This window comes from Myotis nattereri (assembly GCF_964212035.1).
Source record: "Myotis nattereri genome assembly, chromosome: 18".
NCBI lineage: Eukaryota > Metazoa > Chordata > Mammalia > Chiroptera > Vespertilionidae > Myotis > Myotis nattereri.
The window spans coordinates 6407472-6549579 of record NC_138093.1 but is presented as its reverse complement, the minus strand read 5'-3'; the positions used below and the strand labels follow the sequence as shown (position 1 = coordinate 6549579).

At 44.6% G+C, this 142108-nt stretch overlaps 6 protein-coding genes across 12 annotated transcripts in view; 3 read left to right on the top strand and 3 right to left on the bottom strand.

The window, feature by feature from the left end:
- Positions 1-1250: 1250 nt before the first annotated feature.
- LOC308533938 (acidic mammalian chitinase-like) lies at positions 1251-5576 on the bottom strand (the record flags this gene model as incomplete). Its single annotated transcript, XM_081112171.1, has 9 exons — positions 5380-5576; positions 4825-4881; positions 4562-4727; positions 4135-4259; positions 3835-3958; positions 3002-3187; positions 2422-2541; positions 2168-2309; positions 1251-1525 (listed from the first exon to the last, which is right to left on the bottom strand). Exons 1-9 carry the CDS (start codon positions 5454-5456, stop codon positions 1251-1253), a joined length of 1272 nt encoding a protein of 423 aa, XP_080968297.1. The 5' UTR covers positions 5457-5576.
- A 22640-nt stretch (positions 5577-28216) lies between these two features.
- On the top strand, positions 28217-47737 carry DENND2D (DENN domain containing 2D). Of its 3 annotated transcripts, none has more exons than XM_081112332.1 (12): positions 28217-28373; positions 33103-33278; positions 34127-34239; positions 35169-35238; positions 35837-35914; positions 37001-37141; positions 38497-38645; positions 41118-41295; positions 44410-44451; positions 44842-44926; positions 45251-45490; positions 46134-47737. In XM_081112332.1, exons 1-12 carry the CDS (start codon positions 28223-28225, stop codon positions 46208-46210), a joined length of 1500 nt encoding a protein of 499 aa, XP_080968458.1. In that variant the 5' UTR covers positions 28217-28222; the 3' UTR covers positions 46211-47737. The 3 variants fall into 3 exon arrangements, with proteins under 3 accessions (XP_080968458.1, XP_080968460.1, XP_080968459.1); XM_081112334.1 differs by lacking the exon at positions 28217-28373 and adding an exon at positions 28616-28718; XM_081112333.1 differs by lacking the exon at positions 28217-28373 and adding an exon at positions 32348-32535.
- On the bottom strand, positions 47734-80910 carry CEPT1 (choline/ethanolamine phosphotransferase 1). Its single transcript, XM_081112336.1, has 10 exons — positions 80871-80910; positions 73005-73414; positions 70304-70451; positions 68120-68261; positions 56599-56683; positions 50769-50900; positions 49947-50105; positions 49092-49217; positions 48419-48508; positions 47734-47976 (listed from the first exon to the last, which is right to left on the bottom strand). The coding sequence occupies exons 2-10, from the start codon at positions 73341-73343 to the stop codon at positions 47923-47925; spliced, it is 1275 nt and encodes a 424-aa protein (XP_080968462.1). The 5' UTR covers positions 73344-73414; positions 80871-80910; the 3' UTR covers positions 47734-47922.
- A 1263-nt stretch (positions 80911-82173) lies between these two features.
- Positions 82174-97173, top strand: DRAM2 (DNA damage regulated autophagy modulator 2). 2 transcript variants are annotated; one of them, XM_081111770.1, is made up of 10 exons: positions 82174-82695; positions 83843-83894; positions 87540-87635; positions 88620-88764; positions 92686-92753; positions 93574-93713; positions 94356-94533; positions 95300-95382; positions 96314-96406; positions 96928-97173. In XM_081111770.1, the coding sequence occupies exons 4-10, from the start codon at positions 88634-88636 to the stop codon at positions 97033-97035; spliced, it is 801 nt and encodes a 266-aa protein (XP_080967896.1). In that variant the 5' UTR covers positions 82174-82695; positions 83843-83894; positions 87540-87635; positions 88620-88633; the 3' UTR covers positions 97036-97173. The 2 variants fall into 2 exon arrangements, with proteins under 2 accessions (XP_080967896.1, XP_080967895.1); XM_081111769.1 differs by lacking the exons at positions 82174-82695; positions 83843-83894; positions 87540-87635 and adding an exon at positions 87862-88090.
- A 16988-nt stretch (positions 97174-114161) lies between these two features.
- Positions 114162-127258, top strand: LRIF1 (ligand dependent nuclear receptor interacting factor 1). 4 transcript variants are annotated; one of them, XM_081112182.1, is made up of 4 exons: positions 114162-114632; positions 121756-123268; positions 124432-124689; positions 125500-127258. In XM_081112182.1, the coding sequence occupies exons 1-4, from the start codon at positions 114496-114498 to the stop codon at positions 125908-125910; spliced, it is 2319 nt and encodes a 772-aa protein (XP_080968308.1). In that variant the 5' UTR covers positions 114162-114495; the 3' UTR covers positions 125911-127258. The 4 variants fall into 4 exon arrangements, with proteins under 4 accessions (XP_080968308.1, XP_080968311.1, XP_080968309.1 ...); XM_081112183.1 differs by having other exon boundaries at positions 114622-114996; XM_081112185.1 differs by lacking the exon at positions 121756-123268 and having other exon boundaries at positions 114491-114632.
- Positions 127259-139237: 11979 nt separating this feature from the next.
- Positions 139238-142108, bottom strand: part of CD53 (CD53 molecule) — an 8130-nt gene continuing 5259 nt past the window's right edge. The window contains exons 6-7 of the mRNA XM_081112181.1: positions 141465-141548; positions 139238-140417 (exon numbers count right to left, since the gene is read on the bottom strand). Of these exons, the coding sequence (XP_080968307.1) occupies positions 140346-140417; positions 141465-141548 (156 nt within the window). The 3' untranslated portion in view covers positions 139238-140345. The remainder of the gene's footprint in view (positions 140418-141464; positions 141549-142108) is intronic.

Below are 142108 nucleotides of genomic sequence, written 5' to 3'. Positions count from 1 at the left end.
TGAAAAGATATTTATTATCAGAAGCACAGTGACATGTCACCACACATCTGTTAGAATGGCTCTCATCGAAAGACAAGAGATAGTGAGTTTTGACAAGGATGTGGAGAAAAGGGCACCCTCGTGTACTGTTGGTAGAAATGTAAATTGGTGCAGCCACTATGGAAAACAATATGGAGCTTCTCCAAAAAATTAAGAACAAAACTACTACATAATCCAACAGTCCACTTCTAGATATATCTCCAAAGGAATGAAAGCACTTTGTCAAGGAGACCCCTGCACCCTCTGTTCATAGCAGCAATATTTATAAACCAAGATGTGGAAACAATCTAAGTGTCCATTGATGGATCAATTCAACCTCCAATTTATCGAAGTGATTTAAATTCTTAAGTTTATTTTAAATAATAAAGCTTAATTTGTTTGGGTTTAGCTCAAGAAATTTACATACAACCTTCCAACTTTTACATGGGCCAGGCTCCTCGCTTTAAATTGCCTTCCCAGAGTACCCCATCTCCTCTGTCTCACTATCCCTCCTAATCCTCCCCACTCCTGCTCAAACCCACTTCCTCTCTTATTTCCTCATATAAACTACCTCCAAATCTTCACTATCGCATCCCTTGAACATCTAGAAATAGTTATCTAAAACCGCAATTTTCAACCTTTTTCGTCTCATGGCACACATAAACTAATTACTAAAATTCTGCAACACACACACACAAAAAAAAATAGGTATAATTTTGATTCATTCACACTGGATGGCTATTGCTGTGCTGTTTGTTGTCATTTTTTTTATTTGATGTTCTCAGGGAAAAGAGGTCAGTGCATCTGCCTAAAGAGTCAGATATTGCATGTTTTAAAAATTCTTGGCACACCAGTTGGAAATCTCTGCTCTAAAGGAATGTATAGAGACACGTTTGTTTATGGGTCCTTATTACTTGACTCTTACATCCTTGTCTCCTCCCACCCTCCTCTGAGTACATGTTTTGAGAATGAAAGGACCAGGCATCTTCCTTGAATCCCTCCGCTCCCTCCATCCAGCACCCAGGAGAGAGCCGTGCCTGCTGTGGGTGCTCACCATAGAAACCACGCGGCTGGTGGGCTGGTGGAGCTATCGTATGTCATTGGGAGACTGGGGTTAACTACATTCAAGACCCTACAGAAAAGAAGTAGATGCTACTGCACAGGAATGCTCAACCCTTTATTGTACAACAATTTCTGAGCTGGAATGAGGGACGTGGTGTCTGGCAAAGACATCACCAGTTGCAGCAGGAGCAGGAGGCATCAAAGACCAGTCCGGACTGGCAGTGCTGAATGAAGGTGTGTCCGTTCACGCAGTTGTAGAAGGCGTTTTTGTCAGTGGGGTCGGGGTACAGGCCACTGGCCCTGTTGGCACAGAATCCACTGCCACCGGGGCTGCTTCCCGAGCTGCCACTGCCGCTGCCGCTGCTGCTGCCGCCGCTGCCACTGCCTCCACCTGTACTGGGAGCCTCGGTGATGGGAGCAATGGGCTGGGCTGGGGCTTTGCAACCTAAAAGAAAGAAGCCAGATCCTGAGCCCCCCTGCTTTCTGTTAGCGCGTCTGATGCGTGAGAACTAATATCCTGGATTTGCTTCTTAGCTCCTCCTTCCATGTCTGTGCATATTTCAGTCTCCTGATCTGGTATGTCTGCCCTCCCCTCTCCTCTTTGCTTATCAACGAACTCCCTCATCATCCTTCAAAGCATAATTTGTCTTTTTTTTCCTCCTTCCTAGTTCCCCCTGATGCATTGAGACCTTAATGACATAAAGTCACAAGGAAGTTTCTTATCCCTTTTCTGGGATTTCACCATAGAATATCTTCTTTGTTATCTAGCTTTGAAATCTCATCAATAGTATTTCTCCCATTAGATTGTAAGCTTCTGTAGAGTAGAGGTTGTGACTTATGTATTCAGGATCCTCTGTCATACCTACTTAGTGCTAATACCTAATAGATGCTAAAATCTTGCCTGTGAAATGAGTTATGGATAAAGGAATGGTGAAGAACCCTGTTTGTTCTCCCACCGTTATTGAAACATCACCAAATATGAGTAGAGCAATAGTCATCAAAGCCCTTGGACCGTGACTCCTTGACTTTCAAGAAAGCTTTGAAATGTCTCTCAAGTTTGAGGCTTAGGGTCTCAACTTCAACTCACTTCCGCTCTGCAGGCCCAGGGCGTCCTTCAGGGTGGTGGTCAGGGGGAATTTGCCCTGGTTGCAGAAAGTGCCCGTGAAGTCATCCAGATCGATGGCCCAGACCATGGCACCTCCAAAGTTGTTCTTCTTCAGCCAGTCCGCCTGTGGTAATTACAGAGAAATCCAATGAAGTGCAGACATCAAGGCCAGCCTGGGGCTCCAGGGCTACAGATGGAAACAAAGAGGCAACAACAATCCATAGAACACAGTCCACCTTGATTTTGAAGCTCTTGGTGTTGTCATAGCCAAGCCACTCATTGCCTTTGTAAGCGTAGGGGACATCCTGAGCAGCCTCCCACACTTCAGTGGCGCCATTCTTCAGGAAGGGACAGATCTAAGAGGAGGTAAGGAAGAGGTCAAGAGCTGGGCAAAGTGTCCATGTAGCAGGGGTAACGGGCATGGGGGAGGGAAATAGAGAAGGGATGCATGAAGCTACTTGAAAAGGAAGGCCTAGAGCTCTAGCAGCAAATTTCTCAGTTCCTTTAGGATTTGATCCTTTGTCACATGTGGGCCATTTCTTTTCAATGTGGGAGAAGCTCTTAAATCAAAGAATGCCTTGGCAGGCAGCGAGCAGTGTCTGTTCACTGATGTAATCTCGCTGATGGTATCTCTTTTTCCTACTCTCTCTGTATTTGGAATCCAGCCTAACGTGCCACATGAGTACTCATCTTGCCGCCCGTAATGAGCCAACTACTTGTTAAGTGAGCCAAGACGTGTTGGGCTTTTATATTGTTAAACCCCTGGCCTAGAGAAAGCCACCTTTCTCTGTCTCTCTCAGATTGCCGGGAGCATACCTCATAGTAGGCCCAGAACCCAGACTGCCTGGTGTAGGGCCCAGCAGGGCCAGGGCCAGTGATCGGAGCCCCGATCCCATGGTTGGAGGGGTTGCTCAGGATGAAGGTGTGTCCATAGGATGGGAATCCAACGATGAGCTTCTCAGCTGGGGCCCCGTTGTCCTTCCAGTAGTTCATGACGTAATCCTGCAATGGCAACAGGTTAGAGAGAGGCCCCACCAGGCTGTAGGCCTGGTAATGAGTTGTTAGCCCAGTGTTTGTGTATGTTTGTGCCTGCTGCACAGTGTTGTAGAGCATCACTGATGTACCTCTACTGAAGTGGTTTGTCCTTATCTCAACTAACTTCTTTTAATGACACGCCAATATGAAAGCTTTAGGTAAACTTTTCCCATTCAAACCATCAGTGAAGGACTAAGTTTTTTTTTTCCTCATGATTTTCCTGGTATGATCTGTTGGTGAATGGCTGAAATTCTGCATGGCATACATGTGCAAAGATTGGAATAGTAGAATTAGACAAGGCAACTGGGGAATAGGAAGACAGGAAAGATCAGAGAAGCATTTTGTAACTTATTGAAATATGAGTAGTAGTGCCTCATTTTCTTTTATTAAAGAAGCACTTGTTATTAATCTTCTTTCCTATCTGATAAAATTGGCAGTTTGGTGTTAATTAGTTGGTGATTTTTTTTTTGTAAATGGGAACTAGTTAATTAAATATAGCAACCTGATTTTCCACTTGAGAACCTGACTAAATTTATGATGCCTTTTGTCTCCGAATCCCCATGTGATTTAGGACACCATCTCTGGTCTGTATATATGTCTGTGTAGGGACTCACCACGTTGAGGTAGGCATTGCTGCCAGTGTCGGTCGGGTATTTGTAGAGGGGGCTGTTCTCTCCAGTGTAGCCCTCCCAGGAGCCATGGAGGTCATAGGTCATGACATGGATGTAGTCCAGGTACCTGCAGTCCAGGTAAAGCAGGTAAAATCATCTCTGATGGTCATCTCCCACACCTCTGCAGGCAAAGATACCCCTCCCAAAGCCTCCTCAACAAGGTCCCTGAACAGCAAGACAGGCTAAGGATGAGCGTCTCTTACACGAGTGACACAGAGGAGCTGGGGACAAGTGGTCACTCACTGGGACAGCTGGGGGATCTCATAGCCAGCCTGGATGTTGGAGATGCCACCAGCGACTGCGGCAGTGACCATCAGCCTGGGCTTGTTGACCTGCTTGGCCTCCTGCTCAAAAGCTTCACGCATTTCCTGTGCAAGAGTAGGAGAACGTCTGTGAACGTGAACTCTGAGTTGACGTTCATGACTATTCTTTGAATTAAATTTAATCAATCGTTCATCTTTCCTTCTTCAGCATTCTCACGGCAATAGGCATCCAGGTCCTTCCTCTCCCACTGAGGTGGCAGGGAGCTGGGTTTTCTGTACAGCCTCAGTGATCTTGCACATGAAATGGGTTGTGTGCTCTCCAGAAACTAATACTAAAGAATATTGAATGCAAACTGGAATTTAAAAATGAATTTGAATTTTTAAAAATGACCTGGAACACAGCTCACCTGCACCAGGACAGTGAAGAGGTGCTTGTCCTGAGGCGGGCTCCCCCGAGAGCCAGGATACTCCCAGTCGAAGTCCAGTCCGTCAAAGTCATACTGGCGCAGGAATCTGATGACCGAGGCGATGAAAGTCTGGCGGTTCTCAGGAGTGGACACCATGGCAGTGAAACTACGGGAGACCCCAAGAGGGCAGGGTGAGGGCTTGCCTCTGTGGTCCCGACACCTTGTCATAACATCAGTGTAGGAAGTCATCTTGCAAAACTTACGGGGCAGTCCCAAAGTTCCAGCCGCCAATGGCCAGGAGAGTTTTCAGTTGACTGTTTCTGAAGGGAAAGAAGCAAAGAGTGTGTCAGAACAAATGGAAAGAAAGCGAAATCATTTCAACATCACCTGGTTTCATGATTGCTCAGCCAGGAGAAGTCTCACGCCAACTCTCATACTGGTTTCTTCATTCTCATCCATTCCTCCTCAACTGTGGGAGCGGTGGCGTTAGATGGCGGACACAGTGTGCTCATCAGTGCCAGCTTCAGGTTGCTTCCAAGTAGAAGGTTGTTCCCACTTGAGTCCATAGCACTTGGACTTTTCTAAACTTCCCTTGGCAACTGAGCTAGACTTTAGTTGATGACCCCCTCCTGAGAGCCAGCCATTGCCCTTAAGTGAGGGTCACCCCTGTCATGGAAACTGTAAGAAAGCTGGCAGTTTATCTGTGTGCTGCTTGTTGGCCTGTTTGGAATTTCAGCCTGGAGGCCACTGTGGAAGGTTTCATCCAAACTATTCTCAAAGGTTAAAAGATGTTAAACTTCAGTCCTTTCATCACTTACTTGTTTTTTAGGCCATTGAAAGCCTGGTAGAGGGTCACATCATTCCATTCGATGGTGGTGATCTCGTTGTTGCGCATCCCGGCGAAGGCGTAGATCAGGTGAGTGCAGAGGCAGGGGTCGATGTCATCGGGCTTGAAGCGCCCCAGGCCTGGCCGGTACTGGGCCCAGTTGGTGAAGTAGCATGTCAGGTGATAGGCAGAACCTGGTACCCAGAGGAAGAGGTGAGAAACAATGAGAGAGCAAGCTCCCTGGGGATGACACCATCTCTGATTGCCTGAGAGACCAGACTTCCAAATGAGTTGGGAGGGGGGAGATGTGCCTGAGATCCCTGTGTATTATGGCCAACCCATAATTAGCAGTCAATTTAGGGCTGAAGATATCTGTCAGAGGTAGCTCTGTCCCTCAAGAGAGAATTAAAGACCCTTAGAAATCAGTGCCCTTTGCTGAGATAAAACCTTAAAGCAGTAAACTATGATTTAAATTTATCCTAGTCCAGTGGTTCTCAACCTTGGCTGCACATTAGAATCACCTGGGAATCTTTTTAAAATCCTGATTTCTGGGCCTTAACCTCCGAAAATTCTGTTTCTTTGTTATTGATGTTGTGGCCCCACCCCATAACAAAGAAACAGAATTTCCAGAGGATGAGGCCCAGAAATCAGGATTTTAAAAAGATTCCCAGGTGATTCTAATGTGCAGTCAAGGTTGAGAACCACTGTCCTAGTCCCTTCAGCATGCTAATTAACACTAGCAAACACTAATGCTCACTTAGAATTTATTTACCAAGCACTGTTCTCAGTAATTTATTTAAATTCATTCAATAATCATCACCAAAATCCTATGAAGTAAGTGCTACTATTCTTCCCATTTTACTCATTTGGAAACTACAACCCAGATAGGATGATGGCATTAGTCTGTGTAGCACGTGTAATTGTCTCCCTGAGTAATATCTTCACTCAGAAGGAAACAAACCATCCCCTCACAGTCAAGAGTTCTGGCTCCAGGTTTAGATTCTGCCCTGACCTCCCTATTTTTCCTGGGACAAGTCATATGATAAGTCATTCTCTGCCTTAGTTTACTGGGCTGCGAAATGGATGTAATGCCTTTTCCTCCTCTCAGCGAATAGTTGTTTTATAGACTCAGTGAGATGACAGACTTGAAAATGCTTTTAACAGAGCAGACGGCACCATGAAGATGCCTGGTCATATTATTTTTTATTAACATTTATGTGTGAGACCACTGTCTAGTCAATATTAGCGTTGGGGTTTTAGAATGATCCCAATCCTTAACTTGGTTAGGTAATTTCCAACTCTCTAAAAAAAATTAATTAATAGTCTTTGTTTTATGTAGAAGGACGGAGGGCCATGTTGAGTTTCCAAATGATGAAGAAACGAAAAAGGAACAATATGGGGGTCCCTGCCAAGAAGCATACATACCTATCTCAGCTGTCAGCACAAGGAGCAGACCTTAAAGCAACAGAGAGAACAATGAGCTGGAGGAATGCGTCTGCGGACACAGCGGCCTTTCCACACAGTGCTGCACGCACAGTAGCATGTTCCCTACGCTTCCCTCTTCGAGTCCTTTTAACACCTCTGTACCCTCCAACCTTCTGAGGCCGATAAAGTCCTAAGGTTTCTCCTAGAAGCCCACTCCCCTCTGCTCCCACTCACAAGACCACTAAAGGGCCATGAGCCTTGAGGCTTGGGGAAGGGAGGGGACCGCCGAGCAGTGGGAGACCTATCACCAGGGAAGGAACAGTGTCCCTGTGCTTTCCCCAAAGCGATCATCTCTGGAGATTGGGTTGAGTTCAAAGGTTTTAAAGGGGCAGAAAAGCAGGAGGGAGAGAGTGGCTCAAGGGCACAGAGTGGCGGTGGTTCCTTACCAGTGAGGAGGGTGAGCTTGGCCATCTTGCCTCAGTGGTAGAAACTCCCTTGTTCAACCTGCCTTTTATACCCCCCTCCTGTGACTTATCAGTTTCTCATTTGTCGTAATTGCCTCCAAAGTCAATGTTGGTATTGGTAGTGCTCAAAAACCTCAAACCCGTTTAAGAACCCATTATTGACAGGGAAACCATATTATCTTGATTTTACTGTACAAGAAGAAAGGATTGGGCTCAAGCCCAGACACCATACTAATAAGCTCCATTACAGAATAGCTTACATAATTCAAAGTGGTTTTGTACAGTGGGCTACACTCTCTGTGTGGAGAGCGCTAAGAGGCTATTTCACCCTCATCTATTGGTAGCAGATGGTTTCCACGGTCCTTTCCAGAAACAGGTTAACATGCTCTCACTCTGTCTCTTTCCCCTGATGCTAGAATATCTAACAGACTTTTTAAAAAATAGAATAAATGTCCAGATACTCAAATTTCCTATGTACAGTTGTCTAGAATGCATTTGCCAGAAGACTAGTCTGCACTCTGAAGATGTTCCTTCCTTGTTTCCCTTTTCACAACTGTTATTCTCCTCCAAACAGGAGGAGAAGCAGGATTTGAAATGTGAGTCAAGAAGGAGTGTAGATTTAGCTCTTTCCCTCCAATGAGGCAGCCAATTGACAGATGCAGATCTTTGTGAGACACTGATGGGCAAGATCATCGCCCTTGAGGTTGAACCCAGTACCACCATTGGGAATGTTAACGCCCAGTTTCAAGACAAGGAGGGCACCCTGCCCAGCCAGCAGCATCTGATTCTTGTGAGTGAACAGCTAGAGGATGGCCACACTCAGACTTTACCATCCAGAAAAAATTCACCCTGAACCTGGTGCTTTGCCTGCCAAGTGGCATTAGTGAGCCTTCCCTCCTCCAGCTCATTCAGAAATGCAACTTCCACAAAATGATCTGTCCCAAGTGTTTCCCTTGCCTGCACTTCTGCGCCGTCAAATGTTACAAACCACCACCAACCTCCACCCTAAGAAGAAGGTCAAATACATGCCCTCCAGCCCTGCAGGGTGGCCTCCTGCATAAGCCCCATGGGTGTGAGGTCTCAGTAAAGGTTCCCTTTAGTTAGTTGACTAGAGTAGTAAAAAAAAAAAAAAAAAAAAAAAAAAAAAAAAATTAGGTTTAAACCTAAATACACCAGTAATTACATTAAATGTAAATGGACTAAACATTTTAGGTTGTCAATATATCTTCTTGTTTAAAAAATGCTTAAGTATATGCTGAGAGTGTTGTCATGTCATAGGACTAAGCATATGGGAAATCAGGCAGGACATTTTTTTTTAATTGTTTTATTGCTTAAAGTATTACAAAGGGTATTATATATGTCTCCTTTTTTTCCCCACCCTTGACAATCCCCTGGCCTCCCCTACCCCCCAGTGTCTTATGTCCATTGGTTATGCTTATATGCATGCATACAAGTCCTTCGGTTGATCTCTTACCCTCCCCTCCTACCCCCAACCCTCCCCAGCCTTCCCGCTGTAGTTTGACAGTCTGTTCGAGGTGCTCTGCCTTTGTATCTATTTTTGTTCATTAGTTTATAATGGTCTTTATTATCCATAAATGAGTGAGATCATGTGGTATCTTCCCTTCATTGACTGGCTTATTTCACTTAGCATAATGCTCTCCAGTTCCATCCATGCTGTTGCAAATGGTAAGAATTCCTTCTTTTTTACAGCAGCATAGTATTCCATCGTGTAGATGTACCACAGTTTTCTAATCAGGACGTATTTTTTTAAAAAGCATTCTTCCAGGAAAATGTGAGTCACAAATTGGAAGGAAGAAAGGGAGGTGGCACAATTCCTGTCTTCTATAACCTTACAGTCAATACTGCACTTAGAGTAAATACTAGGGGAATGCACCTGTTTCAAGCTATTTATTAATGTTCATTCACTTATTTAATCATGACCTACCTTGTGTCAGGTACCATGTGAGTGCTGGACTGTTTGAGTAAACAAGACACAGGGCTCACTATCACTGCTGCAGGCAGATAATGAAAGAGGAAATTATGACCTGTTGAATTAAGAGCTATTGGACAAGTTAGTCCAGAGTAACTGTTAGAACCAACTAAAAAGGAGTCCAGCTGGATGAGTGGGCAGCTACGCATCTGGATTTAAGGGTTCCAAAGAAATGGGCAGAGGTAGGTGGAGAGAATCAAGAAGATGTTTTTGGAGAAGATTGCTTTTAGAATATCCAGCCTGGCCTGGGAGTGAGAAGTAGTCTCATGGCGTGGTTGCACCAAAGGACAGCCTAGGGTGTGGGAAAGGTCACAGACACCAGAACCACACTGCCAGCTTTCCAATGCATGTCCAAGGTGCAGGACTCTATGCCATTTCTCAGCCTCTCTGTGCCATGTTCCTGAAAGTGGACATCATCACCATGACTACCTAGAGCAGTGGTTCTCAACCTTCTGGCCCTTTAAATACAGTTCCTCATGTTGTGACCCAACCATAAAATTATTTTCGTTGCTACTTCATAACTGTAATGTTGCTACTGTTATGAATCGTCATGTAAATATCTGATATGCAGGATGGTCTTAGGCGACCCCTGTGAAAGGGTCGTTCGACCGCCAAAGGGGTCGTGACCCACAGGTTGAGAACCGCTGACCTAGGGGGTCTTATGAAGATTTAGCGAGTGGATGTTTCTATGGGGCCTGCCCATCAAGTACCCTTTATAAGTGTTGGCTTTATAAATAAAGCAGCAGGAAGGGACTTGGAGTGAGGACTGGGGGAATACCAAGAGTGACTTCCTTCCCGCAGAGCCAGGGCAACGCGATAAGGAGCCATTCGGGTGTGTAGACTCTTAAGATGAAGACAGCAACCCAGACACGTACAAAGGCTGAAGTGCAAGCCACGGGGAGGCCTGGGGAACCATGAGTCAGAAATGCTTTTGTGGCTGTGAAATATGTGCTAAAGATGTCAAATCCATGAGAAATTAAGCTCAAGTTCTGGTTTTGTAGTTAGCTTACAGAATGGCTGAGTCAGCACCTGGTGCAAATCTGGGGACTTCTTTGCTGCCGACTTATGAGGACATTCGGTACACAATGGGACATCTGGTCAACAATCTGAGTCCCTTCACTTAATTCACCATCCAAACCCAGGCACACATGAGAGTGAAAGGGGCATAAGAACTGTGTAATTTTTTAAATGTTTATTTGTAATTGGTATTTTTGTTATACAAATGAACGTAGCACCTTAAGTACCGCTCAGGAGTTTTCTCGTGTTTCACGCGCCATCTGTTACGGACCTTAGATGTCAACACACTGTCTTGTCCACTGTGGGGCGCGGTTACGGTGTTTTGGCCAGGTTCAAGCCTCGGACTAATGAAAGGACAGGGTCCTCTCACTGCCACGTGCAAGTCCCAGCTGGAGGGCAGGGCCCTCCCAGCACAATCATAGCCAACGGCTGTGGTTGTGAGCTTGAACCTATGGTCCGAACACATAGCCCCACGTGCCTTGTGATAGAGTTTAGGTGCATGTAGTTGAGTGAGGTTGAGACTCACGAGAATGCTGTAAACAACGTGATCACGCCCCTACTTTGCCTCGTGGCATCTGCTATAAAATAAAGACACGGCTTGTGGGCGCTGGCGTTGTCTCCTCTTCAGGGAGCAGTGTCCCACCGAGACCCAGCTATTATTCTCTTGTCTGTCTTTCCTTAATTCCCCCCTCCCCCCCCCACACACACACACACTCAGACATACCCTTGGCCGTGCTGGCGCGGCACAGTCCACATCGAATGAAGCAATCTCATTGGTGGAAACCGTGCAGGTCAATCTACGAAAAACTATATAATTGCACGAACCCATAAAGCATTGCAGTTACATTGTCTTTTGGTCATTCGAATAGTCTTCGTCTTCAAGTTCCTGGCGTTTTTAGAAATGCCCTCTCTCAGAAAAAGGAAGGAAACCAAAGAAACTGATACACTTCCGGAAATATTTAACAATAATTTATCAGAGATTCCTAGTGAGATTGAAGATGCGGATGACTGTTTTGACGATTCCGGAGGCAATTCTACTGATTCTACTGACAGTGAAATGATTAGACCTGTAAGGAAGCGCAAGGTGGCGGTGCTTTCAAGTGATTCCGACACTGACGAAGCCACTGAGAATTGTTGGTCTGAAATTGACACACCACCAGGCTTACAGATGTTTGAAGGGCATGCTGGGGTCACGACATTTCCGTCTCGGTGTGACTCTGTACCCTCTGTGACCAATCTCTTTTCTGGTGATGAATTGTTTGAGATGTTGTGCAAAGAACTGTCCAACTATCACGATCAAACCGCAATGAAACGCAAAACACCATCTAGAGCACTAACGTGGTCTCTGGTTACACAGAAGGACATCAAGAAATTCCTTGGCCTAATTATTCTGATGGGTCAAACAAGAAAAGATAGCTTGAAAGACTATTGGTCAACAGATCCTTTGATATGTACCCCTATATTTCCACAGACAATGAGTCGCCATAGATTTGAGCAAATATGGACATTCTGGCATTTCAATGATAACGCCAAAATGGACAGTCGCTCAGGGAGACTTTTCAAGATTCAACCTGTGCTGGATTATTTCCTGCATAAATTTCGAACAATATACAAACCAAAGCAACAGTTGTCTTTGGACGAGGGAATGATTCCATGGAGAGGACGTTTCAAATTTCGCACGTACAACCCAGTGAAAATAACAAAATACGGTTTACTTGTTCGGATGGTGTATGAGAGTGACACCAGCGATAATTGCAAGAAACTGTTCTTTCAGTCCTTGGACCCTATCTTGGCATCTGGCACCATATTTACCAGGATAATTATTACAATGCTACATCTACTGCTGAATTGCTGCTACAGAACAAAACTAGAGTCTGTGGGACTATTAGGGAGAGTAGAGGTTTACCGCCAAATTTGAAAATGAAAACATCAAGAATAAAGAAAGGTGACATAATGTTTTCCAGAAAAGGCGATATTCTTCTCCTAGCATGGAAAGCACCTAGAAAAATGCCCAACCTAGTAGTCACCCAGTAAATAAGCTCAGCGTTTAATTGGCACAAGAACCATCTTAGGTTCTGTTGGGAGCTCGAGTATAGGTTGGTGTGGGATGCACCACAGTTCACAAACTCCAGGGGGCAGTCTTCACAATGACCCCAGGAGGGCGCCTCCCGGGATACACAGACTGCAAGGCTGAGAATCTGGTGAGAAAATAATTCAGAAAAAATGACAGCACCCTGCCTGTCCTGGGCAGAGCATGCTGACGGCCCTGCCAGTGAGGCCCGAGAGTGACTGGTCAGAACTCAAAGACTAGGTGTCCTGGTGTTGGTCTCTCTCGGGGAACGTCCTAAAGGCCCATTTGGAAACCTCCAACCCAGCATTGAGCCCAAGCCCTTGCCTCACTAGTTCCTGAGGCCACTGATGCCGGCGAAGAGGACCTCATCGTTCCACTCGATGGTTGTGATCTGGCTGTTGGCCTTGCCAGCGAAAGCATAGATGATGTGCGTGCACAGACAAGGGTCCACGTTCTCGGGCATGTAGCTGGCAGTGCCAGGGCGGTACTGGCTCCAGTTGGTGAAGTAGCACACAAGTTTGGTTGCTGTGCCTGGAGTGGCAGGGAGGTTAGAGATGATCCCCTTTCCGCAGGGGACCCGGGCACTCCCCACCCTCACATGGGGCACTTACCCAGCTGCAGCAGGAGGGCCAGCCCTAAAGAAGAAAAGAGACCTTGGTCAGAGGGGGGCGGGTCACCCTTCCCTGCAGGGAGTGGACCAGTAAGCGGAGAACACAGGCCAGGAAGTGCTGGACTTCCCACTAGACTGAACTCCTCAGGGCAGGGACTGTGCTTGCCCCGCTGAGTCCCCGCTACCCAGCAGAACCCCTGGTACATAGTCAACCCTATGAATGGACCCTAAAGATAAGGTCCATTTTGAATGAATGGACCCTAAAGATAAGCCAATCTTATCAGCTGAGCACTGATATTCCCTCTGCTCTACAGACCCTTCCCCAGCACGGACCCTGCCTGATGCTTTCGGGGAAGGCAGCTAAGGTAGGATTCAGTGAGCGACCTGGGCGTTCAGATGACAGTGCGGAGCTCAGGAACCAGGGAGATTTATTGTTATTTTTATTTATTTTTATTTTTGGTTAATCCTCACTGGAGGATATTTTTCCACTGATATTTTAAAGAGAGAGTAGAAAGGAGAGGGAGAGACAGAGAGAGAGAGAGAAACATCGATGTGAGAGAGACACATTGATTGGTTGTCTCCCACACGCACCCCATCCAGGGCTGGGGATCGACCCTGCAACTAAGGTACATGCCCTTGACCGGAATCAAACCCGGGATCCCTCAGTCCGAGGGCTGACGCTCTATCCACTGAGCCAAACTGGCTAGGACTGTTATTCTTCTAGAAATTCCTATTGAGTGATGGGTGCTGGAGATAGAAAGATAAAATTAGACATGGCCCCTGCCCTCCAGGAGCTCACAGTCTGGCGGGAAAGTCAAACCTGTAAGCCCAAAGGTGCTGCAACGCCACGTGACAAGTGATGAAACTGGGACGCGCACAGGGTGTCATGGAAGACTTCCCCGGAGGGTGGCATTCGGGCTGGGTCTCTGTTCTCCCTCTAGGCTCCTCGGGTATTTGCGGTGGCTTATCTCCATCACCGCACTGACCGCACTGACAGATAACAGCCTACTGGACTTCCCACTAGACTGCGCTCCTCAGGGCAGGGACTGTGCTTGCCCCGCTGAGTCCCCTCTACCCAGCAGAACCCCTGGTACATAGTCAACCCTAGGAATGGACCCTAAAGATAAGGTCCATTTTGAATGAATGGACCCTAAAGATAAGCCAAATGGTAGAGAAGGGCAGAGGAGGAACTGGAGGTGCCCAAGGCCGGTTTCAGGCCGAGGGCCCCTTCCCATGGCGGCCCCTTCACTCTGACAACCAGAACTTACCTTTTCTAGCACCAACTCCACTCTACTGGTACTTTTCAACTCAAAGGATGCTTCTGAATTTGAGTCCCTTTCAAGCCACCCAATCATAAGTGGGAGGAGCTGTTGTGCCCCGCCCACCGATCCCTCTCCTTGGGCTGCTAGCCACAGTAGGCATGCTCTGTGGGGAGGAGCTAGCCTGGGAGAAACTGCATTAGCTCTTTAAGGCCTTTCCTGCCTCCCTCCCCAGGCCCCTCACACCTGTCCCCGCAGTATGTATTCAGAGAAAATCTGCCTCGTCCATTTCTTTTTTCCTAGTAATTGCTCCTGTCGACTGATGAATCCTCAGTCAGGACCGTGCATTGAGCTCCTGCTCTGTGGCTGGCCGTGAGGAAGAATCACAGGACATTAGAATGGGAGAGGCCAGCCCGAGGCTCCAGCATCCTACCTGGGGGAAATGAGCTTGTCCTGGTCACCAGGTATCCATTCCCCTCCTATCTGAAGCCCTCAGGTGCTCAGGGGGCCTTCCCTTCCTCCCTTCCTTTTTTCCTTCCTTTTTTCCTTCCTTTTTTCCTTCCTTTTTTCCTTCCTTCCTTCCTTCCTTCCTTCCTTCCTTCCTTCCTTCCTTCCTTCCTTCCCCACTATGTCATGATCCCAAGAGAGAAAGGGACAGTGCAGGCGACCTTGGAGCACAGGGAGTGGGGGTGGGGGTGGGGGGTGGAGTGAATGGAGGAGAAAGAGCAGCTTCTCTGAGAGCTGACCTGGGCCACCTGGGAAGACTCACCAGCAAGAATCAGCAACTTGCCCATTTTGGTGGGAAGTCCTACCTGCGCGTCCCAGGCCTGAGCGAGCACCCAGGAGCTTTTTATAGGGATCACGGCAGGCCCTGCCACCCTGAACCTGGCCCCCATCATCGGGCAGGGGGGAGTCAGGGATAAAGGGGCAGCGGGATCACCTGGCTCCGTTTACCCTCTGACTCTTATCTGTGTTTTCCTTCTTGGTAATCAACCCAGGACACAATGGAGGCTCTGTGAGAACAGCCTTGAAAGGCTGTTGGCTGAAGGTACATTTAAGGAAATGGCATATCTGGCACAGGTATGAGGCTGGCCTCGGGTTCAAAGTCATTTCAGAGTAGGCCCCGCATGTCCAAGAGGCCAGCTGGACCCTAGGGGAGGAGTATGGACAAGGGAAGTCAGGCCGCAGGTGTGGCTGACCCTGCCCACCCTCCAGCTCCTTCATTTTTCTTTTTTTTTTTTTAAATCCTCACCTGAGACTATTTTTCCCATTGATTTTTAGAGAGGGTGGAAGAGAGAGGGAAAGACAGAGAGAAACGTCTATGTGAGAGAAACACATCAATTAGTTGCCTCCTGCACGAGACCCCACCAGGGCCCAGGCCGGGGAGGAGCCTGCAACTGAGGTATGTGCTCTTGACCCGAATCAAACCCGGGTCCCTTCAGTTCTCAGGCTGACGGTCTATCCACTGAGCCAAACCGGCTAGGGCCGTCTCCTCAACTCGATTGCAGTGATTGATGTCAGGCAGTGGCTGGAAGTCTGGGAGGTGTCACCAAGTCTGGAGTGAGAAAGCGTTACCTGCCAAGGTTGCTTCTGTTTAATTGAAGGTTGTATGGTTTACAGAGGCTGGAGGGAATCAGGGGACAGACATTTCTAATTGGGTTTGACTGAAGGGAGAAGCAGCGAGGCCTGGGACAAGGAGCCATGGAACCCGAGAAAAGACAGCTGCAAAGATGCCCGTGGGTGGAGGCTGAGGATCACAATGTTTTAGGACGTCCCTCCACTCCACTCCACTCCACTCCCAGCCTTACTACCCATGCAGAAAGGGGTGTTCCTACAGGAAGCCCACCAGGATGCCACATCACTGGTGTCCAGATGGCGTCTGAGGGCTCCCCAGCCCCAGAAGGCAACCCAGGGAGGAGCAAAGGCATGACCTTTAGCGTGGAAACCAGCCCCAGGGGATCCACCCAGCCTGACCACAACCCCCGTTAGGACGGCGGCGGCACTGTGGGAGGCTGGGGGACGTGGCGCCCTCTGGTGGTGGCTGAAAGGAGGCTCAATACCTGGTGGGCGTGGCCTTGTGTCCTGCCAGGGTCTCTCTGGGGATGGGGATTGTCTCAGAGAAGGTGAGAGGATGAGTAGGGAGAGAGGATGAGTCCATGACCTGCTCACTGTGGCACAGGTGGACCCCAAAAAGGAGGAAGCAGAGGGAGAACTCTGGGGAAGGTCAAAGGGGCAAATGCAGAAAATCCATTCCTTCTGTGCAGCTCTAAATATGGAGACATGGATTTTCCTCATTTGCCCCAACACGCAAGCATTCCTGAGGCTTGGCACCTCCCCTCCTTGTTTTCTGGGCCTGGCTCAGCCCTAACCTTGGCATAACGACAAGGGGCTTTTGTTAATGAGCCTCTGGGCAGAAGCGACGGGACTCTTCCCACATATGCCAGCCTGGGACATGTGGGACGCATGCGAAGAGAGCCCCACCCACAAGGCGGGACGCCGGGAGGGAGGGTAGCCAAGGCCAAGTGTCCATCAGGGTAGAGAGGAGAGAGAGCAGATTCAAGAGGCCTAGTTGTTCCCTGGTGAGAGGGGCAGGCCCCGGAGGCACCCGGAGAACCTAATGAGAAAGGCCCAGCCCCCCAAAAAGAACTAGGGCGGAAGAAAACAAACAGCAGGAGACACCCAAACGTCCCCCTTGCCCGGGAACCCCTGTGGCGTGAGAAGTTACTATCCAACCTGAACTAAGAATCTCTCGGACATTCTTCGGGACTTTGTGAGTGAGACTGGACTACAGTGAAGTCGTTGAATAGTGGACTCCAAGCCTTCTCCCTCCCACTAAGGGAAATGTGAGGTCAACACTTGACTAGCTCCCCACCAGATCTTCAAGACTTGTCTCAAACAAAAAGGGATCTCAGTGAGTCGTTGTTGAATAAACAAGTGTGAGAATAAATGAAAGGTCCTTCATCGGCGTCCTTCCAGCCAGCGCCTGCACACAGCAGGCCCATTGCTGGGAGTTCGTCATTGATAAGTGAGTGAATAAATGAATGGGAGCCTAGACTTGGTGGCCGCCAGGCTAGCCATAAGTTGAATGGTGTTACATAAAGGCTTGTCTGGGTGGAACCACCGGTGAGAACTTCGCTCAGGCACAGGATGTGGGCTGAGAGCATCGTACCTTCCGAGTTTCGAGAGTGGGGTTGGGCACGGAAAGTGCCTCTGATTTGTTTCGTGGGGCCCGTGCGGGGGGCGGCCAGATCTGCAGAATTGAGAGCCGGGGGAGGAAGGGGGCGCAGGAGGGTGGAAACAGGAGGCAGAGATGAAAAGGAAGCCGTTTCAGGGCTCAGGCTGCAGAAGATAGGGCCCAGGGCCTGGAGGGGACCTGAGATGATGATGTATCTTCTATCCCGGGGCCTGCCCCGACTCTGCAGACAGAGGCCAGGGAAGGTCTTTACCGATGGGGAGGACAAGATGACCTTTCCCACGGGAGTGTCTGTGGGATTACATGTGATCATGCATGTGAGCCGCTTCGTGCATGTGAGCCACTTAGCGAGTGCCTGGATAAGAATGGACTCCCAGCCCTAACCGGTTTGGCTCAGTGGTTAGAGCGTCGGCCTGCAGACTGAAGGGTCCCAGGTTCAATTCCAGTCAAGGGCATGTACCTTGGTTGCGGGAACATCCCCAGTAGGGGGTGCGCAAGAGGCAGCTGATAGATGTTTCTCTCTCATCGATGTTCCTAACTCTCTATCCCTCTCCCTTCCTCTCTGTAAAAAATCAGATATATATATATATATATATATATATATATATATATATATATATAAGAATGGACTCTCAATAAGTATCCAGTGGGTCAGGGTGCCCTTCCTGTGGACTCATCACCCACCACCTGACCTTGAGGCGCTGGCTGCAGGGGACCTGGGCTCCATGTGCTGCCAACGCCCAGTGGTGGTTCTGTCACAGGCCAGGTGCTCTGGAAACAGGTGGAGTCAGAGCTCGGGCACAAGCCATTTACCAGGAGTCGTTACCCGTGAAAGGAAGGGGGAGGAGACAGGACTGTACAGGGGGACTGTACAGAGCCACGATGCAGCTCTGACAAAGCTTTGGCCAACCTGGACTCACTGCATCAGCGTTGTCCAGCTTCACACCAAAATGCCTGGGCCTGTCCTCCCACCTCACTGAGTACCAGAGGTGGGCCACCCTGGCAAGGGCATGAGCTTGGGGGAGGAGGACACTGCAGGCCCTGGGAAACCAAGAGCAGGAGGCCCTCCCCTAGGCACCCACAGCTGGCACAGGCCCTAGAATGAGTGCTCCAGGACCCTCAGCCCCTAGTGGCCTGACACGCAGAGGCCGATGGTCATTGCTCTCGTTATTTCCCAATGGCTCCAGTTTGCTTAAGTATCGCTGCTCACAACACAGTTTCACAGACACACTAGGGGCTTTGGGGCAAACCTGAAGCAGATAGGATTCAGGGAGAATCAGAAAGCTCGTCCCACTGGCCTGTGATGCAGGTCTCAGTCCTCTGTGGTCTGAGTGCACCTGGGCCCGGAAGGCCTCCCTTGCTGGTCTGAAAGCGGGTGTGGGAAGGTGTTGGAGGGGGTGCTGGCTAAAGAAGTCGGTATTCCAAGTGTTAGACGGCAGGAACGGAGGGACAGGGAGTGCTCAGAGGAGCTAAGCTGCGGTAAAATGGTGCAATTTGAGCACAAAAACAGCCTGAGCATGCAGAGCACCTGGACACTCCTCCTAGCTGCAAGGACTTCCCCACCCGAGTTTCGGTTCCTCTGGCACATGCCGGTGAACTCACACTCAACTTCACACCCTCGTCACTAGCAGAGCTAAAATGTACTAGATATTTAAGCAGTGTTTGCGGTCACTTCCACTTACGGCAGAGTAGCCCTGGTGCCATAAACTAGAGAACTAGATTAAAAACATTAAACCAGCCGAAACCGGTTTGGCTCAGTGGATAGAGCGTCGGCCTGCGGACTGAAAGGTCCCAGGTTCGATTCCGGTCAGGGGCATGTACCTGGGTTGCGGGCATATCCCCAGTGGGAGATGTGCGGGAGGCAGCTGATCGATGTTTCTCTCTCATCGATGTTTCTAACTCTCTATCTTTCTCCCTTCCTCTCTGTAAAAAATCAATAAAATATATTTTAAAAAAACAAAAAACAAACATTAAACCATAGATCCAGAGACACAGAAGCATAGAACAGGGTGCAGAACCTCAGAGGGAAGGCTGGGGAGGGTGGGCGGGCAGGAAGAGATCAACCGGAGACCTCGTACACATATAACCATGGACATAGTCAATAGGGTGGTGAAGGCCTGGGCTGGGGGGTGAGGGGTGGTGGTGGGCTAGAAGGGGTCAATGGGGCGAAAGGAGGACATATGTAATACTTTCAACAATAAAGACTTAAAAACAAAACAAAAAACATGAAACCAGTGTTTCAGATGGTAGGCGACAGGCAGTGCAGTACTGGGAACCCCAAGAAAGGGAAAGGGAAGGGCAGGAGCCCTATGGCTGCCCCAGATTCCTGCCTGGGGACAATTTCCAGACCACACCCCAGGAGGCGGGTCCAATGGAGAGCAGGGCGGTCTCTCTGGGCTGAGGAGACAAAAATTGGAGTTGGACGAGGGCGAGGTGTGTGGACATTGTGCAGTAGAATGCCAGGGACGAGGCGGCAAAACAGGAGAAAGAGCTTCAGGAATCTGCATGGGGCTCCCTCGAATCTTTGGCTAGATGGAAAGTTGTACAGACAGGGTGAAAGTCCAGAAAGACAGGCGAAGAACAATGATGGAGAAAAAACACCGCCAGGGAGCTGAGAGCTGAACAAACAGCAGGGCTCGCCCAGACCTGGGAGACATTTGATATGAGACTGGCCAGAGGGGGAAGTCTCGGTTGAGCAGCTGGGAATTGAATTGGGAGTTCACAGGCTCAAGCTTTATGGAAGGGCACCTGGGCCCTGCGGAGAATGCTAGACGTCCCCTAACACGGCTCACACACCAACTTCCCAGTGCGCAGGTCAGTCTGCAAGGAAACGAACTGCCTGCCGACTCCATCTAAACATTCGATGACATTATGATGTCCAGCATCCAACAAAAAATCACCAGACAGGCCCTGGCAGGGTAGCCCCATGGGTTAGAGCATTACTCTAATACGCCAGGGTGGTGAGTTCAATCTCTGGTCAGGGCCTATACAAGAAGCAATTAATGAATGCATAAAAGAGTGGAGCAACAAATCAATATTTTTCTCCCTTTCAAATAAAAAAAAAAATACAGATATGCCAAAGAAACAGGAAATGTGACATAACCAGGAGAAAAAGCGCCAAGAGAAACAGATTAGAAATGACAGAGATTAACATACAAGAGCCTTAAAGTAGCTACTGTAAGTGTGCGCAAGGATTGAAAGGGAACATGAATAGAATGATGAGAGGAACAGGCATAATGTCCGTGCCCAGGGAAGGAGAAATGGCAAGGAGACACAATGGGCCAGCCAGTTGAATTTGTTCCTTTTTATTCAAGAAAGCAAAAGCTTTCCTGGAAGCCACATCCGTAGCCAACCTTAGGAGAATGGGGTTACTGTGTGTGATGGGGGGACTGCGATTCGTTCCTGGTGCCAGAGCAGGGTCTTCTCTCCCCCAAGTCAAAGGGTTTCCACTGGTGGCTGAACAAATCCCGCTCTGTCCGCAGAGCAGAGGGGCTGCCATGGAGGCATGTTAGGTGGGTGATGGACGCTTTCCACAGTGGATTGCTTTTTGCAATTCAGTTACAATCTTTGCTCAGTGGTTAGAGCGTTGGCCTGTGCACAGAAGGGTCTTGGGTTCAATTCCCAGTAGGGTTAGGGTTAGGGTTAGGGATCCTGCAACCAAGACACGTTCCCTTGGGATCCATCCCCAGCTCCGATCAGGGCAAGTGTGGGAGGCAACGAATTGATGTGTTTCTTTCACATCGATGTTTCTCTCTCTCTCTCTCTCTCTCTCTCTCTCTCTCTCTCTCTCTCTCTCTCTCTCCCCTTCCATTCCTCCCTTCCACTCTTTCTAAAAAAACACACACACACACAAAAAAAAACAGAAGCAATGGAAAACATATATCCTCCATTGAGAATTTTAAAAAAATTGTTACAAAAACAACTCCCACCCCGGTGTTTGTATAGGCTAAACATGTATTGCTCAGTGGCACAGTGACTTTGGGAGACGCCATAAGTAAGCTGACGGAAAGAAAGACGGAGGAGGCACATGAGGGGCAAGGGGTTGGTTGAGAGGGCATGGTTGGTTCAGACTGGAGCAATGCCCTGGGCACGCATGCGGTCTGTAGGAAATGGTGGCCGGTTTGGCTGTCTCATTCATTTCAGTTTACATTGAGAAGCGAGGGGGTGCAGAGTGAAGAACCAGGACAGCCGGGAGGGCAAATAAATGCACGTTCTGTGAAAGCTGGAGGCAGAATTGCTTTTGGAGAAGAAGCGTGTTGTTGTTAGCAACGTCGTCACTTAATTCTGAAAAGTTAGGGCCCAGGATCTGGTTTAGAGAGCCGAAAAATGAAACAAAGAACGTGCAATTGCTTTGCAAAATAAAGTAAGGAGAGTTCTGAGTTTTGGCTGGCCGTGCAAGAGGAGGGTAAAGGGTCGCTGGGATCTGGGAGGGAAAAGGGGAAACATTAACGTGAATGGGAAAGAGAGTAGCTCACCCTCACAGCTAGTGCTTCTTACACCCCCTCCTCATTGTACAGGGAGGGGCATGCAGCTTTCACATGGCAGGGCTGGGATTTAAATGCAGGAGTTCAAAAGCCTGGTGCTCTTTCCTGGTGCAACCACCCGCCCCCCCACCCCACCCCCCCCCGCACCCCAGGATACACGAGGAGTTCAGGTTTGAGCTGGGAGAGTTGGTTGGTCATTCACAAACCCTCCCTCCCGTCCCATTTATGGAAAACATCTGAGGTGAAGGTGAAGGCCCTCCGAAGGCAGCGAGCTGAGGGAACAGGTGCTGGGCAGGAAGCCTGCAATGACCTTGGGAACAGGCAGTTTCCTCTGGTTAGTGCTGTGGGTGACGGTTCCACCTCCTGTCCCAGAACAAGCCGGTAAACAACCTGGGCCCCACCTCCAGCCCCCAGGCCTCTGTGCAACCCAGGCTTTGTTTCCTGATAGGGAGGGCCCTGGTACCTGGGTCCCTAAAGAGTAAAGCACTGTACCGATTTGCATTTCGTTTCCTCTGTATAGAACCAAAAGGAGGAGGAGGGGGAGGAGGAGGAGGAGGAGGGTGAGGAGGAGCAGGGGGGGGAGGGGGAGGAGGAGGAGGGTGAGGAGGAGGAGGAGGAAGAGGAGGAGGAGAAGACGACAAAGAAAGTAAAAGCGAAATAAAACAGTATTTAATTGCACAGCCCCTTCACCCTGGGAATCTGCTGCTCACCGCTTCTCACGTATTTACAGCTTGAGCGCTGCTCCGACCTCAGACCCTCCATGCGGTCCAGCAGGTGCTGTGCACTGAGTTCACTTCCTCTCGGTGGTGAGGGCACTAGTGAACCGTCACACATCCCATTGAGCCAGAGGGCAATCATGTTGGGTCAGAGACTCCACCCACTCAAAGCATTTTCATAATTAAAATCTCCCTTGGATTTTTTAAATGTATTTCTTAAAAAAATAATAATAATAAATAAATAAATAAATGTATTTCTTATTGTTGACAGTATTACAGATTCCCTTGGTGTTTACAAAAACCCTACAAGTTGCGTTGAGTGTGAAATCCCCACTGAGAGCAGAAAAGGTACCTCCTTGGAGTCAGGTTCCAGTTTGTGCGTTTCAATCTGCAGCACCCAGCAGCATGCCTGGGACCCAGGAGACACTCAGGAAATGACAGCTGAAGATGTGTTAGAGTGAGGTGTGCGTGAGCAGAGAGGTGGAGAACGATGAAGTCGGCTGTGGCCCTTCGCAGCTCATAAAAACGTCCGGTAAGAGCATCACCCAGACTGGTGAAGGTGATGCCAGCCCTGCCCCCAGCTCTGCCCACCGCCTTTGCCTCTTCCCTCCGGTCCTCACCCCCTGTGACCTTCCCTCTTGCCTCACAGGCTTGGCTTTCAAAGCCTTTCACCATTTCCTGAGCTTCCCTCCACGATGGCCATGGTCCCTGAGCAGACAGCCCTCTGTCTAACCAGGCTGTCCAGCACAGCTCCTTCCTGGGCTGGGAGGGGCGAGGGGAGAGGAAGGGGATCGTGGGGGCACGAGGGTACCTTCTTGGGCTCTGATATTTGGATGAACATGGACAGCTGGGGATCAATGTCATTAATCGGGCGATCAACCAGTGCATACTCAGCTCTGTGTTCTAAGGCGGTGCTGCGTGCTTGCTGCTCTCTGTGATAACTGCCCGCTGAGTGAAGAAAAGGGGAAAATATCTGAGACAGTTACCCATCAGATCCCTTCATTGGGCTGAAGACAGGGGTTTGGACCCAGCTCTCCTGGTTCTGGTCCTGACTCCTAGGAACTAGCTGTGTGGTGATGAGGCTTCACCCCCATCCAGGGAGGCCAGCGGCTGGCAGCTCAGTCCTCGGGGGGCAGGGGGCGGGGGTGTGGGGGGGGACATTTCCTATTGCTGAGACCACAGGGCTGCCTCTGATACTGTCCCTCTGACTTGGCACTCTACAATTCTAGGTCCTTTCTATCGATAAATGGCCAGAATATGATGGTTAATGAAACAATGAGGTGCAGAGGGTCAGGGAAGGTGTGAAGTCAAGGGATTTCCTTGCAATCCAGGCAAGGAGAAGAGAATTTCAATTCAAATTAGTCAATTCAAGTTCATGTGGAAGACCTCTCAGTAAACGTGTTATAAAAGGTTACCGCTTAAAAAATAAAAAATAAAAGGTGATAGAAGATGCAAGACACGGCATGGGATTAAGAACTGGGCTAGAATGATCTTGGAGTTAATGAGCAAACCTTGTTTTCCTCCTCCAATCTCTCAGACCAAGCCCTGCTTCTGAAATGTCAGTTTCCTGTAGTCATGGGACCGAGATGGTTTTTAAGTTTCCCTTGGTTGGATGAGAAAAACATGTAGCTCTGGAAATTGTACAAATAAGTAGAGTTTTGAGTGCTGGGCCGCTTGTCAACTCTGCAGATGCCACAGCGACAGTTGGTGGGCTCATCAGCAGTGTCCCATGAGCCTGGAGATAAGGTTCCCATCCGCGTATGAATTAAAGGTTCACTTTAGCTGCTTTGTGACTTTGGGCAAGTTTCTTAACATCTCTGAGCCTGTTTCTTCATCTGTAAAGCGGAGATAGTAATACCTACTCAAGGAATTATTGGCAATGCTGATTTGAAATAATGTTTACAAAATGCTTAGCATAGTGCCTGGACGTATAAAGGGCTGAACCCACGGGAGCTATCTGTTCCTTTTAAGTGAATGGCCCAGGAGAACTGAGAAATGCCTACGTTTCCAGGTGTTAGAACTGTAGTTCAGTTCAATAATTCCATATTGGCCATGTGCTAATGTGGTAGTCACAATGCTGGGAATTTCTTCATATTTGTCCAACAGGTTATGCCCGTTGGTGGCTCAGAGCCTTGCACAGTGCCAAAAAGACACCCAAAATTCTATTTGTTCTTTTGCTTCCGAATGTATTGAGAGGTTTTTAAAAAGTAAGTAGATACTAAGTGAAAGAAGCCCATCTAAAAAGTCTACGTGCTGTATGATTCCAATTCTATGGAATTCTGGAGACAGCGAGAGGATTGGTCAGTGGTTGCCAGGGTTTCCCAGGAAAGGAGGGAGGGAGGAATGAGAAGGTGGAGCATAGGGAATTTTTAGGGCAGTGAAACCATCCACGTGACACTAATGGTAAGTCGTGTCATATACATCTGTCAAAACCCACAGAATGTGTGGGACGAGTGACCCTAATACAAACCATGGACTTTAGTTAATCATAGTGTGTCAATACACAAATGAATAATGGCAAAGTAGGGGGAGGGAATATCTAGGAAGTCTCTCCACTTTCCATTCAATTTTTCCATAAACCTACAATGGCTCTAAAAATTAGTCTATTAATTTTTTTAAAGTAAGTAGAATTTTTGCAATTCAATTTCTCTCCCAGTGCTACCTCCTGGAGAGTAGACTCCAGTCTTTGGGCTGGATCGCATTTCTCTTTCCTGTCCCTACACTGCTCTGTGTGTCTCTTAATCCCAGCACCTCTATTGTGTCATGTCTTTCCCAAATGTCAGCTCTGCGGGGACAGGGACCATGCCGCATTCATTTTTGTGAGATCACGTCAGTCTTCTGTTCAGACCTCCCAATGGCTTCCCATTCCAAGAGGGTTGGTTACATGTACAGTGCAAAGCATGACCACACAGTGAACATGCCTATGTATCTGCCACCAGAGTAAGAAGTAGGACATTGCCAGCACCCAGAATCCCTAGGGTATCCTCTCAATTATAACTTCTCCTTTCCTCTCTAGATCTAACATCATCCTGACTTCTCACACATATACTTGTTTTGCCTATTTTTAACTTTATAGAAATGGAAACTTACATTACGTACTCTCTTATATCTAGCTTTTTTGCTCAGTTATGTTTGTATGAACTAGCCGTGTCATGTATGTAGCAGTGGTTTATTCACCTTTTACTGCTGTATGGTGCTCCATTGTAAGAATATGCCCAATCCATCCATTCCACTGTTTATAGACATTGGAGGCTATTTCTGGTTTGAAGCTACTTCAAATACATGATCATTCTTGTACATGGACACATATTTTTTCATCATTTTTAAAGGAAGGAAGTAGTTTAGTTGGGACCACCATAAAAATGAGTTGGGAAAATTAAGGCACAATAATATCCAACCAATTGGACAAGTTTGTCATGGGCAAGTTCTAAACTTAACACAGAGATGCCTAAGACCCAGGTGCAGCCCAGAGAAGGTCCTGGGGGAAGACACGCGCCCTTGTGTGCAGGATGACACAGAGAATAAGGAACAGAAACAAACCTTGTAATTAAGTGCCAAATTGCAGAGGCCCAGGGTAGAGGCGACTTTTAGAATCTCCAGGCAAAGGCCAGACAGTTTAATACCAGGGCTGGATCCCTCGCTCCTGCTCACCCACAGCCTGTGACCGGAGAGTCACCTGGAGGCCATGCACAGGAGGGGGGAGGGAGCTGTCGCTTGGGGGGGTTATACCTATAGATCCTAGACATCCTTCTGCTAGCATGCCTTCTTCCCTCTGCCTCACACGCCTTTTCGGGCTAAAATTGCTGGGAAATGAGCAACTTCAGAGGGACTCTACTTCCTCCACCCTTCCTATCCCACAGATGCTGGTCTTGAGGCAGGAAGGGACACAGGGCCATTGCCCAGGGAGCAAGTGGCGTTTATCAGCTGCAGATGTTCCTGCCTGAGGAGAGAAGCCTGGAAGCCAGCGAAGGTGGGACGGGTGGAGGAGGAGCTGAAAGGCTGTACTGAGATTTGGGATTAGAAAACAGGGAGTGTGGACAGCTGCAACCATCATCATTATCATCATCATCATCATCATCATCATCATCACCATCCCTTAAATTTGGATCACATAAGAGTTTACAAAGAGCGTTCTGTTCCCTAACCTTCACATGTCCTGGCGGCTGGGAGTGGCAGGACAGGGTTTCCTCCCATGTTGTTCATCTGCCCAGGAACACGCTGGATGATTTGTTCCTTTTTCTTTTCCATCCCGCATATCATAAAATCACACGGCTCTTGCCCACCCCCTTTTTTAAATGCTCACCAGAAGATACATTTATTGATTTTTAGAAAGAAGAAGGGGAAGAGAGAGAGAGAGAGGGAGAGAGAGAGAGAGAGAGAGAGAGAGAGAGAGAGAGAGAGAGAAACATGGATATGAGAGAGAAACATCAATTGGTTGCTTCCCGTATGGGCCCAGACCTGGGGATCGAACCCATAACATAGGTATGTGCCCTGACCAGAAATCGAACCCTCAACCTTTTTGGTGCATGGGACAATGCTCCAACCAACTGAGCCACTGATTGGTGTCCTTTTTTGCCAGGGCGGACCAGCAGACCCTGAGCGATGGATGAATGGATTACTTCGACACAACGTTTGCTGTGAAAGAGAGGCTAAGGGGCTGCCTGGCCAAAGAGACCAGGCAGCCTCGATTGCCTGCCTCATTAGGCTTTTATTGCAGTTTTATCTTTTAGATACAATCAGTAGGGTGAGTAATCTTGGGAGGACACATGCGTTTGCATTGTCCTCTAGGCAAAGGCACCCAAAGATTAGGCATAAGGATTCCAGTAAACACCCGGGGTTCTGCATGTACACAGACTAATTTGGAAAAGTCGTGGAATAATTAGGGGCACCGCCTTCGACACTCCTCTCAGTCTCCTCTAAGTCGGAATTCCCATAAACAGGGCAGGCGGCCTTCCACACACTCCCCTTTCCTCAGAATGTCCTCCTTACCAACTTTCCAACCAAGTCTCGTGTGCTCCCCAAGACTTTCTCATCTGACTTACTTCACTTAGCGTAATACTCTCCTGACCATCCATGTTGTCATAAATGGCAAGATTTCATCATCTTATGGCTGAGTAGTATTCCATTGCATGTATATATACCACAGTTTCTTTATGCAATCATCCAACGAAGGAGAAAACAAACAAACAAACAAACAAACAAACAAACAAACAAAAAGCCAGACTCATAGATACAGACAACAGAATGGTGGTTACCAGAGGGGAAGCGGTGCCTGGGGAAAAGGAAGCGAGCAAAGAGGGTCAAATATATGGTGATGGGAGGAGAGCAGACTTCTTCGGGTGGTGAGCGCACAACAGAGTGAGTATATGTAGCTGTGGAACTATAAGGCTGCACATCTGAAATGTATCTGCTATTATCCAATGTTAGTCGATTCAATTAAAAGCAGACAAACAGAGCAGGTTGCTGAGAAGGCGGGTCAGGACCCAGGCCGCATCTCCAGAAGCCGGTGGCCCGGTTCCCCTCGGTCCGTTATGTGGGGAAGTGGAAGAGGCTGTGAGCAAGGCGGGCTCACACGCCCTGCGCCCCGCGCGGGCAGAAGGACAAATATGGCCAAAGATCTGGACAAGGCAGTTGCAGGGGGAGAGACGGAGCGATTGGAAGGGTTCAGCCAACGAGCTCCCCGCTCCTGGGGTCAGTGGGGAGCCGCCTGGAAGGTGCGCGGGTGCCCACGGGGCATTCCCGGCTGGAGCCGCGGAGGTAGGCGCTGGCCTCCCCGGGACCCGCGGAGGTTGGGAGCGGGGTGGCGCCGCCCCGTCCGGATGCCTACGAGCGCCCTCTGTCACCCCACGCGGCCCGCCCAGGTGAGCGGGAGGGGGCGGGGGGTTGGGCCGCGTCCGGAAGGTGCGACGCCCCGCCTCGCCCCGCCCGGCAGGTCCCCGCGGCCTCCCCCCGCGTGAAAGTGAAAGTGTCGCCCCGCGAGGTCCGCAGGGGGCGGGGCGGGGCCGGCGCGGACCTGGGAGCGGGCGCCGGGCACCGGAGGGGCCATGGATGGGCTCGGCCGCCGCCTCCGAGCCAGCCTGCGACTGAAGCGCGGCCGCGGGGGTTAGTGCCGGGCGGGGCGCGGGGACAGCGCGGGGACGGGGCCAGGACACCGGCTGACCGCGGCGGGGGCCGGGCCGGGCGGCGCGGAGGGTCGGGTCGGGTCGGGTCCGGGTCCGGGTCTGGGTCCGGGTCCGGGTCCAGGTCCGCCGCGCACTCGGGAGCGCTGGGCAGCTCAGGTGCGCAGGTGGGTGGATGGGGCCGGGGGCGGACAAGGTCGGAGGTCAGGGAGTTGCCAGGCCCCAGGGGGTGCAGGGGGAGGCGACGGGGCAGAGGAAACGGTGGTGGGGCCCCGGGGCCACGTGTCCTTCCAGCCAGGAAGCTGGTGGTGAGACCGCAGAGCGCCGGGAGCGCCCTCCCCGAGAGCCCGCCTCAGCCCCGGGCCCCCGCCCCGCCTCTGCGCCTCCAAAAGCCTCGGAAAACTGGGCTCCCCGACGCCGTGACACCCCCGCCCGGGGCCGGTGGAGAGCGTGGCCTAGAGCAGAGCTGGGGTGGCGCCTTAGCGGGAACCAGGCAAGTCCCGCCTCCCGGAGCCCCTGGGCAGCGAAGTGGGGGTCAGTCCGCCGCGCTGTGGGGAGTCACATTCGAGTCGTGCTCCTCCTTCTCAGCAAGGCCCTGAGCTCGGGAAGGAAGGCGATTAGGAATTCATTCTTTTCCCCCCCATTCATTCTGCAAACATGTATTGCCTCTTCCACTCGCCAGAACCCTCAGCTCCCCTGCCCACAGGTCCCGCTGTCCGAGGAGAAGGGAGCTGGGTGGACAGGGCAGCCCACCGCTCTAGCGCTGGCAAATCACAAGGCTGAGTGAGGGAAGCCACGTTCCCAAGTGCAACCCCCAGCGTCAGGGAGACCTGGGGGTGAAGTCCGTGCTCCTGCCATCACCCCTGCCCTCCACCCCAGCCCTGGCTGTTCTCCCTAACCATGGGGTTCCAGTATCTGTCATTTCACCCCAACAGAGGCAGGGAGGTCAGAGACCACGGGTGGGGACAGAGGTCGGGAACCTGCAGTGGCCCGGCTGAGTGCAGGGTGGGGCCACTGGCCTCTCTTCTCTGGTCTCCCTCAACCCCAGCCGTGGGGGGGGAGGAACGGGGTCTGCTCCCTGCAGCCACAGGAGACATTCCGGGTGTTCCCAACCACCCTGGCCCCCCAGACAAGGTGAGGCTCGTGCCCGGAGGAGCTTCCGGGCGGTTGAGGGGCTGGAAGACTAGCAGCCGGGACTCCTGTCCCGAGGCCTGGCACCTGTTAGGCCAGGAGAGTGTGTCCTCATCTTGCCTGCCTGCCGTCTGTCCTCCCGCCTTCCTGGGAGTTCCCCTCCCTGCAGGGCAGGTGTGTGGTAGGAGGGTGTGTGTACACACACACACACACACACACACACACACACACGGATGTGTCAATCATGCTGGCGGGAGGAGTGGCAGTGGGGGTGGTCCCGGGTTCAAGGCAGATGAGCTAGAAGAGGAAAGGCCAGCTTTTCGGATGCAGGTTTCAGAAACTCCCCTCACCTATATTCTAGTCTTTTCTGGGACTTTCCTCAGATGGCTGTGGGTGGAGCTTCCTGGTGGAGGAACAAGTGTAACCAGACTCCTGACTTCCTTAGAAAGGGTGGCTCCCTCCTCAATGAAAAACCCGGGATAATCATTCCTCTGGGGATTAAATGAGGTGACCTGTATGACACGTGTGCGTCTGATGGATGTTCTCTCTCCGGCTGATAACCCCCTTGGAAAGATAGGAGAAGGCCATCTCTTCTGCGTTTCTTGGGCCTCAACCCCAAAGGTCTAGTCACTTTTTTGCTCGAGTTTATGAGTTTTGCTGTTCCTTTGGCTCTCTTAGTAGAGCAGGAACGAGTGGTCTGTAAACTGCAACTCAAATGATTTGAGGAAAAGAGTAATTTCCTGAGGTTCTGGAAGGATCCGTGAAAAGGTGTGGATTCTCAAAGTCCGTGGCAAACACGAGGCATCCCACTTTGGTGCTCCGTTCTGTGTGTGCCGCGTCCAGAGGGCGGGAGCATGGGCACAGAATTCTCACGATCCCCACCCCCCACGGATTCTGTTCATAGTCTCTGGATTTCTTTGTGCCTCGGTTTCCCCATCTGTATCAGCAACATGCTTGTTTCTCAGACAGATGGAGAGGATTGTACAACAACAAGTCTGTGCAGGTTGCGAGCAAGGAGTGGTGAGGGTGCGCGGTGATCTGGGTCACTGTTCTCACTATTACAGTATGCATCACATCCTTATTGACTGTGATGGGGGCTCGCCCCAGGAGTCATGGTTGGGCCACTGAGCGTGGCTTCTACTCCTCCGACGAAAGCCAGGTTCGAAGCTCTTCTTTATTCCAGAACCCGCTCTCTTCCGGAGGACTGCTCATTCTCCGCCCGAGTGGCAGACTCTGGCATCTAACCCTTTGGCCTCCTGGCTTCTGTTAGACGCGGCTGCCTGGCCAAAGTCCTTGACTCTTACCTCGTACATGTGCTCGCTCAGGGGTTTATGCAGGACTTCTAGGTGACTTAGTGCTACCCTTTCTCTCCTTCCCAGCCCCCAGACACAGCCTCCAGACACCACTAGGGCCCCAGGGGCCAGTTGCTCTGCGTTTAGCTTGAGCAGAACACTTGACCTGGCCCAACAGGGAACAAAGGCTGAGCAGGCCTGGCTGGCGTGGCTTAGTGGTTGAGCGTTGACCTCTGAACCAGGAAGTCACGGTTTGATTCCCGGTCAGGGCACATGCCCAGGTTGTGAACTTGATCCTCAGAGTGGGGCATGCGGGAGGCAGCCAATCAACGATTCTCTCTCATCATTGATGTTTCTCTCTCTCTCCCCCTCTCCCTTCCTCTCTGAAATCAATACAAAGTATATTAAAATAGAAAAGACGGAGCAGGAGTGGGGGTGGGGCGGAGTTCCCCAGGTGCTCTCTACTGTTGCTGGTGCGGCCAGTTCCCTCCTGCAGGCCAGGAGAATGTCAGCGCTTTCTATTTGCAAGAGGGATCCTTTGCTGGGACCCTCCGGGAGGTGTTGCAGGGGGAAGAGATGATCCGACGCAGATCTGGACCGTCAGGAGCTCTGCGGCTCAGACACGGACTTTGCTCTCTGCTCCACCAGCAGGAGAGGAGGCTTTTAGGTGTGTCTTGATGTCCAGGTTTCCCTCCTCCTGGAAGCACCTCTCCTCTTGGATGTCACGGGACAGACGTAGTGGCATGCTGGCTGTGGGGGTGTTTGGTCCTGGAAGTTCCAGGTGGCCTTGCAGGGGTTCGGGGCTGCTGTTGACCCAGTTGGGAAGTGAAAGGCCACAAGTCAAAGTTCTGGGGATAAAAGGCTCAGGAGTCCCCAGTGCCTGCAGCCTGATGCTATCTCGCATTCTTCACTTGACCCAGATTGTAAATAAGCCCATTGTACAACCTCCGGCCCAGAAGTCAAAGCCCTGAGCCCAGAAGCAGCTGGGCCTTGGAGGTGTTTACTTACGACCTTTTGTCTCACCACACCCTGGGGCTCCTGGGAGGAGCTGAGGTCTGAGCAGCGTGCCAGGATGCTGCCTGTGTCAGTTCGGGCTTCCTGCCTCCTGCCTGGGTCCCGTCACAGCCGGCTTGCTCACCCATTGGGTGCCCGGGATGGAAACTGCTCTCCCTCATCTGGGAGACAGCGTGGGGCCTGTCTGCCTAGCGCCGGGGTCGGAAGCTGAAGCAGCAGCTCTCTCCTGGGGCTTTCTGTAGCCGGTCGCTGTGGGTGAGGGCAGCCAGCGCTCCATGCCCCGCAGGCCCGGGACGATGGCAGGACCAGTGGTAGGCGGGATGCTCAGGCAGCTCCACAAATGGCGGTCCCGAATCGCACCAGGTCTGGACTGGATTCCTTTTTCCCACGGGTGATTCTCCTCTCTGGGGCTGTTTCTTCCTTGAAACACTTCTTTTTCTTCTTCCTTTTATATCTCGACCTCCTCCTCCCATGTGACTGCGCTGGGAGGTTCCCCTGCGGGTCTTTAGAGCCTGTCATACCCCCTGGGGGGGTTGGTGTGGTCACAGCCACATGGCCCATGGGCCTCTTCTGATGCAGTGAGCACAGGTCTGCTGGGGCATGTTGCAGGTGCTGCGCTGGGCACCCTGAGGGCAGGCAGTGCCCAGGGCACGGGGCCTCCCACGGGGCCTCACCAGGACATTTCCTCGGCTTCCAAATCAGTGCTTTCTTTTCTCCCGGTGGCTCCGCGTGGTTGCACATCCCCAGGGCCGGCGTGGAAACTACCCAGCTGGCTCTGATCCCATTCCAGGACCTTGGGTGCTGGGCCGGCTCCGGGGACCTCGTCGTGGGCAGGAGGGGCCTTGAGGTGCTGAAGCTGCCTGGAGCCTCGCAGTCCCCACTCGGGGCGTGGACCTGTGAGATCCAAGTGGGCCACGTGTCTGGTTTCAGGGTCTGTCCAGGACAGTCCGGGGGAGGCTGCAAAGGAGCCGGAGAGGGCCCCGGAGCACTGCCTGGCCACCTTCGCCGGAGGACAGCATTTCTTCGAATACCTCCTCGTGGTTTCCCTCAAAAGGAGGCGATCGGGGGAGGATTATGAGCCGACGATCACCTACCAGTTTCCCAAGGTAAGGACTCCAAGGGGGGGCGGGGGGAGGGGACAGAGGGTGGGGTGTTTGAGAGGCGACAGGGGGGCAGGGGGTGTGTGTGTGTGTGCCCTGAGCTCGCCCGCTCTTGTTTCCTGTTATCACCCACAGAATCTAGGCCTGGCCTCTTTGTGAGGAGCTGACCTAGGCTCCCTGGCCGGGAAACTAGGCTAGTTCTTCCCTTTGGGGACCTCCTGGTTCTCCCAGATTCCATCGCAGTCACCCTTCTCTGTGGCGAAGCTTACCTTCTGCCTGAGCTCCTCCCAGGCACCCCCGTGGGAAGGAGGGGGCGGGGCAGCCCGTGGTCACGTGCGCACACACTGGGCTCCTCACTGCCCCTGCCCTGGGCTGCAGAGATCTCCTTCACCCTGAAAGTGGGGCCGGTGAGCTGGCCGCTTCTCTTCTGCGAGGTGTTACCTCTGGGACGTGGTCCTCGCAGGAAGCGAGCGGTCTCAGGGCCCTTCTGTGTTCACGGGTGGCCTGGCCGCCTTCCTGACTACGCGGATCCTCAGACACTGAAGTCTAACTCGGGTTCATGTAGACGTGGCCCGGGACGGGCTGTTTTGGCCTTGGGGTCGGTCCAGCCAGACCCAGAACAAAGTCCCTGTGTAGAGTGACAGGCAGAGGACCCCGTACCATGGACAAGCTTATCCTAAGACTGTGCTAGAGCCTCAAAAGAAGTCCGCCTGCCTGCCCGCCTCCTGCCCTCTCCTGCTGCCCCCTCCTGCTGCCCCTGCCCTCCTGCCCGCCCCCCTGCTGCCCCTGCCCTCCTGCCCTCTCCTGGGGCCCCTATGTGCACCATCGGCTCATCTCCTTTCCTGTCCTTACAGCGGGAGAACCTGCTTCGGGGCCAGCAGGAGGAGGAGGAACGGCTGCTCAGTGCCATCCCCTTGTTCTGCTTCCCGGATGGGAACGAGTGGGCCCCACTCACTGAGTACCCCAGGTAACGGCCGGCCCTGAGACGGGGCCTGTGGGATCGGGGCAGAAGGGCCCGTGTGAGCCTGGTGGTTCCTGTGGCCCCTCACGTGGCCTGTATGCCCACCTCTTACCACCTCCCCTCCTGACGGGGAGGGGCTCAGTGGGTTCATGTATAACCATTTTGCCTGGGGCCCCGTAAGACCAAGGATCTTGGCCCACGGGTTGACCAGTTACCTCTGAGCAGAGAAGGGCGGGATTCCCTTCCCTCGTGCTGGGAGTGACGTCTCTGGGTTTTGACTCTGCCACTGGCGGAAGCTGGGCTTAGAAGAAGGCCCTGGGCCTCTAAGAAGGTGACGTAGCAACGTCCCTTCCAGCAGGAGCCCTGGGACTCGACTGTCTGAGTTCGAGTTTTGGCTGCACGGCTAGGAGTTGAATGGCCTGCATGAGAAATGCCCTCTCCGCCTCAGTCCCTTCAACTTTAAAGCGGGGATAACCAGCAAACTTTCCTCAAAGGGCTGTTTTGAGAATTCAATGAGATGATGCCTTTGGAGGTTGACACCGATAAGCACTTACTTTCCTGGTACTAGTACCGCTCTCCTGACCGGCCAGCAGCTCCCGGGTCCTCCTCGCCCCCCTCGGCGCCCCCCTGATGCCGCGTCTCCCCGTTGCACAGTCTAGTGCAGTGATGGCGAACCTATGACACGCGTGTCAGAGGTGACACGCGAACTCATTTTTTTGGTTGATTTTTCTTTGTTAAATGACATTTAAATATATAAAATAAATATCAAAAATATAAGCCTTTGTTTTACTATGGTTGCAAATATCAAAAAATTTCTATATGTGACACGGCAGCAGAGTTAAGTTAGGGTTTTTCAAAATGCTGACACGCCGAGCTTGAAAGGTTCGCCAACACTGGTCTAGTGGGCAAATGAGAGTCTCGTCTCTCTTCCTCAGGGAGACCTTCTCCTTCGTGCTGACCAACGTGGATGGGAGCAGGAAGATCGGCTACTGCAGGCGCCTCCTGGTCTGTGCAGCTCAGAACTGTCCCCTTCTCTCTGCAGCCTGCCGGCTCCTCAGGGGGCTTGCCAGGCCTCCGCCGCACAAGCCCAGGCCCCTGGCAGTGGCGGCTGTAGAGAGCACAGCCCAGCACCCGCTGCCATGTTAGTGCCCCCTGCAGCCTGCAGAACAGGGACACGTGCCCCCTCGCCCGCCTACCCAGGGGACTCCTGCAGGCCCTGCCGTGGTCTCTGCTCTCCCAACATCCCCATCCCGGCCTCGGTGCCATGGTCCCGGGAGCCCCCGCAGCAGAGACCGGGATTTGAACACCCGCTCTGGGCTCTCAGGATTCTCAGTGTTGTCCTCCCTCGTCCCCGCAGCATTCCGGTCCCCGCTCTTTGCCGACCCCCCATGGTGGCAGTGCCTGCCTGTGAGCCCGCCAGCCCCCTCACAGCCACTTTCTTTGGACTTTGGTGGCCGCTCTGGCCTCCTTGCGCCTGTCCAGGCCTTCCTCCATCCGGCCCACCTTCACCACGCGTCCCCAGCCGCCAGCTCGTGCCCCGCTGTCCCCGGGTGGGCGAAGGCCTGGGGGCTGCGGCCCTGAAGGAGGCTCTCTCCCCCCACAGCCCGCCGGCCGCGGCCCTCGGCTCCCCAGGGTGTACTGCATCATCAGCTGCATCGGCTGCTTCGGCCTGTTCTCCAAGGTAGGGCCGGGCGGGATTCCTGGGCCGGCTGGGCCTGTTCGGCTGCCGGCTGCCTGGCCGCCTGCCCAGCTGCCGTCCCACGGTGCTCCCTCAGCGCTCAGGGAGTGCCTCCCCGTCAGCGGGGCCAGGCGAGGCCCAGCTGGGGGAACCCAGGCGGAGAGGGGCTTGGGCTGGACTTGATTTCACAGAAAAGTGAGAACCGAGTGCAGGGAACCGTCTCCCCCGCTGAGAGCCCCGGGGTCCCACTCCTCCCACTCCGGTCAGGCCAGAAAGCAGCTGGAGGGGCAGGGAGGGGCTCCGGTTAGGAGTCTGGAGTTTTCCGTGTCTTCGTCTGTCAGATGCATATATGACCCGCGCCTTCCTATGCCACGGTTGGTGTGAGGCTCGAGCGAGGTGATCTGTGAGAAAGGCCGAGCTCTCAAGAGCTATGGCGACGATTATTGTACGGTGCCGGGTTCCCTCCAGGGCCTTCCAGGGCCGCAGGGGCGTTGGGGACGCCAGGACTTCTGCTGGAGCTCGCTGAGAGCCACACACCTGAGTGGGATCAGAGGGGCCGTCAGAATGGAGGGGGCGGGTCTTGGTGGCCACGAAAGGGGCTCGGTGTGCTCTGCCCCCAGCAGGCCCCTGGGAGGGTGAAGGCAGGGACTCTGGCAGCCTTGCTTGGGTGGAGCGTGCATTCATGGGGCACACAGGCTGGCCCTGGCCCTGGGCAGTATCCAGCGAAAGTTGGGGGGCAGAGTGGTGCCCAAGCGGAACCAGCCTTGTAGGCCCTCACCCCAACCATCACGATGAACGTGGTGTCAAGTGGATGATGAGTTTACCCTGCGACGGCTTCCCGGGAAGGTAGCTTATGTTGAGGTTCGGAGAAGGGAGGCATGTGGGTAGGTCGAGGGAGGATGAGAAGAAGGAGGCCAGGAGGAAGCAGTAGACTGGTCTGTGCCAGGGAGGAGAGAGGACCCGCGGGGGAGGGGCAGAGAAGACACGGGAAGACGGGCTGGACCAGCGCGCGACCCTCACACCCGGGGCCTCTGCCGCCCTCCCCGTTGCATCCCTTTGAGCCTCGCCTCCCGGGTCCCTTTCCTGCAGATCCTGGATGAGGTGGAGAAGCGGCATCAGATCTCCATGGCCGTCATCTACCCGTTCATGCAGGGCCTGCGGGAGGCCGCCTTCCCCGCTCCCGGCAAGACCGTCACCCTCAAGAGCTTCATCCCCGACTCGGGCACCGAGGTGGGTTCAGCAAAGAGGTGAGACCCGCTCTGGCTGCAGGGGGCAGGCCTCTGCGGCACCGCTCCTCGCAGCCCTACAGCCCTTCATTCACTGGTTAACATGCAGGCGCACTGAGCCAGGCGGGGGCTGGGTCTGGCTTGAATTATCGTCAGAGCTGAATATCCAACCCACAGTTTCCCATCCTCCCAACCGGCCGCTCACAAGACCTAGTCCAGGGGTCCTCAAACTACGGCCCGCGGGCCACATGCAAATACAAATATTGTATTTGTTCCCGTTTTGTTTTTTTACTTCAAAATAAAACATGCGCAGTGTGCATAGGAATTTGTTCATCGTTTTTTTTTAAACTATAGTCCGGCCCTCCAGCGGTCTGAGGGACAGTGAACTGGCCCCCTGTTTAAAAAGTTTGAGGATCCCTGGCCTACTCACTCACTATTCAAGCCACCAAGACTTGTATTTGTAATAAATAAACCACGTGAGCCGAGGTTCCTGGTGCCAGATGGACTTTGCCCCCAGCCCCAAACCTGCCACTGGCCCCCATGCCCCACCCTCACCCTCCGGTCTCTGCGCTCTATCTCTACCTGAGGCCTCCATCGGTCCATTTCTTATCACCCCTCCCCGCCCCTGAGTCCCCACCCAGGCCACCCGGGACACCACTGTATTGAGGCAGAACATTGTTTTAAGAATTCCATGCTGACCCCTATTCCTCTGGGTAATCCGTGTCCCTCTGAACCTTGGCTTCTCCATATAAAATCAAGGTCAGGGGTGGGCTGGGCTTTGTCACTTGCTCAGAAAATAAGTAGGGCGTGCTTGCTGGGCCCCGAGCTGCACGATTTCCTGGCTGTAAAGTGGTGAATACAATGAACGTGACCCCTGACCTCATGGAGCTAAAAGTCTAGTTGGGGGAGACGGACGTTCAATAAGGAAACAGACAAATGCATAATTAAAAAATTGTATGATTTGATGAAAGGGAAAAAAACCAGGATGCTACAGAGAAAGGACGGAGAGCACACGTTGCCTTAAGTGGCCGAGGAGAGCCTCTGAGACTAGGGGGGGCAAGAACTTGGGAGGAGGGGGGGTCCCAGGGGCCTCACCTGTGCAGGACGTCCAGCCAGAAAGAGCGTGACATGCCCGGGGCACAGGAAGGAGGTGGTGGGGAAGCGGGCAGGAGGTGGAGTGGGCTCCGTGAGGCTGGCAGGGGGGCAGGGCCTCGTGGGCCGTGCTGTCCCCAGGGTCCCCAGGGAAACCACGGGTGGGTTCGGCACGGGAGAGACAGGATGGGGTTCACTCCTGCGGGGACCATGGAGGCCGACTGCGTGAGGCTTCAGTGTGATGACACCCTCTCTGGTTTCCCCAAGTTCATCTCCCTGACGCGGCCCCTGGACTCCCACCTGGAACACGTGGACTTCAGTTCTCTGTTGCGCTGTCTCAGCTTCGAACAGATTCTTCAGCTCTTCGCCTCCGCGGTGCTGGAGAGGAGAATCATCTTCCTGGCAGAAGGTCTCAGGTGCGTCCAGCCACTGAGCGGCTCAGCCGAACGGACTGGCGTCCTCGGGTTCAGGGGAACGGCCGGAGGGTCCCCAGAGGAAGTCAGGCTGTGGGGCCCGTGTGCCCGCCTTCCTGCCTCCGGGTCTGGACCGGCACTAACCTGCTTCTGCCCTCCAACTTGGTTGCTGCCCAGGCCTGAGGAGGCTTCTGACCGAGCTCAGAGAAGGCCAGGAAGTGTCCAGGGGATGGCACGGGCGGAGAGCGTTAGGGTGGGTGCAGATATGACTCTGCTTTTGAAAGGCTCAGGCAGGAAGGCATGCAGTGGTTTGGAGGTCAAGGCCGTCATCCTTAATGACAAGCACAGCTATCCATTCACTCACACATTCAACAGACACACATGTGTGAACTGTTTGTCGGATGCCAAGCCTTCGGGAGGATACAGGCAAACAAGACATGGCCTTTGACCCGAAGGGGATGTAGAATTCTGTCGTGGGTGGAAGCGTAGGTTTTGAATCAGCACAAAGAGGTTCAAGTCCTATTCTTAGCTACGTGGTTCCCTTAAGTTAGCTTCTTAACTTGTTGAAGTCATGATCTTCTTATCTGTAAAATGGAGGAAGCGACTGTCTGTCTCGTGAGGTTGTGGTGGGGATTAAATGAAATAGTTCACATTAGGCAGCCAGCACCCTGCCAGGCACAGATTAGTAAGTGTGAGCTGTTATTCTTTTTTTTAAAAATATATATATTTTTATTGATTTCCGAGAGAAAGGAAGAGGGAGAGAGAGATAGAAACATCAATGAGGAGAGAGAATTGTTTATTGGCTGCTTCCTGCATGCTCTCCCCGCCCCCTCCCCCAAGGGGGATTGAGCCCACAACCTGGGCATGTGCCCTGACTGGGAATCAAACCATAAACTCCTGGTTCATAGGTTGACACTCAACCACTGAGCCACGCCGGCCGAGCTGAGCTGTTATTCATAATAATAACTTCGCAGTTGAGTACACCCCTGTGTGTGTTGAAGCGGGGCATTGCCATGTCTTGGTCTCTACCTCTTAGGGCCTTTGAGTCTGAGAAAGACAAGGGGAGACATGACAGGATGGAGAAGGAAAAAAACACCATCAAAGAGCTGGCGGTTGGCCTTCTGTTCATGTCTGCGGAGGGAGGATACTGGCTGACAACTCTGGCTCTGTCTGTCAGGGAAGAGGAAGGAAAGGATGTTGGGAACCCAGCTCTTAGGCCAGAGAGGGTCAGGTGGATGTCATGGCGCCCAGAGAAAAGGAAGCTCGGCCAGGGAGTGGGGTCTGTGGGCGGAACATTCTATAAAAACCAGTGTCCACAGAAAGGCACTAGTTGTGAGCTAGTCCTTGAGGGAAGTGGTGTAACCTTTTGCTTTGGAACCAGCTTTTCCCCGCTCAGCCCTGTGGGGAAAGAAGTTTCTGTGTGGCTGGAGCTGGGGTGCTGGCCTTTCCCCCTAAGATCGGTGCCTGGGAAGTGAACGTGACCACATGGGTCAGCTGGCCGGCCAGGGCCAGGGCCAGGGCCAGGGCCAGCAGGACTTGCCTCTCGGACGTTGACTTTCTCCAGGGAGATCCCATCTCTCCCCACTTCCTTCCCACACCATCTGTCAGATCCCTGAAACATGGGGGTTGGGGTGGGTGGAACTTCCAGCTAGCCTCGGCCTTGGCCCGCTCTCTGAGCCGGTCTCTCTCGGGGAGTGCTGGTTGATACCAAGAACTGGAACGAGGTTTCTGCATCCGTGTGTTTATTGGCTCCGGTGTCGGGGGCAACCAGGAGAAATGAGGAGCCATGAAAGCCAGTGGGGGACAGAGAAGAGAGAGAGAGTGGGCTGTGTGCTTGCGTGAGTGGCCGGGAGTTGGCCCTGCGCTGTGACCAGGCGGCGATTACCCAGTGCTTGGTAGGAAAGGGCAGAGCCCCTCTGCGGGACTTTCCGGGAGGAATTGCTGGGCGAGGTTCCGGGAATCTAGGAATTTCCCAGGCACTCAGCACCAGCCTGGAGTGGCCGGAGAGAGCTGGAGAGGGGAGGCTGGGCCGGGCTGGAGAGATGCGAGGGGGAGACAGGCCTGGCCTCTGCTGCCCGGTGTTCACTGTCTGCCTCCTCGGCTGCACTGCGAACTCCGAGAAGCAGGGCCGCGTCTCCCAGTTCCTGGCACCCACATATTTAGGACCGTGCCGAGCGCATAGAAGGGGCTCCATCGGTGATGGGTTCGAGGGAAGGCGTTTCTCCCCTCTCCGCTCCTTAGAGCCGCTTTTGTTGCTGAAAAGTCTTATGACAAATAAAGGCCCAATGCAGGCCCATCCTGGAGAGGGGCCCGCGCCTCTCCCGCCCCCGCCCCTCCCCTCCCAGCTGTGAGGAGCCACAGGGACCAGCGTGGCTCCCGGCCGGCTGCACCCGCTGTGGGTGGTGGGCAGCGTGGGGGTGGCAGGGGTGGGCGCAGGGAGGCCCCTCTAACTCTCGTCCCTGTCGCTGTCCCCAGCACCCTGTCGCAGTGTATCCACGCCGCCGCGGCGCTGCTCTACCCCTTCAGTTGGGCGCACACCTACATCCCCGTGGTCCCCGAGAGCCTCCTGGCCACCGTCTGCTGCCCCACGCCCTTCATGGTGGGAGTGCAAATGCGCTTTCTGCAGGAGGTCCTGGACAGCCCCATGGAAGAGGTAGGCGCCAGCACCGAGAAGCCGTGACTCGGGGCCGGCAGACCTGGCGTCGGATCCCAGCTCTGCTCCTCGGGGCGGTGTGATTTGGGTCAGGTTGCTTCACCGGTTAAGCCTGAGCTGCTGCTTTTGTAAAACGGGGGTGACAGTGTTCGGTGCCCTGGATTCCAGGGGAAATCACCCACCTAAAGCTCCCCGCCTGAGGCCTGACACGTAGTTGATGCTCCGTAAGCGTCAGCTCTCTGCTCCTTTGGGCTTCAAGCACGTAGCTCGTGGAGGGGTCATCTGACCGTCCGGGGCCAGCTGGCCCCCCTGAGCGGACCTGGGGGTCCCCTGCCCCATCGGAACGGGTAAGCACAGCTGGGTTTCGCGGCACACAGCCCTCTGGAGTTCCCTCACATTCCTTGGACATGAGCTCACTCATGCAGCCCCGCTGAAAGCTGAATCCTGAACAGGCAGATCTTTGGAGCAGGAGTTTGTCTTTCCGAGTGGCTGAGAGGCCCGTTGGCAATCAGGGTAGAGCCCTTCAATGTTGTCAGCGCCCCCCGAGCGGGCATTCCTGGCATGCATCGGTCTCCCGTGTTGGAGGGACAATTCAGGACACGTGTGTCCTGCTTGGAGCTGCCAGGAGGAAGTTTCAGAGAGAGCATGCTACTCACCTCAAGCGAGAAGACCTACTTTGGGGGGCGTCTGCACTGCCTAACCCTGACTGTGCAGACAGAGGGCCAGCCACGGGGAGAGGCTAGCAGTGAGCTGCTCCAGAGGCCTGGAACCAGCCCTCGTGGGAGGACGCCCCCCAGGTGCACGACACCACGGAAGTCCAGAGAGCTCAGTGGGCATCTCCGAGGCCACACAGGCCACGCCGGGCTGGGCCGGGGCACAGGGAGCGGACCCCGAGCCCCTCTTCCACCGCGTGCTGCTGGGAAGGAAAGACATGTTTTCCTTCCTCGCTTCCTGGCCCTCCCAGCCCTTCTCAGAAGTGCTGAGTACACACGCCCTCTGAACGATCCTTCGCCTTGTGACTCACGGGGACAGAGGGCCAGCCCGTGTGTGGCAATCAGGCTTCAGTGTCCCAATACCGTCAGTTATGAAACTTCCTGACACTGCAGCCGGCTTCTCAGCAGCCGGGGCTCCTCCCCGGGGCCAGGCAGGAAGGCTTCCCGAGGCCGAGGCCGAGGCCGAGGCGCTGGCTCCCGCCGTCCGGGCCTGGGCCTCTGTCCCGCCTCCGCAGCTGCCCTGTGGAGTGGGCCGGGGCTGCTGCGGGTGTGAGGGGGTTCCCTGACCCCCACATAAGCTCCCGGGAAGGGATTCTTTGACGGTAATATACCCCAATGCTAGGAAGATTTGGGGGAACGACGTCACAGAAACATTCTTCACCCACAATCTTCGCTCCCAACCCCCCAAACAAACAGGAGCCCATGTACACAGTGGTTTCAGGCCCGGACTAGTTCACCTTTTCTCCCCTGAGGACGGGTAATTACAGCGCCGGCGCTGTCTCTTGGCACACTTGCCAGTCCCTCTTTTTCCTTTTATTTGGAAGAAGGGAGCACGGGGGGTGGGTAGCGGGGGGGGGGGGGAGGGGAGGGATCGTTCACCCCATTGTCACGAGCAGACTGAAAAGAGGAGCCCAGTAGGCATTTCAGTGGCCAGCAGGTTGGGGTGGGGGCTGGGGGAGGGGGTTATGGCACAGTTGAGCCCGTGCCCAGCCCAAAGGGGGCGGCCGCGCTCAGCTCTCTCTGAATGTTGTCCTTTAGAAATGAGAGCCAGTGTTAGACCTCCTGACTTTTTTAAAAAATATATTTTTAATTGATTTTTAGAGAAAGAGGAGGGGAGAGGGAAAGAGAGAAACATCGATGTGAGAGTGAACTATCGATCGACTGCCTCCTGTGCGTGTGCCCTGACCGGGAATCTAACCGGCAGCCTCTGGGTGCACGGGATGATGCCCAGCCACCTGAGCCGCACCAGCCGGGGCATAGACTCCCCGACTTTTGAGGAGAAACCCCCAATCCAAATTTTATGTGAAAGGCTCCAATGTAAACATTGGCAGTGAATTCAGTTATTTGAGAACGCACTGAGGATCCTGGAAGCAGATCTGCAGGTTGGAATCCAACCAGTGGGATGTCTGTTTGTGTTGTCTGGTCTAGACGGAAGGCCCCTCAGGCGAGTGATGGAGCTGGTACCGGAGCTCAGGGCCCCCGAATCCCAGGCCCCCTAGTTCCAGCCCCGTGCTTGTCTCACCTGCAGCCTGCAGGCACGTGGTCTCCTCGCTGCCTTTCCTTCTGTCTTCCTGTTGACCTTGCGCTCATTTCCTTCTCTCGCTGTTTCCCGAAGCTCCGAGGGAGTTTTTAGGCTGTTGCAAGAATGGAGAGGTGAAATGATGCCCATCCTGTCCTAAGCTGACCAGGGGGAGGGAGCTGAAGGCGAGTGTGGGGACAGGGTGCAGTCCTGAGGCCGGGGCTCTGGAGGCGTGGGCTCTGGCCCTGCTGTGTGTTAGCCGTAGGACCTCAGGCAGCTTCAGTGAGTTGGGTCAGTTCATGCCCCCCCAGGACTGTTTGGAGGACTACATGCGACACACGTGCAAAGCACCTCCCTTGTTCTACATGTTCCATATTTGGAAGCAGTTAGTCTACCCAGGGCTTCATGAAGGAACTGACTGGCTATGATTTCCTCATCTTGTGTCCCCTTCTAGCTCAGCTCTCTCCCATCCCTCTTCCAAGACCAGTGATGGCGAACCTATGACACGCAAACTCATTGTTTTGGTTGATTTTTCTTTGTTAAGTGGCATTTAAATATATAAAATAAATATCAAAAATATGTCTTTGTTTTACTATGATTGCAAATATCAAAAAATTTCTATATGTGACACGGCACCAGAGTTAAGTTAGGGTTTTTCAAAATGCTGACACGCCGAGCTCAGAAGGTTCGCCATCACTGCCCTAGACCCTCACACCCTCTCCCCAGGAAAGGAACTGAGGTTTCCAAACGGGAGTGGGGAGAAGGGAGTGTCAGACCGAAACGAGCATTGAAGATGCTGCTTGGGCTGAAATGGAGGTGGCGGGGCCTCCGGAGGTCTGTGACGACGGGGGAAGAGATAAAGCCATTCCGTGTTTATTGCAGGTCCTGCTGGTGAATCTTTGTGAAGGAACCTTCTTAATGTCAGTGAGTATCTGGGTTCAGACCCCCTGCAGGCCCACCACCAACTCCATCACTCCCGTCTCATCCATGCTCGCTCATCCATGTTGAGCGGGAACCCCTGCTAAGAAGACCTCTCCCCTCTCAGGGGGCCCATGACACACGAAAATCGCAGGTGACCGACCTCGGGGCCAGGCAATTAGTGTTGGTGCCTCAGAGCAGGGGTGTCAACCAGGAACCGCAGGGGTGGAGAGGAGACTTGCTAACACTGAGTCCAGCTGAAAGACCAAGAACGGCTTCTGTTGTTTCTCACCTATGTGACCAGTTATTAATTTGGGGGTGAGTGGGGGTGCAGACACACCCTCCTCTCTGCCAGCACCCCACTCACACCTCCTCCCCAACTCTGTCCTCGACTAGGTCGGTGACGAAAAAGACATCCTACCTCCCAAGCTTCAGGATGACATCTTGGAGTCTCTCGGTCAGGGGATCGATGAGCAACAGAGTAAGTCCCAGGCCCCTCTTATTGTGGGGTTCTCCAAGGCCCCTGGGGGCCTGTTCCCAACCCTCCCCTTCCAGAACTAAAATGAACCTGCTCTGCAGGCCTGGGCCAGTCCCTGAGGCCTGGATCCCGGGGCGAGTCAGAGATTTTATTCTTCCTAAGCAATGGTAGAGAACCCATACCCAGCCTCCCACCTTAAAGAGTCCGTCAGTAGTTATGACCCCCACCCCTGGAGCGCTCAGCCTGCAGTGACAGCCCCTCAAAGGTAAAGGTGGGCCGTTTCATCCTTTGGCTCCTCCCTGAGCAGCGTCTCCGTGTCGCTCGCAGCTCCAGAACAAATCAACGAGCATGTGTCAGGCCCGTTCGTGCAGTTCTTTGTCAAGACCGTCGGCCACTACGCTTCCTACATCAGGTGGGAGGCCAACGGGCAAGGCCGCTTCCAAGAACGGGCCTTCTACAAGGCTCTCCCCTCCAAGGCCAACCGCCGATTCGTGAAGAAGTTTGTGAAGACACAGCTCTTCTCGCTTTTCATCCAGGAAGCTGAGAAGAGCAAGAACCCTCCTGCAGGTAGGCAGCGAGGGCCTCTACCCCCTAGGCCTGCGGGATCACTGGCCCTGGCCCTGGGTTGAGGGGAGGAAAGGGCACTTCCCTCCAGAGGCCCCAGGACAGCTGGGATCTCATCAGCCGGTTGGAAAGAAAGAACTCACAGCCTCAGGAAATGCCCCGGGCTGACACTTTGCAGAAGTCGCTCTATTCATCAGGGGCAGGAGGCCCTTTGCTCTGAGTCTGGAGCTAATTATTCCTTGTAGCCCCTTTGGGGGCTAATGGAATACGGGGTCTCCAGAGGCCTGTGAGGGTGTGGGAATTCCCCAACGAGAAGGTGGGTTTAGTGGGGTGTATGGGGAGCAGACGGGATTTTTTTTCCTTTAAAAAATTTTTTTTTAAAATTGATTTCAGAGAGGAAGGGAGAGAAACATCAATGATGAGAATCATAGATCAGCTGCCTCCTGCACACCCCCCACTGGGGATAGAGCCCGCAACCTGGGCATGTGCCCTGACCGGCAAACCATGACCTCCTGGTTCATAGGTTGATGCTCAACCACTGAGCCACACCAGCCAGGCCAGAAAGGGTATTTCTGATCCTCATCCCTGAGCTCATCCGTCTGCCCGGCCAGATTACATCCTCTAACACCTGCTTCTGAACCCACAGGCTATTTCCAACGGAAAATACGTGAATATGAAGAACAGAAGAAACAGAAGAAATCAAAGGGAAAGCCTGTGAAATGAGAACTGTGGTGAGCGGGAGTGACTAGACCTCCAGGCCAGTTTTGGACTTTGGCCCCTGCCAACAGGGCAGGGGCAGCGAGGCTCTCAGCCCTGGGACCCAGTCTTCTCCCGAGTCCTGGGAACCCGGTCTTGCTTCGAGCTGGTGTCTCGAGTTTGGGATCCCTGGAATCTGCTTTCTCAAGGCTTCGGAAGATTTGGCCTGTGCTCACGGAGCAGGGCTCACCTTGTGCAGGGGGGACACACAGAGCGGAACAGGGGCACAGGTGTCATGGAGACGTAGGAGTTGCTAGAACTGCCCCATCCCAGGAACCACTATTACAAAATCCTCCAGAGAAAGCAGCTGTGGCCCAAAGGCTCCGGCTTGCCACGTAAAAAGGTCTGTGGACACGGGATAAGAATAAAATGAAAACTTCCTGTGGTTTCTATGTGTATCTTTGACTTCCACTCTTGGGGGAGGAGCAAAAAGACAGGAATAGATGTGAGAATGAACGGGACCGCAAGTAGGGGATCTGGTGCTGGCCCAGAACTGGGGCTGTGCTGGTGGCTGAGCTCTAGGGGTCAGCAGCTCCACTTCCCCAGGAGGGGACAGGGACACAGGTGCACTGGCCGCAGCGCTGGGACGGGGCAGGCGAGCTCTCCAGGTTCCTGGGAGGAAGGGCTGTGAGCCAGAGAGAGGAATTTGTGGTCCGGGGTCACGCAGGGCGGCAATGTCAGTGAGCAGGAGACAGAGGTGTCCATAAATAGGCCTGTCCACCCACCACCTCGTTTGGAAGCTCTGTTTTCGACATCCTACTTCCTACTTGCTATTTTGGGAAGCCCAGTGGAGCTGGGTCAGCTAAAGGTGGAGGGATCCCACAGTGACATTTTTTTCTCTGGAGAAAAGAGAACCGGAGAGTCCGAAGTTTAGGGGGTCACCTAGTCCACTTTCCCTCCACACCTCTCCTACCTTCTGCTGAAACAGTGGAAGGGATGGGGAATATTCAGAAGCATTTTTTCAAGAATTTCATTTTTTTAATTTTTATTTTGTGATTCCAGAGAGGAAGGGAGAGGGATAGAGAGAAACATCAGTGATGAGAATCACTGATCAGCTGCCTCCTGCATGCCCCACACTGAGGACCCAGGCATGTGCCCTGACCAGGAATTGAACTGGGACCTTCTGGTTCATAGGTCAATGCTCAACCACTAAGCCATGCCGGCTGGGCCAAGAATTGCATCTTTTTAGTGTGTGTATGTGAGTGTGGCCCTCAGGTCCCTCAATCCTATACAAAGAACACAAATGTCTTTGGAGGGTGGGACAGGGTGATGACAACAACAACAAAAAAACTATCAGGAGGGGAAAAGAATACAGTTCTCCTATGTTTTAAGTTGAATAATTTATACAAAATAGAAAGGTCGCAGGACAGAACAACAACACAGCTGACCAAATTTTCTTATTTATTAAAGAACAGAAATAAATTTTGCTTCAAGTTTGAAAAATGACATTAAAACTTTACTTTTCCAGTGAATAAAATTGAGAAAAACGCTGGCTTTCAGATCATATATTTATTTAAAAAAATAAAATGAATCAACAAAGGTACATTATTCCGCATGCTGACAGGGTCCCAGCCCGTGAGACACTCCATTTCTTGAGCAATAAAAAAATGACTTCCTCCACGATGTCAAGATAGGAAACCTTTCCCTCCGAATTCCGGGTGTTGGTCACTAGCTCCCCCTCACACGCCAGTGGGGGACATCTGCTCCTGAGCTGAGCTCCTTTGCAAAGAAAGCTTGAGAAGACATGAATCAAAGATGTCACTAAACGATGATGATTTGTTAAAATTATAAAGCAACCGTCTTTTGGCCTGCAAATATTCTACCTAAGAAATCTCCACTGAAGGGGATCAGCCCCGCATGACCATTTTATTCTGAATCCAGGAGAGCTTACAAGCCATGGCACTGTTCCCCACATGCTCGCTTGGCCAAAACCTGTACATCAACATGTACAATATACAGGACAGGACTCGAAACTCCCATTCTCACAGAGGATCGTTAAGGAGTGTTACCAGTAACAAAGGATAAAAGTTATACCACGTTGATTATTATAAATTATACTTGTTCTTGTCCTCCCCACTCTCATTAATATGTTCAGATTCTTTCCTGCAGAAAGCACGAGTTTCCTATACCACACCGACGCCATCACTAGTGATGGTTCGAGTGAGCTGTAGAGACCTTGATTCTGAAGACGTGTATGTGCAGGTGAGATGCGATCTGGTTGCAGACGCTGACACAGTAGCGGATCAAATCAAAGAAAGAGAAGACCTGGAACGAAAAGAGACGACGATCAGTCACCTGATCTGCGTAGGCTGCCCTCAGCTTCGACAGTGCGGAGGCGTGGCTTCTGGCTTTCTCCCCTTCTCTTCAGAGTCACCCTCCATTCCATACAACTTAACATCTCAGAACTCACTGATTCTTCCTTTACAACAAGGACCAACAAACTCTTTCTTAGAGACACAGTCATTATTTCAGGCTTTGCGGACCACACGGTCTTTGTCACGAATGCTCAACTCTGCCATTATTGCATGAATGCAGCCACGGACAATACATACATGCATGGCCATGGCTGTGTTCCAATAAAACTTTATTTTCAAAACCAGGCCATTGGCACCCTGGGTGAAGTTTGCCAACTCCTGCTGTACAGTCAGAAATATGGAATTTATAAGCCCTAATGCAGGCAGAATTAAAAATGTAAAAAATGGTTCAAAGATGAAGCCACAAGGAACTCCCACAAAGTCCTATAAATGAGGCTTTGACATTCCAAATCATTACAATTGCAAGATGGATGTCTCAGGACTGGCCCACTGAAACAATGAGTAGCCTCCACATCATGAAATACAATACCTACCAGGGCAATCCAAAGCACAATATATTCATCGATAAAGCTGTTGAAATACTGATCCAGAAACAGAAGTGCTGGGCCTATGAAGGCTGTGTCGTGCAAATGCATTTCACTCTTCGTCATGTGCGCCACCTAGGAAAGACAGAGAACCACTGGCGTGGGCATTTCCGTGTTGGAGCAACGGTGAGCTACACAGAAAACCAGCACTGTGCTCCAACAGCAAGTCTCAAGAATTCTTTAGCAACATACGTTGAATTTCCAAAACTAAAAACCTGACAACACGAAGTGTGTGTGAGAGCTACACACCAAAGGGCTCTCCCCTCAACTAGGCCCCCAAGCACACATCTCACCAGGAGCCTAATCTGAGTGTCTAGACCAGCCGTGGGCAAACTACGGCCCGTGGCCGGATCTGGCCCCTTTGAAATGAATAAAACTAAAAAAAAAAAAAAAAAAGACCGTACCCTTTTATGTAATGATGTTTACTTTGAATTTATATTAGTTCACACAAACACTCCATCCATGCTTTTGTTCCGGCCCTCCGGTCCAGTTTAAGAACCCATTGTGGCCCTCGAGTCAAAAAGTTTGCCCACCCCTGGGCTAGACTGAGACTGAAGAATGCAGGTGAGCAAACTAAGCACGTGAAATTGTGGAGAGAGGGGAGAACTACGGTGGCTCAAGGAGCTCCTGGTAATCTCACTGTCGCTTCACAGAAGATACCAACAGTCCCCAGACTGATGTCAGGAGATTCTGATCGGAGGAGAGCAAACTCGACAACTTCTCAGGACACTACGGAATGAAAACGACGGCCCTAAAACCAGAATCAGATGAAAATTAAAAACAAACAAAAACGTTCGTGCTTACCACAAGCTTATTGGTGATTTTAGCAGATACAAAACCAAATGTCAGTATATAAAGACAGGGATGCTTTTCGAAAAGCTGGACTGCGGATTTCTTGTAGATCATCACAGCTAATGTGATCACGGATCCGATGTGGAGAAAAGGAGAAAGGACACTTGTTCCCTGTGCAGGGCAGAGAGGAGATGGATTAGTGGGATTCGATACTGACCAGCTCCAGCTTTTAAGAGCCTCGTGGAATCTGACAGCCAACAGTTCCTACAATGGAGCATCAGAACAGCTCAGGAAAAGCAGCCGCCCAGACTGGGAAGGCACAAACTGAGGAGTTCACTTTTAAGAGGCCAAGCTTATTTTATAAAGCAGGCCATACTTTAAAACACACACACACACACACACACACACACACACAAAAACACAGTGCATAAAAGTTTGTGCATATCACATAAATATAAGCATATCATTGTATGCATGTATAAATAAAGCTGAAGTTTTGGATATTACTATTTTTAAGTCTAAGTGGAAACTCCTAGTTGACAAGTGATTTTATATAATTCAATACAATTTTTATTGATTTCAGAGAGGAATGGAGAGAGAGAGCTTGAAACATCAATGATGAGAGAGAATCATTGATTGGCTGCCTCCTGCATGCCCCTTGCTGGGGATCAAGCCCGCAATCCAGGCATGTGCCCTGACCAGAACTGAACTGTGACCTCCTGGTTCATAGGTCAACGCTCAACCACTGAGCCATGCTGGCCGGGCGATTTCATATAATTCAAATGAAAAACAAAGTGACCCCCACACCTGAGTCCTAGCATAAGCAATACTCACTGCGATTGTTGATCCGTTTTTCCCAACACCACCTGTGAAGATTACACGGAAATAATTCGTACAGGAAAATATGGTCCCTGCGACAGTACAAAGTGCAGGAAAAATTTTCACTTGAATATTCAGCACTGGAATCTTTAATAGGTAGAGAGAAAGAGCAATTAAAATATATACAAACTGAAATAGGAAAACAGAACAGTAACATACTCAATTCATATTCTGATATGTTCTTCTCCATGCCCCCCAGTCTAGTAAATACTTAAACTAATGGAAGTTCCTCTCTCTTTTCCTTTATGAGCAACATAACAAGTCTGAAGAGATGAGGCTACACAGAAATTAATCTCACTGCTGACAGCAATCTTTAAAAAGAAAATAACTGGTTCAACTTTATGAATTTGAGTCATAAGCTAAGTGAGGCTCATTTAACACATCCCAGGAGTCTGGCAGTAGTGAACTGGGCTGTCTCCTGGTGTTTTTATCAAAGAAGAGTTCTCTGTCTTTTTCTTTGTGCATTTTTTTAACTCTACCTCTATATCCGTAATTTGTTACTCATTGTTACGATAAAGCGTGGATGATGAAAGACGAAAAATATTCGCAACTGGATTGAAAACAAAAATTTGTAAACTGGAGAATGGAAGACAGAAGTTCTACTCGGAAGAGTTCCCAAGGCCAAATTGTTAGGATACAAGCAGCTAGGAAGCAGAAGGCAAGGAAGAAGGCGTTCACATGTGGGGGACAAACATGGCAAGCACATCCCAGTAGGAAAGGGACTGATTTAAAACAAGGGGGGGGCTGAGTGGACTGAGATCATGTATTTAATCTTGCGAATACAGATCCGCCATTTAAAATGAAATATACTTGCATTAATATTTAAAATCATTTAAGAGTCTCTCCCTTCTTATACCTCCCCTTTAGCTTTTCTAAAGTCTCAAGTTTTGTCCAATATAGATGGAAAGAAAGCAACAATAAAATGATAAGAGTCTAAAATAGAAACAAATGACTATAGGAACAAGATTCCCAAAGCCCAGGCTTAGCAGGCAATGAGTTTTTACAATGAAAACAAATTAATGAGGGCTGCTGACGCTTTTTAGGCTGCCATCTGCCTACACTTTTAAAACCAAATAGGAAATCTGAGATTTTCTATTTGTTCATATGTATAAAACTGCAGTAAAATTAGTAGATATAATTCTTAATGTTTAGCTCCTCAATTTCTTCAAAATTCTTAAGACCTCTGTTTGTTTACACAACTCTATGACCTCTTGCAAAACTGCAACTCTAAAAAAAAAAAAAAAAGTTGGAATCAACTGTTTGAACGTCAAGTTGTACTGTGGTGGTGTTTACGCTTCTAACATGAAATAGGTCAACTTAAAAATCAAGCCCAGACCTCACTGGACCATCCTCAATGCTGTCCTCCTTCCCTAATTGATCTCCAAACCCTACAGACCAATCCAAAACTTGTTTTCCATAAAAGAGAAAACCAACACCATGGCTGCTTGAATTCCAAGAGATTTTTCTGCTCTGGTTCAGCAAACTAGAACTATGGCAGTGCGAACCTGATGCACCTGGCGGAAACTCCAAATGCGGGCTGGCTCCCTTTCTGCTCCCGTGACAAAGGACCTGTCTGGCAAGAGGGAAACCCTACACTCTCCCACGTTTCCAAAGCAGCGAGGCATTACGGGGCCTGCCTGAATGCGGGCCAGCGGACGGAATGGGCGCCAAGGCTGGCCTTGCGGAGAGCTGTGCACAGCTGGGCTGGACAGCATCACAGCTGTATTTAAAATCTGGAAAATGCTTTGGATCATGGAAATGGTTGCCTTTTGAAAGGAGGAGCAGCAGAAACATTAGCAAAGCCGGGCAAATTAGTAAGTGGCTTGGACCCAAAGTGAGCAGGAACAGGCTCAGAAGCAGGTACCAGAAACATGCCGAGGACGCTGCTCACCCGTCATGTGATGGCCACACGCACCAACCCTGAGCTCCTGGGTGTAAGGCTGCGTCTGAGTTGACTTTTACCTTCTCTCTGGAGCCCCACATATTGCAGGGGCTCCGTTCGCACCTGCTGGGTGAAGCGCTCCCTTTCTCTTACTCTCCATGTGGAATTAGTTTTGCGAGCGTGTAAGGACACACGGGCCCCCACTGAGAGGGATCAGGGAAGGGAGCTACCAGGAAATCGGAGGCCGAGTGAAGGGAACGCGGGGCCAGCAGGATCCCGAGCCTCTCCCGGTGATGAGCCCTTCAAAGTCGGCACCAACTGCTCCGCTTATAAAAAGCACCAGAAGTGTTGCCACTGGCACCTCACACCCAAGATGAAGGAGGGCGGGCACACTGTCTTTCCCAGTCTCTCTCTGTCCTCCTGGGACGCATCCACGGTGGCCACAGTGCACCCGCTCTGCGGGAGCAGCCAGAAAGCTGCGCGAAGACACCTTTACCTCGGCCTCCAGGGCTTCGGGGCCTCGGAGACTGGGCAGGACAAGACAAGCTCTCCTGGGGCCTGGGGCCTGCCCCACAGCCAGGGAAAAACCCTCTGGATTCCCTGGCTGCATCCAAAGTAATACCAATCTAATGGAATTTATGTTTGAAAAGGGTGGAAGTGGAAAAAAGATCTTAAACCCTCAATTTGGCAGACTGACAATGGACCCATGTTTTGGTTCAATGGTTTGGGTTAATGTAGAATATCGGTTACTAGCTGTTACACTAGTTTTCTTATGAGCATAATAAAGAGTTCTTATAGGTTCTATAAATTTCAGCAAAAATAGAAAGTACTATTTTGAGTATAGATACTTTCTTCGAAAGAATGTGGGCTATGACTATCTGTAAATACTTTTAATACAAGTGAATTCTATGAAAAGACAATGTAACTAACATTAGTGTTCACCTTTAAGAAAACTGCACTTCTTCAGTCTTTTACTTTGAGAATGAGATATAAATTACACTACCAAGTCTTCAGTTCTACCTAATGAATAAGGTGTCTCATGGCTTAACACACACACACATTTAATCAACTAGTACATTTACGAGAATCAAATGCCAGTGAGAGCAACCCTGTGGGGATTATTTGCGGGTCCCCTTCAAAGCTGTATGTCCCCCCCCCCCCCCCCCCGATTTCAGAAGAGTGATAGGGTAACAGATAGTTCCCAGGCATTCCAAACGGATATATTCCTTTGGGAAGCAATACACACACAAAAATGTGTTATTTTATTTCTTGCAACATGTAAACCACGCCCTAGTGGACTTTTGTGCATAAAAGTATTTTTTCCTTAATTAAAAAAAAAAGAAAAAGAAAGAAAACAAAAACAAGACAAAAAATACCCAACCAAACAAAACAAAATGGTAAAAACTGGTCTCTCTGAAGAGAAAGAAGGTGTGCTCCATGAGCAGCGGACACGAACCACTTACCTCTGCCCGGTAGCTGACCTCCTGCAATCAGCGTTATGAAGACCTCTGCACTGTTTTTGTTTGTTTGCCATAAATTTGCTTTCTGAATATTAGTAAAAGCTCTTGAATGAGGACTTAGAAAGCATTTTCCATTTTATGACATCAACCTCAGAAGAGATGAAAATTTCACGTCTAGGCCCTAAACAAACCATCTCTCCATTTTGGCACACAGGTAAGCGGAACACCACACATAGTACTCTTTCCTGAACGAACATGTTCATCCATAAATGCTTAGGGCCAAGTAAGAAGAAAACAAAAAATGCAGTGGCCTGTGGTCAGTTGTGGGACTCTCCTGGGGACCGTCCGCTCAAAGAACACAGACCTTTTCTCTACGCCCCCAGAGAGCACCAGGATCTGAAGTCCTCCCTTTTCATCCACTGATGGTGACAGGAGGACCGGTGATGCGAATAAGACAGGGCGGGGGGTTCCCTCTGCTACTCACCTCCCTGGCCCTGAAACTGGACTGGGGGGTCTGCGAACTCCAGGTTAGCCTGGAGCCCGAGGGTTCCTTGTAGAACACTTAATAAAAAAGGATGACTATACTTTCTTAATTATCAATAAAGATAGGACAAAATATTTGATCCTTTAAAAAAATTACATCTCTGATGTGTGTATAAATCCTAATTTAAACAAGGCAACAAGTATACCTGCAGCAAATTTACTGCCAGGCAAAAGCCAAAGAATAAGGGGATGTGTGTAGCCTGAGCGTAACTTCGTGTACAACAGCGCTCCATGTGCTTCGTACTGATGAGGATAACTAGATGGACAGGTCTACATACCTGATGCTGGCTTTGTTTCTGGATGATCAAGCCAGAATCCCATTTCCTTTTTGTCATCAGTATGCTAAACTATGGTTATTTATCTATGTTTAAGATGTTCAAAATAATTTTTTTGGGGGGGGGAGGGCGGAGATTTTGGAATAAAACACAAAGCCATATAACAAATTTAAGTGGGGGTAGGCTTTAGGCTTAGGCTTTAGGCTTTATGATCTAGTTTTAGGAAAAGAAAAATCCTTCCTCTATGACTGAATTATTTTTAAAACGCAGTTATATAAAAAAATAACTACTAACCTAGTGGAGAGCAAAAGTAATAAAATTCTCTAGTGAGAGCTATAGATGTCAGAATTCACTGAAGACCGTATTGGCTTTGAGACTGCGTGTAGGAAAGATGTGAATCTGAATGATATTACGTACATATTACGTACATGACTAAATAGTTTCAAACTTTTTCTTGTTGACTATAGATTATTTTTATCCCTTCATCCTCCACCCCCCGCCCCCCAAATAAAGGGCATTAGATAATTTCTGGTAATAAATACTTAGGGAAGTGTGTTAATTTCACTTCCTCAAGTAACTAATTTACCATCATAAAGTGACTTAGGTGAGGGAAAACTCTTGCTCGATAAACTTCCCTTATACCTTAACATTAATCTGGTTTTTAAGAACTATGTTCGCATAGAAGCAGTCAATCTTTCTGGTAAGGTAACACCTACTAAGTGACAAATACTGTGCTCTGCTCGGGTGGTGGGAGCGGTCCGAGGTTACCCGGGCCAGGCAGGACAAACTACTTTGGCTCAGATCTGGAGGGTACATTCTCACTGTAAGAGCAGCAACATCTGAGGCTTATGGTGTGATGGGCACCATTCTAAGTGCTTTACACATATTTACTCATTTAATCCACAAAAATCACCCGATGGGGTCGGGACTGCTGTCCTCATTGTACGGAGGAGGAAGTAAGCAGCAGAGAGCTGACAGGTGACGTTCCCACAGGAGACGGGAGCTGGGGCCGACTCAAGCAGGCAGGCTCCCGAGCCTGTGTCTGAGCCTCCATGGCACACATATCACAGTCCCTCTTCCAGAGGTTTCTGGAAGAGAATTTGGGACTGGAGGGGAGCCTATAGTTTAGGTTGAAAACCTAGGGCGTGGCTTGTTAAAAAAAACCCACACACCAAAAACCCACTATGGCACCGGCTTCAATAGCATCGGTTCTGTTTGGGGGCCAGAGCTAACTTCCTACCCCAAATCTGCCACTCGGCTTTAAGCATATTACCAAAAAACTGAGTTCAGAAATGGAATAAAAGGGCCGATTTAACCACGTCATTGGTTATCTCACGCTCCCTGCTGTTTCCTCGGCTGAAAGTATCTAGTAAAATGGAGTGACAAGTCATCATTGGAAAGCGCCTTGAGAACCAGCCCTGGGGGCACCTAAGGCACCACGTAGAAGGCTAGTGAAATCCACCAGGCCCTAGAGAGAAGTTGGTGTCCGACTGCTGTGAGCCTTTCGTTTTCAGAAAAAAACAAAATAATTTTACATTTCACCCTGTAACCGTGTTATCCTATATTAGAAACACAAGCAAAAGACAACATGCATGACATGGGATACACAATGTGAACGGAATTACCATAGATTGCCAAAAAGGTGGTCCTCCAATCACTGCCAGCAAATGCATGATTATTATGAAGATTTGCACTTCAGTCACATCAATTCTGATTAGGTACAAAAAGCCAAAAAAGCAGAATTACTCAAAACAATTTCAAGTTCATTAGTTGCAAGCTTAGCAGCGTTCCTCTATCATGCACAATCGACAAAAATCTCAAATATCGAGGAAAGGGGAAGAGGAGGTGTCACAAATTTGTTATGAGCAAAATCAAATAAAATCCAGAGCCTTTTCATTTAATTTGATGAATTTCACAGAGCAATAAAAACCCCTCCTTTCCAAAGGAAGTTTCTGAGGTTGGGCTGAAAACTAGAGCTTAACCTTTCCAACCAAAAAGAAAAAACGAAGTGTGTGTATTAAATTTTGAGTGTCAAGCAGAGGATTGCGTTGGACCGCCGTATAACACGAGATCTTGAAATACTGCTTTGTAGTATCCAGCAGAAGAAATGGAGAGCTTTCACTAGTCGCAAAAACCACAGAGACCTTGTACAACGGACTGCCCTTTAGACATCCTCATGCCAGGCCTTCCATGGTACGGGGGTGAAAAAAGTTCCACCCAGTTGTCAAATTCTCATGTTTATTAGGTCAACTACCCAAAGGTTTCTGGAAAGAAGACACTGAAAGCAGCCAAGAGTTAGCTTCGAGGTAGCTGGGAGTGATCGTACAGTCAAAAAGAGGCAAACGTGGCGCAAAAACAGGGCAGCAGAAATGAGAAGGCCGAGAGTCTGGAAAAAAGAATACGGGCAAAAAGACTGAGGAGCAAAGCCTACACCGGGGTTCCCTTCCTGCCGGCACTTCGTCAAACCTGGAGGCTCTCATCCTCAGAGGCCTGGATCCAAAGGCCTCTGAATGTTGAGAACTTACCCTACAGATACGCCTGCACACCATGTTCGCACAAGGTGTTTCCTTACCGTGTTATTTATAATAGCAAATTAGAAATGAGGGTGTGGTCCCAGAAATTAGGTGCCTCGGCGGCATATTTGGTAGCTTTTTAAAGAAGAGTGGGGCAGCTCCCTACATAGTGATATAGACACATACTAATGACATAATAGGTAAAAAAAAAACAACTATGTTCTAGAGCAGGGGTGGGCAAACTTTTTGACTCGAGGGCCACAATGGGTTCTTAAACTGGACCGGAGGGCCGGAACAAAAGCATGGATGGAGTGTTTGTGTGAACTAATATAAATTCAAAGTAAACATCATTACATAAAAGGGTACAGTCTTTTATTTCAATAGTTTTATTCATTTCAAACGGGCCGGATCTGGCTCGCGGGCCGTAGTTTGCCCACGGCTGTTCTAGATTGTGCATATGTTACTTTTTCTATATAAAAATATTCTATTTTTTATTTTTGCCATTAATTCTATAACAAGTTGCTGGAAGGATAAATCATAAACTGAGAACAGTAGTTACCTAGTGGAGGGCAGCATGGGAACCAGCCTGCTGGGAGAGGAGGCGGGAGACCACTAACTACATATCTTTTTTTTATAATGTTAGTTTTTAAACAAAGTGAGTAATTTATCTGTTATGAAGATAAGCTTTTTTTTTTTAAGTCTAAGAAAAATAGGTATCGACAGCAGCCAGGGGGTTCAACTCCCAGAGCAGAGCCAAGCACTCATTTCTAAAGCTGACACTGAGAACAAACAGTTTAAGGGTCGGAAGCTCTCAAACCCACAGCAAGTAACTAGGCTGAAACCGGTCTCTCACCGCTAAAAAAACCTGATCCTCGTGTGCTCAAGAAGGGTTTTTAAACAAGCTGATTAAGCTGCAAACATACCGTGATGCAGTTATCTCGATACACACATTTTTTATGGGGGGGAAATGGACTGGGTTAGGCTAAAAAGAATCGGTAGCGCTGACCTGGTGAGTGGTGTTGCCAATAAGGAAAATGACACTCATAGCAGACTCAGGAGGCTAAGCAGGTGTCAGAGATGATCGGCTCTGTCTCGGGTGGAGGGCAGACATCTTACAACATTGTGCTGGATATATGAAGCAGCCTTGTGGGAGGGGAAGGGCCAGAAGTATAGAATTACAAAATAAAAATGGAGGGAACCTCATGCAATTATTTGTACCTCGGATAAATGTAAAAGAGAATAGAAAACATGAAAGATCTTGACAAAGCCCCAAACTGGGATACCTACCACATGCACTTGGTTCGAATTCCAAGACAGCTCAGTATTAAGTGAGGGTGTGAAGGGGTTTAACTGGCATTCGGGGACGGTTGATAAGCATGGTAATCACCAATCACCTTTGCCCAGAATGTTTTACGTATTGTGTGCATTTCAAAGATAGACTTGCAAATTTGCAAACATAATTTTTTTTTGTTAAAATATACACAGCAAATATAATTGTGTTGTAATCTGGGTTGGCTACCAGCTTGGTTAACACATGCACTAGGGCTAAATTCACCAAGTCAAAGAAACCCAGGTTTGTACAATTTGACTTGTGAGCTATTATTTCAAAAGAAGCATTTTATTCAAAAGTCATTGAAGGTGCCTGGAATCCTATTCAAAGATTAGATTGCTATTAACTGCAGATTTGCAATTATTCATAAATGGACCTGAGGTGCTAGGGAACATGCATAACCAGAATAAGGCATTCCTTATGTACGTTACCAGAAATACCAGGGGTGGGGTGAAGACTGGCAGCCTCAAGTAAAGATTAGCTCGAAATGTAATACACTGCCTTCCGATATTTAACTTCCTGCCCTTGATAAGGGGCAAACTGGGCATGGCAAGCTTAGGTTAATGCTAAATAAGTATTACCAGTATAGCTAAGTGATAACCATGAGTGTTTTAAATTCAAGTGATATCTACAGAGGAAGTCTAAATGTCTATTTCTGAGGTAAGCTGAATTATTTAAAACAGTATTGTCTACCATGTGAATGATTACCTGGATCTTTAGATTATCTTTGAAGACTTAAAACAAACACAAAAAAATAACCTGTCTAGTGACTTTGAGTAAGAAGAGAATAGCCAAGGGCTAGCGTAGAACAGGTCCTCCAAGAGGGATCCAAGTTTGCTAAGGGGCAGCCTGTCCTTCTCATCTTGGAAAACAGTCCTCTCAGCTCACTGAGTGATCATCTTGGAGTTAGATAAAGGGTTCCCAGGAGTATTCTCCCACTCACACTAGCACAATCAATTCCGGAAAAAACCTGGAGACCATCGGGAGTTACTAACACAGGTCTGAAAATTAGTAATAATGGTAATGGCCACTTATTTCACTATAGTTAACACACTATATTTTTTTTACTCTTAATCTTCAAAATCATGCTGGGAGGCAGGACCTAGTACCACCATCCTATAGGTGAGACGTTTAGTAAGATAGGCAAAATGACTTCCACAGGCCCATGACAGAGCTAGTAAGTGCTGTTCCTACACAATGCTGACCAAACTCTCCTAAATTTTAGACTATGAATCAACAGGGACAAACGTCTGTCACAGGTGTTTAACTTGCTATCACTGGGATGTTTATACGTTTCAGGATGATGTTTCTCGTCTTCTCACACAATTTTCTCTAAAATGGCACAGCCCAATAGGCAAGTGCTGACACAGGAAGTTTCGATGTTAATAAATGAAATTAATTTGGAAACAAATTAGAAATAACCACTTATTGTGAAGCTTATTTTTCCCCTGAACTCTGTAAGAAAAAATAAGTACATCTGACAATTTTCTTTAAATGAGCAAATCAGTTAAAGTGACAAATACTAAAAGCAAAAGAAGACATCTGCAGGTTCGCAGCAACTGGTGAAAGGGAAGACAGTGTATGTGGAGGAAAAGCATCTTTCAGGTTACAATGAAAATGCATTAGTTTCCACAAACATTTTAATAGGAGGGACCTCTAAATATAGGGCACTTAGTTATCACAGATAAACACAGTGAAAGTAAACAATATAGTCCATATCTTGACTATTCATTAGGAATAGTGGTGACAGTGACCTTTGGTGAATGTAATTAATACTAACAGATGAGCTATAGAAAATTACAAATCTAGACAAGTGCAGTGAGCATAAAGCCTCAGATCTTTGGAGACAAAGTACTAAAGACAGGTGAACAGTAAAGGAGTGCAATAAGGGTGACACCCTGAACGAGGCACATGATTCTACCCCAGGAGGGAATTCCACAAATAATTATGAAAATATATTGTGAAGTCAATTGGAAATGGCTTTAGTTTTGTACTTAAAACATGCCTAGAGTACTCGGTATTCTCCACATGCCAAATGTTTTTGATGAAAAAAAAAAAAAAGTTGTAGAATATCCCTCACTATTGACTTGTCACCAAAGTCATCGTTACTGCCACTGAATAACTAGATTTACAAAATAATCAGAATCAAAGCTCTATTTTTCTTGTAAATAAACTCTTTCATTCTAAAGTGTGAAGGACTCTGGCCTATTCTAGTGGGAAACCATTTCCTAATAAATCTTCAAATTTTAAAAGTCCTAAGGTCAAAATCAGACTTCTAATATATGAAGAAAAAGAGACATTTCTTACTCTTAGCATTAACTACAGAAATATGTATTTAATATTAAAAAGCACAACCTGAAAAGGAAAGTAGTCAAAGGGTGACTATAGTAACAGGAAAGCTAAAGATACTTAGTTTTAAAAGCACAAGAGAGGAAAATATTAAACATAATAGAAGCGAGAACAGCTTGTAGCATTAATTTTTTAAAAACAAAATTACTGCACACAGAAGCAGAAGCACTAGTACTACATAGCTTAAATGATACGCTACGTAAGTGAAAAGAGTAAATGGAATCTTTTCTACATCGCTATAAAAAGCTCTCTCGACTTAAGTATCTAACGAAAACTCTGCTTGCTTATTGTTTTCAAAATATAAATACCCAAAGAATTCTATTTCATGGTGGAAAGGTATTTGTTTTTTAAAAATATTACGTAGAGCAAAAATAATATTGGTTACAGTAGGTAAATGGGAGAGAGAATTGTTTTTAGCATCAGATCATCAAAATATTATTTTTTAAAAATTCTGTTTAATAGGGTGGATTTTTATTGCCCTATTATATATTAAAATTATTCGTTTTCTAATAACCTGTTTGCCTGTGAAATACCACCAGACTTTTGATTTTTTGTTTTTTAATTATTCTGTGCATGACAAAGGTGCTGTCTTCATTGAGTTCACGCCATTGTTCATTGGACAGCATGAATATTCTAGCAGTTACCGTGGAGTTCCAGAACCAAGGTCCCAGGGTTCCTGTGAGAAGCTGGCATATTATAATTATGATCTGGGACTCTGTAACATCGAATCTATGCATAAGGAAACAAACATTTCAAAATAGCTTTACTCAGAGCTTCTGCTAAAGAGCCCTACTAAAACAGGTAACAACGCGAGATTTAAAATGTAGCATTCTCCTTATAAAGACATCTAAAGTTTCAACAATATGATTTATACAATACTATCGTCCTTCCATGCATACATGGACATTTCTTACCCAAATACAAATAGTAGCAAAGCATAAAGATTAAAACCATAACACTGAATAAATGACTTGTAAATCGGCAGCTGGAAACACTAGGACTAAAAACACAAGTCAGCTCTCAATGACCTAGGAATGGTGGCTACTGCTTGTCAAATAATCACACCGTCTGGGAGGTGGGTACCGTGAGCGCCAGGACCTATCTGGACAGGCCTGTGGTAAATGCTTCCCAGCAGCCCCAATGTACAGACATGTGTGTGTTTGGGAAACCACGGATACCTCTCATTCCTTCACCACCCCACACTCACCTCGCCCCTACCTCTGCTCTCAGTAACATCAACACATGAAGGGGCAAGGGCGAGTGGGGAAGGGTGACCTTTAGGAATTGGTTAGAGCAAAAATCAAAGTGGCCTTTTCATTGTTCTGCTTCCTGATCATCTCTAGTCCAGAATCTTATCCTCTCCTCTTTCTCTTCCCTTAATTCCAGCTGTCACTCTCTACTGCACTGGAAACGTTTATTAGTGGTCAAAGTAAATAAAACATCCAATTCAATCGCTAAAAAAATTTTGGTGACAAGATAAAAGCTAGTTTGGGGGTGGGGGTGGCCGGGGAGAGGTCAATGGTGGTAAAAGGAGACTCATGTAATACTTTCAACAATAAAGAATTTAAATTAAAAAAAGAAAAAAGCTAGTGGTTTAGAACAGGCTCCAAATAAAATGGGCACAATCAAACCTAAGAACCAAGGAGTGCTAATGATCAGGGCCCACAATTTCACCTGCTGATCCAGAGTCCAAACTGCACTCAGGTTTTACATTCATATAGTTGTTTTAGGATATTATCTATGATTTTTTGATAAAATGGGCAGAGTCCAAATGAGTGAATCATTGCTGAGAAAAAATACACGGGAAAACCGAAACTAAAGGGAAATCTTTGGTGTTCAATAATCCACGTGATAAATCTTAAACATTTACAGATCCAGATCCTATCAAGGCATTCGACAAGAAGTTTCCTCATTTCAAATGCACAGGAAGTGGCTCAGACATTAATAGTTTTTAATGACTAGGAGGTTTTCAACTATTTATTCTTTAGAGCAGGGGTGGGGAACGTCCAGGCCATATAAGGCCCGCAAAAATCATTGGGTCTGGCCCTGCCAAGGGAACTGCAGGCGGGACCTGAAATTCAATAAATCTAGGAGCTTTTTTCATAGCAACATAATTTATATTAAGTGAATAATATTGAGCAAATGATGTTATAAATATCCAAATGGCCCTTGGCAGAAAAAACGGTTCCCTAGCTCTGCTTTAGAGGTTACCTGGGTAAGAAGGTGAACTGGATTTGTCAGACTACCAGTAGAATACATAGCCTATTAATTTTTTTCATTTAATTATAGAAAAAAAATGCAATAAAGTGAAGAAAAATACTCTACCTGCCATAATTATAAGTAATAAAAACTCTGGAAGTAATCTTTGTAAATTTAATGGACTCACAGAAAGAACCTTAGATGTCACCTAATCCCAAACTCTTACTTTATACATTAGAGAATGAGGACCATGAAGGTTAGGGCCTTGCCCAAGCTGATGCACAGAGGAGGCCATTTGGAGAGGACACTTGAGGCAAGACACACTGGCCTGAGTTCAATTTACTATAATTACTTTCTTTTTTTTTCCTCCTGAAAAGGTAACTTCAGAGTTGTGGTTTTTTTTTTCCCTAGCCAGTTTGGCTCAGTGGATAGCGCCTCGGCCTGTGGATTGAAGGGTCTCAGGTTCAATTCTAGTCAAGGGCACATGCCCGATCAATGATTCTCTCTCATCATTGATGTTTCTATCTCTTTCTCCCTCTTCCTTCCTCTCTGAAATCAATAAAAATAGATTTTTTTAAAAAAAACGAAGGTTGTTTTTTCTGAAATGATAATTTAAGAAAGAGTTCTATCTTAAAGATTTTTTAAGGCCCACGGTTTGCATAAATATAGTTCATTAAGGATTGTTTAGGGTTTCTAAGCATTTAATTTATTAAAATGATTCTACACAGACATCTACATGTTATACATTAAAAATACCTGGATACGGAGGGTTTAGACCTTAAGAGAGGAAATGTGAACTCTTGCATTTAATATAATTGACAAACAATTTAAAGAATATTTTACAAGTGTTTACAAATGAGCTTCAACTCATAATTCTTATCTTCTCCCACGGACTCAATCCTTCTACGAAGTTCTAGCCTCTAAACCTATTCCCTCCCCAGCCTTTCCTATCCAGGCTTATAATAACGATCCTGACAGTCTCAGCCGGCCTGGGAGGGTCCGATGAGCAGTACTCATCCACCAGCTCTACTTGCTCAGACCAGAAGCACCGCCAGGACAGGGCCCTGGGTAGGGATGTGGTGGGTACTGCTCCCTGCACACGGCGGCTTTTACCTGTGACCAGGGTAAAGTGCCGGCAGGTACAGCTCACACCGGCCACTCACAATACCTGACGCTGAGTGGAAATTAGTTAGTAATAGATGAATTAAATTATTGGGCCTCTTTATTCAAGGTACTAAGAGCACATTTAACAGGAACTAAAAATAGTGACATTAGGAGACTAAGGAAAACAAATACAAATTTCTAATTTGGCAAACATTTTGTTTTATAAGGTTATTAAAGGTATAGCAACCTGAATTTATGGTATATAAAAACAAATCCTCGTGATTTTTTTCACGTATGTGTGTAAACATCAAAATAAAATAATTAAAGTAAGTATTTAAAAATAAAATTCCTAAGGGGCCTAAGGCTGCTTCCACTTTCCTCTGAAGAAGAAGGGATTTTAAAAAATGTCTTCATTCAAACTACATTTGAGGGTTGCCCTTCCTTCCTAATTAAACAAAACAAACTCTGGGCTTTCTCCTCCACGACAGACGTGGCCTCCCTAGACATGCTCCTCTGCTGCCTGCTCTCGCAGAACATGGGAACGCCAGCATGGCGTTTTTAGAACTTCCTTAAAAATACCGTTATTACTCCATATGCCCTGGCATTTGGATAAATATCTTCTTAAATGTAAAGCACTGGCAGCATATTTCTATGAAGGCGGTAACTTACTTTTAATTTAAAAATATCAATTCAACGTTGCCTTAATGTGAATGCAGGATTTCAGAAAATAGTATACAATTTTCCCAAATCAAAACCAATCCCTTATAATACTATTTAATTTGAAGGGAGATGTTAAATGCAAACTGGCCTCAATATCTCACTGTAATTTTCACACCGTTGTAAGGCAGTGCCAGTCGCTCCTGTCTTTACCCCACTCTCCTCTCTAGTCGACTTCCTGTGTATGCTGGGACCTTTCCCATTAAAAATTAGTGGGAATTAACTTTTACAAAATATAAAACCCTCCCTCCTTTGAGCCACGTTCTCTCTTGCTGCTTCCCACCACAGCCACCCATTCTGTACGTGGCCTGCGCTAGCTGTGCGCTTACGTATTCCTTCCACGTGTCACCCCTACAATCTGGCTTCTGCCCCCACTACAGAGAAACCACTCCGCTGGCCTCACACTGCCAAATCAATGTACACTTTTCTGTCCTCATTTTGAGTCTTGGCAGCATTTAGCATTGTTCTCTTTCAAAATCCATTCCGGTATGCCTCCTCCTACTCCGCTGTTCAATTTCATGGGCTTCTTTCTAGGCTTGCTTTCTATGTTTTCTGCTATTCTTATCCTAGCCGACGTCTAAAATCCCCCATATACATCTTCTAGATGGAACTCTCCTTTCAAATAGGCTCCTCTGGCCTGGCCGGGTAGCTCAGTTGGTTGGAGTGTTGTCCCCATGCCAAGGTTTGGGGTTCAATCCCCGGTCAGGGCAAATACACGAATCCATCAATGAATGCCTAATTGAGTGGAACAACAAATCAGTGTTTCTCTCTCTCTACCTCCCTTCCTCTCTCTCTCTCAAAAGGCTCCTTCTCCTGTAGTGCCTTCTCTACCTTCCATCCACCCACCTGAGGAGGTGATCTGGGAGCCATGCCAGTCTCCACGCCCTCTCACTCTCCATATCCAGACAGAGATGTCCTACAGTTTCTACCTCTAAATCTCCAACCCCCCCCTCTTCCACAGCAGTCTCTGTGCGAGTTCATTCCTCACATTCATTGTGCTGATGCCTCCTAAGGGGTCTCCTTCCTTCTGTCACGGCCACTCCAATCCACTCATCAGAATGCTGTCAGGCTGACCCTGCGTTAGGCCCTGCAAAGGTTCCCCACAGATCCAGGATCGAAGCTCACATTTCTGGGCAGGACAAAGGCCCTGGATTTTCTGGGTCTTCTCCAGCCCTAGCTCCTGCCACTCCCCTACAGGCATCTGATGCGCTAATGATGTGGCGCTGCCCGCAGTTCTCCAAGTACGTATTTCGTCAAAGGAATACGCCACCAGGACAACGCTAAGACTGGCGAACAGAAAGCTGTAAGAGCAAGTCATGCCCACAAACACCATCCATTTCCTCCTCCCCTGCTCCCAGGGCTTTTGCTTCCCTTCTCTCGGGGCTCACACCATGTGGGTGATGCTGCTTTACCTAAAGGGGAAGAGAATACATTAGGGCTAGGTGACAGACACCTTTTCAAAATAAGGGCCTGAAAGTTAACTCTGAGATCATACCAATGGAACACAAACAAACTGTGTGAAATCCAGATAGTAAAAAGTACCATCACTTAATTAGCAAACCAAGTGATCGCAGAAGTCTGAGGAAAAAAAACATTGGTACATAATATTTTCAAACAGTGCTTTTTAAAAATAGTATCAGAAATTTTAAATATTTTCTGAGCACTGATCATTTTTAAACTGCTGATGAATGCATACAGTCTTCAATTGGATACTCACGTCCACTATTGTCTCTTATAATAAAAATAACACCTTAAAATGGGCCTTAAATATGTTCTCTAAACCCCTTTATTTTAAAATTGAGACATGTCTCTTAGTTAATATCCAAAATATTAATAATTATTTAGTTACTGTCATAAGAACATCTTAAATTACATTTAAATAAGTTTAGCAAAAGTCATCTCAGCTAAACTTGTAGGGAACACCTGACTTTCTATGCACTCTGTATTTTTCAAAACCTCAACAACTAAATTCATTATGGATCTAATATTCAAAACTCCATTAATGATTCATCTTAATTAGAGACTAGGTTAAGATGTTCTATCATTTACCATCAGATTTTTATTTTGACATTTCATGATGTATTCTGAGTCTTTTTTCAAGTTCTTTCTCTTTTAATCTTATACCATGAAAAAAATAAAAGATTAACTTGAGCAGTATAAATAGGATCTGTGATACTTAATTAAACACCAGTTGGTCAATTCCACCCTTAACCTCATTCCAAGACTGGTTTACTCATTAATATTTATGGATCACTACGCTGAACTATTCACTTTGAAATTTGAAGGAGTTTTTGTATTTTATTTTTAAATTCTTAGGGATTTTGTTGGCAGTAATAACCTATATGGTGTGCTCACGCCAATCAAATTACCAAGAGTTTATATTTTTATAGATTCATAAATAAAACAATGTGAAAAGAATAAAACCTTATTAAGCTACGATATTTAGAAATTAGAGTTGCTCTTTGCTCTTTTTAAGTATCTTTTTCTTTCCTGAAAATGAATTTTCATAGATCCAAATAAAACACAGGCCCGGCTGGTGTGGTTCAGTGGTTGAGCATTAACCTATGAACCAGGAGGTCCCAGTTCAATTCAGGTCGGGGCACATGCCTGGATTGCAGGCTCGATCCCCAGCAGGGGGCGTGCAGGAGACAGCCGATCAATGATTCTCTCACATCACTGATGTTTCTATCTCTCTCTACTTCTTCCTTCCTCTCTGAAATCAATTAAAAAAAAATCAAAAAACAAAAAAAAAACTGTGATAGAAGGACACATAATGGAGACCCTTAGGTAATAGCTAGAATAATGAGGGTTCTCAACTTCTTTCATTTACTAAACTAATTTTGTAATTTGACCAATACTGAATATTCAAATATCTATAAGCAACATTCTTGTTGCTTGAAAGATAAAACAAAATAACCATTAAGTGCTACTCACATTCCAAATCGCAATGTTCCAGAAACATATGTTTGCCAGTGCGCACAATAGAACATGAACGTCCCAGCAAAACAACAAAAGAACATCCAATCGGGATTTGTCCCCAGTTGCACCGCAATACAAGTTCCAAGAACCACAAACACTGCAAAAGAAAGATCACAATGAACACCTGAGCAATCTGAACAAAAAAACACGGAGCTGACCGGTTTGGCTCAGTGGATAGAGCATTGGCCTGTGGACCGAAAGGGCACAAACCTCAGTTGCAGGCTCCTCCCCGGCCTGGGCCCTGGTTGGGGCGAGTGCAAGAGGCAACCAATCGATGTGTTTCTCTCTCCAATATTTCTCTGTCTTTCCCTCTCTCTTCCACTCTCTCTAAAAATCAATGGAAAAATATCCTCGAGTGAGGATTAAAAAAAACAAAAATAGACACAAGAAGGCCCCACACTCAGCTGAAATGATTTTAGAGGCAAAAGAAAGACGCTTTAAATATACAATCTCAGTTATCAATGATAAACAAGAAAGGATATAATCTTGTACATTATAGTTTATCCTGTAATTTCTTCTTTTTTTAAGATAATATATTTTTATTGATTTCAGAGAGGAAGGGAAAGGGAGAGAGATATAGAAACATCAATGATAAGAGAGAATCATTGATTGGCTGCCTCCTGCACACCCCCCACTGGGATGGAGCCAACAACCCGGGCATGGGCCCTTGACTGGGATCGAACCCGGGACCCTTCTGTCCGCAGGCCAGCGCTCTATCCACTGGGCCAAACCAGGTAGGGCTGCCTGTAATTTCAATCTTTTCTTTCTCTACACCAGCGGTCCCCAACCTTTTGGACCTCACGGACCACCGGTTGGTGACCCCTGCTCTACACACTTAGCGAAACCTAAGTTTTTGAAAGCAACTAAAATACTTTAGCATTTTTTTTTTTTTGAGTATTCTCCCAACTTAGTGATAGTGTACTAATGAGCAGTAAAAAAAAAATGACAAGGCAGAGTCAAAAAGAAAGAAAAACTAGCCTGGTCGGTGTGACTCAGTTGTTAAGCGTCGACCTATGAACCAGGAGGTCAGAGTTCGATTCCTGGTCAGTGCGGTCAGGGCACATGCCTGGGTTGCAGGCTCAATCCCCAGTGTAGGGTGTGCAGGAGGCAAGCCGATTAATGATTCTCTCTCATCATTGATGTTTCTCTCTCTCTCTCTCTCTCTCTCTCTCTCTCCCCCTTTCCCTTTCTCTCTAAAATCAATAAAAATATATTTTTAAAAAATAAAAGAAAAAAATAATTCACAAAGGGACCTACTTGTTTCAGATGGATAACCGTCTTTTCTTACTTAGCAGATATCGTTACGGACTTCCCTATAAAAGTTTCGAACTCAAACTACAGAGCAAAAATGACCATCACTTAAAATAAACCAGGATACCTATCATCCTGCTGTCAGGATACACAGAAACAGCAACTTTAACGTTCACCCACGTCTGCAAATCTGAGTCCACGAGGGAAAACTATTGAGGGTTTTGTTTTTCTTTTAAAATATTTTCATTGCTATGCCAAATGACAAGAAACCAACTAAAGAACTAATTAAAAGTAAGTGTGTGGGTGGCGGTGAAGACTAGCTAGAAACTGTCATTTAGTTCCTAAAGCTCTTGTTTTGCCCTCTAAAAAGGTACTGAGGTATTGCTTTACACACAGTACAAATAGAGACAGATCACTATAATCTAACTACAGTAACTCATCTATCGCTAGCACATCAGTGTGTTTTTCTAGTCCTTTTCTCATAGTTGTACCCCAAATCTACGATATAATTGTAAATGTCTACAAAATATCCATCTAAAGACTAGGAATTTCCTAGTCTCCCACTATTGTACTCACATCTATAATTTATGAGATTTCTTTGATGATGACAACAAGGCCCTAAGATTAAAAATAACTGGTGCCAAAACAATAATACTTCCGGTTAAAAAGAACTTTAGTGGAAATTAATACAAATTCTAAATTTCCCAATACAGCTAATAATGAACAAACATTAACCAGTTTTACAGCTTTTTGGAAATACTAAAACTTATATAAAATCACCATTCTGATAACCATTATCCCACCACAAACCTCCTAGTTATTCTAACATTGTTCGTCACATCCCCTTTGTCACTATTAATCATTAATATTTAAAAAAATCAATAGTACCTGTTGATAGTGAATCACAACCATGATCAAAAAGTTCTCCCAAAGGAGTACTGCTATTGGTTCTTCTCGCCTGTTTCCCGTCTATGGCATCCAAAGACTGGTAGATGAAAAGGCCACACGCACAGGCAATATATGCCCACAGAGGTGCCTGCGCAATAACACAAGAAAAGCAAGACTGTTAAGACACACTCATTACTATGGTTGGCTAATATGCTTTATCTTCATTTTCCAGAGAAGCACTACTGGTTGGAAGCTCTGGGAGAGAAGATCCAGGTACTACATAATGAAAAACATTCTGAAACCATCTGAACTGTAAAAGAATTAAATTCCTTAATTAGTACCGGTGCTCAAGCAGAAACTGGATTACACTTCCCAGAGACATGACAGAAATCCCATGATGGATGAGACTCAGTAATTTCTACAAGATTCTTTCTAACCTTTAGATTCTAAGAGTCAATGAATGAATAATGTAGTACCGTGTTTCCCAAATTGTATCTTTCAAGATGTTTACAGGTATTACATGGAAAAAAACACACCTTCCATGCTAAACTCATGTGGGAAACACTGGCTTAAACAAGGCCATCCTAGCCCTAGCCCATTTGGCTCAGTGGATAGAGTGTCGGCCTGCAACTGAAGAGTCCCAGGTTCGATTCCGGTCAAGGGCACATGCCCGGGTTGCGGGTTCCATCTCCAGTAGGGGCGTGCAAGAAGCAGCTGATCAATGATTTTCTCTCATCATTGATGTTTCAATCTCTCTCTCCCTCTAACCTTCCTCTCTGAAATATAAAACAAAAACAAAAAACATACAAACTCAGTACAACTGGAAGGCTTTATTGGAACTGACCCACCTCCCTGCTGTTCTTCTGTATCTCTAAAGATGTGGGCAATCTGGAACAAATTCCTCTGGAAGTAGCTGTCAGGACCTCAAGTAAGCTACTTGTAAAACAGCTCAAAGCACAGGTAATAAGGAATCCAAGGACAGCCCGTCTGGTGTGGCTCAGTGGCTGAGTGTCAACCTATGAACCGGGAGGTCATGGTGCGATTCCAGGTCAGGGTACATGCCCAGGTTTTAGGCTCCATCCCCAGTGTGGGGCTTGCAGGAGGCAGCCGATCCATGATTCTCTCTCATCACGGGTGTTTCTATCTCTCTCTCCCTCTCCCTTCCTCTCTGAAATCAATAAAAATATTTTTTTTAAAAAAAGAAAGAATCCAAGGACATACTTGTGGAGGAGGAGACTAGTTCATGACAGGTCCCGGCCTGACCATTGCAGGGCCTGCTGGCCAGGTTCAGATGGCCCCGGGCCAGAACAGAGGTGGCTTCCGGGAAATCCCCTCCTACTGTCAGCTGGTTCCTGGAACTGGACGTTGCCCTGCCCCTATCGAGTGGGTCACACCCGAGTAACCCTCTCCATCCTGCCCTGTTCTACGTAAGCCTTTAGTGCCTGCCCTGGGAACCGCCCCCATCATATGTAAAGTTAGACTGGCTTTTGTTTTATAAGTTTCCGGACTGATGTAAAGTATGATAGATAAGAAAATGAGGAAAAACCAGAATATGTCCATTCAATCTGTATGGACTGGATTTGTGTAGTCAAAGAGGAATTAAACTATTCAAGGATGAGGGGGAAATGAGCTCTGGGAAAAAAAATTCAACTATGAATTGATGAAAACAGAAAAGGATAGATGACAAATTTCACCTGTAAGGACAAATCATATGACACGACTACTTAGAAAATTGTTATTTCAAGCTTAAAACATACAAGAAATGTGTGCCCATTATGATGCATGGTTCAGGGTCACTTTTAACACCTTTAGTTGAGAACCACATTCTATTTTCTTGGGTTCCGTGTGACCAACCATTCTGATTAATACGGGCACAACACATGTTTGGTTCTTTCCTCTGCCTAACTACCGCAGCTCACTTTCTGACAAGGACATTTTAAAACCAAAGTACACAATGTACCCATTCTGATGAAGGGTCCTGGTTTCAGTTTTGGTTTTAAGCAATGAGCTCAGAGGGAAACAGAGGAAGCAGCAGTAGACGCTGCGTCTAGGTGGCCCCGGAAGGGCGTCCCCAAGCAATCCCATGCTTCCTTTCTGAACGGCAGCCACGGCGGGACACAGAGCAGGGGAATCATGGCATTGACTTTTTCTTACACTTCTCTCGTCTTTTAGAATCACCGAGATATCGGAAGTCTACCAGCCACGTGTGTTTACGGGAGAGAAGAGCGATATTCAACCACCGCCCTGGAAGGAAGAGGGCAACAGTCTGGATACGACTGACTGATGTACAGGGTGCATTTCGCTACCACAGACTGCTCTCTCTGATTATTTTTAACTCTGCTAAGACTGTATTCAGCCATCCCCCCTTCCCACCCCCCAAAAAAGAAAGAAAACGCTTTTGTAAAGAATTGAGATTTACTGATTCTAAAAGGGGCGTTTTACGTATTAATCCCCACTAACATTAATTTACCTACCAGAATCAGAGTCCACCCTCTACTTACGGTTTCTCGTACCCATAGTGTATGAGGTAGGTTGCAGTAGCAAGTCTTATTAAAATTATCTTATGTAGCAGGATATTTGAAAAGAGTTGGCAAGAAGTTGTCAGAGTATCTGATCTTTAGCTAGACTGACCTAGAAACCCCAATGACGGTGTTGCTGGTATGTAACACATGTGCGTCACTGTCATGAAGAAATTCCTTACCTGCTCTGTGGCTGTAGGGCAGTAATAGACTAATAAGACCGTCGTGCAGATGTTTATGGACAGCCCGATGATGGTGATGAGGTTCGGGGCGATCCAGGAGGGGACTCTTCCCACGAGCCACTCCCAGTACCCCTGCATCAGGGGCTCCAGCAGGGACCGGCCGGCACTCTGGTATCTGTGCTCTTCCAGCCGCTTGAGCTGGTGTCTGGACAGGGGTGGCGTGGGCAGCTGAAACAACTTGTTTAACACACACCCTGGAGTGCTCATGTGCCCGAAGCCCACGGGGGACTCCGCGCGCGCGTCCCCACATCGTTTCCTGGACGACCGCTGGCCACTCATGGACTCTGGCTTTCTTTTATTTGGAGAGAATAATTTATCTTGCTTGACAGCTTCTGGTGGCTGGTCTTTACCTGGGGGGGCGAGGGGACAAAAGTTTTGTCAGCCATTATTTACATCAATGTCAGTAAATTAAAAAAATAAAAAGTCAAACTGGTAACAGACTTTCAAACCGGGACCAGAAAACCGGGGTTTGCTTTTCGTTTTAGTTCTTATTAATGGTGCTTCCTGTTCCCTGACAGTGTGACTTCCAAGCTCATGGTCTTTTTTACCTCACTGCCTTCAGGACTGCAATGGAACAAATCCTGTAAGTGATCAAGTCACTTCCAATACTCGAAAGCGGAGGTCCAAAGGCACCCCAAGAGCTGGCAAATGAGCATTTACATCGTGGGTCTGAAACTAGATTTTTTATCTAATGCTGCCAGTTCACATTTATTGAGCACTTACTATGTACGAAAAACTTTAAGCATGTCTTCATGTTTCCCATATTAACTCATTTAATCCTCACAACAAGCCCGGAAGGTAAGGACTGTTAATTATACCTATTTTTACAGAAAGTGAAACTAAGGCAAAGAGGGGCTGATTTCCTTGTGAGGTCCAGGCAAACACAGGCTTCCTGTTTAAGCTAAAATAAAAGATAAAACTTCCCGCCAGTAGAAAAGGATTCCCTACAGACAGTATGCCAGGTGGGGGTCAACGGCAATGAAAAGGTGACTGTCAGAGGGCAGATGGTATCACAGTGTGCCCGAGGAACTGAGGTGATAAGGAAAAAGGTCCCGTGAATTGGTGATGACTGTTCATAAAGGACTTTGAGTTTAATCCCTGAAGTACGTGACTCAAAACACATTAGAGATAACATAATTATTGTTATTAAGCAGCGTAAGAAAATAATGACGTATATTTTCAAGATTAATAGGATAGATATATATTAATCAGAATAGAGATAGTGAGAACATTTAAAAATTAGTATGGCTCTGTTGATTGGAGTATTGCCCATACAATGAAAGGTCACAGGTTGGATTCCTGATTAGGGCACATACCTAGGCTGTGGGTTCAATCCCTGGTCAGGACATGCTCGGGAGGCAACCGATCAATGTTTCACTCTCACATTGATGTTTCTCTCTCTCTCTCTCTCTCTCTCTCCCCCTCCCTCTTTCTTTAAAATCAATAAAAGCATGTCCTTGGTTGAGAATTTAAAAAATAAATACACAAACAACAATTAGTATGGAGACTTCAAAGGTTTGAAGTGGTGAGTGCCTAGAGTAGGTTGGTAAAAATGGAAACATGAAGGACAGTCAAATCTTTAAGTAACTTCTATTTAAAAGGAAGAGTCAAGAGAAAGTACTTGGGGACTAGAAGGCGCAGAGGAAAGTAGTCAGCAGAGACTCCTGGTCCTACTGTGAACAGGGGTTGGGCAGAAGAATCAGCTCCTTACGTGGCTTTTGGTGGCGGGTGGGGGTGAGAGAGGACCTGGGGCTGAGGGTAGGAAATACAGATGTGCACCTTTAGGTACAGGTGTTTCAGACAAAATCAAATGACTGGGAGTTTGGGTATGAGATGAAAATATCGTTATCACTTTAGAAGCTAAAGTCTAGTTTAAGGCTAAAAAGTAGGAAAGTTCTCGAAGGGATTAGGTATGGAGAGAAAATGAAACAAAGAGCCTTGTGGGAAACTCACATTTAGGGAGCAGGAGAAAAAGAAGCCTTAAGAGACTTGAAAAAAACAAAAGGAATAATCTTAAGTAGTGGCATTGTACCAAAGGGTGCACACTGATCTTCTGGTAGAGAGATACCCAGAACGCTCTGTGACATTCTCAGAAATGCCGCACCACGGGATACAGAATGTGATCCAGGGTCTAGGACATCTCAACAATGGATCTAGTATCAAAACATGTCCAGGACTTCTTGCCTCTACTACCATAAGTAACAAATTCCAAAATTTCAATGTCACAAAAGATCTAAAGCAGGGGTGGGCAAACGTTTTGACTCGAGGGCCACAATGGGTTCTTAAACTGGACCGGAGGGCCGGAACAAAAGCATGGATGGAGTGTTTGTGTGAACTAATATAAATTCAAAGTAAACATCAGTACATAAAAGGGTACGGTCCTTTTTGTTGTTGTTGTTTTATTCATTTCAAACGGGCCGGATCCGGCCTGTGGGCCGTAGTTTGCCCACGGCTGATCTAAAGTGACATCCAAAATCACAATCAGTCATGGAGCTTGATAACTGTCTGCACGGAAAAGGGGCCACATGTTAAACCCGACAAGCTCAGGGGAGGCCTGCATGGTGGGCCCTGCAGACTCAGACACCAAAAGTAACCACACAGGATGGTCTGAGCATAACTAACCGCAGGTCATGTGGTGGGTAGTCACATCCTAGGCCTGTAGCTTCCTTGACAGAAGTCAACCTTAACTTTAAGTGAGCTTGTCTGCTGTCTTTTTGCATCTAAAATAACATATCCTTGGAAGGTCTCCTTTTCCAGACCCCTCAAGGGCACTCCCACTGCAACAGAGCACAGACCACAGAACCCCTCACTGTTATCTTATTCCCCCCAAACCATCTCTATGTACAATAAATAGTAATTGTTAACTCTCCTATACTCACCAAAGTAAAATACTGTACGTGTCGCTATGGTTTAGTCTTCATCCACTCTCAGAGATTCCCCAGCTTTGCTTTCTCCCACCTCCCAAATCTACTACCGATGAATTTCATGTATCCCGCTCCCCCCCCCACCCTTTGATTCTCATGTATAAAATAAGCAGCAAAACTACCATTCTCTGGAGCATTTTCTCAATCTGTTGAGATTTCGCTTCCTGGCAATTGTCAGTTTAAATTCATAAAAGTTCTCAACAGGTTTGGACATTTCTTAAGTCGACCTGTGTCACAAACCAATTGGTTACAACTGTAAGCAATACTTATATAATGTCAAACAACTGGTGACAAGATCGTTTTAGATCAAGTGACAGACTGATAACCACCGAAATACTTAGCTTTATATAGTAAGCCAGCTTTTCTATAGTCACACTTAGTATGCGTTTTTATATTTGGTATGCTCTCATGGGATTCCACTTAAAGCTGGAACAGAAAGTTTAGCCAACTTAACCTGTATTTTATTATTATAGTATTCCCTCCCTCCGCCCCCCCCCCCCCTTTTTTAAAGGTAACATTGAGGGTGCTGGCCCACTTTTGGCACTAACAGCTACACGCAACCGATCCTAATGGTTTTAAGTTTGAGCGTTTGGCAGGACTGTATGATAAACTGATACTTTTCCTTCTGGGTGTTTTCCCTTGCTGACCTAGATTTTTTTTTTTTAACCCTCTATTGCTCTCTTGGAAAAATCTACATTTTGACAAACGTTTCTAGTTCTAGCCACTGTCTAATTCACCCAGGGGGGAAAAAGGCAAAAAGTTTTTGAACATTTCAATTTGGCAAGATTGTCTCTGTGAAGCTGTTAGCAACAAGATTGCAAACACACATTCAGATACATGTAGCCCCTGACATGCTATGCTTTCAACACCAACACACAACCACAGAGGTTGCCCTCACTGCCACAGTCCCACCTCCCTCCATCACACCTGAAATGCAGAGGCTATTGACAGGAAAATCATCTCAGGAAAAAATAGGAGCTTCTGAATTTTAGCAAATGAGAAGCATGCATATTTCAAGAGGGCAGGACAGGGTAGGTGACTACAGTAGGAAGATCAGACTATAGGGAGAGAAAGGAGATAAGGACGTGGGATGGAGATATGGAAAAGAGGAACGAATACCACCAAAAATTATTTCAGCCACGTAGGATTTTTATCTAAGCCAGGTCTATGGCCAAAGGATGAGAGAAAATATCATTTTCTTGCCACACTACAAGGAACTAAAAAAGAAAAATATGACTAAGAAAGAAATTAAAATTATTGCTGGCTAGAGAAACCTAGCTACCAGTCCGAAGTTTTTATGAGAAAATGGATCCCGAGTTCCAAATGCATCCGGCCAATCTCTCAGTGCAGTAAACAAGACAGACACAGTCCCAGGTCCCACATCCAATGGGAAAATAACTAAAGACAGGTAAACAAGCCACTAAGATGACACATTGTGATCGGTGCTATGACAAAAAACAAAGTGTGGAGCCAGAAAACAGGTGAGGGTGCGCAGTGTGAATAAGGTGGCTGAAGTCTGGGAAGAGGCAGCATGGACCCCAAATCCAAGAGCAGCAGAAACCATCCACAAAGAGGGAACCAGCCCTGAGGCAAGAAAAGCCTTATCTCGTCTAGGCACCTTTGACACCAGTATGGCTGGGCAGTCGTAAACCAGATGGAAGAGTTACTGTGGTGATCACTTTGCAACATATACATATATAAAATCAGCATGTTGCACACCGGAAACCAGCATCATGTTAATATAATGTCATATAATTGTGTCGTATTTTAATATACGTCATTCATCAAATGTTATATGTTAATAATATCTCAATTAAACCCCCCACCCCCAAAAATAAAAAAGGGAATACAATGACGTTTGAAAAGCCAGACAGTGCAGGGGATTATGGTCCACAGCAAGGAGTTTTCATCCTAATGTTATGGAAAGCCATCAAGGAGCTTATAAAGAAGCCTGTCATTCTGTAGCACAGTCTACTTGTTAACTGAGGATATGTTTTCATAAATCATAATAATAAAAGTGAATGTTTTAAAGTAAAACATTCCCACCCCCTGGATAACACTGATCACAGGCCTATCTATAGCTATTGCAACCTCTCCACTTCTAATCAGCACAGCCTCCTCCTCTGCTATAACCGTTCACAGCACTTATCACACTCCATAAACTTTTTTTGGTTGTTGTCACTGGTGGTGGTGATGGTGTTTTGGTCTTTCCCCACCAGGGCTGTAAGCCCTTGGAGTGCAGGGGCCATATCTGTCTTAACTTTTTTTTCCTCCAAGATCTCATAGCATACCTAACGTTAAGTAGGCCATTAGTTCTCATTTGTGGAACAATGAGCAAATGTGATTCATCTAGTATTTAATGATCACTCAGCGGTTCTAGACCTTGAGGAGACAAAAAGATTGAGATATGCCATCCCTGCCCAACCAGCTGAGTTATAACATGCTGTGAACAAACTCCTGTGGGAGTCCAGAGGACGGGGCCCAGATGGTCTCACAGTAAGTTTTCTTTGGGCAGGCATGAGTATTTTTATGTGAAAAGTCCAACAAAGGGCCCTGGCTGGTGTGCTTAGTGGTTAGAGCGCCAGTCAGTCCATGCACTGGAGGGTGGTGGGTTCGATTTCTGGTCAAGGGCACACGTATCTGGGTTGCAGGTTCCTTTCCGCCCAGGGCTGGGGTGCATGTGAGGCAACCAATTGACGTATTTCTCTCATATCAGTGTTTTCTCTCTATCGCTCTCTCTCTCCCTCCTTCCTTTCTACTCTCTCAGAATCAATGGGAAAAAACCCAACAAAGGTACAAAAATATAATCTGAGATATGTAATGAATTCCTTCACTAAAATTACACACCGTTTGTGGACCTTGACTCTGTGATGCAAAACATCTGTGCTTATAGCAACCGAGGATAATGGCATGCAGCCTACCTTATTCCTGTGCTCAGCACTGGGGAACATCTGACACGCATCACACGAGAAAAGGAATCTCCATTGCTCAGCAGAGCCTAAGGTAAGCTTACACAATACCCAACCTGCAGTGGGAGAGTCCAGAATCCCCTGCTCCCATGCCTGAGCGTGCCAAGGTTTGAGCTGCACTGATTCAGCAATATGTTTACTAGAACAACCTTTCACAGATGCTGGTGGCTGCACAGCTCTTTCCAACCTTCATGGCACTCCTAAAGGAGAATTCTCATGGCCAACACAATTTGGGAGGCAGAGCAGATTAAAAAAGCAAGAGAGAGAGAGAGAGAGAGAGAGAGAGAGAGAGAGAGAGAGAGAGAAAGAGAGAGAGAGCCAACAAGATCAGTGGATATCATTCAGCATTATTTAACAAGTGATACACAAAACAAGCTAGCAAAAACAAAAGCCTTTTCAGTGGACTTGGAAGCAGAAACAGTACTGTGTGATACAATTTAGATCTACTGTTTTGCTGAAGTGAAATCTGGCATTCTTTAAAACCAGGAAACAACTTCCTCCGAGAAGGGGGGACAGGAGGGGAAGCAACAGCCCAGCATTTTATAGATTTTCCTATTCCCTTAAAAACCACAGCACAGCATGACCCTCAGAAAGAGCGTCACCAGCACTTTTAGCCAGCTTGAAGGAGTCCACTCCTGCCTAGAAAACACAGGGCCAATGCAATAAAATGTAATTGGGGCTGTAAAAAAGTTTAGAGTTACATATCAAACACTTAATGGTGTTTATAATGTAAACGTTAAGAGAGATTGGTTGTGGGCGAGGAAGGAGAATACATTTCTAAAACGATCGTTGTAAATATTCAGTAATAATCTATTAAGTGGACAACACATAAAGACGCCTCTGTCGGAGCAGGTTCATACAAGAGGCAGATTTACCGAACTTATTTCTTACCTGGAAGGGTCGTGGAGACCAGCTGCACAGGGGGCTTTGGCTCATGTTTCTCAGCACAGACCACAAGTGCAGCAAAAGGCTTTAGCTAGAACCTCCCTCTCTGGAATTTATCTGAACGGCATAAAATGCTGGAAATGCCCTCACCACAGCCTGACCGGTGTGGTCAGTCCATTCAATACACTCACTCAACACATTCCTACTCGTTTTAGAGCAGAAACGGAACAGTTTCTGTTCACAGCCGAGATGAGACGCGAATCGTGGTTAAAAGGTAACTAAGACTTTGCCTGCCGTGTTCATAGGCATTCCCTCATGAACTGAGACTTCAAGCAAAATGATACCTTCGATCCCAATGGTGGAAAGGGGCCAACACGCCAAGCCCCGAAGGGGAGAAGAGTGAAGGCGGCTACACGGAAAGATCCCATTCACCCAGCGCCCCTGGGAAGCCTGGCGAAGCGGGAACCCTCCTGCCGAGCCCAGCGCCCCACAACCCCGGCGGGCGACCTCGGGGCCGGTCACTGCCCTCGGACGCTCCTCCAGAAGTTGCCGACCCAGAAGCGTGGCCCATCCACGAAGCACCGGTATCACGTTCCAAAGGGAAGGCAGCCCCGCCCGGCTCAGGGCTCATCGCGGTTCGGTGTCGACCCAACAGGCAAGGTCGGCTCCGCGCGGGCAGCGCCCCCAGCCTCCGGTCAGCCCAATCCGGGTCCCCGATTTCTCCCCTCCCCGGACCCCACCCCCACGAACCCCAGCCGTCCCCGGGCTCCCGCGCGGGCACCCCGCCATCGCCGCCTCTACACCCGGGGCCAGAGGGGCAGCGGCCCCGCGCCCTCCCCACCACCCCGCGCGCGAGGCCACCCGCGGGAGGAAGGACGGCGCCCGCCTCGCTCGAGTCCACACACAGCTCCGTTCCCACGCCCCACCCCGCACACGCACGCCCCTCTCCATCCCTTTTGAGAGTCGTGCCCCCCAACACATCCTCCCCTCCCAGATCGTCTCCCCAAGACCGAGCCCCGCAGCCTTACCCGGAGCCCAGCAGGCACACCCCGAGTATTGATAACTCCGACTCCAGCCGACTGGGTGACTCTGATGGGCGGCAGCGCGTTCGCGACACTTTCGCGACGGCCGTAAAGGAGTCGCGGGTCGGCGCGGCCGGCGGCGGGGGCGCGCGCGGGGCCGGGCCTGGCTGCTCGGGCGCGCGCCGCGGGGCCCGCCCCGTCCCGTCCTGCCCGCAGGCGCCGGACCCCGCAGTCGGCCTCGGCGGGCGCACCAGTGAGGTAGGCGGGGAGGGGGGTGCGGAGCGGCCCCAGCCCCCCCAGGGGTGTGTGTCAGAGGGGCGCGCGGCGGGCAAGGGGACGCCTCGCGGGGACCCTCGTGGCGGGCGTGCGGGTCGGGTGCCAGCTCGCGGTGCCCCCGAGAACAACTCTGACAGGCGCGCGCGGCGCCCGATGGGGGCGGCGGGCGGGCTCCGGGGGTGCGTGCGGGCTGGGCTCAGGTCTCCGCGCCCCACCGTTCGGTCCCGGTCCCAGGTCACCCCCCTCCCCTCCCTTTCCCCCGTCCCCGCCGCCCGGCGCCGGGCCAGGCTCCGCCTCCCGCATCCTTGCCCGGCCCCAGGCGAAGCCCAGCCCTGGTCGGCATCCAAGTGCCCGCGGCTCCGGAAGGCGGCCGTGGTGGAAACGTGCAGTTCCCTGGTTTCGTTTGTTTCCTGCGGTGACCGGGAACCTTTGCCCCCGTCCCGCGAAAAACTGGTCGATTTGCGTTCCCGTCGTCGCTCCCGGGCTCCGATTCCAGGCGGGAGGTGTGGGCGCGGGGAGGCGGTGGAACGGAGACCTGTGGTGAGCCGCTGTGCTTACGCGGCGCTCGGGGCTGCTACCCGCAGTCCTATCCAGGGGGGCGGGGGGGAGCCCAATACTGACAGGTACATGGCAAGTCCTTTTTAAAATATATTTTATTGATTTTTTACAGAGAGGAAGGGAGAGGGATAGAGAGTTGGAAACATCGATGAGAGAGAAACATCGATCAGCTGCCTCCTGCACACCCCCTATTGGGGATGTGCCCGCAACCAAGGTACATGCCCTTGACCGGAATCGAACCTGGGACCCTTCAGTCCGCAGGCCGACGCTCTATCCACTGAGCAAAACCGGTTAGGGCTAAATGGCAAGTCTTTGTATCCACAACAGGCTTTACTGTAAGGCACATGTGAAAAACGCAAATGATTTTTTTTCCAGATCTCCCAGATGGATGCAGTGCTGTAATTTGGAGTGCATCAGATTCTCCCCCAATTACCTGTGATATTTGATCCAACTTATTTTAAAACTTGCTTGACCTAGACATCTAGGATTTAATCATTACAATGGAAAAATAATCATTTTCTATTATGCTTTGCACCTGATGGTTCTGTGTACCCCCAGGGCTTTCTGTCTTCACTTGGAACACCTAGAATTTTCTTTCTTGCCCTAGCCAGATTGGCTCAGTGGATGGAGTGTCGGCCTGCAGACGGAAGGGTCCTGGGTTCGAGTTCAGTCAAGGGCATTTACTTCGATTGTAGGTTCCTTCCCAGCCAAGCCCATGCAGGAGGCAACCAATCAATGTGTTTCTCTCACATCGATATTACTGTCTTTTTCTCTCTCTCCTACTTGTTCTAAAATCAATGGAAAAACATCCTTGGGGAGGATTAAAAAAAAAGATTTATAAAAAAAATAGAATTTTTTTATCGTTTCTCAGTCACCACTTAAAGGAGAGAGCATAAGGAATTCATCTTATTACCAGTGGCATTTCAATATTTACGAAATTTGAAAATTGTAGCTGCAGTTCTGCTTCATGGATCGTCAAAGAAAGCGGAGAACATAGGTGAGAGATGCAAGAACATTTTCTTAACTCATCGTGCCATGTGAAGGTTATTCCTGCATATTTTGGAGGATTTTAAAAGGTTTCTTAAATTATTATTTTTTAAATATATTTTTATTGATTTCAGAGAGAGATGGAAACACCAATGATGAGAGAGAATCATTGATTGGCTGCCTCCTGCACACCCCACACTGGGGACTGAGCCTGCAACCCGGGCATGTGCCCTGACCGTGAATCGAACCGTGACCTCCTGATTCATAGATGGACACAACCACTGAGCCACACCGGCTGAGCAGGTTTCTTAAATTCTTACTCATTAAAATTCTTACTTTGCTTGGTTGGCAGCCATGCTTCCAGTTTTCCAGTGTGAAAATACAAGAGCAATACTCATCTTCCTCCCTAATTGGTGCGCTGAAATTTCTCAGTTGTCAGCAAACTGGGCAACCATTTCACGCCCTGCTTCTCTAAATTGTCAATGGAAACAGCTAGAACTCTCAAAACCTAAGGAGAGACTAATCCAAGGTGACTCATGTATACAGAGAATTAAGTGTTGTCATTTCCCATCCTTGTGGCTAGTTATGGCTGTACAAAAATTGATGTCACCTGTCATTATATTTATGCTTACTGGGTTCAACTCTAAGGAAAAACTCTTTTAGATTGCTCCTTTACAAGTCAGAATACTGGAACTCAGAGAAACTAAGTAATTTGCCTGAAATTATACAGCTGGAACATGATAAAGCTAAGATTTGCACATAGATAAATCTGATAACACAGCTGCATTCTTTCCATTGCATCACAAAAAATAGTGCTTTATCTTCCTTAATAGGCCATTATTATTTTTTGCATTTTTGTTTATCCTATAGGGGAAACTTGTTGTTTTTGTATTTTCTTTTATCCTTTCTGAGGTCAGTGAAAGGTATCTAATATAAAAAAGGATCAGAGAATTGATATCCTAGACTTGTTTCTAGATGGTACAACATCATTATGAAACACACAAGTATCAACTCGATAGGGAAAATAAGCTATTAATAATAATCCTATAACATAGTGTTCTGCCCATGAACAATATTGGTGTGTTGACTTGAAATTGTATGTATTTAAAAGCATGTGGGTTGAACAATCTCTGATTTTCTTTGTATGTGGTTTTCAGGATCTTCAAAAGGCGCAGGTTTGAGCAGATTTGAAGACTGATACTAAAACAGGTAATTCACCTTTTACATTCTAAAAGAGGAACAAACTTTTATTGACCCCTATGACAGTATATTATCCATATCACCTATTACGTATATTATCTCATTTAATTCTTCAATAAGCCTCTATGAATCGAGTATTAGAACATTTAACAGTTAATTCTAAAAGCTGCTGTTTATGTCATTAGTGTGTTAAGTTCTTTACTTGTGCTATCTCAGGGCACTCCCAGTAATAACCTTCTAGCACAGTCCAATAGAACTTTTCCACAAGAATGAAAATGTACTGTTTTCACTGTCCTATACAGTAGTCACTAGACACGGGTGGCTTTTGAGTACTTGAAATGTCATTAACGTGACTAAGGAACTAAAATTTAAAATTTTACTTTCTTTTAGTCAATTGAAATTTTAAATAACCACCTGTGGCTTCTAATTACTGTGTTGGACAATGCAGCCTTTGCCAATAATATTATGCCATTTTTCAAAGGAAAAACTGGTTCAGGGAAGTTAAGGAAGCTTGTCCAAGTTTGTCCAATTTTATAAAAACAAGTTTTTGAACAGAAGAATGTTACAGGAATGTTAATTTGACAGTGCATGTAGAATGGATGGAGGGGAAGGAAAAAAGTAGTTCCGCGGAGAGAGTGGAAACTCTGGCTTGAGAACTGGGAGGAGGAATGGCTGCAAATGACGAGGTAGAATTGCCATCACTCAGCGACAGCATGTGAGGTTACTTTGAGGCCTTGGAATCTGGATAATCTGGGAAAATGATAATACTGTTTACTGAAACAGAAAAATTATGAACCTTTTTGGGGTTTAAGAGGATTTGCTTTGGGCTGTTTGTTCATTCATAAAATATTTATTGAGCAAAGCCCTCTGCTGTGCTGCGGTGGAGAAGTGGAGTCCCCATTAAGGATTTTACCCACTTAAAACGCCCTCCTACCGTTTCCTCCTGTGGGGGACAGTGCGCTGTAAGAGACGTGCAAAGGCTCCGTGTTCTCTGAGGCCCCGGGTGCTTATTTCCAGGTGCAGAGGGATTAGGGAAGGTGTTGTGGGTGGAAAGTGGTTTTCGAGCTCAGATTTGAAGACTAGGAAGGATTTGGACATGCACAAAGGATCAAATGAGGAGGAGGTTATGCTTCTAGCAATGGGGTGGACAAAATGTTTTGAAAATCCATTTTGCCAAAACACCTAAATGCTGAGTAAATTATATTAGCCTTTTAAATGCATAGCAGGTCTTGTGGGAAAGAACGGGAAGTCCTCAGGGCTGAAAAGTCCGAGAGAGCTGAGACCAGAGTAGTAAACTAGCAGTGTGTCTCCTTTGGGGCATTGGGCTGACAGCAGAAAGAAGCACAGCTGGGGATAGGTGATAGGCCCCCTCCTCCCCGCAAAGTAGAGAGAGAAAGTCATCTCCCTTTGACCTCCCAGGGGTACAGCTTCTGGAGGCACCATTCACGTGGTAGTACCTGTGTTTATTCACCTAAACGGTACCTGTGTTTCAAGGGATGACTTTTCCATAAAAAGTAAAATGTAAATGTTTCTACTTGAAATTGTACAACTCATGGCCTTGGACAAGCCCCTCCCCCCCAAATTTAGCTAGAGCCCTCAAAAATCTCTACAAACTCAGTGAAAGAGGGCTAGGAAAAATACCTCCTTGACAAAGGGAGATCACAAAGAAATGTTGTTGTCACGTAGCTGCAGGTGGTGGAAATAAAGGTACCGGCTCCGAACAGACTGTCTGGAGGACAGAAACTGTAACTGGGAACAGCACCAGGTTCAGATCTTGGTTCTTGAGTTCAGCTAAGAAAAGAATTCAGAGCCAAGCAACTCAAATCCAAGTGAAAGTTTATTTGGAAAGGCACGGGCCGCAAAAGCGAGCGAGGAAGCAGTGAGCTGCATGAACTCCGGAAACTTAGGAGACAGAAAGGCAAAGGAAACGCGCCCGGGACGGAGAGGGGAAAGTTCTGCAGAGAGAAGTGTAAGCCTGCTGGTCCTTCATCTTAAGGGCTTGTCTCTGCAGGTCTCAGGGGAGGACCTCAATAAAATATTCTTCAGCTTTCCAGGTGTGTCTCCTGAGGGTTGTGGTCTGCACTGATTGGTCGGCCCCAGGGCAGGGGGGCTTTAGTCATCACAGCTGGTCCATGGCCATGGCCCATGTTGCCCTGCCTGGCCTTGATACTTTCTGGGCCTGGAGCTGATACACAACTGAGGCCTAGATATTCTCTCTCGTTAGACCAAAACTCTGTCTCTGTGGTCCGCGGACCTGGGGCTTTGTTCCTAAGATTGTTTGATGCGGGCCAGAACCTCGTTGTCTTGAAGGCTTCATGCTTATGGGAGTGGTTGTGCAAGGGCTTGTCTGGGAGCCCTATGAGGCTTTTCTCTGGCCCCTGTTCCTCCTCTAGGGGGTCTACGGCATGACTAGCGACATGTCAGGGGAGGGTCTGACCATGACCTGCGATATGAAAGGTCAGGGGGTCTCAAGTGCATGACCAGTGTCCTATTAGGGGAGAAAAGGCCACCCTGGGGGGCGAGGTCCCACCCTGCAATACTTGTCCTCCCAGTTCTGCCTGTTGCTAGATCTCCAGAACTTTCCACCTGGTGACTTTTGTAGCAGGGCTTCTGGCTCCTGCTCTCCCCATTCTGCCTGGCTGCCTACTATATCAAACTACAGGGTCTGCATAGCCCAGATTCAGGATTCAAATTGACATATCTACATGTGCTGGCAAACCTGAAGCCAAGAAATTAAAGTTGGCCTGGGTTGGTTATATGTCAGAGCGCCCAGCAAAAATAAATACAGGCCCTCCCGGAATGGGTCACCCTTCATCTCATCCTTTGGGACACTCCCAGTTGAGCTCATCGTCAGAAACCATGAAACTCCTGTGCAAGGGTTGGCAGAACCAACACATATGGTACCAGACTCCTAAGGATTTTAGATTGGAATGATCAGAAACAAATTCAAATAGCATTTAAAGAGATAGAAGGAGAAAAGTGAAAGATTTTAAAAGTACTGTCGTTCAAAATTTATAGAAATTGAGAAGTATTGTCCCAGAAACTTATGTTGGGGAATTTAGGGAGGAATTGTCATGATTAACTGAACAGATGAAGAAAATTGGTGGGAGTGGTAAGGACTGACAATGGAAAAGGACAGGAAAGGAGGAGATTATGGTAATTCAGACAGGAAATTACTCAAGTCAATAATGGTAGCTTTAGGAACAAAGGAAAAGAAACTTACTGGGCAAGATTTAAATACACGTATTTAGCAATAAGTCAGATGACAGAGTAAGTGACAAGTACAAGTCAAAAATAGCTGAGATTTCATTATTTGGAAAGTCTGAGATGAGAAAGCTGAGCACATTGGAGGATGGGTGGAGAGAAGAGTTGTAAGTTTTTGCAGAGTTCATGGGAAGCTACTATGAGAAGCTACTCCTCCAAACATGCAGTTACTTTCACATGCATATGAGTCATTTCTTATAATTTGAAAGTACTTATGTATTTATTTTTTAAAATTAAATGCAAGAAGAGACAGTCATGTTTTCTGATTCACATTATTGACTCATTATTATTTACCAGCATCCTCAGTCTGGAAGGTAAGGGAGAAAGTGGTGATGTGTAGTCTTTGTATATTTAGGTTCTCTCTTTTTTCCCCGCCCCCCCGTCATGTAGGAGCTGAAAATGTAATGGTGAACAAAACATTTTGTTCCTGCTCTCACAGAACTTAAGGTTTAGTGAGGAAGATAAAACCAAACAAGCAAGTAACAGGTAAGGGGTGTGAGTCTCCTTTGGGAGCAGAGTGGGGGGGCGGGGGGTAGAAGTACTGTTGGGAACAAGGCAGGACACTCCGCTGAAGGACTGGAGTCGAGACTTGAAGATGGGTGAGTAGGTGTTGACCGGTGGTAGTGGGAGGGAGCGGGGAGAGCACTGTAGTCCACTCATCCAGACAGTACCATGCGCATGCAGGTCTGAGGGGCCCAAGAGAGCATGCCACATTCGAAGATCTGAAAGCAGTTGCGGTAGCGTACAGCACAGCGATTGGTGGCAGAATGGAACTGCCTGAGTTTGAGTCCTGCCTCTACCTCCCCATGACCTTGGGCAGTTCTCTTAACCTCTATAAGTCTGCTGTGAGGAGTCAGTGAGATCATGTCTTAATGGAAAGTGCTTCATAACAATGCTGACACAGAGTAATCACTGTGTTTGCTTTTGTCATGATGATGAAGGTGAGCAAGGGCCTCATAGACCGTGCGCAGGAGGAGGGGGTGTTTATGGGGCACAGGGGAGACCTGGAAGACTCGCTGTGGGGGAGAAGGTGCTCGGATTGGTGTTGGAAGGGTCACTCCGGCTTCAGGGTGGAGTCTAGATTGGTTGTGGTCCAGTCTAGAGGAGGACCAGTCAGTAGGTTATAATAATAAGCTGGCCAAGCAATGAGGGTGGTTTCAGTGGGGCGGGGCAGTGCAGATGGAGAGGAGAGCTAGATTTTAAGGACATTTCGGAGGTGGAATAAGCGGCACTTGGTACTCGATATTGTGTGGAAGGTTGGGAGGGAAAGGGGTCTGGATCTGAGTGGGAGAATCTTGGTTTCATTTCCTGAGAAGTCGAAGGAGAGCGGGTGTTAGTAGGCGGTGAGGGTGATGGTTTCAGAAGTGGACCAGCTCAGGGTGCTAAGTCCAAGGTTGGGGGGGTGGACGGCTCAAGCAGAAAAGATGAACTACGTGTGGATAATCTCGTCTGACTTGTTTTCTGCTTCAGAAGACCTGTCTGAGATGTGGTGGTTTCAGCAAGGTCTCAGTTTCCTGCCCTCCGCCCTTGTCATTTGGACGGCTGCTGCTTTCATATTTTCGTACATTACTGCCATCATTCTCCACCATGTTGACCCTGCGTTGCCTTATATCAGGTCAGTGAAATGTATCCGATAGGTTGTTTCTCATTCATATTTTAACATCGAAGCCAAGAGGTAACGTTAGCATTTTGAAATTCAAATGTTATGTTTGGCTTTACAACAGCAAGAGGAACATAACGGAAGGATTCTTGGCTCCTTCTATGTGATGGAGAAATGTGGAGACAGAGGGTTAAGATTCATTTGGGACTTGCTTAGTGAATTGTGACACTTGAGTGCCTTCTTCTCCAAATCAGTATTCGACGTTGTCTCAGGAGATAGAATTGGAGTTACTCACCCCTTAAAAAAAAAAAAAATGCAGACAACAATAATAATATTGAAAGATCATAGTAATGACAAACATTTGTTGATCTACTTATGTGCAAGGTAATGTCCTAAGCATTCTTCAGTCTTAAATAATTGGGTCCTTACAGCCACCCTTTGAGGTGGGAACTACGACCCCCCACGTGAGGAAATGGGGTCCAGGAAGGTTAAGTTCCTGTCCAGAGGCACAAGGCAGTAAATGACGGAACCGAGAATCAATTTCACTGGGCAGTTTGGCTCTGGAGGCCACGCGCTTACTTCTCAGGACATGCTGCCTAGATCTTTCTGGCACATTAAGTATCAACACTTATCACAAATATTTTTGAAATTTCAAAATTGCTAATGAAGTACTCAATTTCTTGTATGTCCATAACCCTTCTTTTCAATTATAAAGGTAATGTGACCTCCCTCTTCTAACCTCCCTTTAGTTCCTGCCTCCACACACGTGATTAATGGGTTTGGTGGATTGCCTTTCAGAGTTTGGCGTGTTTGGTGGTGGAGTTGTTTCATTTATTAATTTGTTTACCTTTTGAAAAACTAACCTTTTAAAGGATGATAAAGGCTAAATGTATTTTTTTATAAATGGTATGACCCAAAGAATATCAAAAAATTGGGTGCCCTTGGGGAAGATGTATAAAACAAAAAGATATTTTTTATTTAAGGTTCCAGTTCTAGGAATCTGATCGTCACCAATGTTTACTACTCTGCTAGGAGCACGTGTAGTTTAAGGCAGCGGTCACCAACCGGTGGTCCTCGAGGTCCGAAAGGTTGGACGACCGCTGGTTTAAGCAGCCAGTTCACACTTTAGTAACTTCAAGAGAAGACACACAGAAAAGATTCATTCGGGTCCTTTAGCGTTTTTATGGCCTCTTCAAGAACTTGACTGCTTTCATTTGAAAGAGCTTTAAGTAAGTTAGAGGCCACTTGAGTTCTTTCTCGGTTTCAGTTCTCTGATGGTCCGGCATGTGATTTCCTGACCCAGAGTCCCCTAGGCACTTCCTTTCCTGTCCCTGCCCTTCTTTTTCTGCTAACGAACTCGTATATTGCCCTAGAATCTTTTCCCAACATTATGACATATTTAAACTCAATGGTACTTATTTTTACTTCCCTTAAGCTCCTTTCCTTTCATTTGAAAAATGATTGTTAAACTAGTTCCTTTCTGTTCATAAACCCTAACTAAAAGGCCTAGTTGTTACAGCAACAAAGGGCATAACCGAAAGTAAAGTTCATTTCAAAGACAGTTTACAAGCTGGTTTCAGATGCTGTCTAGGTTCAAGTTGTGGAGGCTCAAGTGGGGTCCGTGAGACTAGTCACTGAGGTCCGAGAAGAAACTATTAGAACTTCTATGCATATTTTAAAATCTCAAAATATTTAAGCTGAACTGTAATATATGTATAATAATAATACATATATTTTGAAGTTACATGGTTACACTTTTTTAATGGTGTGTAATCAAAATGGTGTGCAGACCGCTGGGTTGCAGGGCCTGCTGCCGAGGAAATGGGCAGGGCTCTTTTCCCTTGGAGGCCAGTTTGTGTCAGCGTGTTGCAGAGCCAGGGAAGGAGTCCGCGCAGCCAGCGGCTTGGACATGGATGCTTTGGGTTACTTTTGGGGTAATCCAAAACAAGAGCATCATTTGGAACTTAAAATTGTGTGTATTTTTTCTGATTATAAGAATAATATGTATACATTATTCTTGAAAACTTGAAAGGTAGAAGGAACAGCAGCAACAAAAAAACATGATCCCCACTCCCTGATCGTGATCAGAGAGGAACAGAAGCTTTTGTATCTGAAGATGCGTTTTAGGGTAGGAAGGAGCAGGCCTTCCGATTCATATTGGATACTTTACTTTTCGTAAACGTAATCCAGATGCTCACCGAGTCTTCTGATTCCTTACCAGAAATGACTTTCCATTCCTTTTTTTTTCTCTTATTTTAGAATAGTGCTTTTTAAAAAATATGTTTTTACTAATTTCAGAGAGGAAGCGAGAGGAAGAGATAGAAACTTCAATGATGAGAAAGAATCACCAGTTGGCTGCCTCTTGCACGCCCCCTGTTGGGGTTGAGCCCACAACCAGGGCATGTGCCCTGACCTGAAACAAACCTAACTTCCTGGTTCATGGGTTGTTACTCAACCATTGAGCCACACCTGCCAGGCTCCATTCCTTTTTTTTTTTTTTTTAATATATTTTATTGATTTTATATAGAGAGGAAGGGAAAGGGAGAAGGATAGAGTGTTTGAAACATCGATGAGAGGAACATCGATCAGCTGCCTCCTGCACATCCCCCACTGGGGATGTGCCCGCAACCAACGTACATGCCCTTGGCCGGAATCGAACCTAGGACCCTTCAGTCCGCAGGCCGACGCTGTATCCACTGAGCCAAACCGGTTAGGGCTCCATTCCTCTTTTATTCCCATTACACTGTCTTAGTTAAGATCTTTATTCTCTTTTCTACATACTTTAATTCGAGACCAAAGAGTTTGTCTCTTTAATCTTTACAGTAGTTGGAGGGGAAAGGAAGTAACATTTAATGGGTCTCCTCTGTGCCTGCTACTCTGGTAGATATTTCACATGCACTACTCCACTTTCAGTTCCTCGTGGCCATCCGGTGAGGCAGGGAGGAGGGTAATAGCTCCATTTTGCAGATAGTCTGACTTAGGGAGACAGAGGAACACGCCCACGGTTCCACAGTAAGTACGTGGTGGCAGTTCATCTGGGTCCGTGTACACCACACTGCCCTGACCGACGGGCATTGCAGTGCATGTGGCAGCTGGTGGTGGTAGAGGTCTGGACGGAATGCTGTGAGTCAGCATTCTGCTAGAAGATTGGTCACGGCCATAGGGAGGTGGGGGCTCAAAACTGGTCTGGAATGGAATTTCCAGGAAGCCAATGGCTTTGTCTCCTTTACTTACCACCATATTTCTGTCCCTAAAACGCTGTGTGGCACAGGGTAGGTTCTTGATAAATATTTTTTGATTAATCATGAAATGATTAGCTGTAAATTGAGTTATAGGCAGAGTCAAGAGCAATAACAACCCAGCCAGTGTGGCTCAGTAGTTAAGTGTTGACCTATGAACCAGAAGGTCAGAGTTTGATTCCCAGTCAGGGCACAGGCCCAGATTGCAGGCTTGTTCCACAGTAGGGGGCATGCAGGAGGCGGCTGATCAATGATTCTCTCTCATCATTGATGTTTCTCTCTCTCTCTCCCTCACCCTTCCATTCTCTGAAATCAATAAGCACGTATTTTTTTTAAAAAAAGAACATAATAACAAAAGACAGATTTTTGAAAGGCTCTGTGATGTTAGAGAATATTCAGAGACAGATGAACATACTGCCTGATAGATGTAAGTCAGTAACAACATCCTTAACATGCTTTTTCATTAATTTACATTGATTTCTAGTATGTGAAAAAATAATCTAAGTGATATGATAAAAAGTGAACTAGGCAAATATTGTGAGCTCAAATTGTCATGTCCTTACGCAATTATAAGAGTTGAACCCACAGACTTATGAAAAGATAAAGGACTTGAAGTAACCCCTGTTGTTTCTTATTCCTTAGAAGAAATACACGTGCAAATTCAGTGTTAGAAATCCACACCATTTTTTTCTTTCAGTGACACTGGTACCATCGCTCCAGAAAAGTGCCTGTTTGGGGCAATGTTAAATTTCGCCGCAGTTTTATGTAAGTAATGAGAATGATCTTAATGATGAAAATTAATAGCCAAATCACCCCTTTCATCTTTAGACAATATTGCATTATTTGTTTTACTTTTTAGTTACTATACTTGAGGGAATGTTCTCACTAAATTATTTCTCAGAGATATGTTCCTTTTAAAAGAAAAGCAATTTCTAGAAATGCTGAATTATGGAAATAAATCTTTAAAAAAACGTATAGAGCTACTTGACTACTCATTCAAATACAAGTTGTAAAGTATTACCAAGTATTCCTTGAGGCCTTAAGTGGATTTCTTAAGCAACCAGTAGAGGGCAAAGAGCTGTCAACACACTGACCACAACTAACACCAACTACATCCCTTCAGGGTGAGTAATTTCGAAGTTTGAGGATAGCATGGTTTGATTTTTGAACGATATTCTAATGCCAAAGGAATGGAGTTCTGCTACAGTATTTTACATTCCTATTAATCACTTGTTTTTTGAACCAAATTTTTATTAATGGTTTGCTAGAGTATTGCTTTTTCCACCAATTGTGACTGTTTGCATTCTCTAATAGGAAGTCAAAAATTAAAGTCAAGTAAATGTTTCAGTGTATGACTAAAGTTTTCAAGCACGTATCTACAAAAGCATAGCTCTGCTACGTTTTCCGTACTTTCATGTTCTTTGGCAATGTTTTTGCAAGGGAAGTTTGACTTAGCCCTTTCTTGACTAATAAGAAAAAAAGGAAAATCTCTGTTTCTGGATAGCAGTGACCTTCGCGAACTCTTTATTGACAACTTTATTTCTTGGTTATTTATTACTTGTTTTTTGGATTTTCTCTTTCCCAGGCGTTGCTACCATTTATGTTCGTTATAAGCAAGTTCAGGCTCTGAATCCCGAAGGGAAATATATCTCCAAGTTAAACAAGGCTGGCTTCGTACTTGGATTGCTGAGTTGTTTAGGACTTTCTTTTGTGGCAAATTTCCAGGTTTGTGTTTTAACCCAGCACAGGTATTCCCTGAGATACCTGAATGTACGTGTCAAGAGCACCTGGAGCACCCAGTTACATGCTGCTGTTGTTTCTTTGCCCTTACAAAATAGAATCCACAGCTTTGGAATTATTTGGCCCTTTTAGAAATAGCTACATTTATACTTAGAAAATTTCATTCTCATTAATCTGTTGACTAAGTAGAAATTATTCTGTCATTTTAAGGATCTACAGGACTTGACTAATAAGAAAAAAAGGAAAATCTCTGTTTCTGGATAGCAGTGACCTTCACTTGAGTGTAAACTGTGAGGGCCAATTTTTGTTATTTATTTATTTTTTTACTAATATATCTGAGTACTAAACAGTGCTGACATAGAAGAGACACCTAAATAAACAAACATATTAAATGGATAAATAATTACTATCATATTTTTAGTAGTGGACTGTGATTGAATTTGAATTATAACCCACAGGTTTATGTTGAATATTATGAAACAAAATTGCCTCAGGAAGTAATTTGTACAATCTGCAGGGGTTTTCTACTCTGTGAATGTCCTATTGAAATTGCTCGCTTGTGTTTTAAATACTGTATTGGCAATATATGTTCAGTTTCTTTTATTTTATTTCTTCTTTCTGCCTCAGAAAACAACCTTTTTTGCCGTGCATATATGTGGAGCTGTTCTCACCTTTGGTATGGGCTCATTGTATATGTTTGTCCAGACCGCCCTTTCCTACCTAATGCAGCCCAAAATTCATGGCAAACAGATCTTCTGGGTCAGACTACTGCTGGTCATCTGGTGTGGAGTGAGCGCATTTAGCAGTATCCTTTGCTCTAAAATGTGGCTACAGCCGAAACCGGTTTGGCTCGGTGGGTAGAGCATTGGCCTGCGGACTGAAGGGTCCCGGGTTCAATTCCGGTCAAGGGCATGTACCTGGGTTGCGGGCACATCCCCAGTAGGAGATGTGCAGGAGGCGGCTGATCGATGTTTCTCTCTCATCGGTGTTTCTGACTCTCTATCCCTCTCCCTTCCTCTCTGTAGAAAAATCAATAGAATATATTTTTAAAAAATATATATGTTTTAAAAAATAAATAAATAAAATGTGGCTACACTCGGAAGGGAATTGAATAACAAAATTTAAGTGAACGCTGTTAGCATATTGTAAGCAGTCCTTTTGTGGACAGTGAGATTCTTGGAACAGTAACTCCAAATTCAAGGATTTTAAACATGTAATTCAGTTTTTACATAGGAACCCAGCAACTGAGCTAGGAACAAAGATAATGTGTAAACTAATCATGCTCCCTTCAAAAATGTTATGATGAGTTAATTATGTAGCAGAAGCTGGCGGTGGGAGTGCTGAGTTACTGACAAAGGCGGTTGACGATGTGAGCCACTTCATGGTGACCCTCTGGGCACATTGCAAAGTCTCCTTCTGCCGTGTACCAGGAAGTCTTCAAGAAGATGGGTTTGGACCTTGGAAACAAATATATGCGTGGTCCTCTTGGACCTTTAAAGCAGTTTTGGTTCTGAATCCAACTTAAACGTACAGCTCCTCTGAGGATCTTCCTTGACCGGCCTTTCCCATAGTGCTGACGTGCTCCTCGCTCCTGTACAGCGGCCATTTCGGCTCAGATATAGTGCAGAAGCTCCACTGGAACCCCGAGGACAAAGTAAGAACGCAGAGTCTTAAAAACATAGTTTTGTATTAAAGATGGCTGTTTTGATAGTGTTTTTCATTTCATCACTAACGAGACATTTTCAGTAGAATAATCAGATATGTATTAAGGTTATTTCCTACATATGAAAGGGTTTATGTGGCCTCCTCTGTATTCTCCTGCCACCTGTGGTCTGTGGGCATTTTCAAGATATGAAGGAAATTGTGATGGCAAAGAGTTTGCTCAGAAATGGACTCCTCACAGTCAGGATACAGTATACAGTGTACCCAGCTGAGATCTTTTATTAGAATACTTGTTTTCTGAATTGAAAACATGTCTTTGCCCACCTTTTGTTGCCTGGAAGTGTATTATTATGGACTCTGCATTTGGATTCAAATATAGTGGATATCCGAGCTTTGATCCTGAGAGAAATGGAGGAGGGACATATACTACATCGATAATAAAATGAGTTTATCTGTTTTCACAAACCTCTCAGTGGCATTTTACTTTAAATTATTTACCAAATATCAGTCTTATTAGGACATATTTGTGAAAATGAATGAATAAAATAATTTGCTAGATTTTCTGAAGTATAATCCATACACTACTTAATGCTTTAAAATGGCACTAAGTTTATCATGAGCATTGTTTACTTAAGGGTGGGTGTTTTTTTTTAATCTTTGGCTTTGGGAAAGGCAGTAAGTTCTTGATTCAAGAAGTTCTCCTGTCTTAGTTATTCAAATGGAACTTTGTGTGTTCTAGATAAAACTGTGATGATACCTAGATCATTTAAGAGGACTTTTCCAATGCCTGCCTTGAATGCTCAAGATACGTTAAAAAAAAAATTGAGGGTTTATAAGTATTACAGGTTTTTTATTTGAGAGAAATTATAGACCATTTGCCCGAAATTTCACAGAATTACTCTTTTTTTTCATTATCACTCAAGGGCTATGTGCTTCACATGATGACTACCGCAGCAGAATGGTCTATGTCATTTTCCTTCTTTGGTTTTTTCCTGACTTATATCCGTGATTTTCAGGTAAGGAAACACAGAATTAGATTTATGTGGTCAAACTTCCTTCAGGTGGGGTACGAGAACTTTCTGAAGGCAAGTCTCTAACCTTTCGAACATTAACTTCATAAGCAGTGATGGCAGAAGAGGAACTTTTCACATGAATCATTTCTGTGTTTGCAGAAGTAGTGTATTACTAGCAAGATTCAGCTTTGAAATGGGGTTGTAAAACAATCACATTTGAGAAATTCTTTGACAGAATTTTCATCCACTCTGCTTCCATGTACGTTGGCCATCCTCAACATTTAGTTTTACTGATTCTTCATAGAAATGAAAGAAAAATAAAGATCCGAATAGAGAAACTTGGTTTTCCCAGCTCTCAATACTACCAATATCTTTGGCAATTCAATAGCTGTCTCATTCTTATTATTCATTATAACTGATTTATATTCCTAATCCCAAAAGATATTCCTCTGAACATATTGAGGATGTGACCTGTCATTAAGGAGCAAACTTCTGTATATATTTTTCCTTTTTTTTTGTTCCAGAAAATTTCTTTGCGAGTGGAAACCAATTTACATGGATTAACCCTCTATGACACTGTTCCTTGTCCTATTAACAACGAGCAAACACACCTACTTTCCAGAGATGTATGATGAAAAGATGAAACATGCGATGATTATGATTCTCAGGGATTGGGAAAACGTTCATAAGTTACTACTACTGATCTGAAATTTTCCACCAAATAAGGCTGACAGTGACATTGATGGGTCCTGATAACCAAGAATCATGAAGTAAGCCAATTTATAAATTATTTCAAGGGATATATTCAAGTGGATCATGTAAAACCATTTCTGCCTATAGTTTTTTTACTCGCAGGAAATAAAACCAAAGGACAATAGCACTAGATTTTTTTTCTACTTTATTGAAGTGAAACACCAGAAGTGCACTGAACCATCTGCAGAATCCAGCATTTCACGTTTTAGAAATGATTGTAAAGCATGTTTTGTTTGGAGCACTTACACAAGTCATTTTCCAGGACACCAAGTAATCAGCATTGCTCAGCAGCTCCTTTCAAATTGGGTTTTGCAGTAATAGTTTTACCATATTAATACATTTCTTATAGTCTTTTAAAAAATTTTTTCTGGAATTCACCAATAAAGGGAAGCAGACCTGAATTCATATACCATCTGTGGTTAGCTAGTTTTAGTGGTATTGAATTGATGCCTGCCACAAAGCCAGATATTATGCTAACTGGTCTGTCACACATGGTTATAATAATTTCATGAAACTTAGTCTCTGATAAGAGATTTTAATTAAAACTGAGAGAAGCAGCTATAGTTAAATTTATGCCAATCAAGTTTTGCATAAAACGAAGGTTAGTGTTCATTCATGAATCTGAGGACTTTGTGAATAACAGCAGATATCATTAATAATAGTTACCTTAAACTACAGTCAAGAACTTTTTATAGATTTTTCTTTATAGCAAATTATAATTACTTGTAAAAGTAGCCTTGAGCAGGCAAATAATCAACCTTTTTACTGGGATGTGATGTTTGTAGAAGTCAGATTCTAAAAGACAAAAATGAGCAACTTGAAAAAACTAGGTACAAAATAATTGTGATACATACATCTCTCTGGTCATGGCACGTGATTGGATAGCTTGTACCAAAATTTCTACCTATGTAGATAAAGAATGATTTACAGCCCAGCTGGCGTAGCTCAGTGGTTGAGGGTCGACCTATGAACCAGGAGGTCCCAGTTCTAGTCCTGGTTCGATTCCCTGTCAGGGCACATGCACAGGTTGCAGGCTTGATCCTCAGTGTGAAGTGTGCAGGAGGCAGCCAATCAATGATTCTCATCACTGATGTTTCTATCTCTCCTGCTCCCCCTCCCTTCCTCTCTGAAATCAATAAAAATGTATTTAAAAGTAAAAAAGAATGATATACAGATTCCAGATAAAATTTGGAGAAAATGTTCATCTGGAAGATGACCATGACAAACTGATTTGCAAAAGAATCCTTGAAGAAGATTAACAAGCTTTATCTTTTTAGAAGAAATGGGTCCACTGCCAGAATAAAAGATGGTGAGAACAAATTTAAAGTTTAAGAGAAAGCAATTTAAGGGAAAATGGTTATTTGGTGGAAACAGAGCTTGATCATGAATAAGTTGCTAGAATGGGACTAAATAATATTTCTGAAGACTTTTGGACTGAAAATAAAATACTGTTTATGTATATTAAGCAGCAGTGAAAGGGGGGGCATTTCAGTAAACATTGATTGGCATCATGTGAGAAAAATATGGGTACAAAGTATAAACATTTTTTTATTATATTTCTGCAAATCAGAGTGCGACCACACCTGGAATACAGCATCCAGTCCTGATTGTTCTATATCAAAGAAACTATAATTCAGTTATGAAGACCACAGTATGGTGAGGGGGAAATTGATTGAATTAAGTTTATAAAATTACAAATTATGTGTGGATAAGGTGGCACAGGGGAAAATGTGGACTTGTACATCCATACTGGAATATCAGGCTTAGAGATATACATAACACATTAAATAAATTATTGTAAAATAAAAATATTAGTTTGATGGTGTTTTAATTCTTTAACATTTACTCTTAGAAAAAATATAAATCCAATTAACTCAGCCTCCACTCTAGGAGTATGAAAAAGAAACAGCAGCCCTTTTCTGGAGATAACATTTATTTTCACACTTACTCTTCTTTTATAAAAAATATCCAGCATAGAGGAAGAAATTAGAAGACATGGAAGGAAGCAGGACAATTTGATCCAGAGAGGAACAGTCAACGAAAGCAAACTCAGAGATTTCCTAAATGTTGCAAATAGCAAAAGTAGATAGATTACTATGATAAAAGTGCTAAAGGATCTAGTAAAAAGGGTGGAAAACATGCATGAAAAGATGAGGACTTTCAGCAGACATGAGAGCTTTGAAAAACATAAGAAAAAATTCTACAATTGAATTTGACAGTTACACATAGAAAAAAGGACCAATAAACTTGAAGATGGCATTTGAAATTATAAAGACTGATTAACCAATGTCACCCAATAAATTCAATAAGAAAAGAAAATATAAAAACAAAGTTGAGGAGAAAAGAATGCAAATTAAAATCCAATATATGAGTTTTGAAGGCAAACTCGAATGGCTTTCCATTTTATAATTGAGTTAAAGGAGGGGATAAAGAGAATGGTACAGAAGTAATGTTTGAAGGGATATTGACTGAAAACTTCCAAAATTGATGGTAATCAATGAAGAGAAATTCAAGTGAGTTTTTTTTAAATGATTAAAATTGATGAACACCTAGTAAGACTAGTACATAGGATTAATAGTATTCCATCAAAAGTCATGTCTAGACATTCAGGATGTGATTGTTTTTGGAAATAGAGTATTTGCCAGTGGAATTAGTTATGATGAGCTCATACTAGATTAGGATTAGCCTTAAATTCAATGACTGATGTCCTTATAAAAAGACCACATGTGACACAAATAGAGAAGGCAAAGTGAAGACAGGCAGAGATTGGAGAATGTATCCTTAAGCTAAAGAATGCCAAAGATTGTCAGCAACCAGAAACTAGGAAGGAGTCTCTCCAGTAGCCTACAGAGGTAGCCTTGATTTTGAATTTCTGTCTTACAGAAATGTGAGAATAACTTTCCATTGTTTCAGGCCACCCAGTTTATGATAATGTATTATGACAGTCTAGGAAACTTAAAAAGCTGATCAAGTAGAAAAGACAAAATACAAGTTCCTATTACCAGGAATGAAAAGAGGGACATCATTACTTGGCCTTTTGACATTAAAGATAATAAGAGCATGTTATGGACAACTTTATGCCAATAAATTCAACAATTCAGATGAAACGGACAAATGTCTTTTGAAATATAACTTGTCAAAAGTGATGCACAAAGAAAAGGTCTAAAAATAGCTCCATATTTATTACAGTATTAAATTTGTAATCACACGAAGGAAGGAAAGAAGGAAGGAAGGAAGACTCTTAAGTCCTGATTACCTCACAGGTGAATTCTATCAAATATTTAAGTTAGAAATTATACCAAGTTCTACACAAATTCTTTCAAGAAATAAAGATGAGAACTTTTCAACTTGTTTTACGAGTCTAGCACAACACCAGTAGCACAACTTGACAAATATGAGAAAAGAAAAAGATTCATGTCCCACATGAACACCAATGCAAAATTACTTAACAAAACAGTAGGAAATAGAGCTTAGCAATGAGAAAAACAATGATATAGTGAGACCAGGTGGAATTTATCTTAGCAATATAATTCAGCTTAACATAAAGGAGGAAAATCAGAACAAAAAAAAATTACAAAAGGGAACATTCCTATGATAAAAAAAAAAAAACCCCACCAAACCAGAAACAGAATCCCACCACTTTATAATGGGCAACTATAAAAATCTAATCGTTATGTTTAATGGTTTAATATTAAATCCCTTTCCCTTCTAATTTTAAAAAAGGCAAAGATAATCCTTGCCTTCTATTCAATATTGCAATAGAACTCCTAGTCAGTATAATAAAGAGAAAAGGAAAAAAAGGAAAAAAAATGTCTGTTTACAAAAATCCTATGAAGTTTAAAAACTAATTTTGGGTTAATAAGTGAGCATAAAAAACTTGAAAAAGTAAAGAGATATAACAAAACCAAAGGAACAAAATAATTAATGTCTGACACCACCACCACCCCCCCCCCACTTCCAAGCAGATCTACCAGTTACCTATAAAAGAATTAAAAATAATTTTAAAGTAGTACAGGGACTTTCAAGTTAACACAAACCGCTCGATAAACTTAGGAAGTAATACGTAAACAAAATGAAATTCAACAAAGAAATTTTTAAAAGAACCAAACAAAAATGCTGAAGCTGAAGAATACAATGAAAATTACTATAGAGAGTTTCAACAGCAGACTTAATCAGAAGGAAGTCTACCATATTATGGGACACCATCATGAGAGCAAATCACTCATTATGGGAGTCCCAGAAGAAGAAAGAGCAAGATGCAGAATGCTCATTTAACGAAACAATCACTGAAAACTTCCCAAATTGGGTGAGATATTGGCATCCAGATACATGAATTCTGAAGGTCCCCAAACAAAGAGATCTTCAAGATACATTACAAGCAACTCAAAAATCAAAGATAAAGTTACATAGTTATTGTACTGTTACTGACTGTATTCCCTACGCTGTACTTTGCATTCTTGTGACTGTTTTTATAACTGGCCATTTGCACATCTTAATCCTCCCCCGTTTTCATCTATTCCTCTAACTTCCCTACCATCCGGCAGCCATCACTTTGTTCTCTGCAACCATAAGTGTGTTTATGTTTGGTTTGTTTATTTTGTTTTTTAGATTCCCTATATAAGTGAAATCGTATGTTGCAAATGACATGATCTTATATATGGAAAACCCTGAACTTCAAGGAACTGCTAGAACTAATCAACAAATTCAGAAAATTATAGGATAAAAATTCAACATATAAAAATCAGTTAAACATTTATACACTACCAATGAGCTATCTAAAGGAGAAATTAAGAAAGTAATACCATGTACAGTAGCTACAAAAAACAATAAAATACAAAATCTGTACATTTAAAACTATAAGATATTGATGAAAGAAATTGAAGGCATAAATAACTGGAAAGATATATTGTGTTTTTTGATTGGAAGTTTTTATATTGTTAAAATGTCCATACTATCCAAAGAAATGTACAGATTTAAGGAGACTATATCAAAAGTCCAATGGCATTTTTACAGAAAATTTAATCCTAACATTGTTACAGAATCACCAAAGACCCTGAAAGCCAAAGCAATCTTGAGCAATAAACCCAAATAAACTACATTGAGGCACATTATAGTCAAGATGTTAAAAGACATATGCAAAGGGAGAATGTTGAAAGCAGCAGGAGGGAAACAACTCATTACATACGAGGATTCTCAATAAGGCTGTTAGCTAATTTTCCAGTCAAACCCTTCAAGGTCAGAAGTCAATGGGATGGTGTATTCAAAGTGCTCAAATGAAGGAACAAGAGAAAATATTCAGAGAAAATTTTTAAAGAAACATAAGTAATTTGCCTTTTACAGAATTCAAATCTTTAGAATAGAGTGACTCAGAGAAAACATTAACAAAGCGTTAGAAAATGTAATAAATAATCCATGATGAACACAATAACTGAAATGAAGTATACATTAGAAAGAATGAACATTAGATAATACCCAAGAACAGATTAATGATTTTGAAGACAGTATAAGTGGTTTGGAACTCACCCAATAAGAACAGCAAAATTTAAAAAGAATTTTAAAATAGGATAGTCTAAGGGACCTCTTTGACAACATCAAGCACTCTAACATTGGTATTATAGGGATTACCCAGAAGTATTTTGAAGAAATAATGACTGAAAGCTTTCCCAATCTGGGGAAGGAAATGGACATACAGGTCCAGGAACCACAGAGAATTCCAAAGAATATCTGCCTAACAGTGCCTACACCAAGACCTATTGTAATTAAAATGGCAAAAGTTAAGGATAGAGACCATCTTGAATCATTAGGAAAAAAAGTCACATACAAGGGAAACCCAATACGGCTATCAGCTTAATTCTCAGCAGCACTTTACAGACCAGATAGGAGTGAAAGGAAATATTTAAAGTGCTGAACAAAGGGAACCTACAACCTGAAATACTATATCCAGCAAGTTTATCATTTAGAATTGAAGGAGAAATAAAGAGTTCCTCAGACAAGCAAAAATGAAAGGAGTTTACCACTACTAAACCAGCTTTACAAGAAATGTTAACTGGACTACTTTATATAGAAAAAGCTATAACCAAAAGTAAGAAAATTCCTATAAGAAAAAAAAAAAATCCCACTGGTAAAGGCAAATACATAATAAACTACCATGAGTCAACCATTTAAAAAACTAATCTGAAGGTTAAAAGACAAAAGTAACAAGAATAGCTAGAACTACACAAAACAGATACAAAAACAAAATTGAAGTGTAGAGTAAAAATGTACTGCTTTTAGGATGCATTTGAACTTAAATTCCAATGATTTTAAAATAGATTATAGATATAGATGGATATATATGAACCTCATGGTAACCACAAACCAAAAAATATGAAAAAGATAAAGACAAGAAACCCAATCAAAATGTTAAAGGAAACCAGCAAGTCAAAAGAGCTCAAGAGAAGAAAGGAATGGAGAAAATAAAAAACCCCTCAAAAACAAGTAACAAAATGGCAAGATACACATACCTATCAATAATTACATGTAAATGGATTAAATGTTCCAATCAAAAGATATAGGATATGCCCGGCTGTAGATCACAGTTCGACTCCCAGTCAGTGCACAGGCCCAGGTTGTGGGCTTGATCCACAGTAGGGGGTGTGCAGGAGATAGCCAATTAATTCTCATCATTGATGTTTCTATCTCTCTAACCCTCTCCCTTTCTCTGAAATCAATAAAAAACATTTTTAAAAAACAAACATGGACATATCAACTCTAATTGAGAAAAAACAACAGAGGGTGTCAGAATGGATTTTTCAAAAAAAACATCCATCTACATGCTGCCTACAAGAGACTCACTTTAGATAGATATAGAATGAAAGTGAAGGGAAATTGAAAGTTATACTACCTACAAGGTCTTAAAATATTCAAGCAAAGACGTTAAAGTACTATGACATGGACAGCTTCCCTAAAACAATGGCAAAAGGAACTGCAAATAGCTAGAAAAACACATTTACCCATATTAGAATAGATAAATTATGGTGTTATATATTGGGATATTACATAGCAAAAAGAAATGAACTTGCTGCATGCAACAACGTGGAAAAATATCACAGACATGATGTTGAGCAAAGAAGACTGCATATTCTGTTAAATTTTCTTTATATAAAAGTTAAGAGCCAGCAAAACTAATCCATAGCAATAAAAGTCTGAATAGTGCTTATCCTTAGTGGTAGGATATTGAGTGGTAAGATACAGCAGGGAGCTTACTAGGGTATGGAAAATGTGCTATACACGTGTATGCATAATTAAAAATTTTCTGAGTTGTGTACTTAAGATTTCTATAGTTTATTATATGTAAGTAATAATTTGATTAAAAATACTTAAACTCACAAATCAAATGAAAATTCTCTAAACACAAATGCAACCTAAAAGGACTCAAAAATTAGCACAAAGTTTCAAGAAATCATAATTAGAATCAATGGAGAGTGGAATAAGCTCCTCAGATCGTTTAGATACAGAGTCAAGCTATAAAAGAAATACAATTACAGAAAATTAGTTAAAAACAAATATGTATCAAAATGCCATTGACAAACAATTGAAAAGGAACTAGATACCCTAGGAAGGAAAATTATAAATATTGAAGTTAATGAATTAATAGGTTCTCTTGAGAAAACTTGTTCTGACAAGGATAGAGTAGCTTATATTTTACTAATCCTATTTCATATGAATATACATATATGTATCCATGTGTGTGTAAATTAGGTTCCCAGACCCAATTCCAATGTGTAGGCCAATAAGCAATTTTCAGACACGCTGTTGTCAGAGAATTCAACTCAATTTTGACACTGTCTACCTGGAGATAGAATCATGTTATACAGGTAAAGGGCTCAGTCCCACCACATTGTTCCCCACTTCAGATGCCAGTTGCAAGCCCAGGTTGTTACCTATGCTTCTGACCGACCAGTAGAGATTGGAGGTTCCAACAACCCCCTCCGTCGCAGGATGGCGATCGCAAGTCCAGGGTATTGCCTGTACTAACCAACTGGCTGCACATGATAGGTCCTCACAGTCCCCTCCTTGGGTTTGATTAATTTGCTAGAACAGCTTACAGAATTCAAGAAAACTCATTTCCTCACTAGATTACCAATTTGTTACACAAGATATTAAAGGATATGAATCAACAGACAGATGGGATACATGGGGTGAGGTCCTGCTTTGTTTATGTGTTGTTTGGGGAGGCAGTAAAAATAATGCTCAGAGACTGATTTTGTCTTTGCCAACAATTTATTTAGCACAGGTTTGCTATGAGAATTATAATAATTTCACAAGTCAATAGCATACAGAATAATATCTCTTAATAAGCCTGGTGAAGTGATAACATATTCCAAACAAAAGAAAGAATAATCATACTATTGTTCCAGGCCAGGGAAGGTGAAAGGATTAATGTCCAAATTTAATAGAGGTGTGCCTTTTTATTTGAAAAGATTTTTTTAATTGATATCAGAGAGGAAGTGAGAGATAGAAACATCAATGATGAGAGAATCACTGATCAGCTGCCTCCTGCACACCCTACACTGGGGATGGAGCCCACAACCCAGGCATATGTCCTGACAGGGAATCCAACTGTAACTTCCTGGTTCATAGGTTCACACTTGACCACTGAGCCATGCCGGCCAGGCCAGGTATACCTTTTTATATGAGTAGGCCCTTCAGAGAGTTTGAAAACAACCAAAGAGCTGCCTTCCAGCTGCCAACATCAAAGAAGTCCCCTGTTGCTGGAGTGGGTTACTAGAGAATGAAGAAGCCAGTGTTGGTAAGGCGGGCATGATCTGTCACAGGGCCACTGCTTGATTTATCACCACTGTCCCTGAGGAATGCCTAGGCAACACAGGAACGATGCCCCAAGGGTCTTTGGAGAGTGTTTAGGTTAGCGAAGAGTCACCTCACCCAAACCAGAACCCTCAAAGAGCCCTCAGGAATTCTCAGTATTTATAGTGTAAATATCCCCTTGCCTTAGTTGCTTCTCCAGGAGTTCTTATCAGTACGCCCCCAGCAGAGCCCTTCAGCGTCTGGGCTGCTGGCTGCTTCTCAGTGACAACAGATGTAGAATGATGGCATCCTGGCACAACTTACTTTATACTTATATCAAAAGCAACTTTTTTTTTCTCTGTCATAAACAAATGGATTAAAACACTCCACTTAAGTCGTAAACAAGAGGACCTGAAATTACATCATACAACAGGCTCTAAGCCAGTGGTTCTCAACCTGTGGGTCACAACCCCTTTGGCGGTCGAACGACCCTTTCACAGGGGTCGCCTAAGACCATCCTACATATCAGATATTTACATTCCGATTCATAACAGTAGCAACATTACAGTTATGAAGTAGCAATGAAAATAATTTTATGATTGGGTCACAACATAAGGAACTGTATTTAAAGGGCCAGAAGGTTGAGAACCACTGCTCTAAGCAAAGGAGCATCTGTCCTTGTGTGGTGCGGAGACCAGCCTGGTGGCAAATGGTTTCCCAAAGGGGCAGGTCTCCAAAAAAAGGGACCCGTGAGCTGTCCTTTTGGGTTTTTATGGAGGCTTCATTACAGAGTCATGGTTGACTAAGTCGTTGGCCATTGGCAACTGAGCTCAATTTCCAGCCCCTCTTGTCTCCCTAGAGGTCGGAGAGTGGGGAACTGAAATTTCCAAACCTCTAATCACATGCTTGGTTCTCCTGACAACCAGCTCTCACCCTGGGGTGGGGCTCAAATATCACTCTATTAACATAAAAATTTCTTGACACCTAGAAAATTCTTGTGAGCCAAGAACTGTAGCTAAAAACCAAATATCTTATAATATTGCAGTCCACCCCCTGGTCTGCAAACATAGATCCTTCACAGCAAAACAATTATATGAGTCAAAAGATACTGGCACATCACTAGAACCTCACTTAGTCATTAATACCTCTCCAGTCAATCATCACTTCCTATGAAAATGTCTCCCAGGATAAGATCACGCACGTTTGCTGCTGGAGGCCGATCCACCCTTGCTGCTTGACGCAGTCACTGCAGGGAAGAAACATCTGCACAGCTTATGTTTCAAGGGACCTGGCGTATATGACATATGTTTGCTTCCCCTCTTAAGCGCTATGTGTTTTAACCAGGACCACCTCCCCGAGAAAGGTTGTTTCCCCAGGTTAGGGGTTAACAGGACTAAGGAAGAGAATAAATCAGTAAACCCCCTAGTGTTACAGAAATACCATGTACTACTTATGAAGAACTTGGACTAAGACTGTTGGCAATAAATTTGGGACTTGTTGGGCCCACATCCCCAGGGGTCTGCCCACCAGGGAAAGCACCAAAGCCTATACCCCTGGAGACCCACTGACACAGGGCAGTCCCAGGGAAGGCAAGCAGCGAGGCTGGGAGGACATGACCTTGACTGGGTAGGATAAACTCCTTCAGTCACTTCCTTGTAGCCTATCAGTAGAGCAGTGACCTTGGACTAGCCCTTGTAATGGAACACAGAGATTAACCTAGACAAGATTAAAATCAACAGAACTAGCCGAAACCGGTTTGGCTCAGTGGATAGAGCGTCGGCCTGCGGACTGAAAGGTCCCAGGTTCGATTTCGGTCAAGGGCATGTACCTGGGTTGCGGGCACATCCCCAGTAGGAGATGTGCAGGAGGCAGCTGATCGATGTTTCTCTCTCATCGATGTTTCTAACTCTCTATCTCTCTCTCTTCCTCTCTGTAAAAAATCAATAAAATATATTAAAAAAATAAATAAATAAAATCAACAGAACTAGATAGAGACAGGATTTTTGGCAAAGGTCAGATAAGAAACAAGGAACTGTAGAACGTTACTCAAAACATACCATGATGTGATTATAGAGGCATGCTTATGGGATCAAATAGTATAAGTACAGATGTAACAGGACAATAAAGAGAGAACCTCACTATGATGATCAACTGAACGCTGTCTCCATGTCCTTCATTCTTCGCCAACTCCGTCCACACCTTTGGGAACCCCTGGACCTGCTGGGGCTGGACCCCAATAGTTTGCCGGCTGCCATTCAGCCCTGTCAGGTTCCAAAAGCAGGGGTGGTCTCAGCAGCCGTGGCTTCACCCTCTCAGGCATCTATCTGGTCTAGTTGAGCTAAGATACAATATTATTTTGCTCTCAACCTCTCCCGAGGTATTAATAAAATGTTGGATTTCCCTCATGCTTTACCCACTTATGCATCCCCTTACCCTCAGCTATTATTTCTACCTTCTCTCTCTCTTTTTTAAATATATTTTATTGATTCTCTACAGAGAGGAAGGGAGAGAGATAGAGAGTTAGACACATTGATGAGAGAGAAACATTGATCAGCTGCCTCCTGCACATCTCCCACTGGGGATGGGCCCACAACCCAGGTACATGCCCTTGACTGGAATCGAACCTGGGACCTTTAAGTCCGCAGGCCGATGCTCTATCCGCCGAGCCAAACTGGTTTCGGCTCTACCTTCTCTTGAAGGGACCTTAGATTTGGCCACTGTGCTGGTCCATATTGCTGGCAGCAATACTCGTCTACCAAGTGCCTCTCCGCAGTCCACTCCCTCCCATAGTGGGTAGGGTGGCAGGGGAGGCGTGCACTGCATGTTCAGACTGAATGCAGCCAGCCAACCCCTCTGCAGGAGCAAGCTCAGTAGGTTGGAGCCACAGAGGATTTGGGGACAGATCAAAGGAGTCTCCTGTTGGGGGTTCATCCCAGTCCCAGACAATAGCTTCTGAGGGAGACATACTCCAAATGCCTCAGCTCTGAGCAGTTCTCCCTTCCCTTCTAGGAACTGAGCTCAGCAGGGTGGAGCTAACAGGACTTGGGAGGGCAGATCCTAATACTGTGTAGGAGGGGGGCAGACGCTTCTTCCCCTTCCAGGGTAGCTTGGGCTGAGCTCACAGGGAAGATAGGAGTGGCCCCTGTGCTGTAGTCATACAACCCAGCACCCACCCGTCTGATTCGGGACAAAAGCCTCCATGGGAGGTGATGCTTTGAAACTCCTAGCTCTGCACAGCTCTCTAACCACCCCCCTGTGTGACTGGACTCAGCAGGTTGGGGCCACAGGGAGTAGGTCAGGCCAAGTGATTCAGCAGGTGGGGAGAGGGGGGCAGCTGTGCACTCCAGGTGGGGGAGAATGGTCCCCTTTCCTAAGCTACCCAGTTCAATCACTGCCCGAGTCTCCACCAAGAGCTTCTCCAGAAAAAGAGCACCGCAGAGGTCTCTGCTGGGTGCCACCTGCAGACCCCCCCGCAGGACCAGAGCACAACAGAGGGGTGTCACCTGTAGCTGGAGGACTGGGCAGTGCACTTCCCAGACTGGAACTGTAACAACAGGAGTGCTTGACCTTGGTCCTTGGTATCTGGGTCTCCAGCAGACTCCCTTCTCTTCTGGGCAGACTGAATCCCCACGATTTTTACCGCCAGATGCTATGCAGGCGCCTCTTCCCACCTCTGTTGCTCTCAGTTGGTTCCCCTGCCGGGGGTGGAGACCCCACGCTCAGGAGGGGCAGGGAGTTTTGCAGTGGACATGTCACTCTGGCTTCTCAGCCACCACATGTGGGTGTGGGACCATCCCTTCCCCTGTCCCCTTCTTACCGGTAACCATGTGACTTCTTTTGTAAATCCTTGGTGATAATATTTTAGGTTTATTTGGTTATTCAGGTTGATTGCTCTGTAATTTAGCTGTAAAACTGGTTTGGCACCAGGAGCAGGTCAGTGTAGCTTCTTATCTACGCCACAGCCATCTTGGAATCCCTCTTTTCTTTTCTTCGTGGCTATTGCAGATAATAACCAGGGAGTTGTATATTTAGTATGCTTCTTATTATTTTGTATTTCCTTCTATAGCCTTGGGAGTTGGGACTACTACCATTTCTAAATTCCATTGGTAACTTTTAGCTTTAGTAACTGATTTCAGTGCAGGTGTAGTTGCATATCATGGATGACTGGGTTTCATATCATGGGTGACTGGGTGGCCATTCAGGGATCAAAGGTTCATCATACTCCCCCCTCCCCTTTTGTATCTGTTCTCTTCAAAAATCATATTTTCAGGACCATTATAGCAAATCTCACTTCACTGACACCTACTAAATTAGGTTCCAGGACCCGATCCCAATAAGCAATTCGCAAGCACCACTTTTTTCAATACTTCTTGAATTAAATGCTTACCTCATCTGTTTTTAACCTTACTTTATGACAAATTTAAGTCACTTAATTTCCATTATTTCAGCTTTAATCCAAGGGTATTTTAGTAATAGGTTATTTAGTTTCTAAATGTCTTAAAGCCATTCATTATATCATCTAATTTAATCAATTTATGGTTGGAAAAACAGTCGGTATAGTATTTCTCCTTTGGTACTATTAGAGCTCTAGCTAATATACAGGTTTTTTTTATACATATTCTATGCGCTCAAAAAGAATCTGAACTATCTGATGAGTGGAGAGTTACTTACATATCTAATAGCTTGAACTGGTTTGTTGTATTATTTAGGAATTTGATAACTATGCTTATTTTTGCTTAAACTATTTCTCACAGCTATCTGTATAAAATCATCATCTACATATCTACATTTGTTGACTTACCAATCTACTCACTCCTGCCAGTTGTTGCTTAAATTTTTCACTTTATTTTTAGCTCTGTATTTTAATATGCTTTCATTTCTTTTTGGTCTCACTCTCATCCCTTCAACCACGCTGTTGTTATTCTCTGTGCCTTGCTTTCTTCATCTGCGTGTAATAAATAACTTTTATAGTTGTCAAGAGTAAATGAGTTAATATTTGCAAAGCACTTAGAATAGTACTTGCACATAGTATTATGTAAGTGTTGGCTAGTGTATAGTAGGTAGAAATGGTAATTGAAACCATGGAAATGGTTAAAATAACTTGGGGAAGAATACAAGACACTTGAAGAAAAATACTAGGATCAAAAACCAAGATCTAAGGAACTTTCTTATTTAATGGCTGAGAAGGGAGGGATAATCCTCAAAAGAGACTGATTAGGAATAGACAAAAAGATAAGAGGAGCCCAGTGTGGCTCAGTGGTTGAGTGTTAACCCATGAATCAGGAGGTCATGGTTCAATTCCTGGTCAGGGCACATGCCCAGTAGGGGGCATGTAGGAGGCAACTGATCAGTGATTCTCTTTCATCATTGATGTTTCTATTTTTCTCTTCCTCTCCCTTCCTCTCTCTGAAATCAATAAATATATATACATTTTTAAAAAGTAGGATAAAAACCAAGAAAGTATATTGCCAATAGCATCAAGAGTAAAAGAATAGCCCTTGCTGGTTTGGCTCAGTGGATAGAGCGGACTGAAGGGTCCCAGGTTCAATTCCGGCCAAGGGCACATGCCTGGGTTGCGAGGCTCAATCCCCAGTGGGGGGCATGATGGAGGCAGCCGATCACTGATTCTCATCATTAATGTTTCTCTCTCTCTCTCTCCCTTCCTCTCTGAAATCAATAAAGAAATATAGTTAGAAAAAAAGAGTAAAAAATAATTAAAAATGCTACTGAGGGAAGATTTGAATGAATGAGAGATAAACATTAATTGCAACCGCTGGAATGAGTGACTTAATGAGTACAGTGGATGCTGTGATGCATCTCCCTGACCTCCCTTTAGGAATGAAGGTCTTATTTCACCATTTACTGGAGTGCTGCCAGCAGACTTGCCTCAGTTATCAGCCTCCTTGAGTAGTTGCCTTGGTTAAAGAGATGCTCAGTGCCTAAGTTCCTACAACCTTCCTTGGAAAAACCCGAATCCCCACTGGGAAAAACTTTGAAGTTTACTTCCGGCTTAGTAGGTTGGAGCATCATCCCATACACCAAAAGCTGGCGGGTTTGATCCTGGTCAGGGCACATACCTAGGTTGTGGGTTTGATCCCTGGGTCAGGATGCAATCTAGGAAGATAACTGATGGATGTTTCTCACATCAATACTTCTGTCTTTCCCTTTCTCTCTCTCTCTCTCTCTCTCTCTCTCTCTCTCTCAAAAAAATAAATAAATAAATAAATAAATTTTAAAAAAAGAAAGTTTACTCCAGTTTTAGAAATGTGGGTTAGGCTATGGCATTGTTAAAACTGGGCATCACAATCTAACTTATCCCTCTGCCCATTTTTGCCTCCTCTCCTTCCCTTCCACAGATTCTGATCCCTAATAAACTTCCTGCATACTAGAGTCCATTGCAAGAGTTTGTTTCCCACAGAACCCAATCTGTGACAGTGAGTTTGATTTATAGGAAGTGATGAGGGACATGAGAAGCCAAACTGCAAAAGGTAAGAAATAAATGGTAAGCCTGGATGGTGTTGCTCAGTGGTTGAGCATGCACCCATGAATCAAGAGGTGGCTGCTTCCATTCCCCGAGTTTTGGGCTCAATCCCCAGTAGGGGGCATGCAAGAGGTAGTTGATTGATGAGGTTTTGCTCTCATCGATGTTTCTCTCTGTTCCCCTTCCTTCCTCTCTCTCTAAAAAAATCAATAAAAACATTCTTTTTAAAAAGAAATAAATGGTAAGATGAATGGAACAAGCAAAAATGGGTTAGCTTTTAATTTTGCTTTCACAGATACGAGCATGATCAGAACCAAGAGAATATTAGGCTCACCACCCACTCCCTCTTTAGTACAGGAGCTATTTGACTGAAAGATAAATGCCAGTTACACACACAGGATTCTATATCATTGATATTAACCTTTAATCCAATTTTATTTTTGGAATTCAAACAGTCTGGTCCAAATTAATTGATGGGATTGAATGTTGAACCGGTTTGCGGTGTCGACCTCAGCCTCGATGTTGGACCTGCTCCTAGTGCCTGGTCTGTCGAGTCAGCCTCCATGTTGGACCGAAAAGGGTAACAAGGAGTGAAGACTAGTTAGAAAGTATTACTTTCTGGTATGTTTTTGTTGTTGTTGTTAATCCTCACCCAAGGATATTTTTCATCATATATATATATATATATATATATATATATATATATATTGATTTTAGAGAGGAAGAGAGTGACAGAAACATCAATGAGAGAGAATCATTGATCGGCTGCTTCCTGCACACCCCCTTCTGGGGATGGAGCCGGCACATGCCCTTGACTGGATTTGAACCTGGGACCCTTCCGTCCACAGGCTGACGCTCTATCCACTGAGCCACTCTGGCTAGGGCAGGATATTTTTCCACTGGTTTTCAGAGAGTGGAAGGCAGGGAGAGAGAGAAACATCAAGTGAGAGAGGCACATCCGCTGGTTGCCTTCCACATGCCCCCACCAGGGCTGGGGATCAGGCCTGCACCCAACCTATCTGCCCTGGATCGGCATCGAACCCGGGACCCTTCAGTCTGCCAGCAGCGGATGCTCTATCCACTGACACAAACCGGCTAGGGCGTGCTTTCTGTGAACAGGGTAAGCGCCATGTCAGTCGGCGGTGACTGACACTGTACTTTCCGTTTGGACCCCTGCAGCCTCCAGCCGCCAGCATATCGGTGAAATCGGATAACGCGGGCTGAACGCAAAGGAAGACACAACAGGCCTGGTGCTTAACGTGTTAATGCATCAGGACACAAAGTTCTCTAATCAGTGTTAGCTCGCGGAGGTACGGTAATGAGTAGCCAACATGTTTAAAAGATCGACAAAAACTTCAAAATTGGCTGCCTTCTGTCCGTCTCCTGAATTTAAACAGTGAGTCAGTTTACATAGGCACAGTCTGCACCTAATAAAACTGGGTCTTTAAACCACTCTCCCACACCCTCCTTCCAGCCCCCGCTGAACCACACGGTCTACCCCTTAAACCAAGGGCTGAGCCTTTCTTGGATATGTGATCGAATGACAGGAATCGAGAGACTTCTGAAAAGCTTTTCTATGGAGATCCAAATAAAGATGCAAAAAACCCACAACACAAAACAAAACCCCCCAACTATATGGGGAATGAAACTTTCAGAGAATGAATTAGCTATATGACAAATAATTCTGACCAAGGCACGAGCGTGCATAAAGAGGTTAAGTCTAGAGACGCAAAGCTTCAGGGCAGAGGAAATAACTGATCAATGCTCCGAAAGTAGCAGTAACACGGCGCTGGCTGCAGTCGTGCGGCTACACTGTCCTCAGGCCGCCAGCGCGGGCGGATTCCCAGAGCCCTCCGAGGTCTGGCCGGCGAGGAAAAGTTACACTAGCGGCGAACATCAAGGCAGAAAATTTACAATTGACCCCGGAAACATTTTATTTGCGTAGGTAACTGGAGAAATTTCTTTGGTGACTCGTTCCTTGATCCGGAAGAAGAGATACCAAACGTTACTTGCGATTGGATCGCGTTATAAAGGCGGGGCTTCAGCGAGCCAATCGCTTTGGCGACCGGATATGACGATTCGGGAGACGCTGGCCGATCTGTACCACGGCTGGCGGCTTCGGTCTTCGTGGGGACCCGGCACTGCTGGGGGCGGTGCTATTCAGGCCACACCTCCTGCGCCGACTCCGAGAGGCTCCGGAGCGAAGCGGTAAGCTTCGGGGGGCGGGGACTCGGGCTGGTTCTCTCTGAGCTTGGGGCTCGGCCGTCGCCGTCCTCGGCGTCCATTCTTCCTGTTTCCGGTGGCCGCGCCGCCTCCCTCCGAGGCTCGGAGCTACGGCCTGTGGAGAATTCGCCGTTGTCGTCCTCTCAGCTTCGAACCCCTTCAGAGTTGCTCCGGGGCAACTGCCGCCCCGCATTTTGTCGCTCTGATCCTCGCCCCTGGGAGGACCCCGGCCCCACACTGCCCACTCTCTTGGATGCGCTGGTCCTTCCCTCCCCTCTAAAATGTCCAATAACCTACAGGGAGTCTTCTTGAAAGCCGCCGAGGAAAAGTCCGGCAGCGCCTCGCCCTGGTAAGTACAGGTTGCCAGTCTCGCGGGACACGCCCGCCCCGCGCCCGTCTCTTAGCAGGATGTCGAGTCGGCCGTCGTTTCCTGTCACCGCGGCTCCGAGGGGCGCGCCCCGCGGGGGGAGCAGCTCCCGACGCGCCGGCTCCCCGGCGGTCAGAGCCCTTAGAGCGCGCCCTTCTCGGAACCTAAGTCCTCCTCAGAGCCTCTCGCAGGCAGCCTCCGCCCCGGCCGGCTTCTCCGATTTCATAGGCGGAAAGAATAGAGCTCCACGGGAGAGGAAAACCAACATGGCCGACGCTCCTGTGTGACCAAACCCTTCTGGAAGGTTCTCGCGCACTCGCAGGAAAAAAAAAAAAAAAAAAAAAAAAGCAGCGATCTGCGCGGATTAGCAAGTGCAACCCAGGTGGCGCTGGACCTTCAGTGAAAAATAGCCATAATTTTAAGAGTGAGGAGAGGATAGATTTGTGTCATTGATAAGAGTATATAAATTCGGAACCGAAAATTTTTTCTAGAATAAGGGAATCGAGTATTTTAAATTTTCAAAGAACAGCTTTATTTGGAGAGAAAGAAAAAAAAAAAAAGGAAAACCTGGAAATGCTCCTGTAAAATCAATCTTTTGGAACAGCGTATTTGAAGCAGGGGTAGTGCGAATGCCATCTCTAACTGGATATCTGTGTAAAAACTATATTTGATGTAGGGAGGTTCCAGTATTAAAGACATACTTGTTCGTAAATTTAGAAAATTGTTTATTCCTGACTCAGTAGGGTGTTTTTATTTTTGGGGGTTTGTTTTTTTTTTTTTTGAAGCTTCTGTTAATCGACAAATGAAACGGAAACAAAACTGTTAGCTCCGGTAGAATATTTGAAGTTGTTCACGCCATGGTTAGTGGACGTATAATGAATGAGTGGTGAGAAAAAGTTAATGGGTCTCTGCAGAAGGAAAACGTGAAGAAGGAAGCACGGAAGTTAAGATGTAAAATTCATGGAAGAGGATTTATGAAGAAAGTCAAACTGCCTAGGTGTAATGCTAGCTTCACGAGGCTAAGCACCCCAGTTCTCATTATTTAAATATGACCGCCTAGAGATAGGTTAAGGACTAAAAGAGTAAATATATGTAAAACCGGGAAAATAGAAAAAGCACTGTTAAAATGTTATAAGAATATACCTTCTGTACAAATTGTGGCCCATGAAGTAGGTTTCCTTTCATTATAAGTAGATTCAAAACCTAACTTGTAATAAAGACTTTTAAAAGACACGTGTAATATTCTAAAATGAGACCGCCACTAAACGGGGTGAGCTGAAACTATAATTTTGAAGAACTGCCAAGAAATAACCATTGCACTGTATTTCAAATCATCAAAAGAGTCAGCTTTTGTATATCTATGTTCCTTATTGGGTTATTTTTGGTGGAAGTTGGATATAGAGTGGCAGAGGCAGTGCTCTGTATGGATATGCAGAAGTAGGATTATTTTTTAATAACTTTGTCTTCTACCTTGTTTTAGTATCTGAGTATTGATGACATCTGACTTAACCTAACTTAACTCAGTTTGTTTCAGGATTGCACTTGTTTTTAATATCAGAAATAAGATAGAGTAAGAACTTTGCACTTTTTGTATACTTTAACTTTTTAATCCTGTTTCTAACCTGTTGGCTATCTATTTTTGGCATTTTATAACACATTACCGATTGAATCACGTTTTTATTACATTCATAAATCATTTGGTGTTCATTAACTCATTGATTTATGCATTCTTTCATCATCTTCAAATGCATTTTTTCCTCAAACCATTCACTTTGGTTATTGGTTGCGTACTAGTTTCTATTCTGTTTTGTAACAATCTGCATTCCAAATAGAATTTTGTAAGACATTTGATTAATGTTAGTTCTTTATTGGGAACTTAGTGTTTTTGTTTTTCTGATAATATTTTTTATGGTACTAAATCATTTATTTTTTTCGTAAACTTTAAATTGCTATGATTTTTTTTTATAGTTACGTGAATTTTCTTGAGTTACTGCTTTCCTTTTATAATATTTTTACTAATGTGATACAAAAAGTTTATTGTTTAAAATATTTCTAATTCATCAGTGCTTAAAATGTAAAACTTACATTTAATTGTATACAATGGAAAAATCTGGAAGATATTTGTGATAGTAGGTATTAAGTTTATTTTGACTTAGGCTTTATTAACAAAGAGCAAATCAGGAGTCAGAAAAGTATAGTGGAAAGAAAGTAAGCTGTGGAGTTATCGAGACCTAGGTTTATATCCTAGTTCAATATTTACTCTCAGTATAGTTCAAACATCTGGTAGCATTCAATGAGTGCCTACTCTGATAGACTGTGCAAAATGGTGAGACCAACTAAAAAATAGGATATGGGCCATGACTGTGAAAAACTTTACAGTCTAGAAGGGAGATGATGTGTTACATTTTTTAAGTGTTGTGCACAGAATATTATGAGGGCATAGAGAATAGGAATTGTAGGAAAGGTTTCTGGAGCAGTTGAGTTGGGGAATGTAAGTATCAGCTATTAAATTAAAGATGAATGCAGGTGCCCTGGCAAGTGTGCTCAGTGGTTATAGCATTGGCTGCACATTGAAAGGCTGTGAGTCTGGGATTCCATTCCTCATCAAGTGCATATACCTGGCTGGGTTGCAGGTTCGATTGGGGTGTGTGTGGAGGCAACCAATGGATGTGTCTCTCTCACATTGTTTTTATCTGTCTCTCTTCCCTTCTCACTCCCTCCTTCATTCCCTCCCTCCCTCTCTAAAAAAAAAATCAATGGGGAAAAAATATCCTTGGGTGAGATTCAACAAATTAAAAGAATGCAGGCTATGTCTAGGCAGAGAGAACTGGTAAAATAAAGTACCAGTATGTCTTATTACTAACAATTGGCATTTATTGTTTGATTCTGTTTGCCCTGCTGAAGAGAATAGACTATCTCTTGGAGATTAGAGGATTTAAGAAAAGGACTGTCGCCCTGACCGGTTTGGCTCAGTGGATAGAGCGTCAGCCTGCGGACTGAGGGGTCCCGGGTTTGATTCCGGTCAAGGGCATGTACCTTGGTTGTGGGCACATCTCCAGTGGGGGGTGTGCAGGAGGCAGCTGATCAATGTTTCTAATTCTCTATCCCTCTCCCTTCCTCTCTGTAAAAAATCAATAAAATATATATTAAAAAAAAAAAAGAAAAAAAAAAGAAAAGGACTGTCATGGTCACCTGTACATTTTAGATAAACAATGTTAGTATGGATTTGGGGGCGATGGATCAGGCATCTAGAGATTCTATATTAGTTGTCCTTTCAGAGATGCTTGGGCTTGAATTGCCTGATGTAAAGTAAGGGTTGGATTCAAAGAATATAGAAGGGAAAATAGACCTTGTCAGTGAATTGACACGAAGAAAAGACCATCAATTATGATGCCAGTTTTCTGGGTAGATTTTGGTAAATTGAGATGAACACCCCAGGAAAGCCATCTGAGAGATATTTGAATCTGAAACTCAGGCTCAAAGCTGAAAATAAAGATGTGAATCATCAGCTTAGAGGTATTATAATAAAAGCCTATGATAATGCATCCTATAATAATAGGAATTAGGATGTCATGTGATTGTCAGTTGGCTTCTATCCGCCCTTAACCCTTTGTTCTTAAATGGGAAGTTAAAACGAATGTCCTTAGCAGGTGGCTTTCTTTGGTTAGATAATGCTCCATTGTGAGTTCAGTGTGTATTTTGTTTTATACAGTGTAGGTATTATTATGTTTTCTTTTGTAATTGTGTGTGTGTGTGAGAGAGAGAGAGAGAGACAGGTAGACAGACAGACATACCATTGCAGGATATCTGGAGCAGTTAATTTTTCATTGATTTCTCAATTTAAAACAATTGAATTTTTGAACCCTGTTATGCTAAAGTAAACAAAAAATGGACAGAGTTGCCCAAGAGAGCATGTATTTCTGAATAAATTACTTAATATTATTAAACCTCTATTTTTTCAACTATAAAATAGGAACAGCAATACCCACCTTGCTGGGCTATTTATAATAGATTCTAATATACATATATACATATATATTATTACATTATGTATTTATGTATATTATATATGTATATTAAAGTTAAATCATAGTAAGATGCAAAAAGGTCTCCTAATAGTTGAAAAAATATATTTTGCAAAATGTACATTAGCCTGCAAAATTGTTATTCCATTTCTAATGTGTAAATGCTTCACATCAGTATTAGAATTATAAAAATGTCAGTTACATAATATTGTAAATATGTTTAGTATACCTTTTATTAAAGCTCTCATACCTTTTTATTAAATTTCTCACATTTTCAAAACTATCTGATTCATTTGCTTATTCTTGGGCACCAATTATATATTTTAATGGAGGATGATAACTAGCATATATTGGGTGCTTATCATAATCCCAGCCAGTTCCTTCATTTACTTTTCATAGCAAACCCATATTCCCATTTTACAGATGATGAGACAGAGATTCAAAGAGGTTAAGTAAATTTACCAATCAACTAGTAATTGGAAGAGCCAAGATTAGAAGCCCATAATCTTTCCAAGATTATTCCTGTTTTCTCTTTTAAAGCCTTAAACTGTATTATTTTCCCAGTTCAAACCCAGCTCGTTTAAGATAATTAGCCTGTGATTTTTCTTTTTAAGTGACCAAACTAGAGCATGGGATGCAGAATCAGATTCTAGTTTTAGTTCTGACTTTAGCTAGCAGAATATGTTCTTTAAGAAAACAAACTTTTTAAAAAAATATATTTTTATTGATTTCAGAGAGGAAGGGAAAGGGAGAGAGAGATAGAAACATCGATGATGGGAAAGAATCATTGATTGGCTACCTCCTGCACACTCTATTCTACTGTTGCAGCAGGAATGCAGCCATATACAGGACATGGAAAAAATGAGTGCATCTGCGTACTAATAAAACTTTACAGACACTGAAATTTGAATCTCAAAATGTTCACATCACAAAAATATTGTGAGTTTTTAAAAAGAAATCATTTATAATTTAAAAACTATTCTTTGCTTGTGGACTGTATAAAATCGGGGAGGTCCAGAGGCTACTTTATTGACTCTTTCCCTATAACTGAGGCTGGTGCCTGGACCATAGCAGACATTAAGTTCTGATCCAGTTTATATGTACTTTTGGGGGTGGGAAGGTGATGAGGTTGGTTTTCCTCTTCAAGCCCTGAATGCAAGAATTTATACTTTATGTTTGTGCTTCTTTTTAGAGATTAACTTTTCACTTACTAAAAGTAAATATAATCTATTGAAGCAATATCAAGTAACCAGAAATCTGTTTTAAATATTTGTAAGCTGCCGTTAATGTTATTTTGGGTTAGAGAAAGGTAAAACTGAGTTCCAGTGCTTTCTAGGATGCATAGAATTTTTGGCTTTGCTTTTTATTAATACCTGAGGTTTAAAAACACATACTAGTATATGCAGTATTACACAGCTTTACACTTTTGAGAACTCTTTTGCCCTTACATTTTTTTCTTTATTTGATCCTAGTCATATAAGGGCACACTGGTTTTATAGGACATGGACTCTGTACTCATGTTGTTAGAATTGAGCACGAGATTAATTAAAACTTGATGACAACTTTTGATATGTACCATGAAGGAAATCAGCAGGTGTAGTATTTTAGACTATAAAGGAGGGGAAGGATAATTAAGGTGGTCAGATACTTGGGAAGTATCATTTATGCTGAGACTTGAGTTAATGTGGGTGGGAGAGGAGTACCTAGGTAGAGAAACAGTATGTGTGATGGCCTTGAGTTCCATGAGGTCTTGGTATTTTCAGGAACTGAAAGGTAGTTTTAGGTGTAAATAGGTTGAGGTGCCTGCATTCAAGAAATTTATAAATAATTGATTATACAGTGATTGATATGGGATTTTTAAAAAATCTTACAATCTGTACTAAAAAATAGCTCATAAATATCCGATCAAAATTGGTTAGATGAAAAAAATATTACTAAAATAAGTAAATAAAAAATTTGTAAAAAGTTACTTTCAAATGTGTTCCATGTTCATTGAAAACCATTCAGCTAAAATGACATTGCAGTTATATATGAATTTGTAGGCAGTCGGAACTAATATGAGTAATTGCCATACCAAGGACTGTTTAGCACCAAACTTCAGATGTGCTGAGACAATAAATCAAAGAAGAAAATGGTTCCCACAAGAGTAACTCAGCTTAGTCTCTGAAAATGTGGCACACCAAGGTATTACCATAAGAGATGCCTTAGCATAAGAAAAATGGCTAACAGTCGAACTTGGAAATCATTGTCAGTGGGAAGAACACAACAGATTGGGTTGGGAAGAGTGAGGGAAATAGAATAAGCATAAATGGAAGTGAAATGAGAATTCTAGTCAATAAAAGTAAAGGAGGCGGTCAAGAGGAAAGAATTCAAGGAAAAGGAGGAGGGATGCTAATAGTTTGAGGTGCATATTCTAGTAGACATAATTTTATATAGGGTAAAACAGTAGGAAACACAATTTTAGGGTAATGTTCCTATCTTATATGTATTGTCTAATCATGTGAAATCTAAAGGTTATGATAATTCCTTTGACTATTTTTTTTCTTCAAAACTTTTACTTTGTAATATTTCACTTTGAAAAATCAAAGTGACAAATGATATACTTTTATTATATTTTATATATAAATATTTTTAAATATTTGAAAATAATTTGGTTTTAAATAAAATGTATGTGTCATTGTAGTATGTTGTATTTATTTACTCATGTTCTTTTAAGTGTTTCAGGCTGCATGTACCAAGTAGTTCAGACGATTGGCTCGGATGGAAAAAATCTTCTGCAATTACTTCCAATTCCTAATTTCTCTGGAAATCTTATACCACTAGTTCAATCTTCAGTTGTGTCTGATGCTTTGAAAGGGAATACAGGAAGCCCAGTTCAAGTTACTTTTCAGACTCAGATTTCCAGCTCTTCCACAAGTTCATCAACAACTCAGTTGCCCATTTTTCAGCCAGCCAGTTCTTCAAACTATTTATTTACAAGAACAGTAGATACAGCAGAAAAAGTTAGAGTTACTACTGTGGGAACTGAAACTTTTACCTCATCAGTTTCTAAAGTTCAGAGTCATGGTGTAAAAATTGATGGACTCACCATGCAAACATTGGCTGTTTCTTCCTCCTCAACACAAAATGATTCATCTTATATTTTAGTAAATACTCAGAGCCTTCCAATGACTGTGAAACCTCCAGTTTTGCCCTCTGGGCATCATTTACAGATTCCAGCCCATGCTGAAGTGAAATCTGTACCAGCGACATCATTGCCTCCTTCAATTCAGCAAAAGATACTTGCAACTGCAACCACAAGCACCTCAGGAACAGTTGAGGCCTCCCAAATACCTTCTGTTATTTATGTATCTCCTGTAAAAACAGTGAAAAATGTAGCTACCAAGAACTTTCAACACATTTATCCAAAACCTGTTACAGAAATAGCAAAGCCAGTGATACTAAATGCCACACAAATTCCAATGAATGTTGCAAAAGAGACACAATTAAAAGGTGGTCAGCATTCTCAAGCTGCTCCAGTGAAATGGATTTTTCAAGAAAATCGACAACCTTGTACTCCATCTCTTGTTCCTGTTAAGTCTTCAAATAATGTGGCTTCACAGATTTTAAAAAGTTTTGTAGAAAAGAAAAGTGTGGGAGGTAATACTATAAAGATGCCACCATTGAGTACCAGCAGTCCTAGTGGGGCACAATCCAAAAGTATGCCTATTAAAGATAATGCGTTGGTTATGTGTAATGGGAAAATCTATCTGTTGGCTAAAAAGGGGACAGATGTTTTGTCATCACAAATTGATCAACAGAATTCTGTTTCTCCTGATATTCCACCAAGAAAAGATATATCACAGATAGTGAGCCCAAGTCCAGTAACAGAACTATCCAGAGAGGTTGTAAACTTTGTTTTGGCAAAAAATAAATCTTCCCAGATGGAGACAAAATCATTTTCAAACACCCAGCTTGCTTCCATGGCCACTCTAAGGGCAGAGAAGAATAAAAAAGTGGAGACACCATCTCTTTCTATCCTACACCCAAATAATCTGAACCCACCCATTAACTACTTAAAACAGAGTAAGACTTTATTCCTAAAGGCAGACTTTCCAAATGGATTTAGTACAGGACAAAATGCCCCCCCAAAAGAAAATATCATCCAGAGCATAGAGAAAATAAGTTCCTCTGTTGATGCAACAAGTATTACTTCACAACAGTGTGTTTTCAGAGACCAAGAACCAAAGGTAATTTTCCCATGTCAGGGTGTTCTTTTTATCTGTATAGAAAAGTTTTCTTTTTTTAATTCTCAAAGTTATCTAGCATACCTTTCTCCCCTCTTCTCCCATCCTCCATCACACACACCATACACATGTGAATGCTAAGTCAAAGCTTTTATCTGAAGGAAATGTGTGAGGAGGAATAATTGAGAGACCCCAAGCTGTATCTTTGTCTTGTCATGCAAAATCTTTAAAACAAAGTCAAACTTAAGATCACAGAGCAACAGGGTTTAGAAGAGTTGGAAAAGGATAATGTGAATTAAAAGCTTAGTAAAATTATGTGTGCATGCATGCATACATTTGTACACACATGCATACATATACATGTATACATAGATATTTAATAGCCTACTTTTTAGTAATGAAAAGATCAATATTATGCATATAGAAGAGCTAGGGGGTTTGTTTTGTGGTGGTATATATGTCAGTTTTTTTAAAGGTAGATGGTGGAAGGGGTAGGACAGGGCCATACAGTACCTTTTAAGTCATTTGTGGAAATAGGGTTTATCAACATCTTTGATTGAATAATTTTTTTAGTAGATAAATTTCCCCCCCTTTTTTAGCCCTACTTTCTGACTCTGCATCCAATTATCCATCATATCCACATAGGAACTTTCTGTTCTACTTAAGATATGTGTTTCTGTGCTCACTAAATATTTGTACCCACCCTTTTCTTACTTAGAAGTCTACTTAATGTCAGTGTTTCTTTTCTTTCAGTACAGAATTTATTGAACTCCAGAGATATAAGGAAGTAAATTCTGATTTGACTATAAGATTGGTTAAAGGCATAAGACTTTTTCAGATGACTACAATTTCTAATTAATGTCACTTAGATTATTTTTAACTTGTCATTAGTGTGTGTTCTCATTTCAGTTGTTTGAGAATTGAGTAACTAAACTTTCTAGTGCAAGAAAGTGAAATAAATAAGAAATTGCATGGAAACATTTCTTATTTATTTGACTCAGTTTAGTTTTTCGAGTGTCATGATAAGGCAAGGGTAATCCAAACCAACCATTTAGGACTTTAAAGCATGCTTGCAGTAAGATGAGGAAATCATTTAGCTACCAGTCTGATAAAATAGCTTAAGTAATGGGTAGTATTGTTTGTGTGTTTTCTTTTTCTAATTTCAGATCCAGAATGAGATGGCATCAACATTACAAAAAGGTGCTCAAGAAAGAAATGACAAAAATGCTCAAGGAAGAAGCAGTAAGGCATATCTGAAGACTGATGCTGAATTTAAAAAGCTATTTGGTCTTACTAAAGATTTGAGAATAAGACTTACTCGGATTCCTGACCATTTGGGTGCTGGAGATTTTGATTCCTTTAAGAGTTTGGTGAAGAGTGACAATGAGACAAAGTTTACAGTGAAGGAGGAAGAGAGAAAACAGGTAATAGATTTTAAAGTATTCTTTGTAGGTACTCCAAAGAGACATGAGTGTATTAATTTTTTTATGTCTTAATATAAATTAGTTACCAACTTTGCATATATATGTATTATACCAAGATGGTGTTAAAAAGAACTATATATGCATAGGTAAAAATGCATCCATGGTTAATGGTGTTGTTTCAAGTGTTTTTATTCACCTACTGTTTATTTTTTCATCATAAAATTATAAGAAAATGGCCATAGCTTTTTAATTATACTACTTTGAAGACCCTATCTAAAATAAATAATCCAAGTGTAGGAAAAAATATAAGCATGCAGATGTTTATTGCAACATTACTCTTACTACTAACATCTTAAGAAATCTACATGGTCAATAATGATGAAAAGAAGTATCCCTGTAACTTTGTCTACTGTCACTCTACTTATAAGATCAGAGATCAGTCTATCTTTCCCAATGAAAATCTTTAGTATGTGCCTACCATGCAAATGGGAAAAAAAATGTAAATCAGTTCTCAGGTTCTTCACAAATGGCTGTTAAATTTTGGTGGTAGATCAGTATAGATTCTAATACTTAACATAAGCAGGAAAATGTGAATTCAGCAATTTATTCTCAATGAAAATCATTACGATATTGCTAGTTGGTACCATAAATATTAATCTCTTGCAGTAGTTGTTCTCAATATATTTTGTTGAGTTAAATTTAATTGGTGTATATTTGTATCTTTAAACTTGTTAAATTTCAGAGCACACACTCTATATATGGCACTAATAATTTGCTTTTCCATTGGAATTGTTCTCAACATTGCAACAGGGTTTTGATAAGAAAAGAAAAGCAAAAACCGTTAAGAAGATGGATCACGCAAAGAAGAGAAAAATCGAGAGTGCTTATAACACAGCTTTAAATGGAGGAATTAGCTATATTTTACCAACTTCAGATGTATCACACCATAACATTGTTACAAGCTGCAATAAAACCAGAGAAGAAAGAACTGAGGTAGAACACTGTACCCGTGAAAATCAGGAGAAAGTCGCTTTGAGTTCAAATGCAGATTTTGGACAAAGTCATTCCTTTACCAGAAATTATACTGAAGATATTTTTCCCATGACACCACCAGAGTTAGAAGAAACCATTCGAGATGAAAAAATAAGAAGACTTAGACAAATGCTGAGAGAGAAAGAAGCAGCCCTTGAAGAAATGCGTAAGAAGATGCACCAAAAATAATAAAATGTTGCCATACTTAAAGACTTCAGTGAATTCGCTCTGTTTTTACCAGATGTTTTTGCATTAAGTTAACTATAGATGCATTCTGAAAGTGTCATTGAATATGAAGTTTGGTTTTTCATCAGTTGATTATAAAATTTGGTTTAAGGAATGCAGAAAAGGTTGATTCACATATAACTTCAATAATGTGCATGGGCTGTCTAAATATTTTTTTATACTTTTTTTGGGAAGGAAAATTTGCGTAATGTTTTTGTTTTGTTATTTTTAACTAGAATCCCCCAAGTTTGAATATTTGTGCAGGATTTTTATTATTGTTTGTATCTTTAGCTAAATTGCTCAGGAATACTATTGAAATTATACAATCCAAGAGAGGAAATCAGTCCAAACTTACTTAGTTTTGCCACTGGGCTTGTATATATACTCACTTAGTCTCTTTGCCCATGAAATGATGATACCTTCTGCTCACCACTGTAAATGTGTTTCATATCATGAAAAAAACATAGCAGCATTATTTAAAAATTCAAACATTTTTTTTCAAGACTGAGGGATACCTGTTTTGTATCTTTTACAAAATAGTTTCATATAATCCAAAATGAGTTTTAGAATTCAGGCTATATAATGTATTGTTTGCTTAACATGGTATGTTACTATTTCTAGGCAAATGCTGCTTTTTCGAAATATGTAACTTGGACTGTGTAAAAAGTAAATGTGAACAATGGCCACATTGAATACTTTTTAAAAATGTAAAATGTGGTTTTTCTTAAAAGAGTCAAACAGTTTTCTATCTGGTTATCTTTGTTTTGGAGAGTTTGGAAAGGTGGGAGGGATAGGGGAGAAGGAAGAAAAGGTTATTTAAAAAAATGATTAACAAATCCGTAGAAGTAAGGTCAAATAAAAACCTGTACATTGACAAAATAGAAAACAGAAAATACTGATATATTAGCTATTCAAGATATAATTCATTTAATATTTTCTAATATTCTCAGTCAGGGCACATAACTAGGTTGTGAGTTCAGTTCTCAGGTTCTTCACAAATGGCTGTTAAATTTTGGTGGTAGATCAGAACAAATACAAAGTGATAATCAACTAGATTCTCCTGCCTTTTGTTTTCTGTAACAGTTTTATTGGGATAATTTATGTATCATAAAATTCACTCTTGCCGAAACCGGTTTGGCTCAGTGGATAGAGCATTGGCCTGCGGACTGAAAGGTCCCGGGTTCGATTCCGGTCAAGGGCATGTACCTGGGTTGCGGGCACATCCCCAGTAGGAGATGTGCAGGAGGCAGCTGATCGATGTTTCTCTCTCATCGATGTTTCTAACTCTCTATCTCTCTCCCTTCCTCTCTGTAAAAAATCAATAAAATATATTAAAAAAAAAATTCACTCTTTTAAAGTATATGCTTCAGTGGCTTTTACTATATTCACAGTTTGCAACATAGACATCTAATTTTAGAATATTTTCATCACTGCCACCCCCCACACTAAACCTCATAAGAATTAGCAATCACTCCCCAGAGCCTCCTTCCTCCAGCCTTAGCAACAATGAATACACTTTCTTACCTCTATAGATTTGCCTATTGTGGACATTTCATAAGCATGGAATGAATCATTCAAAATATTTTATTTAGTGACTGGTTTATTTCTCTCTCTTAGCTAATGTCAAGGTTCATCCATTCTTTAGCATGCTTTAATACTTAATTTTTAAAATTAATTATTTTTTTAAAAAATATATTTTATTGATTTTTTACAGAGAGAAAGGGAGAGGGATAGAGAGTCAGAAACATTGATGAGATAGAAACATCGACCAGCTGCCTCCTGCACACCCGCCACTGGGGATGTTCCTGCAACCAAGATACATGCCCTTGACCGGAATCGAACCTGGGACCTTTCAGTCCGCAGGCTGACGCTCTATCCACTGAGCCAAACCGGTTACGGCGAAAAATTATTTAGATTAAAAAAAAAATCCTCACCCAAGGATATATGTACTGATTTTAGAGAGAGGATGAGAGAGAAACATCGATGTGAAAGATGAACATTGATTGCCTCCTGTACATGCCCCGACTGGGGATTGAACCCACAATCTAGTTATGTGCCCTGACTGAGAATCGAACCTGCAACCTTTTGGTGTACAGAATGTCACTCCAGCCAATTGGGCCACCCAGCTAGAGCAGTACTTAATTTTTTAAATTGCTGAATAATATTTCATTGTATGGATATATACCACACTTTGTTTACTTATTTATGAATATTTGGATTGTTTACACTTTTAGCTACTAGGATGTTACGTTGCTATGAAAGTTTGGGTAGAAGTTTTTATGTGGACATACATTTTCAATTATCTCGGGTATCTAAGTGTAATTGCTAGATCATATCCTAACTTTTTGTTTGACATTTTGAGGAACCGCCAAACTATTCCATACAGGTTGTGTTCCCCCTACTTTACCAAAATGGATCTTGTCAAGGACACCAGTGACTTCCATGTAGCTAGATCCAGTGATCAGTTGTCAGTCTTTTTAATTCATCTTCTTAATTTATCCATCAGCGAGAACATAGTTTCATGAGTCATTACTTCCTTTGAAAAAAATACTTAAGTGTTTTTTGTTTTTTTAAAATATATTTCATTGATTTTTTACTGAGAGGAAGGGAGAGGGAGAGAGAGTTAGAAACATCAATGAGAGAGAAACCGATTCAGCTGCTTCCTGCACACTCCCTACTGGGGATGTGCCTGCAACCAAGGTACATGCCCTTGACGGGAATTGAACCTGGGACCCTTGAGTCTGCAGGCCGACGCTCTATCCATTGAGCAAAACCGGTTAGGGCTTAAGTGTTGTTTTTTATTAAAGAATCAATACATGTATGTTACAGAAAATACAATAAGCTAAAGTATTAAAAGTTGAAACTTCATATTCCCACTAAACTAAAAATAGATATTAAAGGCTATCAGTAAATATATATTAATTAAAGTCATAGATATGGATAAACATCCCTTAGGAGGATAGGATAAATACAATCAATCTGTGGGCTCATCTAATGTCTGAGTACATTTAAAAATTGAAAAAGCCAATGAAATGAATTTTGAGGATTAGAAGAAGAGAATATTAAAGGAATTATATCTTGAATCATTCCTGACTAATATATCAGTATTTGTTAAATAAATTCAACTAAAATTATCCTAAGGACATTGCATCCACTTTCCAGTTCATTTCTTCTTTTTATTTAACCCATTTGTTTTAGCCAACTTTCTTTTAGATTTTCTGTTTTTTTTAAATTAAATCTTTATTGTTCAGATTATTACAGTTGTTCCTCTTTTTTCCCACCATAACTCCCCTCCACCCAGTTCCCACCCCACCCTCCGCCCTCACTCCCCACCCACTGTCCTCATCGATAGGTGCACGATTATTGTCCAATCTCGTCCCTCACCCCACACCCCTTTCCCCACCCCCAAGAATAGTCCATTCCCTTTCTATGTCCCTGATTCTATTACAATCACCAGTTCATACTGTTCATCAGATTATTTATTCCCTTGATTTTTAGATTCACTTGTTGATAGATGTGTATTTGTTGTTCATAATTTGTATCTTTACCTTTTTCTTCTTCTTCCTCTTCTTAAAGGATACCTTTGAGCATTTCATATAATACTGTTTTGGTGGTGATGAACTCCTTTAGCTTTTCCTTATCTGTGAAGCTCTTTATCTGACCTTCAATTCTGAATGATAGCTTTGCTGGATAAAGTAGTCTTGGTTGTAGATTCTTGGTATTCATCACTTTGAATATTTCTTGCCACTCCCTTCTGGCCTGCAAAGTTTCTGTTGAGAAATCAGCTGACAGTCGAATGGGTACTCCCTTGTAGGTAACTGATTTTCTTTCTCTTGCTGCTTTTAGGATTCTCTCTTTGTCTTTTGCTCTTGGCATTTTAATTATGATGTGTCTTGGTGTGGTCCTCTTTGGATTCCTTTTGTTTGGGGTTCTCTGTGCTTCCTGGACTTGTAAGTCTATTTCTTTCACCAGGTAGGGGAAGTTTTCTGTCATTATTTCTTCAAATAGGTTTTCAATATCTTGCTCTCTCTCTTCTTCTGGCACCCCTATAATTCGGATGTTGGTACGCTTGAAGCTGTCCCAGAGGCTCCTTACACTATCTTCGTATTTTTGGATTCTTTTTTCATTGTGCTTTTCCGGTTGGGTGTTTTTTGCTTCTTCGTATTTCAAATCTTTGACTTGATTCTTGCGATCCTCTGGTCTGTTGTTGGGAGTCTGTATAATGTTCTTTATTTCAGTCAGTGTATGCGTAATTTCTAGTTGGTCCTTTATCACAGCATCGAGGGTCTCATTACATTTCTTGAGGATCTCACTACATTTATCGGCGGTCTCACCAGTCTTCTTGAACATCTCACTACATTTATCGGTGGTCTCACCAGTCTTTTCAAGGGCCTTATTAAGTTTATCGGCGGCTTCTAGACAGTTCTTTAAAGACCTTAATAGTGTGGTTTTGAACTCTATATCCAGCAGTTTGCTTTCCTCCAATTCTGTCGTTTGTGTCCTATTTCTTTGTCTTGGCATTTTTTTATGCTTCGCTGTGTCGATAGAGTGCCTTTCTGTGCTAAGTGTCCCAATTACCTGAGGTAGACACTCTTGATGCACCCCCTTGTGGGCTTTGTGCACAGTCTTGTTGTAATTAAGCCTTGATTGTTGTAGTTATCACTGTGAAGAATTGACCTCCAGGCCAATTGGCTGTAAGAATCAGCTGTGTCTGCAGTGGGAGAACTTCTGTGCTGGAGACACCCCTCTGGGGCTAGACTTGCTTCGATGGGGCTTTGGTGCTCACTGAGTCTGCCCCCTGAGTGTGTCTTTTATGGTTCCATGGAGCTGCAAACTGGATGGTCCCACTCTGACCTCTGCTTCTTTATTATTAAGGTTTTGCTGCTCATGAAATTCTCAAGCACCCATAATTCTTTCCATTATACTTTATGATACAATATGTGGCTTGAGTACTTCACAACAAAATTCCCTAAATATGCTGATGGTCTCAAACTCCTGCTCCTCGTTCTGAAATTCACTTAAATTGGGGTTTTATCTTTACCACTGTACTAAAGCTTTTTCCCCCCTCACAGTCGCTAACAATTGCTATTGTACGGTCAGTTGACACTTTCTCAGACTGTCTTTGAAATTTGTTCTTTGCTCTGTTTCCGTGTCACCAATCTTGTTTTCCTTCTACCGTGTTGGTCCTTCTCAATCTCTGGCTGGTTCCTTCCCTTCTCCATGATCTTGGTAATGTTGGAATTTATTTTACATCTGCACTCATTCATGTGATGATCTCATCTGGTTCTCATGGATCAAAATGCCATTTATATCTAGGAACTTCCAACATTGTATCTCCAACAGCCTTCTTGACATTTCCACTTAAAAGTCTAATGGGTATCTCAAAGTTAACACAGACCAAGTCCAGCTTCCGATTATTATCCACACCCAAAATTTGCTTCAACCAAGATAGCCAAGTGATTTTGTTAAAAGTATACGGAAGGGAAAAGGACCGAAAACCCAACAGAAAAATGAGAAAAACACATGAACAGATAATTCACCATAAAAGGTATAGAAATGGTTTTCAAACATGAAAATGTCTAAAAATGAATTCAAAATTGGATAGATGCAAGTTAAAATTGGATAAATGGTATTCATTCAGATACCATTTCTCGGTCAGCTGGAAAAGATTTAAGAATATGACAACACATTCTGTTTGCAAGGCTGTGAGGACACTGCTATGGGAATACAACTTGGTACAATTCTTTTGGAAGGAAATTTGGCAATGTCTAACAAAGCAATGTATTTACCTTTCAACCAATAAGACTAGCAATTGTATTTTTAAGACGTGCCTCCAACAATATGAAAATCTATAATAATAAAAGCATAATATGCTCATTAGACCAGATGACCTTCCAGAAGAAGCCAGGGTTGCAAGGGAAGCCCGGGTCCCGGGTGCCAGAGGGAAGCCTGGGTCCTGGGTGCTGGAAGGAAGCCCAGGTCCCGGGTGCCAGAGGGAAGCTGGTGCCGGCAGCCAGGGGAAGGAAGGCCTACTCTTGCACGAATTTCGTGCATCGGGCCTCTAATATATATATGTATGTTTATTAATTACAATTTTGTTTTTAATTGCGAAGTGTTGAAAACAACTTTAATGCCCATTGATAGGAGAGTGGTTGAAAAATCCATGTCACGTAGAATACTAAGCTGTAAGAATGAGGAAGAGCTCTATGAACTAATATGTAATAATTCTCCAAGATATACTGTAAAATGAAAACAAAGTACAAAGAGTCTACAGCATACTGCCCTTCATATAAGAAAAAAGATATAAAAAAGTACATCTGTTCATTTATGTGAAAGAAATATAGGAAGGATAAACCAAAAACTAATGAGACTGACTAAGGAAAAGAGAAGAGGGGGTGGGGAATAGGTTAGCAGGGATTATGTAGAGTAACATTTCTCTAAACTTTTTCTATAGCTCTGACTCATAAAAATCACAGTAATGTCTTGCATACCCTTCCCATATCCCCAAGCAAATTATTAAAACTAACTAGGAAATAGAGGGAACCCAAACTGGAATGCAGATACTAACAAATGTACTTGGAGATGTGGCCTCTAATGCAGTAGAAGTTAAATGAGATCAGAAGGATGGGGCCCTGATGAAATAGGGTTAGTGTCCTTATAAGATGAGATATTAGAGTGCCTCTACTATCAACCACCATCATCATGAATGCACTGAGGAACTATCATGTTCTCACTAAAGAAAGGCCATATGAGGAGAGAGAACCGAAAGGAGCTCCCATATGGCTGTCATCTGACTTCTCATCAGAAACTCTACAGGTCAGTGGGAATGGTATGAAGTATTCAAGGTAATGAAAAGCAAGGATCTGAAACTAAGACTATTCAGAAAGGCTATCATTCAAAAATAGTGAAATAAAGAGCTTCCCAGACAAAAACGATGCCAAAGGAGTTTATTACCACCAAATGAGCATTGCAAGAAATGTTAAAGGGACTGCTGTAATATACATATATACACATATATATATGTGTGTGTGTGTGTGTGTGTGTGTGTATGTATACTAGAATCCTGGTGCATGACATTCGTGCACTGGGGGGCGGGGGTGTCCCTCAGCCTGGTCTGTACCTTCTTACAGTCTGGAATCCCCCAAGGGGTCCTTAATGCTGCCTCAGAGGCAGGAGAGGCTCCCACCACCACCACTGTCCTCGCCAGCTGTGAGCCCAGCCTCTAGCTGAGTGGTGCTCCCCCTGTGGGAGCGCACTGACCACCAGGGGGTAGCTCCTGCACTGAGCGTCTGCCCCCTGGTGGTCAGTGATCGTCATAGCTACTGGTCGTTCGCCATTGGGTCGATTTGCATATTAACCTTTTATAAATACAATAAAAGCCTAATATGCTAAATGTCCAGTCCAGTCATCCATTCAATCAAAGTGTAATATGCTAATGATATGCTAAGGCCGCTCAACTGCTCGCCATGATGTGCACTGACCACCAGGGGGCATACAGTCGACCAGTTGCTATGATGTGCACTGACCACCAGGAGGCAGGTGCTCCAATTGATAGGTTAGCTTGCTGCTGGGGTCCAGCCGATCAGGACTGAGTGAGACAGGCCAGACACAACCTGGAGCCCTCCCGCAGTCCCTCCCTGGCTGGCCAACCTCCTGTGTCCCTCCCCAGCCTTGATCATGCACCGGTGGGGTCCCTCGGCCTGGATTATGCCCTCTCGCAATCTGGACTGAGGGAGGGACTCCCCCCTCCAAGTGCACGAATTTCGTGCACTGGGCCTCTAGTAGACAGAGAGAGAGAAACATAGGCTTAAAGAATAAAAATGGCAATAAATAAGTACCTATCAATTACTTAAATGTAAATGCTCCAATCAAAAGACATAGGGTAGCTGAATGGATAAGAAAACATTACCCATATATAGACTGTCTACGAAAGACCCACCTCAGGGATAAGAGTGAATGGATGGCAAATGTTTTTCCATGGAAATAAAAAAAAAAAAAAGCTGGGGTAGCAATACTTGTATCTGAAAAATAAACTTCAAAATGAAGGCTATAACAGACAATAAAGATCACTACATAATGCTAAAGGGATTGATGCAACAGGATATAACCCTGGTAAACATATATGCCCCCAATATAGGAGCACCTAAATATATAAAAAAAACTTCTAGAGGACTTTAAGGGAGAGATTGACAACAATATAGTCATATGAAGGTGCTTTACTTCCAAATCTCTCATTCTAGTTTCAGGATCAGGAAAAAAGAATAAGGAGGCAAAATATTAGGAAAGCAGAACCTCTCATGTATTATTGGATTACTGGGCAAACTGCAGTAAAAGCTGATAAGTTTTGGTTAGGAACAATATTTCTGTTGGTGAAGAAGAAAGGGAACTGATACTGGGTATCAGCTAATAATGTCTGTCACAAAAACCATATCTACCATGTTTTGATGAAAGGTTTAGGCTATAAGAACAAAGAATGAATAACTATGAACTATTCAGACAAAAAAAATTAATGTTACCTAAAAGGGAGTAAGAATCATTCTTGAGTTTCTACTTTTGTTTCAGTAACACTAGGGGGAAAAACAACTTTTACAGAGTTCTGAGAGGTAAAATGTAAATAGAGACTTTTCTAAATATCTAAGTTTTGAATAATATATGATATTAAAAGATATTCTCATTCTGGCCAGTGTGGATCAGTGGTTAGAGCGTCAGCCTGCGTACTGAATGGTCTCAGGTTCCATTCCTGGTCAAGGGTTGCAGGTTCAATCCCTGGCCCCAGTGGGGGCTTATGTGGGAGGCAACCAATCCGTTTCCCTCTCTCACATCAATGTTTCTCATTCTCTCTGTCTCTGTCTCTCTCTTCCTCCCTCCCTTTCTACCTTCCACTCTCTAAAAAGCAATGGGAAAAAATAACCTTGGGTAAGGATTGAAGAAAAAGAAAGAAAAAGATATTGTCAAATATTCAAGAGCCTTGGAGATATGCTTACCTATTTTCTTGAATAAAATGACTTAAACATGTACTATTACTATACAACTGCTCATTATGTCTTCTTTAAGAAAAACATTCCTACCTCTGGGAGTCTTTGTATTGTCAGCTTGGCTAGGTTGAACTACATTTCCAAGAATTTTCCTTTGCATATATTTCTAGTTAGAGACACTTGTGGAAGACTTGAAGGGCAAAATGAAGCAGCATTTTGTAGCTCACACACATTGTCTCTGATCTACTAGCTCATCTTATAGGCCTGAGGCATGACCAAGTCTGAAAGGACATCTCCTGGATCTTTAGCCTCTCTTACGTCTTGGTCAGGTGACTGTGTTTATCTCTGTAACAAAGAATCCAGTCTTCTGAAGGACATGCCTACCATCCAGGTCATAGGTACCAAGAACTGACACAGATATCAGTCTGCCCCATGGCCTTCAGTTTGTCCCAGTGTGACCCAGATTGTTCTTGCTCTCCCTCATGCTACATTCATTTTTCCTTCTTGACTTTCTGCCTTGTGGACTTAAAGTTCCAGAATCAGATCGAAGGAAAATAGCTCCTCACAAGGAGGTGAGATGGCCAGATACCTGGTTCATAAGTAGAACCTCAACTACTGAGCCGCACCAGCCAGACTATCCTATATAATAAAAGGCTAATATGCAAATTGACCAAATGGTTGCTATGATGCGCACTGACCACTAGGGGGAAGATGCTCAACGCAGGAGCTGCCCCCTTGTGGTCAATGCACTCCCATAGGGGGAGCGCCACTCAGCCAGAAGCCAGGCTCATGGCTGGCAAGTGCAGCGGCTGTGGGGGGGGGGAGCCTTTCCTGCCTCCATGGCAGCGCTAAAGATGTCCAACTGCCAGCTTAGGCCCACTCCCCCAAGGGGACATCCCCCGAGGACTCCCAGTCTGCGAGAGGGTGCAGGCCGGGCTGAGGGACCCCTCCCCCCGTGAGTGCACGAATTTCATGCACTGGGCCTCTCATATAAATATAAATATATATATATATATGTTAACCCCCACCCAAAGACAGTTTTTCCATTGATTTCTAGAGAGAGTGATGGTAGAGAGGGAGGGAGAAAGGGAGAGAAACATTGATGCAAGAGAGACACATCAATTGGTTGTCACCTGCACACTTCCAGACTGGGGCCGGGGATTGAACCTGCAACCCATACACATGCCCTTGACCATGAGTTGAACCCGTGACCCTTCAATGTGCAGGCTGATGCTCTAACCACTGTGCTACATTGGCCACAGGTGTAATGTCTTTCATTGTCTCTTGTTATGCCCTTTGTTTTGAAGCCTATTTTGTCTGATATAATTATTGCTATCCCAGCTTTCTTCCCCATTTCCACTTGCATGAAATATCTTTTTCCATCCATTTACTCAGTCTCTGTGTATCTTTTGTTATGAGGTGGCTCTCTTGTAGACAGCAAAATATGGGTCTTTTTTTCATATTCCTTCAGCTATACTATGTCTTTTGATTGGAGCATTTAATTCATTTACATTTAAAGTGTATTGATAGGTACATATTTATTGCCATTTTATTTTTTTAACTATGTTATTCTGTTTTATTTTTCTTCCTTTCTCTTTCTTCTTAAACCAGGCCCTTTAACATTCCTTGTAATACTGATTTGGTGGTAATAAATTCCATTAGTTTTTTCTTGTCTGGGAAGCTCTTTATTTCTCCTTCAATTTTAAATGATAGCCTTGCTGGGTAAAGTTGTCTTGGTTGTACGTTTGGACATATCTTTTTGAGGACATAACTTAAAACACTTCAGCTACATTCTGATTAATTTCCTCATGCAAATGTTCCTCTTTATTAATCTCTCTTTAGTTTTATCAAATCTACTTAACATATTTATTTAAATTTCTAAATTTTTGTAATATTTTCAGTTTTCAAAATGTTTAGTCTTTAGTTTCTTCTGTGCACATATTTTAAGGCTGTTATTTATTTTTGTAAATAGAAAAATATGGCTGTTATATTTTGTGGGTCCTTTTCTATCATTTGTTGTTTCACTTGGTTCATAGTGCCTTATTTTCCCATTTTTATTTAAATTTACTAGAGGTTTAATGCACGAAATTTGTGCAAGGGGCTTGGCCCTTGTGGCCCTGGCTTCGTCCAGAAGGGCATCCTGAAGGTTGTCTGGACGGTCATTCTGCTGTTTGGCCGTCTGGTCTAATTAGCATGTTATGCTTTTATTATGATAGATTGGAGTAACATTGTTTAATAACATAAGTTTCAGTTGAACACCTTTATAATACCTCATCTGTATATTACATTGTGTGCTAGTCACCTAAAGTCTAGTCTTCTTTTGTCGCCATATGTATTAACTTCTTCTTCTTTTTTTTTTTTTATGTATTAACTTCTTTATCAACCCCCACCACTTTCCCCTATAGTAACCACCATACTGTTATCTGTGTCTATGAGTTTGTTTTGTTTGTTCATTTGTTGCTTTTTGTTTTATATCTCACACATGGGTAAAATTATATAGTTCTTGTACTTTTTCATATGACTTATTTCACTTAGCATGATACTCTCAAGATCCATCCATGTTGTCACTGATGACAATATTTCATCTTTTTTATGGCTGTGTAGTATTCCATTGTATATATGTACCACATTTTATTTATCCAATCATGGGTCAGAGGACACTTAGGTTATTTTCACATCTTGGCTATTGTGAATAATGCTGCAATAAACCTAGGGGTACATGAGTGTTTTCAAATTTTTTGGTAGATACCCAGAAGAGGGATTGCTGGGCATATGGTAGCTCTATTCTTAATTTTTTGAGGAACTTCCATATTGTTTTCCATAGAGCCTGTACCAATTTACATTTCTCTCAGCAGTGTACAAGGATTGTCTTTACAAAAGATGCTCTGATAAGGAGCTAGTATCCAAAATATATAAAGATCTCATACAGTTCAGCAGCAACAACAAAAACCAAAGAATCTATTTTAAAAATGAACAGAGGGCCTGAACAGATACTTTTTCCAAGAAGACATACAAATAACCAACAGACATATGAAAAGACACTCAACTTCACTAACTATAAGGGGAGTGCAAACCAAAACTACAATGAGATACCACCTCATACCTGTTAAAATGGTTATTATCAATAAAACAGAAGTGATAAATGTTGGAGAGGATATGGAGAAAAGGGAACCCCCGCATACTGCTCATAGTGTCTTATTTTCTTGTGTGTTTGGTGAATTTGACTGAGTAGTTTCATTTTTTTAATGAAATGAAAAAATTTGCTTTTTTGAGGTTCATGGAAACCTGGTATTAAGTTGGTTCCTTCAGAAAATGTGTGAATTTTGTTTTTGCCAGAGCCTGGGATAACTTCTGGTTTGGGGTACTTTAAAGTTTTAGTTTGAAAGTTTGGGGATGATGCAGACACTCTTCATTTACACTTTATATCAACATGATAGATTATGGATTCAACTTCTTAAGATGTAGCCTTCCTCTGCTAACTTGCCAAGTTTTAAACACATTTTTATGTAATCTTTGGTGAAAAGGAGTGGTATTTATAGTTCACTCTTACACTAAAGTAGAGGCCTTTGGGGGTCTCTGACTTAAAAGAAAAAAGATCTCTACTTAAACTCCCCACCTTAAGTGGACACTGAAATTTGCCTCTTGCACTTTATGTGCTATGAACCATGAAAACTGATACCCAAGTTGACCTGGTTTGGCAAACGCCCTCAAATTTCTTTTACCTCTCTGGTTCACACCATCAGTAGGTCTCTGGCTTGTGGATTCCTTATTTTATTTCTAGCACAACAGTGGTCCTCATAAAATGTTTCAAAGCTTTAATCTAGCATTTTAGTTGTTTATAATGGGAAGTTTAGTCTAGTAATATTGTCTGTTGTCTTACCAGAAATAGAACTCCTTTCTTAATCTATTTGTATATTTATTATTTTAGAAAATTGTCTATAGCACTTACATTTAAAAAAGTGATTAGCCTAAATTTTAAAAATCATATTCTGTTGCAGGCTTTAAAATCTTAACTGTGGCCGAAACTGGTTTGGCTCAGTGGATAGAGCGTCGGCCTGCGGACTGAAGGGTCCCAGGTTCGATTCTGGTCAAGGGCATGTACCTGGGTTGCGGGCACATCCCCAGTGGGAGATGTGCAGGAGGCAGCTGATCGATGTTTCTTTCTCATCGATGTTTCTAACTCTCTATCTCTCTCCCTTCCTCTCTGTAAAAAATCAATAAAATATATTTAAAAAAAAAAAATCTTAACTGTGTATCTGAGGTTATGGCCCAATTTTTATTTATAGTTAATTTGTACATTTTTTTTCTCTCTTTTTCTGACTTGATCAGGCCAAAGGTTAATAAAGGAAAATATATAGATTATTAAAATATAACGTGATAAGATCTATGAAGTTTCTATGAGTGTGTTAGTTATGGAGGTGAACACAGGAGACATTTTGTCAATATTTAAATGGGCACGTGTATGTAAAGTTGTCAGCACATTGTCTCATACTTGGAAAGACCTCAATAGATATTAAACTTTATAGTACTCGGGAAAATTTCCTTAGATTAAGGGGAAGGTAGGAATTTGTTATGCAGCAATAGATAACTAGTATTCCTGGCTTGCTGGTAAGGCAATCAGTATGATTCATGGAACATGCCTTTGAGATATAGGAATGGGAACATAGTGATTGAGATCATATGCTATTTTATTTATTAAAGAGTTAAAATAGCTCATTAACAAAACCTTATGTGATAAAGAAAAACTATCAGAACTCTTCTGAATGTGAGTATCATCTGAACCACCAGAGATACTGGTCCTGGTGAGTTCTTCCACAGTTATGTAAATCAAAGGCTAAGAGATTGGCTGAAGTCGGGATATGAATAACTGCATAGTTTCTTCTGGAAGGACAGAATGAATGAATATGAAATTGAAATGAAACCCCACTATTTGTGAAGAGAGAATACTCTGTCATTCCCGTAGCCAAGGCCCACAGACAATGATCCAGTAAGTTTGGCCCCAGACATCCCTTCAGCTTGTGTCTTTCTAGACTTTGGAGTGAACTGGGCATGATTTAGAGACTAGAGACCTGACAATGACAAGATGCAAAAATTCCAGTCCTAGACCCATCCTTTGATCTTGAGCCATTAGTGCCACAGGTTCTCGTGTTCTCTCGTGTCTGAAAAATGCTCAGGTATTAGTGTCACCACTTCGAGTGGCATGGCTGCCACCATGAGTGGGTGAATGATATCCTGCTTCCAGAGATGGGAAATGCCTGTCCAACACCCTCTTCTCCGGTTGTGTGAGAAAGGGGTCAAAACAGGGAAGAGATGAGAGTGGGACAATGATGCCAGTCCGGGAGGTGATCATTTAGACCTTCATGCTGTAGGTGGTTTTGGATTTCCAGAGATGAAACGAGTCTTTTCGGCAAAGGCAATAGCAGGTCACAGCCCTAGGGCCTGGCTGGTTTTATCAATCTGGCAGTTCAGGGTCAGCGCAAAGGACATCCCCAACACCTAAGAAGAGTTGGGAAAATAGGAGATTTTTAACAGAAGAGGCCATCTCTCCCACAACCTCTGGCATCAGCCCCAAAGTAAAAGAAAGTATCCGTTATACTGAGACCATCTTTCCTGCTATCACTTTAAATTCCTTCTCTGGTGTTGTCTCCGTTAGGTTTAGAATGGTGGTGGGGAGACTAGTGGGCCTGATGCTGGCAAGACAGGAGTATAGAGTCTGGGGACATCTCTTGTCTCCTTAAGTCTTTAAGAAACCTTAAGAAGCCCTCCTGCTGGAACAGGCATGTTCTGCACAAGTCAGCACCTCAGGCAACGAGTCATCTCTCCCTATGCCAGTCCCTATGCCAGTGATGGCGAACCTATGACACGTGTGTCAGAGGTGACATGCGAACTCATTTTTTTGGGTTGATTTTTCTTTGTTAAATGGCATTTAAGTATATAAAATAAATATCAAAAATATAAGTCTTTGTTTTACTATGGTTGCAAATATCAAAAAATTTCTATATGTGACACGGCACCAGAGTTAAGTTAGGGTTTTTCAAAATGCTGACACGCCGAGCTCAAAAGGTTCGCCATCACTGCCCTAGGCTCTAATCCTCCTTGGTTTCCAAGCAGAGAAGATTGGTTTTTCTCTGAGCTCCTTGATTAAGTCTTAGCTAATCTGTGACATAAACACGTGGGTATAAAAATGGTAGAAATATCACATAATATAAAAGAAGACAAAACTCTCCCCAATTGATTCCTGCCTTGTCAAACTAAGCAGAGAAACAACAAGGAAATTAATTATAATTTTCATCATCAATTCCTGCTTAGCATATAAAGCCAATTTTTTTCAAGTCTGTCACAAGCTTTCCTCTTAAGGATAAGTTGACCAGATAGCTCTTATAGCATCTTTTCTGTCTGCTTGAAATTGCTAATAACATTATTTGCTACTTGACTTGTGGAGCTCACATTTATTGAGCACATTCTATGTAACTGGTACTGTTCAAAACTTTATAGGACGTAACACATTTAATCCTGAAAATAGTCCTATGGTTAAGCTCTTACCTGGATCACACAGACACAGATAGTGATGATGCCGATATACAGGAAGTTGGATTGAAACCATGATTTTGCTTTTATGTAGCAACCCTAGAAAAAATTACAAGTACAAATGATACCACTATATTATTCAACTTTATCAAGAGGCTAATTTGGGAAGATAGTTGTCTTTTGCCTTATGCCAAGAGACTTAAGCCAGGTGTTATATTTTTATCTTCTTTATATATATAAAAATATAGTCATAAAGTAGAGAATATTGAACTGAAGATTTTTTGGGTGGTGTTATTATTACAATGATATCTTAAGTCTAAGTCTTAAATCCTCACATGTGAGTTCAACTAACTCCTGAAAGGTACGCCAGCAACGGATGTCCTTATGGTCTTTGAATATTTACTGCTGACTTGACATTAACAAACGGAAATGTAGGCAGTGCAATGCTAGGATTGGTTGCGTTTCAGCTTCTGCTTCAAAAGCCAGTAAACCCATCAGGGTCCTACCAAGCTCCAGGGCAGTCGCTGGTTGGTAGGTGCCCCAGTCTTTCTTCAGACACCTAAAAAATTCCAGAGATTTCCAAACAACCCCAAGAGTGGGTAACATGGGGTAACAGGACCTTAAGGACTTGGTTGAGCTGGAAGATGATTTTGGCTGCC

What these genes read in the sequence shown, in the direction of transcription:
- DRAM2 (XM_081111769.1), top strand. Translation starts at nt 88,042, where the DNA reads ATGCTGACACAGAGTAATCACTGTGTTTGCTTTTGTCATGATGATGAA. An exon ending in CCTGCGTTGCCTTATATCAG is followed by an intron (nt 88,765 to 92,685) that starts GTCAGTGAAATG and finishes TTTTTCTTTCAG; the next exon opens with TGACACTGGTACCATCGCTC. An exon ending in TGGAGTGAGCGCATTTAGCA is followed by an intron (nt 94,534 to 95,299) that starts GTATCCTTTGCT and finishes CCTTTCCCATAG; the next exon opens with TGCTGACGTGCTCCTCGCTC.
- CEPT1 (XM_081112336.1), bottom strand. Translation starts at nt 73,343, where the DNA reads ATGAGTGGCCAGCGGTCGTCCAGGAAACGATGTGGGGACGCGCGCGCG. An exon ending in AAATCACCAATAAGCTTGTG is followed by an intron (nt 49,218 to 49,946) that starts GTAAGCACGAAC and finishes TGTCTTTCCTAG; the next exon opens with GTGGCGCACATGACGAAGAG. An exon ending in TACACGTCTTCAGAATCAAG is followed by an intron (nt 47,977 to 48,418) that starts GTCTCTACAGCT and finishes TGTCTTCTCAAG; the next exon opens with CTTTCTTTGCAAAGGAGCTC.
- LRIF1 (XM_081112182.1), top strand. Translation starts at nt 114,496, where the DNA reads ATGACGATTCGGGAGACGCTGGCCGATCTGTACCACGGCTGGCGGCTT. An exon ending in AGAGGCTCCGGAGCGAAGCG is followed by an intron (nt 114,633 to 121,755) that starts GTAAGCTTCGGG and finishes TGTTCTTTTAAG; the next exon opens with TGTTTCAGGCTGCATGTACC. An exon ending in AGGAGGAAGAGAGAAAACAG is followed by an intron (nt 124,690 to 125,499) that starts GTAATAGATTTT and finishes ACATTGCAACAG; the next exon opens with GGTTTTGATAAGAAAAGAAA.
- DENND2D (XM_081112332.1), top strand. Translation starts at nt 28,223, where the DNA reads ATGGCCAAAGATCTGGACAAGGCAGTTGCAGGGGGAGAGACGGAGCGA. An exon ending in TCCCGGCTGGAGCCGCGGAG is followed by an intron (nt 28,374 to 33,102) that starts GTAGGCGCTGGC and finishes GTCTGGTTTCAG; the next exon opens with GGTCTGTCCAGGACAGTCCG. An exon ending in AAGGAACCTTCTTAATGTCA is followed by an intron (nt 44,452 to 44,841) that starts GTGAGTATCTGG and finishes GTCCTCGACTAG; the next exon opens with GTCGGTGACGAAAAAGACAT.